Raw genomic sequence first — 144,179 nt, 5'->3', positions numbered from 1 at the left:
AGCTGTTGGAATGAGCAAAAGTACCCACACACACGAATGGAGGAAGTATTTATAAGCATGGCTAAAAAACAAACCGTTATGTGCCTCTACGGGGTGACCGGACGCTCCGGTCATGTTGACCGGATGCTCTGGTCAGTTCACCTCGAATTCTAGTGATCAAATGGTGACTAGACGAGTCCAGTCGTGATTTTCCCTCTCTAGAACCTTACTGGAGTCGACCGGACGCTGACCCTCAGCGTCCGGTCACTTCACCTCTCAGTGTCCGGTCACTTCTAGACAACTTCACCTTGATCAAATGAACTGACCGGACTCTGCGCTAGCGTTTGGTCACACTAAAACCAACGTCCGGACAGTATTTGACCCTCCATTCACTTCCAACTCTCGACCATATGTTAATGAAGTTTGCTCCAATGGATCTAAGGGCTATTTTGGAGCTATCTAGTGCTAGATTTAGCAAGTGTGCACCACACCTAACTCACTAGACTCACCTAGGTCAAGCTACCCGTCCATATCCCCTTAATAGTACGGCCAAAGGAAAAACAAAGTCCTAAACTACTCTAAGTGTCTCTTCAACACCAAACAACACTTAGAACTAGTCCATCCTTAACCTTGTCGTCCATCCTTTGAAAACTGAAACAATTTCCATCGTAGGGGCATGACCACCATGATAGCCCAATCAATCTCCATTACCGTGACCTAACTTAATTGCCTCTGCAAAACACACGTTAGTCACAGTAATCACATATTGTCATTAATCACCAAAACCCAACTAGGGGCCTAGATGCTTTCACTCGGCATGGGGACATGGTGGAGCATGATGGCACTGAGGGCGCCACACTCTAGGGGTGGCGTGGCTGCTCGATGAGGGCATTCTGAGGCATAGCATGGATGGTGTCATGGGCATGGGCGTAGTTGTGGGTAGGGCATCATGTCGGTGCAGAGGCCACGCGACTGGGTGGTGATGGGGTGACGCAGCTACGATGAGCTCCTGGTCGGTAGTGGCAATGCCATGGATGACGATGAGGTCGAGGTGGCATTGTAGGGTGCGGTGGTCGTAGCTATTTACACTAAAATTTGGGAAGAAGAATGCGGGAACTCTAAGCTCCCAAGATCGTGTCATCAAGGAATCGATTGCATAAAGGTCAATATTAGCTGATTCAAATGTAGCACTGGAATCAGCTCTCTTCGAATGATGTCAACAGATAACACAATGAGCTACAGTTGGCGTCGGGAAATACATATCGGACTCTATAAAAAGGGAAAGATTAGGGTCCAAGTTATCTTAAGTTGGGAATGTTTTCTTTTATACCAAAGATTATAATGAGTTGTACTTAAGTAGGATTCATGCTTTGGTCCCAGGTATAAATATTGGACCCTGACTATTGTAAAAGAGGGATCCAATCAATCAATATAAGTTACTTTTTTTTGGCTCCGTGCCAACCCTTAGGAGTAGGAGTAGAGTAGATCTCGGCGAGTTCTTCAACAAGCAGGGCTGCATCAGTCTGGCCGACCTCTGGCTTATCTGTAAGTACCGTCATGGCTTATACTTCTATTTGTACGGCTGAATCGATTAAGTTTGAGCTCCACTACAAACTCTAGTATAAGCTAGTTATCGACTATTATCTAGTTCAAGTATGGCTGCATCGATCCGGTCGACCTCCATTGCTCGAATTAGATTAATGTCAAGTTATCGGCTCTACCTAAGGGTGGCATCCTTCGGGCAGATTCATTAGGTTACCGATCTTGCTGATATTCTTATTGACATTAATTTCAACAACATCAACCTACCCGGTCGAGATCGATCTATATCAGCCTCATACCCTTTTAGTCCATCGTTTGCCTTGCTACAACACGATATTAATTACTTTGAGCGACGGTTTATGTTTCATCGGCTATTCTATTTCGATCTTGATCGTGCATAGTACGCGGTTAAGGCACGTATGATCTTGAAGAGGTTTGCTGGCTAGTTAAATCTAGTCTATGGTGTGCTATTATGGCTGTAACGATCCGGTCGATCCCCACTGATAGCACTTTAGATTGGAGGATGCTAGTTGGTAGATTTGTTCTTGATAAGACATAACCTTAACTATTTGCCATGCCTGCATCGGCTAAATAGCCGATCGCCTATGCTTTAACACCTACAGTGTGTTCTCATTATTCTGTTCAATGCGAATAGATCTGTGTACTTTAAAGGTTTGATTTGTTATCTTTATCATGACTGCCATTGATTCGGTCGAACCCCACTATTAGAGATAGCAGGTTAAGTCTGATGAGTTCATAGGTTTGTCCATGTAAAATAGTCGATTGTTCACACGTTGTAGTCCCTTTTCACCCGAATCGGCTATTTCAGCTGATTCGCTCGAGCTTTCACACATATAGCGTGTCTTTCGGAAAGCCTGTCGATGTATAGATGGTTTTACGGATTCTTTGGTTTTAGTTTGTTATTATCATCATAGCTGCCATCGATCCGGTCGAACCTCACTGTTGATGGTAATAGATTAGATTCAAAGCGTTTGTAGGATCATCTGTATTAGACAGTTGATTTGTTCACATGCAATATCCTTCCTTGTTAGATTCATCGTCTCAATGATTCACATTGGTAATATCCACCTAGCTGATGATTTCACTTACATTTGCGGGCATTGTACTTATCAACATAAAATCAATCATGATTCATAAGCTTTACTGTCCATAACAGTTGATTTCTTCGCGTGTCGTCTATTTAGTTGATTTCCCCGTCTGGCTACTCCTGAAGCGGCACACTTGGAACTGTCTGGGCAAAGGCTAGCATGTTCTACCTTAAATTACTGATAAACTTTCTCTCCTTGTTAACTGCAGGTCAAATTGACTGACACGCCTTGGGAGGAATTCGTAGGATCGGTTAACCCTACGTTGAAGCCAAGCGAATCTCCAGGCTCATCCTAAGTAGGTCCTTCTGGCTTGCTATGTGCCTCAGCGCATCGACACATTTTTGCGCCAACACACATTGTGGCACACTCGATGGGACCCCACAATCATCATGGCGGCTTACAGCAACAATGACATCCCTATGGTACCTTATGAAGACCTACCTAATGAAGATAAAGATGTCATCAGCAAAGCTATAGAAGAATTTTAGAACAAGTGTTTGTTGTCCTACACCAAGACGCGTGACAATAAAATTATTTAGAAATATCCACTACCAAGAGTTCTATTGCATGGGCAGATAGATGTAGATGAAGCTAAAGATAGGCATTTCTTCATGGAGGCTATAAACAAATCTGTTCATGATGCCATATTGAACCATAATGTAGCTCTCTTGAACACATTCCACAACACCATGAAGGAGGTGTTTCATGGATATCCAATTGATCAGGTTGGGCCACCTTATTACAACATTCCACATCCGTCGACTCAGGGGACTAATCAAACCGGTACTAGCCATTAAGAAGCAACACCAGCTGGTAATGATGATGTCCAGGTAGTTCAGAGCTCATCTAAGCAAGTTCAAGGTGCTACTGCTAATTAGATACAGTATAATCCTAGATCATCAATGTAGCATGTGCAATAACCAAAGGGGCAAGGTCAGAACCAGATGGTTAATTTTGGCACATCAGGCCAAATACCATCGTCGGCTCAAACAATACTGTCATCAGTTCAAAGGATTCATAGAGATATAGATCCTAACATCTATAACCAGAGACTTCAAGCAGCAAACCAGCAAAGGACTCAACAGATAGAGATTCCACAAGGATATCATTATGGCATAGATTACAATACTCTTCACATGATTCCAAATCCAGGGTATCAAGGTACCTAAATTTTTAATCCACAGATGGGTCAGTAATTGCAGAGAAATCTAGATTCAAATGCTAATGAGTTATTGCTTAGAGTGACTGATATGATGAAGAATCAGTTTGGTTTGAAGCCAAAAGGGCATACCTTCTCGTCAAACGCCCATATCCAGAGTGGTATGATTTGGTCGCTCTTCCTACAAATTATAGGCTCCCGAAGTTTGCTAAGTTCACTGGCCAAGATAGCACAAGCACAATAGAACATGTTAGTCTGTATCTTATATAGTTGGGTGAAGCATCCATTGAAGAGGCCCATCAAGTTCGTTTCTTCTCCTTGTCTCTGTTAGGGCCAGCCTTTACTTGGTTTTCATCGCTGCCAGTTAACTCCATTGCTAATTGGGCTAACCTAGAGAAGAAGTTTCATACATATTTTTATACTGGGATAGGGGAAAAGAAAATTACCAATTTAATGAATATAAGGCAGAGAACTAATGAATCGGGCATCGAGTTTCTTCAGAGATTCCGAGAGACTAGGAATTTGTGCTTCTCATTGAACTTGATCGATGATCAGCTAGCTACTTTGGCCATTCAAGGAATGTTGCTAACATGGAGAGAGAAGCTGCTTGGGCAAGAGTTTTACAACTTAGGTCAGTTGGCTCAACGAGTGGCGGCGCTCAATAGCCAATTCCAGAATATGCATAGAGATACCCAATTTCATAAAAATACTGCAGTTGCTGAAACCTATAATCCATATTTAGTTGATGATGGCTATGAGGATGATGAAGAAGAAGAGGTCGTTGTGGCTAAATGGAATTAGGGTAAGAAGACAGTAATGGTGCCAAATCCTTGGGGAAGAGGAGTTGAAGAGAGCTATGATTTCAACGTCACAAAATCAGATAAGCTCTTCGATTTCTTGCTTGAGAAGGGATAGATCAAGTTGCCCGAGAATCATATTATGTTGCCCCCTAATCAGTTGAAGAATAAGAAGTTTTGCAAATTTCACAACGCCACTTCTCATTCTATTAATGAGTGTAGAGTTTTTTGGCAACATATACAAAGGGCTATTCAGTAAGGAAGGCTCAAATTTGATACACCTCAAAAGATGAAAGTTGATGATGATCCTTTCCCAAGAGATCAGAACATGGTTGATGCTAGGTTGCTCAAAGGGAAGACTAAAATCCTAACATCAACTAGATCAAGAGAAACTAGAATAGTCAATCCCAAGATGCAAATATCGGCTGATGAATATAGAGAGATTAGAAGGCGTCGTGACCAACAAAAGAGCCGATATGAGTAGGGAGAGACATCAAGGGATGGGGCAACAAGGTCGCATGTTACATCTCGAATTTTGTTAAATAAATGGCAATGGTAGAAGGAAAAGGATTATCAGCGTTGGTTAGAAGAGCAAGAATACCAGCGTCAACAAGAGAAAGATGAGTATGAAAGAAAGCAAACTAAATCACATTGGAATTGTCCTTTCTTTAGACATTGCTAGAATGAAGGTTTGAAATTGCCTACTAGAAATAAATGCCCAGAGTGCAGCGAACAATATTGGGAGTTTAGGCAATCTCAAGCCAACTGTCGGTCTATCCATGCTCGAGATGAGTATCATCATAATAACATGGATCGGTGCTTAAAAAATAGAAGTGTTCATGATTGGCTTGGAAAGCGAGTTGTTAATCAAAACTAGGCTGATTATGGAGAAGAAGATAATGAAGAAGATTATGTTTGGCAGGAAGGCCAATGGTGTCCAGGAGGTTTGACAAGAGCCAGAAAAGAAGGGTGGAATGCCTAAGGAACAAATAGCTAGAACAGGCTCAGGCATCTAGTAGACCTTAGGTGTGGCATGCTAAACAAATAGCCAATAGGGGGCAACCATCGACTAATATTCAAATGACTTTTCTATTGCCGTTAGAATTCAGAGCTCCAGTAGATCAAGAAGTTTACTCAGGTTTTGATGAATCAGAGTATGAGGAGAAAGTTGCCAAATTGACAGTTATACAACAGGCTATATTCGATAAGCCAGTCAAGCATCGACACTTAAAGGCTTTATATGTAAAAGGTTTTATTGATGGGAAGCCAATGAGCAAGATGTTGGTAGATGGAGGTGCTCCTATAAATCTTATGCCTTACACCACTTTTCACAAGCTTGACAAGGGGCTAGGAGATTTGATTGAAACTGATATGATGCTTAAAGATTTCAGGGGTAATGCATCTAAGACCAGGGGCAATGAACATCGAATTGACAATCAGAAGTAAGACTTTGCTCACCACATTCTTTGTCATTGATGGAAAAGGGTCGTATAGTCTACTCCTTGGTCATGACTGGATTCATGCAAACTGTTGTGTACCATCAACCATGCATCAATGTTTGATTCAATGGCATGGAGATAATGTTGAGCTAGTTCGCACTAATGAATCCATGAGTATCGCAATAGTCGATCCAATATATTTGGAGCTGGAAGACTTCGAGTGTTTTTCTGGCAAGCTATGGGAAGGAGGCTTCATTAGGATCAGTGATGAAAGCCAACAACCGATCCAAGCAATTGGCTCTGAGAGTTTGTTTTAATGGATAATCCAATAGATGGTACATATGGTAACTAGGACATGGCTTTACATCGGCCAATGAATTAGAAGAGATAGATATTAGTTCTAGAGATAGGCCTAGACTAACGTATATAAGTGCCAAGTTGGATCCTAAGTATAAGCAAGAGCTAGTAGATCTATTAAAGGAATTTAAAGATTATTTTGCTTGGGAATACTATGAGATGCCTGGTATGGACCGATCGATTGTTGAACATCGGTTGCTAATCAAACCTGGATATTGGCCATTTAAACAAGCTTCGAGGAGATTCAACCCAAACATTCTTGTTGATATCAAAAAGGAGACTAAAAGGTTGCTAGAAGCAAAATTTATCTGGCCATGCTGATATGCAGAATGGATATCGAATGTTGTTCCTATGTATAAGAAAAATGGGAAGTTAAGAGTTTGCATCGATTTCAGAGATCTGAACAAAGCTACACCCATGGATGATTATCCGATGCTGATTGCCGATATGTTGGTAGATGCAACAGCCGAGCACAAGGTTATTAGTTTCATGGACGGCAATGTAGGATATAACCAATTTTTTATGGCTGAGGAAGACATAGCAAAAATAGCTTTCAGATGCCCTGGTGCGATTGGTTTATTTGAATGGGTTATGATGACCTTTGGTTTGAAGAATGCCGGTGCAACTTATCAAAGGGTAATGAATTATATTTTTCATAAGTTGATCGGCAGGATTGTTGAAATCTACATTGACGATGTGATGGTAAAATCCAAGGAGTACAAGGAACATCTAGCTGATTTACGGGAGACTTTGGAGTGCACAAGAAAACATGGTCTAAAGATAAATCCTAATAAGTGTGCCTTTGGTGTATCAGCTGGACAATTTTTGGGTTTCCTGGTCCACGAGAGAGGAATCAAAATTGGTCAAAACAGTATGAAAGCAATTGATGAGGCAGTGCCCCAACTACTAAAATAGAGTTACAATCTTTGCTTGGTAAGATTAATTTTATCAGGAGGTTTATTTCAAATTTGTCGGAAAGAGTTCTGCCATTTTCTCCCTTGTTGAAATTGGAAAATGATCAAGAATTTAAGTGGGGTGACGCACAACAAAAAGGCGTTTGAGGAGATAAAAGAATACATAAAATGTCCACCTATGCTGGTCCCTCCTCAGCAAGGTAAGCCTTTTAAGTTATACGTATCGACCGATGACCAAAAGATTGGATCAACCTTGATGCAAGAGTTCAAAGGGAAAGAACAAGTTGTTTTCTATCTCAGTAGAAGGCTTTTGGATCCAGAGACAAGATATTCTCCCGTTGAAAAGTTATGCTTATGCTTATATTTCTCTTGCACTAAGTTATGACATTACTTGTTGGTGGCTGAGTGTACAGTTGTCTCCAAAACTGATGTGATCAAGCACATGCTATCAATGGCAATATTAAATGGAAGAATGGGAAAGTGGATTCTTGCGTTGCCATAATTTGACTTGAGGTATGAATCGGCTAAAGCAGTCAAAGGGCAAGTAATAGTCGATTTTGTCACCCAGCATCATAAGCCAAGTGTTGGCTATGTAGAGCCGGTATCTTGGACGTTGTTCTTTGATGGGTCATCATGCAAGCAAGGTGGTAGCATTGGTATTGTTATTATTTCACCTTGGGGGGCAAGTTTTGAGTTTGCTTTCCCAACTGAACCAATGATTACCAACAACCAAGCGGAATATGAAGTTATTCTTAAGGGCTTCAACTTCTTCATGAAGTAAAGGCTGAGGCAATTGAAGTATTTAGAGATTCATAATTAATTATTAATTAATTGATTGGCCTATATGAATGTAAAGAAGATACTATGAGGGGATATTATGATGAATGCCAAGGGTTGCTCAAGGAGTTTCCTTATGTCTCTCTTCAACATATTCCAAGAGCATAGAATCAAGAGGCTAATCATTTAGCTCAAAGTGCATCAGGTTATCGAGTGTTTGAAGAGGTCTTAAGTAGTGAAACCTTGAATAATGATTGGAGAGTTGAAATAGCTTATTACCTTAGGAATCCATCATAGAAGGTTACCAGGAAGCTAAGGTATAAATCAACTAAGTATGTTTTACAAGATGATCAGCTATATTACAAAATAGTCGATGGGGTGTTGCTTAAATGCTTAAATCAAGAAGAAGCTAAGGTGTTGATGGGTGAAGTACATGAAGGGATATGTGGAGCTCATCAATCGACTTATAAGATGAAATGGATTATTCGTAGGACTAGATATTTCTGGCCAACAATACTAGAAGACTATTTTGAATATTATAAGGGGTGCCAGGACTATCAATGTTTTGGTAATGTTAAGAAATCACCCGCATCGGCTATGAATCTAATAATCAAACCATGGCCGTTTCGAGGTTGGGGAATTGATCTAATTGGCCAGATTTTTCCGCCTTCAAGTAAAGGACATAAGTTTATATTGGTAGCAACAGATTACTTCACTAAGTGGGTTGAGGCAATTCCTTTGAAGACGGTAACCTCAAAGGACACGGTTGATTTTGTCAAGGAGCATATTGTGTATAGTTTTGGGATTCCTCAAACTATCACTACCGATCAAGGGACAATGTTCACATCAGAAGAGTTTGGTGATTTTGCTGCTAGTATGGGAATTAAGTTGCTAAATTCTTCTCCTTACAATGCTCAAGCTAATGGCTAGGCAGAGGCATCCAATCAGATTATGATTAAGCTGATCAAGAAAAAGATTGAGGAGCAGCCAAGGAAGTGGCATTCAACGCTTAATGAGGCACTATGGGCATATAGGATGGCCTATCATGGATCGATTAAAATGTCACCTTATGAACTTGTGTATGGTCATAATGTAGTCCTTCCTTGGGAAATTCAAACTAGATCGAGGTGTGTCACATTGCAAAATGATTTGTCTGCTGAAGTCTATAAGAATCTTATGATAGATGACTTAAAGGACTTGAGTTGCCATTGGCTGCATGCTCTTAAGAATATCAAAGCCAATAAACTGAGGATTGCAAGGTATTACAATAAAAAGGTCAAGAGTAAATAATTTTCTAAAGGAGACTTAGTCTAGAAATTGAAATTGTCGATCGGGTCAAAGGACAGCAAGTTCGGCAAATGGTCACCTAATTAGGATGGACCTTATCAGATTAAACATTGTGCGCCTAGCAATGCTTATATCTTGGAAACACTAAGAGAAGAAGAAGAGTTTGATAGAGCAATCAATGGAAAATATCTAAAAAAATATTATCCTAGCATTTGGATTAATACTTGATAGCCGATTTTGGTCAGTCATCGGCTCTAATAGCCGATACCAGGAGGGTATCATCTCTAGTTTAGAAATAAACCCGAAGGGGTAAAAGCTGGTATGATATGTATCGCCTATAGAGCAAAAATTGTCATAGAACCGACCAATTTATAAGAGCACAAGTATAAAAACAATCGCTAAAACGATCAAATTCTTGCACTTGAGCCCATATAAACCCGGTAGTCAACTGAAATCACAAAGGATTTCAAACCAACTTGCATACAACCAAGATCATAGTAATTCAACATAACACATCGTACGTTACAACATTTCACAAATGGTTTGCAGATAGATTACAACACCTCAGAGTCATAGTTATTACAAACCAAGTCTTGTAAAGTAGCAGAAGCAAATAGTTTAACTCACACACCTGAGTTCAAATACAAGTACCAGCTTGCTGATCACAACCCACAAAAGCATTCGGATAAGATAAAAAGAGATCATGCCCGTGATCTAGTCTTTGTCACCCGCCGGGTGGAGACAATACTTACAGAAGCCCTGATATAGAAGGTCATCTTCAACAAGAGGGAATAAACCCTGAGTACGAGAATGTACTTAGCCAGACTTACCCATCGGAAACCAAAACAAAAGACACCAATGATCATGCATAGCTTAATTTAGTGGATCTGGCTGACACTTTCTTTTTGCGGAAAAGCAGAAGTAATAATGATCAACTCTTAACCTAAACTAGCAGTGACTTTTAGCCTTTAACCTATCATCTAGATTAACACCTGTACTAAGCAATCATTTGATTAAGATGCAAACATTATAACCGTAGCAGGTATAAATCATGGTAACATTATCATCATCATCATCCATTTAACCATATCGTTAAATTAATGGAATCTACGTTGCTGCTGCTCAGTCAAGTTCTCACTGTTCAGGAGAGACGGCGATTCGAATTGATTCCTATCCAGCTGGAGGGGTATTCCTAACACAAACCTTGCTTCCCCCATTAGGGTCGTAAATAAGTCACCTTTGGTACAATTCAGGAGTCGCGAGTCTGATCAGTGCCGCAAAATCAGAGAACCACTCTGCCATGAGTGCTCAGTGACTTAACCCGCCCTTGGGCTTATGCCAATGGCTCTCTGCACATCCTTACTGCCATCCAGATTGCGACCACTGCTCACGTCCCCGGCCTAAATCGAGCTACTAGGCTTCACAGTCGGAACGAGTTATCCGACCAGCTAAATGTTAGGCTGCGTTCAACATGACATAAGGACGTATAGCGTATCGGTCCTTAAACGACACAGATAGAGTCACTATGTCCAAACCTACACAAGACTCTGCCCGGTCTTAATTCATTATTAACATGGTTCTTTTCCATGATAGCAAATATAACCAACTGTGATCCACCTCATCCTAAAGCTCACAGGTGACAGGAATCACCCGACTTCTACCGCACTAAGCATGGCTAAGCATTTAGTCCGTTCCTGAACTTAATTAGGATTCAAGTGCAATATCTGGACAAGGATAGATATATAATGCAACAATTGGTTCCAACCTATTCCTGTACTTAATGCATCATCAATCAATAAAAGATACTCAAGATATTTGTAAAAACACGGGAGACTTAATATGCTTCGGGGCTTGCCTTTCAGGAAAGAGGACGGGTGATGGTCAGGTCACTCGGGCAACTGCTCCTCGACGGCTGCTTCATCGATTGCCTTAACCTCGGGCTCCTCCTCCTAGCTCGCTCCCTCTAACTCCAAAAGTGTCACTCCCTCCGGCACACCTATTGCATGTGTGCGCAAGATAAATATCATGGATGCACATGAATGAAGTTAGGAATGCTCGGGGAATGCATATGCTTACTGCAGTCCTCATTTTTCGACTTAAGCTCTATTCAAATCACTTTAACTTACCAAGTTTATATAATCTAATGTACACTTGCTCATCTTCAGTTAAGGACCTAGCACCTGCACCTAAGCATGTTCTCAAGTTAGGCTAGCACCTAAACAATCAACAAGAACATCGCAACTAAGCATACACACAAACATTCGTATTTCAGCAAGACAGGAACTTATATAGCGGTACAGTAAACTGATCATAACCAGAGATCTACAAATCAAAATGACTGGAAACAAGACAATTTGGAAAGATTATGAAATTTCCTACAATTCATTTTTAAACCTCAAGGCATGATTCCAACATTTACCAGGTCGAATTTACAGAACTACATGATCAGGTCCAAACAAGATAGAGAGCAAGCAAAACTGTGATCCAACTTTGAACGACTGTAGCTCCTAAACTACTGGGCCAAATGCCACCAAATTTTGAGAGGAGCTGGATACATAATTTATCTACAACTTTTGTATTCACCACTTTCCCAGCAAACCAAAATATCATGGGGAACTTTGTAAAGTCCCGAGAACTGTCCAGAAAGACATAATGCAAGGAAATATTTATTAACTTATGTTGTAATCATATAATTGGACAAAACCAACTTTACTCACTTATCACACATATCACAAGAACACCAGAAAATAAAGTGTTCACTCCCAATTCATTTCTTTTAATGCCTTTCTTAATTTATTTAATTTATTAAGAGGAATGATAAACATATATGAAAACTGCACCATTTAATCTACAAAAATTACAGTAGGTACTACATACCCCAAGTAGACTACTGTAAAAATTTCACATCATTTGAGCAAGTATAACATCCTACACAAAAAATGACAAGGCATAAAGGCTTAAAATGACATAATTAGGAAACCCTAGTGAAAAGTGTCAAGCAATAGATTTTATATTTTTTCTAGCATCCATAAGGTACTAGGACATCCTCCAATAAATTTCATGGTCATTGGATTCATAGACAAATTACTAAAATTCACACAAGGATCATTCAATGATAAAAGGAAAATCTATAACTCAAAAACCATACATGCAATGACTCTCAAATTTTTACCAAAGCTTCTACTCAGCAAGAAGAGCTCACCAACGACATTTCATAATTTTTGGAGCACATGAACTCAAGATATAATTTTAACAAGTTTGCATTCATCTAAAAACACATTTCAAGTTTCAATTTAATTCTTCCAAAAATTCCACTACAAGTATTCATGTTGTATTTTTCCTAAATACTACACTTCACCATCATCCTAACAAAATTGGAACCACCAAATTTGGATTTACAAAACTGGAGATACAATTTTTACAAAACAGCAATCAAATATGAGTTATTTGAAGTATCCTTTAAATACTCAGTCACTGTTAGGTGGGATCCACAACCCAGGAGGGCCCGTATGTCAGCGACATGAAAAGCAGGGGATGGCGCGGGATCAACAGAGCTCGCCGGTGGTGACTTTTCCGACGATGACACCGGCGCGACCGTGATCTCTGAGTCCCCCCGAACCTATTAAGCTACCTAGCTCGGCCTATTGCTGGAGCCAACGACGATGGCGGCGTTGATGGTGACACGGCGGAGCGGCTCGGTGGCGAGACGCCGGCGCTAGCCGTGGTAGCTCGATTCACTACTACGATGAGCTACAACATGCTACGGCGGAGCTAATGCGCATGCTAGCGAGGCAAGGGGTGGTTGGGGATGGGCCGGCCATGGTGATGGGGTGCGGCGGTGAAACGCTGGCGAGGAACGCACGTGGCACATTGGCTTACCAAGCGCTGCTAGTGAGCAAACGTGGGCGCAGGGTGATGGTGGAAGCACAATGGAGCTCCTATGGTGGTGTTTGAGGGATGCGGCGTGAGCTTGTGCCATCAATGGAGACGGCGGCGAGCTGCGCTACGTGGTGCTGCTGCGCGGCTACGGGGGAGACGAAGGAGGAGGTAGGGCATGTGCGGGTGAGTGGAGAGGCAGCAGGGCATCCTCCACATCAAGCAGGCCAGCGTGCAATGCGGTCAGGGCAAGCCAAGCATGTGGTGTCCATGCGGTGGCCACCCTCTGGCCTCGGTCAGCCATGACCGGCCTGATCAGAACGGCCATCAAGCCTGATGGAGCCGACTGACAGGCGATCTTCGACGGTGATTATCTCCTAATCAACTCGGCCAAATGCTAATCTAGTTGGACTACATGATAGAACTAGGTGAGTACTCTAATTAAATCAACATGAGGTCGAGCTAATTCGCCATGGATTTCAATCTACAAGGCTCCAAAGTCCCCTTCTTGAAATTGGAAACCAGCTCCAACACTTAGAAAATTTAAGTGCTGGAACAACACTGATTTTTGACTTGTGGGCCCTATTTGAGCATGTTATGCACATTTTCATGACTTGGCTCCTAAACAAAGTTTGTTCCTTATAACATTTGCTACAACTTTTCTTTAGGTTGCTTAGACATGCAAATACTCTAATCTATACTTTGTAAACAGTCAAACCAAGGAGCTCTAGAGGTCAACACTAGTCAAACCATGACTTGGAAACTTAATTAGGCAAAATGATCAACATGAACATTATTCCTAATGACATTCTAGGTATAACTAGGTTGCTTGAGAGGATAATTAGCCACACCACACATTGGTCACACCCAATTCAAGCATCACATGTATTGAAACAAGGAAAAACAAGTGACTTTGTTACTTCTGTTTCAAAATCATGCTTCATATGTTCTCATGAATTTGTGGCATTGTACTAGCTAACCATGCTTCACTAAAGTGAGTTGCACATGTTGCACTTGATTGTTACACACTATTCATTTCCTAAAACAATCACACATAGAATATAACAATGTGTTGCAATGTTTCAAAAGCATGTTTCATAAAATTCTAAGCTCATGAATGGATGAATGATGCTCATGTTTATGAAATGCAAGTGCAAATGTGGAAGCCAAACACCTGGGGTGTTACAAAAATGAACACATATAAATTAATACATGGAACATGAAGTACAGGGCAAAAGAGAAACCACTTAAAACGAAGAGATTGTTTACTAGCTTCTCCTATTACAAGCTAAAGGCCAGAGAATACTTTGTTCACTATGTCATCGGTCGGGGAAGCAAGGGCTACGAAGTTAGCGGCATTGAAGAAATCCTCGACCAGGTGCTCATGATCCCCAGGGTGTTCGATGGATGGAAAACCATGGGGAAGAAACCAAAGCTCATGGCTAGAGCGAGCTTGCACAACAGGCAATGCCATGGCAGCACCATGACAAACACTGTGAAGAGCAACCTCCCTAACACGGTTCAAGATATCATACAAGCGAACCACCGGCATGGCACCCCTGACATTGATGAATCCTACTGCTTGCTCCATAGCTGATCGGAGGCCTTCTAGCTGGGTCGATAGATCTAAAAGATTCAAGGAAGGGATGATCAAGATCTTGAAGACAAACTAAGAAGCGACAGAAAATTGTGGTAGGCATCTCACCCATGATTCTAGCCTCGGCCTTGGCCAACCTCTCCACCTGGTCAGCCTTAGAAGGTGATCGGTGCTGAGCCAAGGTGGCTAGAGCCGATTCTGCAATGGAGAGGCAGTCGGTGAGCTTCTGCTAGCCCAATCAATGGAGGCAATTAGATCATCATTGTTGATCCACCTCCTCAGGTAGTAGGGGAGCTGGTGGCAAATTGTTGATGAAGACGACCCTAGAAGTTGAGCGGAGTTGGCCCTATCCTTTGGGACGATGGGAGCATCCCAGGTTACACCCTCCTAATGACGAAGACGCTGGCATGGTGACACAAACCCGTTAAAGGCCTCCTCAGCAGACCTCTGGCTGTTCTCCATGCCTTCAAACCTATGGGAAAGCTGAATCACACCAAAGACATGGAAGGTTTGGGACGAAGCAGGTTGTTTTTCGATCCACAACTGTGGCCCATATATATAGCCTAGGAGGTGAGAAGATAGGCTTCGTTGGGGTTATGGAATTAAAGCCAGATATGGAAATGGATCAACACTCCAAAAATTCAGGGGACGGATCATGAAGAGATAACAGATTTGAACTTATTGCTTCCCATAATTACAAAATATCATAAGGTTGATACAAAAGGTTTATATTAATTGATGATCAACCCACTAAGGCTTCTTTGGATTGAAGGGAGTCCGGATCCCCACAAGGCCGAAGATCATCATGGACCAAGTCATATCGGCCCGTTGATAAAATTGCATCAGGGGAAGAGGAAAGGCCGCCTGCTTAAAAGATGCCCATATACCCAACCAATTTCTCAGTGACTACGGAACAATGGGAAAGAAAGCCGCCTACTATAAGATGCCCATTTCTTAGTGGCTGGGAAACCATGAGAAAGAAGTATGTGGTTTTCCCGATGGGCATTTGATGAAGCGAACAAGGGGAAGGTGTCCACACATTTTAGCCCTTGCAAACACTAGAACAACTCTGCAATCATGGTTAGAAAACTCAGGTGATGTCACAAGAATTCTTCTAACCACAGTAGCTGATCCTCTTGCTCGACAAGGCGTTGAAATGAGCGACACAATCACCCTGTGCACAAGAATTCTTCTAACCACTCAAGATCCTCATAGCAAGGAATTAGACCATGGAGGGTTTGGCGGAGCTAGGGGCACTCGAGGAAGCAAGTAGAAGAGAAACATAACTAAGTTGTTGAGTTGCTCTCACTAGAGTCAGATAGACATTTATAGTAGGCCTAGAAAGATGGATCCAAGCGCCCGTGAAGCAATGATGCTCTCATAAAGCTTTGAAGCATGGACTCATAAGCTAGCAAAGACGGTGACAGATAGTAGACCCCAGATCAAGATTCTCTACCCATGACTATGAAACTATCAGAGGTACAGGCATGGTAATTTTGGAATAAAATTACTTTTATCCCAAAATGGGGGGGCATGTGTTTACACCAAAAATTGGGAAGAAGAATGCGGGAACTCAAAGCTCCCAAGATCATGTCATCAAGGAATCGATTGCATAAAGGTCGATATCAGCTGATTCAAATGTAGCATAGGAATCGACTCTCTTCGAATGACATCAGCAGGTAACGACAATGAGCTATGGTTGGCGTCAGGAAATACATATTGGACTCTACAAAAAGGGAAAGATTAGGGTGTAAGTTATCTTAAGTTGAGAATGTTTTCTTTTATACCAAAGATTTAATGAGTCATACTTAAGTAGGATTCATGCTTAGGTCCTGGGTATAAATATTGGACCCCGGCTATTATAAAAGAGGGATCCAATCAATCAATACAAGTTACATTTTTTGGCTCTGTGCCAACCCTTAGGAGTAGGAGTAGAGTAGATCTCAACGAGTTCTTCAACAAGCAGGGCTGCATCGATCTGACCGACCTTCGGCTTGTCTATAAGTACTGTCATGGCTTATACTTCTATTTGTACAGTTGCATCGGTTAAGTTCAACCTCCATTGTGAACTATAGTATAAGCTGGTTATCGACTCTTATCTAGTTCAAGTACGACTGCCTCGATCTGGTCGACCTCCACTGCTCAAATTAGATTAAGGTCAAGTTATCGGCTCTACCTAAGGGTGGCGTCCTTCAGGTAGATTCATTAAGTTACCGATCTTACTGATGTTCTTATTGTCGTTAATTTCAGCAACATCAACCTGCCTGGTCGAGATCGATCTAGATCGGCCTCATACCCTTTTAGTCCATTGTTTGGCTTGCTACAACATGATATTACTTACTTTGAGCGATGGTTTATGTTTCATCGGCTGTTCTATTTCGATCTTGATCATGCATAGTACGTGGTTAAGGCATGTATGATCTTGAAGAGGTTTGCTGGCTATTTAAATCTAGTCTATGGTTCGCTATTAAGGCTATAATGATCCAGTCGATCCCCACTGATAGCACTTTAGATTGGAGGATGCTAGTTGGTAGATTTGTTCATGATCAGGCATGACCTTAACTGTTTGCTATGCCTTCATCGGCTAAATAGCCGATTGCCTATGCTTTAACGCCTACAGTGTGTTCTCATGATTTTGTTAAATATGAATAGATCTGTGTACTTTAAAGGTTTGATTTGTTATCTTTATCATGGCTACCATCGATCCGGTTGAACCCCACTATTAGAGATAGCAGGTTAAGTTTGATGAGTTCATATGTTTGTCCACGTGAAATAGTCGATTGTTCACACGCTGTAGTCCCTTTTTACCCGAATCGGCTATTTTAGCCGATTCGCTCGAGCTTTCACACATATAGCGTGTCTTTTGGAAAGCCTATTGATGTATAGATGGTTTTGTAGATTCTTTGGTTTTAGTTTGTTATTATCATCATAGCTGCCATTGATCCGATCAAACCTCACTTTTGATGGTAACAGATTAGATTCAGAGCGTTTGTAGGATCATCTGTATTAGACAGTCGATTTGTTTGCATGCTATATCCTTTCTCATTAGATTCATCGGCTCAATGATTCACATTGGTAATATCCACCTAGCTGATGATTTCACTTACATCTACGGGCATTGTACTTATCAACATAAAATCAATTGCGATCCATAAGCTTTAATGTCCGTAACAGCCGATTTCTTTGCGTGTCGGCTATTTAGTCAATTTTCCCGTCTGGCTGCTCTCAAAGCGGCACACTTAGAACTGTCTGGGCAAAGACTAGCATGTTCCACCTTAAATTACTGATAAATTTTCTCTCCTTGTCAATTACAGGTCAAATTGACTGGCACGCCTCGGGAGGAAATCGCAGGATTGGTTAACCCTGCATTGAAGCCAAGCGGATCTCTGGGCTCATCCTAAGCAGATCCTTTAGGCTTGTTGTGTGCCTCGATGCATCGACACGTTTTTGCGCCGATAGCAGCCAACAGCATCAAGGTCATAGCTTGGCCCGATGCAGCATAGAGGGTGGCCGGGCTTGCGGTGGTCACGGCTCTACGTCATCGTGCAGTAGCTTGAGGGCAAGGTGGAGCAGGGCACCGTGGTGGCTGGTGGCAGTCGGTGCTGTTCTTGGCCGTGGCGTCATGGTGAGCAGTGGTAGGCTTGATGTCGAGGACAACAGGGACATGGGGGTGCCCAGCACAAGGGCTTAGAGTGGAAGTCGGTGTCGTCACAGGGCTAGCCAAGGAGCTTAGTGAAAGGTCCTTGTATGGTTTTGGTAATTGAGTAACAACCTAGGTGGACTAATTGTGTTTATGTGAGATACATAGGTGATTAGTCCATAGGTACATGTGTGTGAGCAACATATGCCACGAAGGTGAAAATGGCTTAGAGATGTTGCAAAACTCACACATGTGATGATGAAGGAGCTCATTGCAAATGAAACATGACATTGAGTCATGTGATCAAGGTGGAGAAGATCAAGACAAGACTTAGCTTGATGGACTAGTTGCAAGCATGAAGGACAAGTCGGAGGCTTTGGAGCGATGGACCACGTGGCGGTGAAGCTTGAGCAAGACTTGGCGCCGATGGACGAAGGCAATGGTGAAAAGCAAGTGAAGTCAAGATCGATGAACCAATATGATCACGTGATGATATGGAGTGGATCATATCATTGTTGATCGTGTTGGTGCATGTGTTGCATCAACATTGGAGGAGATGGAATAGAATGCGCAAGGCAAAGGTATAACCTAGGGCATTTCATTTCACCGGTCATAGGTGTGTAGAGAAGTTTGTGACTGGGTTTAGGATAGATGGTCGTACTATTAAGAGGGGCAAACTTGTTTGCATATCGGTCATCTAGTGCCACTCGAGTGATCTAACTTTGCATCGTCGCTAGGATTGAGTGGCATGGAAAGTTGAGTGGCTAATCCTTTGAAAAATGATTGTGAAAATGCTAACACACATACACATAGCGGTGTACACTTGGTGGTGTTGGCACATTTCCAAAGGAGATGAAGTTGGAGTTGATGTGGATCAACTCGGCAATGGAACGGAGGTGAGAAGGGTTCGAACTCCACTGATAGAGTGTCCTGCCCGTAGAGTGTGAACAGTCCGACGGTGCCACCGGCACCCTATATAGAAAAGACCGGGTCTCACAGAGTGCACCAGACGCTGGTCATGTGGTGATCGGACGCTGGGGTGCTGCATCCGATCAGTTACGACAGAGAGCGTGTAGGCGTCGATCTTTGACCGGACGCTGGTGCTAGAAGTGACCAGACGCTGGTAGGGTGCGTCTGGTTAGGCTAACATACGGTGATGTAGGCGACACAAAAAAGTTGGAGAAGGACCGGATGCTGACGCTGTGTCCGATCATGACTGACCGGACATGTCTGGTCGCGACTGGTACTGTAACACCTCGGGTGTTTAAATACTAAAACCTGCCATGTCATCATATGCATTGCACATCATTTTGGTGTTAGTGAAAATTTTTATATGCATACACTAAAACAAGTTTACCTTTATGTACATGTGTTGACTTGTATGGTTTGAATCAAGTTCAAAGTCTTTGTATTGCTTTGGAATTTCCGAAAACCCTGATTTTCAGTATTTAAATTCTACCCTAAAAACCTAATTCAAAATCTAAGTGCATTTTGGGGTTGAGCCTAAAAGCAAAAGTGTAGAGCTTGTCAAGGTGTACAAAGTTGGTTTTTGGAGTTTTCAAAGTTGTTATATAAATTTTGAAGTAATTTGAAAAGGCGATAAGTGCTTAAAGTGTCCCCTTTTGATTTTAAACTTGCATTTCAAAATGTAGACATAATTTGAGTATGGTTATTTAAGAAAAGTTGTAGAACTTTGAATTTGGAACAACTTTTATTTTTGGAGATTTTTGAGTTACTATATCAATTTGGGAGTAATTTGGGAAATTAGACGAGTGGCAATTCGGTAATTAGTTGGAACAGTACCAGCGGGCAGCTGTCACCGCCGGTGACCTTCTTCGGTGTTCCAGGTGCGCCCGTGGCCTTCTCTGGCTTCATGCTGGCATGAGCAGGCTGCTGTGTGTCATCTCCTTGCTTCCTAGCCGCTCTATAAAGCTTGTGCCGTCACCGTTCTTCTCTTATCTCCTTCCTCTGCTTTTCCCGTCGCCACCGCCCAACTCCGATGAGCCCATGCCATCGCCGTAGCGCCTTTCCAGTCATAGCAAAGCCCATCATAGCTCCGCTTGCTCCTTGCGTACCCAGCCAACCAGCTCTTGAAGCTTGACTTCGCCGAGAAGCGTTGCTCGTTGCCTTTCTTCCTCACGGCCGGCAGCACCACCGTCGTGTGCGCGTCGCCGTGGCCAGCAATCCACGGTGCGTCTTGGCTCTTGCTCAGCATAGTTCCTGCTTCGCCATGTTGCCATGGTGCTTTGTGCCCTATTTATTGAACCTTTTGTTCACCACAGTCACCGAAACACCGTCGCCAACGTTGCTCGCGCCGCCGTGATTGCTGTGACCGACGATGAGCTTCTCCGTTGCTCCTATAGTCCACCTTTCTGCTCGTGAGTGTTTGGGGTGAGCTCCTGGTGCTTCCTAGGCCTTTTATTTAACCGCTACCAGCCTGGTTTCACCGGCGTAGCGCAGCCGCGCCATCGTGGCCGCCATGGTCGGCGTCGAGCTCGAACCCCGCTGCAATTGAATTTGCTAGTACTTTCAATCGATGCGTTGTGATGTGAGGAGTGTGTTGGTACCTTCGCCGTGGCCGGAGACCTCACCAGCGGTGAGTTACCGGTGGTCAAACGCGCGGTCGTCGCTGCTGTGCAACACAAATGACGCTGACAGGTGGGGTCACCTTGTCAATGACTTTGTGTTTGAAAATGGATTTTTTCTATTTTACAGAATTGAATGAATAGTGCTATGATTTGTTATTTTTGTATAGAATTAATTAGAGCTCCAAAAATTATAAAAATTTTTGTGTGACCTCTCTATGATGTAAAATATTTAGTAAAAATATGAAATGTTGATTTTCAGTATATTTTGAATGTGATAAAAATTGCTCTAATTAATTAATAAATGAGCTTCCATGATTTTTCTAGGCTTTATTATTTATCCAAAAATTATGAAAATTGTTTTGCCACTTAGTTATCATGTGATAAGCCTTCATAAAAATTTTGAGCTCATTTGGAGAAAGTTGATTTATTCCATATCTTTTAATTAAATAATTAATTCATAAAAACAAATAGTAAACCTTAATAATTTAGGTTTTTGTTTGAATTTTGGATTGAGTGATGACCTTGGGTCATTAGTATAGATGATCCTCGGTACTTAAAATAAGTGTTTGGGTTTATGAAAAAGGTTTAGTTAGTTGTTGGTTTGCAACTTTACCACGAAGGAAAGTTGTATTCGAGTTATTAATTTTTGTATCCATCATCAAGCATCATGTTTCATATCGCGCATCATATTAAACATGGCATTGTTACTATGTGTAGTTAACGAAAGTGAGCACATGGTAGTCAATCAAGTTGAGGAGGAGGTTAATTCGTCTGTTGAAGTCGGGTTTGATAATTGTGGAACGTCTTCGGAACCTGACTTTTCCGTCAATCAAGGCAAGCCCCGGATGCATTTAAACCTACCTTGTGTTTTACAAATTATATCGCTTTTGTGTTTCAATATTGCATTAAGTGATTAGGAGTTGAGTGAAAACCTAATTGGTGCATTACCTGCCTTGCTTTTCCATATCAACCTTGTTACCCGTTTCAATTCGAGAATGCTTATTTATGCTTAGCCATGCTTAGAATAATAAAAGTCGGGTGATTACCTGTCACCTGCGAGATATAAATAGGATTTTGGTTACGATTGGTTATTTATGTGATCATGAGATATGAGCATGTGGAGTAATAAATCTAGACCGGGCGGACTCGGTGTGTGAGAGCCACAAGACATGGAGGTCTTGTGAGTGGGTTCTTTCCGCCTATGTCGATTAAGACACGTCCATTGTTGAATTGCATGAGGTGAGACTTTGTAGTACCGATCACATACTCCGGTAAGCCTTAACTTGGCTATTCTATTACGAGAATGGCTACCCGCGCACTGGGAGTGGAGAGATGGCGAGAATAGCGTGTACCCACGTGGCAATGGGTTGGATTGGTGGAGTACTGTATTCTCGGGTGGCGTGGACCCGTTCTTATTTTAGAGGATCTGAGGGTAGGTTGGTATATGTAGGTCGGGGACCTACATATGTCGTGTGGTTGGGAATCCCTAGCTGGATTATAATTGGTTTGAATCGTCGTTGCTTCTCGGTTATGGAGACTCAACTCACTGTTCATCATCGTAGTTAATAACTGAAACTTGAGCTGGTTTTGAGAAAGAGTTTGATATGAAGTTCATGATCTCATTACGGGTCATGTTAGATTCATATATGATTTTGAGACAGATTTAAATGTTGAATAAAAGAATCTTGTTAGAAAGCTTTTACGCAAAAGAACCTTGTTTATTGCTAAAGCCATACCTTGAATCCCTGAGCCTGCATTCCTGAGTCTTATTAGTTTTTATTCTGGTTAAGTCTTATTGAGTACTTTTGTACTCAGGGTTCGTTGACCCTTGTTGCAGGTGAGCCTCATGGATAGGTCTATCTTGGACTGTGCTGCATGACTGTTGTTCAGATCGATGATGATAAGTGAATGTGTGACCCTTGGGCAGGGTACTTATATTGTGTGTTTGTATTATGTTACTAATGCCACTCCACTACTATGGTTTGTAATAATTATCGAACTTAGTTTGTAAGGTTTGAAACTACTGTTTGTAAACTAAGTTATTGTAAGACTTCTGCTATTTTACTCTAATGTAGATATTTGAATAATTGTTGTAATACTGCAATGACTCTGTAATGGGATCCTGCTCGGAAATCATGGATGATTCAGGGTTCCCTATGGACACCCGTCAGTCTTCTTAAGTTACCGGGAACATATGCATAGTCGTCAGAGGTCATTGGACAATGATAGGTGCATGTGGGCCCTATAATTTAGGAGGTTCTGCCACAGAATGGTATCAGAGCGATCGTTACAAAGTCTTTGTAGTATTGTTTTACAAAAACTTCAAAATGATTTGGGACAAATACATTTAACCTATTAATTTGGTCCAAATTGCTTCTGACTTATCTTATTTCATTCTAGCCATTCCTTATTTGATAAAAAAGGCTTTGTGTGGTGGAGTAGTAATTTTATTATGCCCTATATAATAACAACTATTGTTTATAAGCTTTGATGTTTAAGTTTCGTAAGGACAATTCATGCATCATGATTAATCCACTTGTTACTTCCTTTACCTCTGAGTCTGGGTTTGGTAGTGAGTCTAGGTTGAGTTGTGTAATCCATCCATGTTGCTCTTGAGACTGTTATCAGATCGACTTACTATTTTGAAATCTTGCTTCCTACAGTATGGCTCGCACCAAGGTAACACCCCGTAAGTCCATTGGACCCAAAGGAGTTCCTCATCACTAGCTTGCCCCTAGGAGTGATGGTGCTAGCAGTAGCAGCTTTAGGCCTGATTCCCAGGCTGAGGTATAGAGGCTTTCAGCAGAGTTAGCACAGGCTACTAGAGATAGGGCCTTGGATGTCATCTAGGTGGGCAAATTATAGAATCAATTGAAGTGTATCACCACCTCTCATAAGAATTGTGAGTGTATGTTAGTTCGTATGATGGAAGGAAGAAATGAGGCCTGGCATAGAGAAGATGTAGCTAGAGCCCAAGCTCATGAGTTAGAGTTCTATGTAGAAGACTTAGAAGAATATTCTACCAATCTGCATGAAGAAGTCCATACGCTGAACAATCTTTTGGATCCAAATCATGAACCTCAAGCAGATGCAATGGACCTAGGTGTCATCATTGCAGATGATGATGAACTTGAAGAGGAAGAAGAAGAAGATCTAGAAGAATTAGTGATAGTCGATGAGAGTGATAATGAAGGTGGGAATGTTTCCAGAATGGATACTGATCATGAGGTTTGAGGTGACTGAGGAGAAGAGTAGAGTTGTAATATATTGAGTTCTAGTTTAGTTGGGTAGTCTGGCTTAAGTTCGAGCTTGTGTTTAAATAAGTGAAACATGTGTAATGTGTTTGTAGTCAGCTCTTTTAATAGTTCAATAAAGACTTGTGAGTAAAGTTTGGTTTGTCATGAACAGATGCGTCATACTCGGGGTTCGACTAATCCTGGTTCTTCACAAGATGAGGATGGTATTCCTGATCCACCACCAGTTCCACCAAATTTGGTTGATGCTATTGCAGCACTAGTCAATGTGACCGTCGATAATGCTCGATTGCTTCGAGAGTTAGCTCAAAGTAATCAGAATATGATGCAAGGGAACCATGGTCGCAATCATCATAGGAAAGAAGTTACGTATGTTGATTTCACCGATATAAGACCACCTGTGTTCAACAAGGCTGACGAACCACTGGAAGCTGATGATTGGCTTCGTACCATGGAGTAGAAGTTTGACCTCATTCCATGCACGGAGTTCCAGAAGCCTGTTTTTGCTGTTCAACAGCTTAGAGGTGCAGCAGGTGCTTGGTGGGCAAATCTTGTGGCTATGCAACCAGACGGTGTTCAGTTAACTTGGGCAGAGTTCTACACTACTTTCTAGGCCCATTATATTTTGGAGGGAGTTATGGCCATGAAGCTTGATGAGTTTCTTGATTTGAAGCAAGGTGATCAAACAGTCATGCAGTATGTGGGCAAGTTCAATCACCTTTCACAGTACGCACCTAAGCATGTTAACACAGATGTCAAGAAGAAGAAGTGGTTCATGCGGGGTCTAAATACCAAACTTCAGACAATGATGACTACCTACATCAATGTCACATATCATGAGGCAGTCAACATTGCTATTGCTTAGGAGGAGAAATATCGGCAACATAAGGAGATTAAGAAGAAAAAGAGTGTGCCATTTGGATCTTTCGGTGGTAATCAAAAGAGGCAGAAGATAATATATCATCCAGTGAATCACTATCGTCCTCCTTATCGTCCGCCATAGTTCCAAGCCGGTCAATGACAAAATGTCAGTCCTGCTACAACTAACCAGAACTCTCAACAGTCAAATGTTCCTGGTGTTCGTGCTCCAACACCCCAAGGCCACCATTATCCATGTTTCAATTGTGGGAAGTCCGGTCATTTCTCTAGGGAATGTCCGTATCCTAAGCAGTATAACCCAAATTTTTAGAAGGCTCCTGGAAATCAACAACAGGGTCAAGCCCAAAACAAGAACAACAACCAAAATGCTCAGAAGGGCAAAGATGAAAAGAAGACAGGGCGGGTTTTCTATATTCAGGCCAGGGAGATTCTAGAAGGGGAGCCTATGATGCTGGGTATGTTTCCTGTCGCCGATCATCCTGCAGTTATGCTTTTTGATTCTGGTGCATCTCATACATTCATCAATAGAACCTTTGTCATAAAGCATGAAATTCCAATTGGGGCAACAAAGGAAAATTTCTTTATACAGTCACCTAGGGGACGTTTGTGTACTAAGGAAATGGTGTACCAGGTACCCACAAACCTGGGTGGGCATATTTTCCCACTACCATGATATTCTCAAGGATCAGGATATAGATGTGATCATTGGAATGAACTGGATGTATCAGCATAAGGCTGTTATAGATGTTTTGAATAGGACTATAAGCTTGAGTTTGCTAGATAGTAATTCTCAGCTTCTTATCCAACTTCCAACCTTAAGGAGATTAGTGGAAAAAGTTTGTGCAACTTTCGTCAAGGAGATTAGAGATATCCCTATAGTTGGTGAATTTCCAGATGTTTTTCCTAAAGATTTACCCGGTCTACCACCTGATAGGGATGTTCAGTTTAACATAGATCTAAAGCCTGGAACAGCTCCGATCTCTCGGAGAGCTTATAGGATGCCTCCCAAGGAATTAGCTGAATTGAAGACTTAGTTGCAAGAGTTGATTGATAAAGGATTTTTCCAACCTAGTTCATCACCTTGGGGATGTCCTACAATTTTTGTGAAGAAGATGAGACTCTGAGGTTATGTGTCAACTATCGTCCATTGAATGAAGTGACCATTAAGAATAAGTATCACTTGCCTCGGATAGATTTACTTTTTGATCAGTTGGCTGGAGCCAAAGTTTTCTCCAAGATCGATTTGAGGTCAGGTTACCACCAAATCAAAATTAAACCTAAAGATATTCCCAAAATGGCATTTACCACAAGATATGGATTATATGAATACCTGGTAATGTCTTTTGGTTTGATGAATGCCCCAGCTCATTTCATGTATCTGATGAATTCAGTATTCATGCCTGAACTAGATAAGTTTGTAGTGGTGTTTATTGATGACATCTTAGTATATTCCAAGAACAAGAAAGAACATGCGGGACATCTCAGAATTGTTCTGACACGCTTAAGAGAACATCAGTTATATGCCAAGTTCAGTAAGTGTGACTTTTGGCTAAAGGAAGTATAGTTTTTAGGACATGTTTTGTCAGCTGAAGGAGTTGCAGTAGATCCAAGCAAAGTTAAGGATGTACTATATTGGAAACCACCAACCATAGTTCATCAGGTTCAGAGTTTTCTAGGAATGGCGGGTTATTACCGTCGCTTTATTCCAGATTTCTCTAGAATATCCAAGTCCATCACTAGATTGTTGAAGAACCAAGCCAAGTTTGTCTAGTCACCTGAGTGTGAAGAAGCTTTCCAGACTTTGAAGAGATTGTTAACCACTGCACCAGTGTTAGCACAGCCAGATATCGAGAAGCCATTTGACATTTATTGTGATGCTTCGGGTATTGGTATTGGATGTGTATTGATGCAAGAAGGCCGAGTCATTGCCTATGCTTCCAGACAACTTAAACAACATGAAGAACATTATCCAACTCATGATCTGGAGTTAGCAGCGGTTGTCCATGCTTTGAAGATTTGGCGACATTACCTGCTTGGTAATACATGCCATATTTATATAGATCACAAGAGTTTAAAGTATATCTTTACTCAATCAGAATTGAACATGCGACAAAGAAGATAGTTAGAATTGATTAAAGATTATGACTTGGAGGTGCATTACCATCCTGGTAAGGCAAATGTGGTTGCAGATGCCCTCAGTCGTAAGAGTCATTGCAATTGTCTAGCAGTAAAAACAATGGATCTGACTTTATGTCAAGAGATGGAAAAGTTGAATATAGAGGTAATTCAACCAGGTAGTTTGACCAATATAATTGTTGAATCAACTATTCAAGATCAAATTATTGTCGCTCAGAAAGAAAACAAGGGTATAGTCCATATCAAAGAAAGAGTCAGAAATGGAAAAGCGACATGCTTTAGAATAGATGATGCGGATGTGTTATGGTTCAAGGATCGCCTTGTGCTACCAAAGGTTCCTGAGTTGTGGCAGTCAATTCTTGAAAAGGCACATACCACCAGGTTATCTATTCATCCTGGAAGTAATAAAATCTACCATGACTTGAAACAGAGATTTTGGTGGACTAAAATGAAGATAGAGATTGCTGATATATAGCAAAGTGTGATACTTGTCAAAAGCTAAAAGCTATACATTTGAGGTCTGCTGGAGAGTTACAGCCATTGCCTATTCCAGCTTGGAAGTGGGAGGATATTAGTATGGATTTTATAGTTGGTCTACCCAAGACATCAAAAGGTTTTGACTCAATATAGGTTATTGCAGATCAACTAACTAAGTCAGCACATTTTCTTCCAGTCAAGAGTATATATCCCACTATCCAATATGCCAAGATGTATTTAGCAAGAATCGTGAGCCTACATGGAGTACCAAAGACCATAGTGTCAGATAGGGGTACACAGTTTGTCTCCAACTTTTGGAAACAATTGCATGCTTCGTTGGGTACCAAACTCCTATATAGTATAGCTTATCATCCGTAGACTGATGGTCAGACTGAAAGGGTAAATCAAGTACTTGAAGATATATTAAGGTGTTGTGTTCTTAACTATTCCAATAAGTGGGATGAATGTTTGCCTTTGGCTAAGTTCTCATACAACAATAGTTATCAAGAGAGCATTAGAATGGCTCCGTTTGAAGCACTTTATGGTCGAAGATGCAGAACATCACTAAATTGGTCTAAACCCAGGGAAAGATGGTTCTTTGGAGTTGACCTGGTGAAAGAAACAGAAGAGAAGATTAAGTAGATACAAAGTAATTTGAAGATAGCTCAGTCTCAATAAAAGAGTTATGCAGATAAACAACATAGACCATTGGTGTTTAACAAGGGAGATTTTGTATATCTGAAGGTATCACCAATGAAGGGAGTTACTTGTTTTGGTGTTAAAGCCAAGTTAGCACCTCGTTATATTGGACCATTTCAAAATTTAGAGAGGTATGGAAAGGTGGCATATCGCTTGAAGTTACCAGAACATCTCTCAGCTGTATATGATGTGTTCCATGTTTCTCAATTAAAGAAGTGTCTTCGAGTGCCTGAGCAGAATGTTGAGGTTGAAGGAGTGGAACTTGAACCTGATTTGACCTATTCCGAATATCCTATCCGAGTTTTGGATCAAAAAGACAATGTCACTCGAAGGAGGACAATCAAGTTCTACAAGATACAATGGAATCAACATTCCGAAGAAGAAGCTACTTGGGAATCCGAAATTACTTGCTAGAAAAGTTTCCGGAGTTTCTTGCGTTAATATAGAATAATGTTAGTTGTGCTCTATTGTTATGAACCATGTTTTGTAAAAGGACCTGAGCTATTTTATGGTTAAGTTTGGAATGTTTTTGGATTGACACATTTCCTTTTCCATTACTTACCCTTGGACTTTAAATCTCGGGACGAGATTTCTTTTAGGGGGAAGGATTGTAACACCTCGGGTGTTTAAATACTAAAACCTGCCATGTCATCATATGCATTGCACATCATTTTGGTGTTAGTGAAAATTTTTATATGCATACACTAAAACAAGTTTACCTTTATGTACATGTGTTGACTTGTATGGTTTGAATCAAGTTCAAAGTCTTTGTATTGCTTTGGAATTTCCGAAAACCCTGATTTTCAGTATTTAAATTCTACCCTAAAAACCTAATTCAAAATCTAAGTGCATTTTGGGGTTGAGCCTAAAAGCAAAAGTGTAGAGCTTGTCAAGGTGTACAAAGTTGGTTTTTGGAGTTTTCAAAGTTGTTATATAAATTTTGAAGTAATTTGAAAAGACGATAAGTGCTTAAAGTGTCCCCTTTTGATTTTAAACTTGCATTTCAAAATGTAGACATAATTTGAGTATGGTTATTAAAGAAAAGTTGTAGAACTTTGAATTTGGAACAACTTTTATTTTTGGAGATTTTTGAGTTACTATATCAATTTGGGAGTAATTTGGGAAATTAGACGAGTGGCAATTCGGTTATTAGTTGGAACAGTAACAGCGAGCAGCTGTCACCGTCGGCGACCTTCTTCGGCGTTCTAGGTGCACCCATGGCCTTCTCTGGCTTTGCGCTGGCATGAGCAGGCTGTTGCGTGTCATCTCCTTGCTTCCTGGCCACTCTATAAAGCTTGTGCCATCACCGTTCTTCTCTTTTCTCCTTCCTCTGCTTTTCCCATCGCCACCGCCCAACTCCGACGAGCCCATGCCATCGCCGTAGCGCCTTTCTAGTCACAGCAAAGCCCGTCATAGCTCTGCTTGCTCCTTGCATACCCAGCTGACCAGCTCTTGAAGCTTGACTTCGCCGGGAAGCGTCGCTCGCTGCCTTTCTTCCTCACGGCCGGCAGCACCACCGTCGTGTGCGCGTCGCCGTGGCCAGCAATCCACGGTGCGTCTTGGCTCTTGCTCAGCGTAGTTCCTGCTTCGCCATGTTGTCGTGGTGCTTTGTGCCCTGTTTATTGAACCTTTTGTCCACCGTAGTCACCGGAACACCGTCGCCGACGTTGTTCGCACCACCGTGATTGCTATGACCGACGATGAGCTTCTCCGTTGCTCCTACAGTCCACCTTTCTTCTCGTGAGTGTTTGGGGTGAGCTCCTGGTGCTTCCTAGGCCTTTTATTTAACCGCTACTAGCCTGGTTTCGCTAGCGTAGTGCAGCCACGCCATCGTGGCCGCCATGGTCGACGTCGAGCTTGAACCCCGCTGCAATTGAATTAGCTAGTACTTTCAATCGATGCGTTGTGATGTGGGGAGTGTGTTGGTACCTTCGCCGTGGCTGGAGACCTCATCAGCGGCGAGTTACCAGTAGTCAAACATGCGGTCATCACTGCTGTGCAAGGGAGACGACGCTGACAGGTGGGGTCACATTGTCAGTGACTTTGTGTTTGAAAATGGATTTTTTCTATTTTACAAAATTAAATGAATAGTGCTATGATTTGTTATTTTTGTATAGAATTAATTAGAGCTCCAAAAATTATAAAATTTTTGTGTGATCTCTCTGTGATGTAAAATATTTAGTAAAAATATGAAATGTTGATTTTCAGTAAATTTTGAATGTGATAAAAATTGCTCTAATTAATTAATAAATGAGCTTCCATGATTTTTCTAGGCTTTATTATTTATCCAAAAATTATGAAAATTGTTTTGCCACTTAGTTATCATGTGATAAGCCTTCATAAAACTTTTGAGCTCATTTGGAGAAAGTTGATTTATTCCATATCTTTTAATTAAATAATTAATTCATAAAAGCAAATAGTAAACCTTAATAATTTAGGTTTTTGTTTGAATTTTGGATTGAGTGATGAGCTTGGGTCATTAGTATAGATGATCCTTGGTACTTAAAATAAGTGTTTGGGTTTATGAAAAAGGTTTAGTTGGTTGTTGGTTTGCAACTGTCCGCAAAGGAAAGTTGTATTCGAGTTATTAATTTTTGTATCCATCATCAAGCATCATGTTTCATATCGCGCATCATATTAAACATGGCATTGTTACTATGTGTAGTTAACGAAAGTGAGCACGTGGTAGTCAATCAAGTTGAGGAGGAGGTTAATCCATCTATTGAAGTCGGGTTTGATAATTGTGGAACGTCTTCGGAACCTGACTTTTCTGTCAATCAAGGCAAGCCCTGGATGCATTTAAACCTACCTTGTGTTTTACAAATTATATCGCTTTTGTGTTTCAATATTGCATTAAGTGATTAGGAATTGAGTGAAAACCAAATTGGTGCATTACCAGCCTTGCTTTTCCATATCAACCTTGTTACCCGTTTCAATTCGAGAATGCTTATTTATGCTTAGCCATGCTTAGAATAATAAAAGTTGGGTGATTACCTATCACCTGCGAGATATAAATGGGATTTTGATTACGATTGGTTATTTATGTGATCATGAGATATGAGCATGTGGAGTAATAAATCTGGCCTGGGTGGACTCGGTGTGTGAGAGCCACAAGACATGGAGGTCTTGTGAGTGGGTTCTTTCCGCCTGTGTCGATTAAGACACGTCCATTGTTGAATTGCATGAGGTGAGACTTTGTAGTACCGATCACATACTCTGGTAAGCCTTAACTTGGCTATTCTATTACGAGAATGGCTACTCGCGCACTGGGAGTGGAGAGATGGCGAGAATAGCGTGTACCCACATGGCAATGGGTTGGATTGGTGGAGTACTATATTCTCGGGTGGTGTGGACCCGTTCTTGTTTTAGAGGATCTAAGGGCAGGTTGGTATATGTAGGTCGGGGACCTACATATGTCGTGTGGTTGGGAATCCCCAGCTGGATTATAATTGGTTTGAATCATCGTTGCTCCTTGGTTATGGAGACTGAACTCACTGTTCATCATCGTAGTTAATAACTGAAACTTGAGTTGGTTTTGAGAAAGAGTTTGATATGAAGTTCATGATCTCATTACAGGTCGTGGCAGATTCATATATGATTTTGAGACAGATTTAAATGTTGAATAAAAGAATCTTGTTAGAAAGATTTTACGCAAAAGAACCTTGTTTATTGCTAAAGCCATACCTTGAATCCCTAAGCCTGCATTCCTGAGTCTTATCAGTTTTTATTCTGGTTAAGTCTTGTTGAGTACTTTTGTACTCAGTGTTCGTTGACCATTGTTGAAGGTGAGCCTCATGGGTAGGTCTGTCTTGGACCGTGCTGCATGACTGTTGTTCAGATCGATGATGATAAGTGAATGTGTGACTCTTGGGCAGGGTACTTATATTGTGAGTTTGTATTATGTTACTAATGCCACTCCACTACTATGGTTTGTAATAATTATCGAACTTAGTTTGTAAGGTTTGAAACTACTGTTTTGTAAACTAAGTTATTGTAAGACTTCCGCTATTTTACTCTGATGTAGATATTTGAATAAATGTTGTAATACTGCAATGACTCTGTAATGGGATCTTGCTCGGAAATCGTGGATGATTCGGGGTTCCCCGTGGACACTCGACAGTCTTCTTAAGTTACCGGGAACATATGCATAGTCGTCAGAGGTCATTGGATAGTGACAGGTGCATGTGGGCCCTATAATTTAGGAGGTTCTACCATAGTACCTTACTAGAAATGACCGGACGCTAGGGTTGCTGCATCTGGTCAGTTTGTGCAGTAGCGTCCGGTCATCACTTGACTGTTGAGATCAAGTGACTGAGGTTGAATGGAGGCAACACATGGCGAGCATCCGTTGATCGAACGCTGAGGTCCTGCGTCCGATCGATATGACTAGAGCGTCCAGTCATCCCGAGTTTTGTCCAGGGATGGGGTAACAGCTAGTTTAGCCCTTGGGGCTATAAATAGATGGTGGTCTCGGCCATGGCTATTGCTGAGCACCTCGAGGGACTTTGTGTCCATGCTTGAGAGTGCTTGGGAGCCCTCCATCTCATATATGCTTGATAGTGATCATCCGATTGTGTGAGAGAGCAATTCTAGTGCGATTGCATCGTGAGGTTGCATCAAGTGGTACTAGGTGATTGAGTTGCAAGCCGGTGGTGCTTGTTACTCTTGGAGGTTGCCACCTCCTAGATGGCTTGGTGGTGGTCTCCGTTGAAGACCGCAAGAAGCTTGTGTGGTGCTCTGGAGAAGAGCTTTGTGAGGGGCATTGTGCTCACTCCGCGGGAGCCATGAAAAGCAACTCTAGTTGAGCGTGTCATTGAGCTACCCTCACTTTCGGGGTAGGTTCTTGCGGTGCCCAACGTGCGGGCTTGGCGGGTGATGCCAATTAGCCACCGAACCACCAAGTGAGCGGTCAACACAATGGGGACTAGCGTGTGGGCAAACACGTGAACCTCGGGAGAAAAATCACCATGTCAACCTTGTTCTTCCCGTTGGTTTGCATCCTCGTTACACAAGCTTGCAATTACTTTTATATACATTATGCTTGTGTAGTTGCTCCTGTAAGTAGTTAGCTTGTGTAGCTTACTAGTTACCTTCTTGCTTGTGTAGTATAGAAGTAGCTCCCTTGCGTGGCTAATTTGGTTTGTATAACCTTGTTAGTCACATTGCTTAGTTTGTGTAGCTAAGTAATTACACTCCCTAATTTGGCATTAGTTGCCTTGTTATTGAGCATTGCTAGTAAGCTTAGATAGCTTTGTGCTTTTGCTTACTAGTTTGTATAGGAGCTCCCTTGTTGCTTAAAGTACTAGTGGCATAGGTTTGTGTGACCTTGCTTCTAGAATTGGTTAGGCGAGCTCTAGCTAGCCCGGTACCTATGTTGCTTAATTAGTATCTTTGAAAGGTGCTAGAGAACATAGATAGAGGGGTGTAGTCTTGGCTAGACTGATAGTTATAATTCCGCACTTGTTTCGGTTAGTCAACGCAATTAATTTTAGAAATAACTATTCACCCCCCTCTAGTCTACCATCTCGACCCTACACTTAGGCCGGCGGGGGTGAAGCTGGTGCACGACGGCGAGGCGAAGGAGGACGATGGCGGCATGGTTGTCTCCACGAATGAGCAAGAAGGGAGGGAGAGAGATGGTGGCAGCGGCTGGTGGGGAATGGCAGAGGAGGAGCGGCAGTGGCGGCTGGCCATCTTATAGCGATGGCTAGGGTTGGGGCTACTGGTCGGACGGCGGGGATCCTCGGCTTCCGTGCTTGGGACACGCGGCGCACATCGCGGGCTGCTTGGTATGGATGCTGAGGCAGGCTGGCGGCGTCGGGGTCGCTCCCCAAGTGGTGGATGCGGTCTCCAATCCCAGTGTGCGTGCTGATGTCATGTGCGGCCGGGATGTCATAGGCATAGGGGAAATACAACCGGCGGGGCCAACAGGGCTCTAGATCACCGATCTGCGGCGGGGGTTGACCGGCCAATGGTGGGATAACATATTGGCAGTGTGGGGGCGCCGTAACGGCGGCGGCGGCTGCCTAGGGAGCAAGCGCTCCCTAGAGTTTGGGCGCAGGGGCGCCAGCGGCTGGGCTTGGTGGACTGGCGCGTGAATTGGGTCGGAGGGGAGGAAAGGGGCGTGGAGTGGAGAGGGGAGTGGGCCGGCTGGAGGAGGAATGTCTGGATTGGCCAGGCGGGGAGGGGAGGCGATCTGGGCCTTGGCCTGGGCTGCCCGGCAGCTGGGCCACCAGTGCGGGTTGGCCCGAGAGGAGGAGGGGAACTGGGCTAGCGCGATATGGAGAGGGCGGCTAGCCCAAGAAGAAAAAGAGGTGGGCTGGTTGTGAAAGAAAAAGGAAAAATGGATTTTTCTGTTTATGACTTCAGGGAATTTAGAGGAAATTCAAAAGAGATTTGAGGTGAATTGCTATGGCTTTGTGCACTCCAAAATCAAACAACACTCAAACTCAAGACCTACTCAAGAGCAAAGACACACTCCTACAATCAAATCTAGATATATGCAACAATTTATTAGCAAGCTCTACTTAGTTTGACTCAGGTTTGACCTAGCCACTACATGATTCACACATTACATGAATTTTTTTAAAAAAAACTCATATTTTTATATGCACGAAAACCCGGGATGTTACACCAAACATCTTGGTGACAAACAAATCATACACTACCTCTACGTTGAAAAAGGTGCAATTCTAGATATATTTTTTATTAACGTGTCTAAAATTTGATCTAGTATGTAGACAAAAACATTAATGTTTATAACACTAGCAAGCATGCTCGTGCGACACGCACGTGTTTCTAAAATCTATTTCGCATTGAAATGTTAATTGAATTGTTGATATACAATAAAGGTATATTTTTAGTTTAACTATTTCAAAACTTTTCATCATGAAGAGGGCACTCATCTTGGAGTTAGCTTGGCATCTATCTTTATTGTATATGGGACAATTCAATTAATATTTTTATTATATTTTAAATAGTTTATATAAACACGTGCGTACTGCACGGGCATATTTGCTATTAAATAAAAAGATACGATACATTATTTTTTTTATTTGATTCATCAATCAGGAAATCATGCCTGGGTTCGGAAAAAAGAAGCCTTCCGTGACCCTGCCGTTCTCTATCTCTAGATCTCTTCCAGTTCCAAGTCAGTCCGGGTTGGTACTTGCGTTGGATTCCGACTGTATGCAAGTACGTACGTACTCCACATGTACATTGACACGTTGCAGCTTGCAAGCGTCAATATGTACGCCGTACAGGAGCCACGACACCCGCCTGGGACTCTGCCAAACTGCCGTGTCGGGATACCTACGATTGCCGTTTTGTATACTCGGAAAAGGAAACTCTGATGGATGGTGTGTTCGTTAAAAAGATGGTGCACGTTAATGATAGAAGTCGTAATTGACTCATGTATCTAAAATTAATGGAACTTATGGTGGGTGGGATTATAGACGTATCGTGATATTGAATATGAGTATTACATCTTACATGTAAGATTACGGATGATGGATGGCTCATATAGCACGACGTGTAGATCGAACGGTTGTTATAGAGGAAGAGTAAGATCACGTATGACGTATGGCTCATATAGCATGGCGTATAGATCAAACGGTTATTATAGAGGGAGAGTCCCCTCAAAAAAACTCGCTCTTTTATAGTGTGATGTGATCAAATAAGTATATGTGGCGGTACGACCCCGGATACCCACGGCAGACCACATGGGCTGCACCCCCAGGTGCGGCCCAGCCCACAAGACGAAGCCTTACGGGGCACGACTCTGCTCGGCGTCTCTCGCAAGACATCTAGAAGATATCCTCAAGATACTACGAGATCTGTTAGGATATGTATGATTCCAAGATTCATGTAATCAGTTAGTACTTTCCTGTTATCTCTCAGATCGAACCGACTTGTAACCCTGCTCCCCGGACTATATAAGGCGGGCATGGACCCCCTCCAAACTCACACAATATCATACGATAGCTAATACAAACCAACAAACCACAGCAGTAGGGTATTACGTCGTACTGACGGCCTGAACCTATCTAACTCGTGTATCTCTGTTGTCTTCTTGTTCTTGATCTTACGCTCCTCTGCCGATCAATCTACCTTCGTGGAATACCCATTAGAGGACTGCTGACGACATTCTATCGATAGTTGGCGCGCTAGGTAGGGGTTTACGTGTTGTTTCCCTATCGAACAAGATGGCTTTCTCCGCAGGCTCTTCGTCCCTCCAGCAGCCCGGCCAGATCTTCACGGTCGGATCGATCTCGTGGATCATCAACACCGACGGAGTCGGAGAGCTCCTTGAGCCGGCACAGATCGATTCTGCGCCAATCACCCACGCACCTACGATAGCAGATCTGATCTTGAAACCGCTTCTGAGGTCGCCTTCATCAACGACTCGCCGCTCGCTTCCTCGCTACTAGAGGAGGCAGATTAACAATGATGATCTGATCGCATCTATCGATCTAGGTGGTCTGAAGCTCGCCGATTGCCTCTCTATCGTCGAATAGGCTCTGGACACTCTAGCTCAACGCCGACCACCCACCGATCTAGACCTGCCGGAGGCTGCTCGAAAGACTCCAGGAGTTGTGGCTCTGCCCTTCGGGCTCGCCAACACCGCCACCACCTTCCAAGACACCCTAAGGGCAAATTTGCCGACTAGGTGGGAGACATCCATCCTCTCGCCGACCATCCCCCGCCAGCCATCAACATGCTCCACGTTAGCCGACGCTCTGGAGCATCCCTCCAGACCATCCCGGAGAAGAATCCAGACTCTAAGTCCCAAGGCTCTATGGAGACCCTCGTTGAAACCTTCACCGAGCAACCTCCTCTCCCTCCTTTCTGGGGTGGCACGATCTTCAACGTCAACATTGACAGCCCCCTCGGAACGGCGAGATCGAGGAGGAACACGCCGCTCCTTAGAACCAGAACGTCAACCGCACACAACGCCGAGCAAACAAGAATGTCCTTGCGAGGGATGAGCAGCAGCTTGACTCGCAAGGAGTACCACTCCAACGCAACCTCAATGAAGAGTTTCTCCGCGTTGATGGCCACGACGTCTTCAAGATCCCAAGCGCCAATCTGGCAGTGGCCGCCAACGAGCTTGCCCGCCTCCCGCAGATACTCGAGCTCACCAAGGTCGCCGCCATGCTTAAAGCGGCGCACTACCAGGTCAATGAGATCTGCTAGGATCAGAGACCTTCATACTCCACCACTTCAATTCGCCGATCAGTTGCCACAAGAACCGATCGCCGCAAAAGTCGCTTCACTAACCAGCACCGCGACAATAGGCAACCCCTCTAGGGCAGAGCTAGGGGCAACCGCGCCGAACATCACCGCCAACATGACCAGGAGGTCAACTAGGACGTCCGGGTGCACCACAACAATCTCCGAGACGCACGACGATGTGTCGATGAACGCCACTTCGGTTGCCATGAAGACGAAGTACGCCACTGCCAGGAGTACGAGCAAGAGTACGGTAACCCAGACTTAGCTCTTGCGCCACTCGCTGGCGGCAACGCTTTAGACAACGACGCCGACAACCTCGAAGGACCCCCAGCATTCATAAGGGCGCTCCGAACACTTCAGTGGCCCCATGGTTTCAAAATCACTGGGGTCGAGCCCTACGAGGGGAGGATGAATCCAACACAATGGTTATACGATTATGCCACTGCTGTTCGTGCCACCGGAGGAGACACCAGTGTCATGGCGAACTATCTTCCCATCATGCTCGCGCCAACGACGGAGCCGGAGGTCGCCGACCATAGGTTGGCAATGACAATGCCTTCTAGGACCATGATAAGGTGGTCGCCACCATCTTCGGGGGCCTCGCCTCCAGCGAGAGCAGAAGAGAACAAAAGTTCGCCACATGTCGGATGCTCGCCGTCACTATGGAGGACGCCGCCGCCAACCCTAGCTATCGCCCATGGTCTGAGGTCGCCATCACCTTCAGCAGGGCTGACTAGTGGGTGGACATCCCCTACATAGGGTGTTTCCCCCTCGTCCTCGATGCAACCGTCTAGAAGGTGCTTTTCAGAAAAGTGCTCGTCGATGGTGGGAGCGCTCTAAATCTCCTCTTCGCCGAAGCCCTAAAGGAGTTGGGCCTCGGATTAGCAGATCTCACACCCTCCGACTCTTCCTTTTGGGGTGTGGTACCTGGCAGGGCCTCCAAACCGCTTGGAGAGATCACCCTACCAGTACAGTTTGGCATGGCAAGCAACTACCGTGTCGAGCACATCAACTTGTATGTCGCCGATTACAACACCGCTTACCATGCCATACTTGGTCGGCTAGCTCTTGCCAATTTCATGGCTGTACCACACTACACATATCTGGTGCTGAAGATGCCTTCACCTGCAGGAGTTCTGGCCCTACGGGCCAACCTTTCCATCGCCTACGCCTATAAGACAGAGAGCCTCACCCTCGCCGAAGCCACCGACCTCTCCATCTAGATGGCCAGCGTGGTCATTGAATCCAAGACATTGTCTGCCGACGACATGGAGATCCCAGAGCTGGAGCCTCCCCGCGCCTCTGCCAAGTCCAAGGAAATAAAGGAGGTCGGCCTTGACCTCGATGACTCCTCCAAGACTATGAAGATTGGGGCTCATCTTGACCCCAAATAGGAAAGTGCGCTCGTCTCCATCCTACATGCCAATGCTAACATTTTTGCTTGGAAACCTGTAGACATGCCGAGGGTACCATGGGAGAAGATCAAGCACTCCTTAAATGTCTCGCCGACCACCAAACCGATCAAGCAGAAACTCTGCCGATTCACGCTAGACAAGAAGGAGGCTATTAGGGTAGAAATAAAACAGCTCTTAGCTGCCGGATTTATAAAAGAAGTGTATCATCCTGAGTGGTTAGCAAACCCTATTCTTGTTCAAAAAAAATAAAGAATGGAGAATGTGCGTTGATTACACTGATCTTAACAAACACTGCCCTAAAGACCCCTTCGGTTTGCCTTGGATAGACGAGGTTGTAGACTCCACCGCCGACTGTGAACTACTCTCCTTCCTCGACTGTTACTCTGGCTATCACCAGATTTCCCTCAAGGAAGAAGACCAGATCAAGACATTGTTCATCACGCCCTTTGATGCGTATTGCTACACCACCATGTCCTTTGGACTCAAGAACATCGGGGTGACTTATCAAAGGCCTATACAGATGTGCCTTGATCAACAGATTGGCCACAATATCGAAGCTTACATCGATAATGTGGTCGTCAAGTCTAAGACCGCCGATGATCTTATCGCTGACCTCAAAGAAATGTTCGTCAACCTAAAAAGGTACCGATGGAAGTTGAACCCTTCAAAGTGCATCTTTGGAGTTCCATCCGGTATACTCCTAGGCTACATTATCAGCGCACGAGGCATCGAGCCCAATCCTAACAAGGTCTCCGCCATCACCAACATGAAATGGCCAACATGCGTCAAGGATATACAGAAGCTTACAAGCTGCATGGCTGCCTTAAGCCGCTTCATATCACGCCTCGACAAAAAATGGCTACCTTTCTTCAAACTCCTCAAGGCCTCCGAGCGCTTTTCCTAGTTGGAGGAGGCAGACATAGCTTTCGAGCAACTCAAGTCGTTCCTAACAAAGCCTCTGATCATGACGGTGCCATGGCCAGACGAAACCCTCCTGCTCTACATTGCCACTACTTCTCGTGTCGTCAGCATAGCCATTGTGGTCGAACGCAAGGAGACTGGGCACGCCTATAAGGTGCAACGTCTGGTATATTTCATCAGTGAGGTTCTTAACGAGCCCAAGACTTGTTATCCTCAGGTCCAGAAGCTATTGTACGCCATCCTGATCACGTCGCGCAAGCTCCGTCACTACTTCGAGTATTACAAGATCGCCGTGGTCACCGAGTTCCCTCTAGGTGACATCCTCCGCAATAAAGAGGCCAACGACCATATCATCAAGTGGGTTGTCGAGCTTGGCACTTACTCCATTGAATTCAGAAGCAGGCCTACCATCAAGTCTCAGGTGCTCACTGATTTCATCACCGAATGGACCGAAATCCAAGAGCCCATCGCCGCCACCTGCCCCGAGCACTAGGTGATGTACTTCGATGGTGCCCTTAACTTCAATGGTGCTGGTGCAGGCATCCTGTTCATTACGTCGACCAAGGATAAACTCTGATATGTTCTTCGGATACACTTTCCGAGCAGCTGATACTTACGGTACCTTTGCTGGCCGATGATTGAAGGGAACAGTTCATCAAGTACATCTCTAGCGCCGAAGTACTCGCCGATAAGAATGAAACTGAACGCCTAATCTGTCAAAGCAAACATTACGTGCTGGTGGATGGCAACTTGATGAGGAAAAGTGCCAAGGAAGGGATTATGCAAAAATGCATCACCCAAGAAGACGGAGTGAAGCTACTTCTCAAAATTCACTTGGTTCCTTCGGCAACCACGTGGCTTCAAGAACATTGGTCAGAAAAGCTTTCTGAGCTAGTTTTTACTGGCCCACGGCCATCTCTGATGCAGAAGACCTGGTCTGACATTATGAAGGATGCTAATTTTTCACCAAGCAAATACACGTGCGGACACAAGAGCTGCAGACAATTCTAGCTTCTTGGCCCTTCGCATGCTGGGGACTAGACATGATTGGCCCTTTTAAGCCAGCGCTAGGTGGCTTCCGATACGTATACATCACCATTGATAAGTTCTCCAAGTGGATCGAGTATAAACCGCTTGTCTCGGCTACTACAAAGAAAGCAGTCGAGCTCTTCGAAGACATCATCCACAGATTCGGTCTTCCGAATAGCATCATCACTGACCTCAAAACTACATTTACTAGCCATCACTTTTGGCACTTCTATGAAGACCAGTGCATCTTCATCAAATAAGTCTCCGTTGCCCATCCTAGAGCCAACGGCTAGGTCGAACAGGCTAACGGCATGATCCTTGATGCCCTCAAAAAGTGGCTATATCAAAAAGAAGAAAAGCACCCAGGCAGATGGCTCAAGGAGCTACCAGCTATAGTCTAGGTACTATGCACTCAAGCTAGTCACAGCATCAGTGTGTCTCCATACTTCTTGGTCTATGGCTCAAAAGCCATACTACCAGCAGATATTGCCGTCCCAGCACCTAGGGTGATGAATTATGATGATTTGCAAGCCGCAGCTGTTCGGACAGAGGACATCGACAGGGCCGAGGAAGAATGCCTAATCACTTGCATCCGCATAGCCAAGTATCTAGAAGGCTTGCGGAGGTACTACAACCACAACATCAAAGGTCATTCATTTGCTGTCGGTGACCTCGTTCTCCGCAGGAAACAAAAAACCGAAGGGATGCACAAGCTCTCTTTCCCTGGGAAGGGCCTTACATCGTCAAAAGAGGTTACCCGACCAGGGTCTTATTGCCTATATGACTTAGACAGAATCGATGTTCCCAACTCTTGGCACATCGAGCACCTCATACGTTTCTATCCTTGAAACGTTCCAGATATGTACTCTCCACTTTGTGATGAATAAAGTTTTGGTCACCATATTTTGTCTCCATTTTTTCTCAATTATGGTTTAAATCTCCACTTACAGTCGCCGAGCTCTATGCCACTCCATGACAAACTCCAAAACAAAATCGCCGAATATATTTTCTCCAAATTGCCGAACACGTTTTCTCCAAATCGCCGAACACATTTTCTCCAAATCGCCGAATACATTTTCTCCAAATCGCCGAACACGTTTTCTACAAATCACCAAAAATGTTTTCTCCAAATCGTCGAGCATGTTTTCTCCAAATCGCCAACGTATTTCGCCATGTGTTCCTCCAAATCGCCGAAGAATTTTCTCCAAATCTCCAAGATATTTCACCGATCAGTGAGCAGCATACGTTTAGTTCTGTTCTCTATAGAAAAGACCCAGTCTCTGATCTCTCCCTACACGTGCTACGGGCTCTATGCTCTGCGTTATGGGTGGTCGGCTATGGTTCCTTAGTAACGCCTGATCATCCTACACATGCACGGGCTCCGCGCTCAACGTTATGGACTATGGGCTAGCCAAGGCCGAGAGGTCAGCAAAGAACTAACTGCTCAGACGCCACTTATACTACGTCTATTTCTAAGTTATTTCACTAGCCACCGAGTAGCACACATTTCGCTCTGCGCTCTATGGAGAAGACCTAGTCTTTGATCTCTCCCTACACGTGCTATGGGCTCCGCGCTCTACGTTATGGGTGGTCGGCTATGGTTCCTTGGTCACGCCTGTTCCTCCTACACGTCCACGGGCTCCACGCCCGATGTTATGGACTATGGGCTAGTCGAGTCCATAGGGCTTAGTAACTAACTAACTGCTCGGATGCTACTTATACTACGTATAATTGCATTAGGACTATTACTACAACAATTTTTCGACACAAATACAGTCAAGCTGCATCACATGCACTTTATAACATTTATATACATACATAAATATTTTTTGCGCTCTCACGCATCCTAAGTACCCTCTAAAGATCTTACAGACAATACCCTCCGAGCAGATCATTGTGCTCCGTCATCACCATCCATCTCACCGAAGAAGTCTATATCATCGGCCAACTTCTTTGCTGCGTCCTCCACCTCATCCTCCTGCTGCTAGGTTTTTGCCTCACTCAGCCCTTCGGTGAACCCGCCCCCTATCGCCTGAAGGTCGATGGCTGGGTAGTGGGACCGAACCACTGCAAGGGCGTGAGTAGCGACGGTCATAATGGCATCGCGGTTGAAGATCTTGAAGTTCTGCCATGCCGCTTTGCACCTCTGGATGATGGTGTCCTAACGTTGCCGCCTACTGACGGGCTGAGGAGCCAGGTCTAGGTCAACATAGTTGAGCACCAGTTTAATTGCGGCGACTACAGCGTCGAAGTTATCCCTTTGGGTCCTAGCCTCCTGCACCAGCACATCAAACTGTGCCTTGGCTTTATGACGGTAGCCTACAAGCGTTACAATGTTCCATCATACAAGGAAATTACTTCAACAGTAACTCTAACCAGGAGGTATTCACTTTTTAGCTCCTCAACCAGTTTGTCTGCTCGGTCTGACTCCTTCGCCTTCTCCTGTCAGAGTTGTTCAATGGCTCAACGCAGTTGGCCGAGCTCAACGTCTTGCTCTACAAGCACAATAGTTATCACAAAAAATATGGCTATTCAGCAATACAAAGTACATTCACCGATATACTGTACCTGCTTTCTGCTCGGATACACTTCTGAGCTGTTTGGATTTCTATTCCAACTGCTCAGAGGCACCCCTTAGATGTTCAAAGACAGTGGCCAGCTATTTGGACTTGCTCCATAGCTGCTCGAACGCAGCCACCAGCTGCTCGGATAGTACCCCCCTGATATTCTAGGTCCTGCGCATTAGACTCTGCAAGGTCTCATTCACACCGGGCCCTCTAGATGTTTCTCTCTGAGAGGTTCATCGCCCCCCTGAGTTTCTTGTTCTCCTCGGTGAGGGGCTCCGTCCTCTTTATTAGCTGGTGCCGCTGCTCGGTAGTCCGAGTTATCCCCTGCAAATGTACATTGCTAATGATGAACTCTGATCTCCAACATCATAGACAAGCATTCTAGATGTAGTACTGACCTCGATTTGTTTCTTTACTCCGGCGACGATGCATTTTAGTCTCTTCATCTCCCTGGTGGTGTCTTCCTCCTCGATAACCACCACCTCATCGCCGCGCTTGTGGAGGATTCAAATAGATTGGAGTCGAGGTTCAGCACGCTCGATCTCTTCCACCTCATCCTCTTCCGTCGTAGCTTGAGGCACCATCGAGGGGCTCCATGGCTAGATAGCGGGTCCGACCATCCCCGGCGACGCCTCAGGGGGAGCCGTTTGCTCCTCGGCCACCACCGGCTTTGTCGCCCTAGACTCCGGCGCATCACCAGCAACTCCGGCTTTTGCTCCCGAAGACCCGACGGTTCCTGCCGTTGCCTTGGGTATCATCGACGACTCATCTGCTGCTGGCGCCAATTGTTCATTATCGCCAAGTCTGCCAGCGACGGCGGTTGACTCCTCCTCCAGCCATCGAGCACTTGGGGACTCCATGATGGGAGCCGCCAGCGTTGCCTCCACCCTAAGTTCAGCCCTCAGCTATTTGACAGTCTAGACTGGTAGGGTCAGATCCTCCATACTCTTTGCACTTCATCAGATTGGCTCGTCAGTCACCAAAAAAGTTAAAAGACTACAACAAAGTAACTCCAAGACAAGGGTACTTATGGTTTGGTCTGCCAATTCAATTTCTTGAACTGGCGGTGCCTGCTCGAGCCCCCAAGCGTAGCCATGGGGTCAATTTCCATGCTCTAGGGGGAGGTCCAGCCTCCTCCATAGTCGACCTCTATTCTGCTTGCCACTCTAGGACCCTCTCCACCTGTTGCTCCGGGTTTACCTATGCCTGTTGCTCGGGGACTCCCGTCGTCTGCTGTGTGAGGACTTCCCTCGTCTGCTGCTCGGGGACTTCTTCACTTCTCCTTGATTGATCATCCGCGCGCGTGCTGCGTGGAGGCTCCTTCGTGCTCGGTGGAGGAGCCATCAGAACTTCGTTGTCATCAGACCAATCGAACACCGGGGTCCTTCGTGTTTGAGTGGTCTGATCATCGCCAAGCGAGATGCCACCTGGTTTGAGGGGAGCAGCAGCCACCATTTTCCTCTTCTTCTGGGCCGGCTCGTCTGCTGCTGCCCTCTTCCTCAAGCTTTCTCCGACATCGGGGGAGGACTCTCTGTCCGACCAGCATTCGTACCTCCGGACTCCGAAGAGACACCAACGACACTTTCTTTAGGTTGAGCTTGTGGTCGTGCATCCACCGCTGGTGGCCAATCGCCCCTCGGCACACCTAAAAAGTACACCGCCCTATCCTACGAGTGGATCTTCGCATAAGTGAATCAGTCCACTACTCGGCAATGACAAAGGATAAAAAGCGTCAAGAATACACAACTGAGATATTTACCTAAGGCGGCAGATTTTTATAGTTAAATGGCTTCGTATACCCTAACATGTTGAATGAGGCAAACTGAGCGAATAGCTCTACAGCCCGCTCTTCAACAATGTCCCTCGATAGCATCTTCGGCCTCTCCTGGGTACCATCGGTCTCCCCCTTGAACTCAAAGGCTGGGTGCGCCCTTGACTTACAGGGCTACACGTGGCGTACTATAAAGCTCGCTACTACCAATCTGCCATTGGTCCTCACACCCCTTATTAAGGCAATGAGCTCCCTTACTTGCTCCATATCAGCGCTGCTCGGCGTCTCCGACCAGCTCCTCTGGCTCTCTGGGATGTGGTTGGTGTCGCAGCGGATGCCTGGGTGGCTCTATTTCATGTAGAACCACCTGGTGTTCCACCACTTCACTGATGTGTTCAGCGGCACAGTAAGGTACTTGCCCACCATCCCATCGCACAGCTGAAGGTACACCCCGCCGACCACCTTGGAACCACCGTTGCCTCTCTTCTTTAGCCAGAATAGGTGATGGAAGAGGTTGAAGTGGGGAGGATTCCGAGATATGCCTCATAGAAATGGATGAAGATTGAGATATGCAGAATGGTATTGGGATGGAGGTTGCACAGACTAACCACCTAGAGCTCCAACAGATCCCTCAGGAATGGATGAACATGAAATCCTAACCCGCGCTAGAAATAATCCTCGAATACCACCACTTCATCGGTATGAGGTGTTGGGAAGGACTCACCGAGGGCCGGCCACCATCCGGCGGTAGCACGGTCAGGAAGAACGCTAGCCTCCACCAATCTGTTAAGCTCCACCTCTCCGGTTTGCGATTGCACCCACTCTTGGTCACGCTGGGCGTCGACACTCACCTTCTTGAGGCTTGTCTTCTTTGATTTGGCAGCTCCCTTCTTCGACGTTATCTCTCAGATGTGATTGGGGTTCGGCGGTGGAAGAAAATGTGGATGTGACTCTAGAAACACGAGGGTTGAGGATGAAGACGAAATGACAAAGTGGCAAGGTGGGAACACGGGATGCGGCAATGCAGTTATAAAGCACTTTCCCCACCCTTTCGCATTCGAGGGTTTTTGGGAAACCATTCCCGCGATTTGCGCCTCTCCGGTTTCTCCGACGCGGCTTAATGGGCCGTAACCTGGGCTTTCACGCAACCACAGCCCATGTCGCTCATTTATCACCGTCGTTGGTTATCACTCGCCGAATAATCGCCAACTTCTCCGCCATTTATTGAGGCTCAGTAACAGTTACTATACAGCCATTACTCTGTTTTTTCTCCACGGTTGGATTTTTTAGATATCTCCGCTAACAGATCGAGGACTGGCTGCCTACTCAGCTGGTCTTTTTACTATTTTTCTATTTCTGACCTTGGCACCACGTGACTACGCCACCTACTATTAGGCTCAGGGACTAAGTGAGCACACTTCACATTGCGGTGAATGTGCTCTTTCTCATTTCGGGGCTACGCCTAGGAACTGGCTGCCTGCTCGGCTGGTCTTTTACTGTTCTTCTACTTTAGACCCTGGCACCACATGACTACGTCATCTATTGTCAGGCTCAGGGACTAAGTGGGCACACTTCACCTAGCGGTGAGTGTTTGCTTGAATCTAGAAGACTCCATGCCTCTTGAAGCTGAAGAAGACTATCTCCTTTTCTCATAGTCGGACTCTAAGTGGGCACACTTGGTCCACTGCGAAGAAATCTTCGATTCTGAACTTGAGCTCCTTACACCCTTATGGCAAGCCGTACTTGGGTTATGCTGCTTGGCTATGGTTCATGCTACTCAGCACTGCTTACAACTGCTCGGCTGTGGTTCACACTACTCGGCAACTGCTTACAACTGCTCGGCTTTGTTCGCACTTGCTCAGACAAGCTCAAGACGGCGTAACACAATAGGTACAAGGTGCTCGGGGACTAGCTATGGGGGGTACAACCCCGGATACCCATGGCAGACCACATGGGCTACGCCCACAGGGGCGGCCCAACCCACAAGATGAAGCCTTGCGGGGCATGACTCTACTCGATGCCTCTCGCAAGACATCTGGAAGATATCCTGAAGATACTATGAGATCTGTTAGGATATGTATGATTCTAAGATTCCTGTATTCAGTTATTACTTTCTGGTTATCTCTCAAATCTAATCGACTTGTAACCCTGCTCCCTGGACTATATAAGGCGGGCAGGGACCCCCTCCAAACTCACGTAATATCATACGATAGCTAATACAAACCAACAGACCACAGGAGTAGGGTATTACGTCGTACTGACGACCTGAACCTGTCTAACTCGTGTGTCTCTGTTGCCTTCTTGTTCTTGATCTCACGCTCCTCTGCCGATCAATCTACCTTCATGGGATACCCCTCAGAGGACTGTCGATGATATTATGTCGATAGTATATTATAAAAATATATATTTTATTTGATAGTATAAATATTAATACTTTTTATATTGTTAGTCAAACTCAAGATGCTTTAATTTGATAATTGTAATCTTTTGTGGATTTGTGGACATAGTAAGTATATAGCAATACATACAAGGTTCCTATAAGACGAGTAGAAATACACATGGTGTTGGTAATAAACCTTTATGACCACTAATTGTTGGCTTTTCTATTGCATCATCTCTTTTTGCTTTAGAGGGATAGGTAATTAGAAAAGAACCGGATGATACCCCACGTGTTGCTTAGGGGTGGACCCACGGGGTATGCCAGGTGAGCCATGGCATACCCTGTGGGGTAGCTTTGTACTACTTAGCATTGGATTAAAATTATTAAATAATGAAATATGCAACCCAATTTTGAAATGCATCTTGTTAACCCAGTGGTAAGCACCTTTCCCATTGGACCGTGAGGTCGCTAGTTCAATCCCCTGCAGCTGCATATGATGTTTTTATTTTCCATTTTTTGTAAAAATTATAACTTATTTAAAACCATTTATCAAGCAATAAACAAGTTGAATCATAGTCATAAGGATTCAATCATACTGCATCCAATTACAATGAAATTTTTACCATAGAACACACATAGCATCAGTAGCCTACCATAAAATTTTCACAGCAATTGGAGAACCAAAACTTTAGATATGAATTTATCCCTAGAAAACCCTAATTAACCTAGATAAATAAAAACAGCAAAAACCTTCTACTAACACATATCATAAGATGACTCTACTATGTAGATATACTCACAAGGATTCGATAAAGTTGTCATTTGCTATTTTACAGTTTTTCTACAATTTATTATGATTTTCCAAGGTTTCAGCCATAAAAGAAAAACAGATTTGCACCAAGGCCCCTAAACCTTCATGAAAAAGACTTCAGTGAACAGGTCCTTCCAGGCACTGTTCATATGAGTAAACAGCTTTGTAGTTAGGCCCTTCCCTTTTGTTGAATTCTTGTGCGAGGTCCTTTCACGTGACTTGGAGCAGAGGACACGCGGGAGCTCGCCAACGTTGGCCGAAGGAGGCTCGTCGGCTATGGCAACGGCATTCCTAGGGCCGTGTGCACCCATCGGTGCCCACGACATGGCTCGGCATGGCCGGAGGAGGTAGGGCCATGAGCGTCGACGGGTCTATAGCAGCACCACCATGGTTAGCTGTGCTTCGACGATGGCATTGGCCAATGAAGGTTGCTATGGGAGCGGCATGAGTTGAGGAGGAGCAGCGGGTGGTGAGCTAGGGTGGAGGAGGACAAGGAAGGGAGTGGCGGTAGTCAGGCGAGCTCATTTGCCATGGCGTGAAACAGCGAGACGAGAGAGAGCGAGCAGAGATTGAGCGAGCATGATGAAAGCGAGGGCGCTCGGTTCTCTAAATCAACTAGTGCCATGAGGTGGCGATCATGCGAGCGACCCGAGGCACCATGCATCGAGCAGCATCAGCATCCAGTCGGCCACTATGCTCTGCTGAAGGTGTTCAATAGATGGCTCAAAGACTAAAATTGCCATCTTCATTCCCCTCTAACTCTATAACCAGTTAATGATTGATTCAACCAATTACACCGTTGTGTAGAGCTACATGAGTACTACAACTTTGATTAAAGGAGTTTGGTCCAAATCAAAATGGTTTGTGAGATATTAATTCCCAAAGAGGGCTACTTGAAAACTGAAAACGGAATTCAGATATTCAGTCCAAGTTCCCCGAATTTAGCAAAACTAGTAGTTTTGGGAATTGATTTTGAAGGTCCAAACGTGCCCCAAACTTGATGAGACTTGTTTCGTTGTTTCCTTCACAAAGTGTACTTCAACTCATATTAAGGAATTCAGTCAAGTTACCATATGAATTTGGAAGATAAAAATGTCACAACATGTCAACTTCCAGCTGTTAATCAGTGACTTAGGAATATTTCAGAGGGGCCAAAATAGCACTGCATTCAAACTTGAGACCACTGTTTGAGCTACTTAGGAGTTGAAATAGGTCTTGGTCCAAAAATAAAGTTTGTTCTACTGCACTCAAATTTCAACTTTTATTTAAGGTCTAACTCCATGCAAGCACTCCAGATAGTTGGTCAACACAGGTCAAAACCATATCATGAAAAGGACAATTTTAGCTATTCCCACAAGAATTTTCTTGACATTTGCTCAACACAAACCCTTCATGACTTTTGTTGTAGAATTCAATTAGAGTCATTTGGGTAAGGTAGCAAGGTTTGGTCGACATCCCATGTTCCCGTTCACCTGATGAAGCAATTTAAGAAAGATTATAACTTATCATTTCATGTGACTTCTTGATTCCAAACTTCATGAAACTTTTCCACTAGTCAAGATGGATGCATGTTGTTGTAATGTACATAAAACAAGCATGTTTAACATTACTCATGCCTAACCTTAACCAGGGTCCACATGTAAGCAAAGGTGTGTTGTCCAAGTTCAAGTTGGGACTCAATTTCATAGATTGGACCACAACACCTTCATCATCACTTCAAAATTATGAACTAGAGATCATGATCATTGCTTGACATAGTTTACTTAAGTCCAAATCCACTGCTTAACTTGTGACTAACACCCAGGGTGTTACACCTACTACCGCCTCCGCTCATCCTAAGGGCAGCCAAGTCACGTTGGCCTCATCCAACCTCATCGGTGAGCACGCTAAGCCACAGCCGCTATCGAGCCAAAGCCCTTGATGTCACCTTCTCTGAACTTGGCCTGTGTCTGCACCTCCCCAACCATGATGCCCGGAGACCTAGCCCGCCAACCTCACCTCCGTGCCTCCTCACCGCTAGAGCCACGGCTAGGAACAGCACGCCGATGTGGCCCCTGCTCCACCTCTTTGACTAGAGTTGCCTGCGTCGCGGCCACCCTAACGCTAATGGCACCTCCATGATGCCAGCACTGACCACACCGTGCCCACACTAGAAGCCCTGATCGAGCGACTTGGTCTCTAGATGCAGTCGCTCTAGGGTGGTTGCGAGCGCCCTTGGAGCACCACCATCGAAGCCCATCCCGCGCCACCAGGACCACAATGAAGACGACCCATGACACCAAGTCAAGGTCCTAGAGGCATGACCGTGACAACAAACACTGATGTACGAGCCTCTCCGACACCAAGCTAATGCCTTGAAATCTGACCTCATCGAGTTCACGTCGTTCCGAGCCTCTGCACCAGCACCACATCTTCCCCAAGCCCAGCTGACCGTGGACTAGCCATGACCTTGCCATGGCAAGGACATGCTTGTCACATCGACTTCACCCTATCATCATCCTCGCTGACCGCCTCTGACCCCGAGCTGCTCGTCACTGGTTCACTACTACACGTCGAGCCAGAGCTCGAGCTCCACCGCCTCCTCGAGCCTGCACCACACCAAGGCCACACCTTGCTGCTCCACGACATCACCCAGACCACCCCCGATGATCCCTAGACTACACAAGGCCATGGCTTTGTAGAGCTATCATCGTGCTAGAGCTGTAGAAGCTGAACAAATCACAAGCATGTCCAACCCCCACATCGACTACAGCAAGCCTTGAATCAAACCTCGGTCTACGGCTACGATGATGTAACTACACTATCAGCAACGAGCCAACCCATGTCAAGTGACCTGCCACCCGTAAGACCTCGGTGAGGCAACCAAAGGCCTAACCTCTCTAGCCCCACCTGCTGCCAGCCTAAGGCCGATGACCCCTCCATGTGTCCAGCCATCGAGCCATGTTTTTTAGCAGGGACGTTGTCGACCGCATGTAACTAATACCCATAGATACAAGGCATATACCCCTGCACTCATCGTGTCCTTTCATGGCACTCACGCCTTGGACGACACCGACTTGAGCATGTTCTTACCACACTATCGAGCACCTTGGCTTGAGCCTCGTGGCACCACCATAGGTCACCTATGCCACCCACTACAGCTTGTGTGAGACCAAGCCCATGCTATTGTAGCCACCACAAACCCGAGTGCACCGAGGACGCCATGGCCTAGCCACGGATGTGACTGAACCCTCGGACGCTGCCCCTCGCTAACCTATGTTATGCCAACCCTTGCCATCGCACTTGGGAGGCATACAGGTGTGTCTCGACCCCGCTCAAACCCTACACGCACACCACGTGCACTAGCACGGACATTCATGTTTTAGCCAAGACCTTGGCTTGCTTCTGTCACATGCCCAATGGTGTCACCTTGCATACACAGATGCCTTGGCATTTTGTTGAGCAGTCCATAGGCACTATGAGGCCCTCCCCATCACCTCTAGTTTGAGCTCGATCCTCTCACGCTGTGAACTGTCAATGGTCAGGCACCGCAAGAAGGACCAACTTACCTTTCGAGTTTAGTCGAGCCCTATGGCCATACCAATACCCTAGGCCCACAGCATTGCCTTTGCTACCTACCATGCCATTGTTGCCATGAACTCTGGATCTTGTCTAAGCCGGCCCTTTTGCCTCACTATCGGTCTACCCTATAGGTGTCGATCTTCGAGCTATGCCTTTGCACTACAAGTATGTGACATCGTGTCTACTACCTGCTCATGAATGTTCACCAAGCTAGAATGTTGCAATGCTGCATAGCCATACTAATGAGGATAGGGATCTCGATCTTCCGTCAGGTAGAGGTAACTATCATTGTGGCGGAGAATGACACACCGATCCGGCTTCAGATTGAAAGATCAAACCCTGCAACCTTAGCACCACAACTCCTCTGGTTATCAACCAAGATATGGATCCGGTTGACCTCACCATGAAGGCTAATCCCTGCCTACGCAATGAAGAACACAAGCAAGAACAAGAAAGAAAGCAACCAAATTGCAGATGAATGATTAATCTCACAAAGTTGGGGTCTCACAAACCGATGAACGGCGAGACTGTTCTTGATAGATTAATCGAAGCAAAACCCAAAACTTAATGATGGTGGCGACGTATGATTATAAAGGTCTTAGGGTCATCGCCTACCCTGGATGTGCCCCCTAATTGGCCCAAACATGATACACGGTCCAACGGACCAAAAGACGGTGTCGTAGCACCCTGGCAGATTCTAGATGCTGACTTGTTTTGACAATTTCTGTTGATTTTGAAGGGCTTTTGACGTTAGACCACTTGGATTGTCTTCCTTATCAAATTAGCTTTCCAACCATATGTGGATTGTCAAAAACGGAGTCCGGATGCGTCCTGGGTGACCAGTTTAAGGAAGACTGGTCCTGTAGGCCAAGGCAGACTCGAACTTGAGTTGCTTTGGGCCTCCACCTCGGGGACTCAAACCGAATTAGCCTCAGGCCTCCTTCTTGACTTGGACACCCTTGCTGGCCTCCTACCCCTCCATACCATGCGCCAAACATGGTCATATGCATGGGTGTCATGTCCTCATCATCCTCCCCTTTTTGACGAAAAGCCGTCCTCGGCGTCAATTGTGCTTGAAACTGATCCTGCACAACATAAAGGAGAACAGGGTTGAGAAGACAAAGGGAACTGAAATAATTGTGAGAAGGAACATGACCATGTTTCCAAGTTTCTATCATGTCATCTCGCATAAAAATTTTAGCAAGCATGTAGACTCCATGATTCGAATGTACACGATGTATGTCAACACTATCCTGCAAAAGATTAGAACTAACCAAAGACAATGCATGAATAGATGGTCTAGCAGACATAGGTAGCAACCAACAATGCTCCCCTTCTTGGAAGTGAACTTGTTTCTTTGAGGAACATGAGAAAATGTTTGTATTATTATGGCTGCCCTCTAAACGATCATAATCTTGTACAACAAAAGGAAAATTCATATTACTACGAATGTATACTCGATGTATCATATATTGTCCCTTGTTGTTATATTTGCCAATAACATGATATGTGTGTTTAGAAAACCAAGGCAAATCATAATATTTAAAAAGGCTCTCCTCCAAAAAATCTAGGTTACACAAATCATCAAATTCAATGTAACCCAAAGTATGTAAAGAAGACAACAGTTTAAACTCATCAGTTTTAGTAGCAATATGAATAACATGATTATTTTCAGCACAAGTGACTAGTTCCAAAACATGTAAAATTGAAGCATCATCAACCAATTCATTTTATCACAAGGAACTTCAAGCAAATTATCATGGGACAGAGATAAATCAAGAGAGGGTTCCACTAACAATTGCTCTATGATAGCATGGTTTATGGAAAAATTTAGTACATTAAAACAATTCTCACCTTCCATGAGTGTAGCACCATGGGCATTACCTGTGTTCTTAGCAGGAGTAATAGGTGCATTGTGAAGTGATGGTTCTGAATTTGCATGAGGTTGTGAGCTCCTCATTTTCTTCCATGTCATCCTCTCGCTTATGGATATTATCCTGTAGAAGGTTAGTCATAGCAAGAGGAATAACAACAGACCCTTCCTCTAAATGGTGCACCTCAGCATATGAAGTCAAAATAGGAGGTGGATTAACAAAGATTTCTCGCATAAGGAGTTTCATATCCTTCCAAGTTTGAGGTTTATCAAAAGGATCTAAAGACTCCCACCAAGATAAAGCAGAATGTCGCAAAACACTAGTTGCATTTTTTACCTTCCTCCTTGGACACATAAAGCTAGTAGCCAATATGTTATCTATGGCAATTTCCCACTCCATGTACTTATCAACACCTATACCATCATGAGTCGATGGATACGAACAACCTGTCATTGTTAGAAGACAACAAAAGGCAACACAAAAGTATTATCCCTATCAAATGACTACGTGATTGCAGTGGTGTCACTTTTCACAGCAAGTGGAAGCGTCTTACCAAGCTCTTACAAAGTTCTTACCAACACAAGCAGTGGTTGGTACAACCGGCGGCTGGTTCGAGATACCCGTGAGGAAGTGGTACCGAGATTGCAAGGACCTTTTTCTGTACTGATCTAAAATATATATGTGGAGCTTGGGAGGCTTAAAATATGGTAGCAAGGAATAGCAATAATTTAATTCAGAAATTGCAAGATTGAAAAGTAGTCCCAAGCTAGTCTATATCGCCGGCCTAAACTCGTCCTGAACCTAGCTCAAGCAAGCACCAATGCAACCAGGGACTCAAAAGATGCAAGCACTTCTGATTTTTTTACTTTCTTTCTTTCTTTTCTTGCTCTCTTTTTTTCTTCTTTTACTTTTTTTGGTACAACTTTTACCTTCCTTTTTTTGCACCTTCTTGCCTTTTCCTTTCTTAATTTTTTTACTATCCTAGAAAGTGCTGCAACAGAATACAAAACAACTGGACGACACAGCTTGTACAACGACTATGTGGTCATGTGAATTTGTTCTGTCGTGATTTGGCTGGAACCTGAAGCAACACTTGAAGAAAAGAATATGGTCGTGACTTCTTTGACTAAACAAAGGACAAAGGAAACCAAAATTGTGACGTAGTACAAGATTAATCAAAGGTTCCTTCTCTATCCTATATGTCGGACTACAGGACTCTTTCAACAATTTGACTAGGATACGTCAAGTGGTGCCACGTGCAAACCAAAACTTACAGCCAAAAACTAGAATACCTCTCTATCTTTTTTTATACGCAGCACAGATGAGAAAAAAATCTGCAGCGCAGGAAACAAAAAGTGAACCGCTATCTCTCTATGCTCTTTGTTTGTTGCACATATAACAGCATGGAACTAAACTCAGCGGCGACCAAGAGCAAGACCTTGACACAGTAACACGATGACACATGAGGGATGACCGTTCAATAACACAAACTGAAATAAAAAATTATTGTGGCACAACTGATGATAGGATATGAGGAAAACAAAGATTAACACAAATATTTTTGTGGGGCAATTTTCTGGATTTATAGGACAAAGACAAAACAAAACTAGCATAATGATAAACCTAACGGTAATACCTTAGCTCTGATTACCACTTAATGAGGATGGGGATCCCGATCTTCCGTCAGGTAGAGGTAACTATCGTTGTGGCGGAGAATAACACACTAATTTGGCTTTAGATTGAAAGATCGAACCCTGCAACCTTAGCACCACAACTCCTCTGGTTATCAACTAAGACATGGATCCAGTTGACCTCGCCAAGAAGGCTAATCCCTGCCTGCGCAATGAAGAACACAAGCAAGAACAAGAAAGAAAGCAACCAAATTGCAGATGAATGATTAATCTCACGAAGTTGGGGTCTCACAAACCGATGAATGATGAAACTGTTCTTGATAGCTTAATCTAAGCAAAACTAAAAACCTAATGACGGCAGTGGCGTATGATTATAAAGGTCTTAGGGTCATCACCTACCCTAGATGCGCCCCCTAATGGGCCCAAACACGATACATAGTCCAACGGACCAAAAGACGGTGTCGCAGCACCCTGGTAGATTCTGGATGCTGACTTGTTTCGACCATTCCCGTTGATTTTGAAGGGCCTTTGATGTCAGACCACTTGGATTGTCTTTCTTATCAAATTATCTTTCTAACCATATGTGGATCGTCGAAAATGGACTCCGGATGCGTCCTGGGTGACCTATTTAAGGAAGACTGGTCCTGGAGGCCGAGGCAGACTCGAACTTGAGTTGCTTTGGGCCTCCACCTCGGGGACTCGAACCGAATTAGCCTCGGGCCTCCTTCTTGACTTGGACATCCTTTCTGGCCTCCTACCCCTCCATACTATGCACCAAACATGGTCATATGCATGGGTGTCATGTCATCACATACCAACCTAACTTGCCATCACCATGGCAAGCCTTATCGCCAAGCGCAAGACGCTGGCATAACCGAGCCGAATCACAAGCCTGCTCAGCACGCCTTATCACGTCATCTCCCCATGCTATGAACATGTGCACAATGCCAAAAGGCTCGTCCTATTGCCATGCCTCGCACGACCATGTTCACGCCCTGGTTGCATGTGCGTTCAAAGCCAAGGCTCGACCCTGGTTTCCTTGGACACGCGTAGACATTGGCTATGGCCCGTGCACTCATGAGCCCCTTGTCATGACCTCACTGACACAGACACGACGACATCGAGCCACACGGCCCAAGAATGTCCACCATCATGTATGAACACCATAACAATGGCATTGCCATGACGAGTCATCTTTCTTGCTTCGTTGAACCCTGACCTTTACCTGGACCTACCCTGAGAACCCTGTCATGCCTAGATACACCCCTAGAACCTAGTGCTGACCTTGGAGAGCCATTGGCCCACCTAAGCACCACCATGATGCGTGCATGACCGTTTGGCCCAAGGTGTCATAGTAGCACCTTTTGCACATACCATGGCCACCTTTGGAGCAAGGGATAAGCCAAAGGGCTTTGTCCATAGTTAGTGCAATTGCTGGCATGCTCGCTTAACCATAGCACCCTCGCTAGCTACCTATTGATCAGGTCGTGATGCTATCGGACCTCCACTATGGCCTCTATTGCTGTTAGAGCTCCGTCAAGCATTGGTCATCGACGTCGCTAGAGCCGTGACGGAGACACAATCAACCATCGTCACCACTAAGTCCCTGCATTAGAGTTGGGCCTTCTGCTCGGCTCAATCCTAGCCAACCATGCCCTTGTGTCCTCCTAGCCCTGAACGGCAACCATGGACCATGGACTATGCTATGCATAAGACACCTCCACTAGCAACTCTACATGGCATAGCACCACAGTCGGGTGTCGGGAACGCAAGCCGAGCACTCTCGGTGAGCCCCTCGGGCCTTTCATTGAGCATGTGGCGTGCGCCCTTCTCTCTTGCCACTGAAGGACATGGGTGCCCAAAACCTTAGCTATCTAAGCCCTTTGTCATCGAGTGGCCTTCTCTATGCCTTATGGTCACTAGCATCACTTGGCTTGCGACCATGGGAACCACCTTGCACAGCCCACATAACCACAGAACACACTTGTGGCCTCGCCACGCACGGTGTCACACCACCGTGATCACTATCACCGGGCACGGTCATGCTGAGCCCTAAGCCGCCACTTTTGCCTTGTCTACTATCGCCTCCATGGAGCGTGGTGAGTCTATGGCTGCACAACCACCAACCATTGAGCTACTCATCGTACATGACCATCATGCTATGCGACCCCCATACCAAGCCTGCCAAGAATCCTTAGTCGGCATTAGAAGCACCTCTGGGTGATTGGTCGATGGACCATGACCACTCGAGTACATATGGATGCCACATTATGCACTTGCATAGCAGACTCAAACCAACGGGACTACGTTGTCGCCCTTACCCCAAAGCGAGACTGAAAGGATCAAGATGCCCAAGAGAAGGGGTGAATTGGGCTAATTCTAAAATTCTTTGTAATAATTAAACCCTACACTTACCCACTTCACCCCTTGTGCCTATAATGTGATTCTAATGATCTACCGCACAAAAGTTTAGCACCCTAAGTTCCAATCCTACTCTAGCATGGGAATTCTAAGAATGTAAAAAATGAATTGAATTGCTCAAAAGTAAATGCTCAAAGTAAAGAGAGGAGAAGGAACACGGCGATATTTTGCTAAGGTATCGGAGAGTTGCCACTCCCCACTAGTCCTCATTGGAGCACCCGCGCAAGGGTGTAGCTCCCCCTTGATCCACGCAAGGATCAAGTGCTCTCTACGCATTACTTCTTTGACACTCTATTGTGGTGAATCACCCACAACCACTCACAACTTGAGTTGGGTCATCCACAAGCTCCGCCGGATGATCACCAAACTCCCAATCACACCAAGCCATCTAGGTGATGGTGATCACCTAGAGTAACAAGCATGAACTCTCACTTGACCACAACAGGCCTAATGAGAAGGGTGGATGCACACTTGCTACTCTCCTTGCACTAATGAGGCCTTAATCTTGGATTCTCAAATCTCAATCACCTCACTAGGCTCTTGCTCTCCAAAGCACTCTCAAGGGTGTTTCTTAGCTGATCAAATGGGCAAGAGACCTCCCTTGGATGAAAAGAGGAAGTATTTATACCCCCTCATTCAAAACGAACTATTAGGAGGTTACGTCAGTGTTCTGCAGGGTGACCGGATGCTCCAGTCAAGGTGACAGGATGCTCCAGTCAGTTCTCCCCGCCATAGAGATGTTAAGTTATGACCGGACTCTGACCTATGTCCGGTCAGCACTGACCGGACGTGTCCGGTCATGAAAACTGGTCTCTGTACCCTTACTGATGTTGATCGGATGCTGGAGCCCAGAGTCTGGTCACTTTGTTATTCAGAGTCTAGTCAGTAACCGGAACCTGACCAGCAACCGATCAGCACTGACCGAACGCGTCCGATCAGGATTCTCCCTCTTTGGAACATTACTAGAGTTGACCAAACTCTGGCACCCAGCGTCCGGTCACTTTTCACTCAGTGTCCGGTCGCATCCAAACAACTTTAGCTTGATCAAATGAACTGACCGGACTCTACTGCTAGCGTTCGGTCACACCAGGACCAGCATCTGATCAACATTTGACCCTCCATTCACTTTCAACTCAAAATCATATGTGAATGAAATTTGCTCCAATTGATCTTAGGGCTACTTCAGAGCTACCTAGTGCTAGATTTGACAAGTGTGCACCACACCTAACCCACTAAACTCACTTAGGTCAAGCTACTAGTCCATACCCCCCTTAATAGTATGGCCAAAGGAAAAACAAAGTCCTAAACTACTCTAAGTGTCTCTTCAACACCAAATGACACTTAGAACTAGTCTGTCCTTAACCTTGTCATCCATCCTTTGAAAACCGAAATGATTTCCATTGTAGGGGCATGACAACCATGATTGCCCAATCAATTACCATTACCATGACCTAACTTAATTGCCTCTGCAAAACACACGTTAGTCATAGTAATCACGTATTGCCATTAATCACCAAAACTCAACTAGGGGCCTAGATGCTTTCAATCTCCCCCTTTTTGGTGATTGGTGACAATACAACCTCGAGTATGTAAAAGAGATGAGGTTTTCAATATGCTTGGTTCATATAAGCTTTTGATAATAAGAGCAAAGAGGTTAGACAAGCTTATATGACCCAAGCCAACATGATGTACTCAATAGGTATGAAATAAGTTTGAGTACAAGAAATAAAGCTCATTTGAATCAGAGTAAAATGTAGAAGCAAACCAAATGAGCATAACCAAGTGACATGACATATAAATAGATCAAAGTAGAGAGCACACATGTCACATATCACATAAATATCACATATCACATAAATATCATGATCACATATAACATAAATATCACGCTCACACTTATATAGTTCAATGCATGAAAGTAAACATGAATGCATAATAATGTATCACACATAAAAAGCCACATGTAATAAATAAGCTCCCCATAAATAGATATATCGCTCCCCCTAGATCTAATCATACTCGATCCCTCTCCCCTTTGGCATCAAGCACCAAAACCTAAGGGTCGGTCGGTGGGGCTGGACCAAACAAGTCGGGCGCTGAGGTGCGGTGAGCGATCTGAAACTAGGTAGCATCATCCTCTGATCCTAAGCTCTAATCTATCTAACCCTCTATCGCTGGAATAGAAGCTGAAGTGGTCTAGGTCGGATCTGGGACTGGTGCAGCCTGTGACTCTGTAGGTATCACAGAAGCAGGCAGCTCTGATGATGCAACAGAAGATGGGAGCACCTCTATAGTCCTAGTGACTAGAGCAACGGTGGAAGGTATAGGGACACATAGCTCTAGTGATGTCGGCTGCCCTATCAACTCACTGAATGTAGCACCAAGGCTTTGGGAAACTAGGGTGTTAGTCATAAGAACTGAGGAGCTCTAGCTAGAGTGAAGCCCATAACAAGTGGTGTGAATTGCAGACCACGGGCTAGGACTGGAGAAGCAAACCACTGGGACACCTGCTCAGTTGGTGAAGCAAACTGTGTCACTGGCTATCCCTGACTCTAAAGCCCACTAGGCAGTAAAGCTAGAGTCACTGAAGTGGTAACAGGCTGGCTGAGCTGAGGTGTAAGCTATGGCGGTGCAGACCCAATAGCAGTAATGACATGCTGCATGAACCCGAATAACTGCTACTGGATAAGGAGTTGTTGCTGCTGTATGGCCTGCTGCTGTCGTTGGAACTCGTCCTATCTAGCCTAAACCTATGAAAGGGCAGCTGCGGTCTCCTAGGCCAGGCAAGCCTGATCCTGCCTCATCCGCTCAAGAATAGCAAGGAGAGCGGGGTCTGTCTATTATGGCTAGGGTGGAGCTGAGCTAGAGCCATTGGCCTCACTACCATGTCATCAAGGAGGCATTTAAGGGATATCCTGGTAGCCATCATCTGAATTGTCACTAGGGTCGCTCTCGACCATACCCTCCTGCTGAGCATCTAGCTGCTCCTCCTATGTCACTGCAACACCCCTAGTGATCTCTTCTTGCTGGGCTACAGTCTCTAGCACCTCTGGACGATGACGTGGCTAGCTAGGTGTCCTTGCTACACTATGGCGGAGCATCTGAGTCATGTTATATGGTGGAAACTCTATAGTAGCTCCTGTGTACTCAGCCATAGTCTTTGGGGACTTCACTTTAACTACCTTGTGAATCAAAAAGGTAATCTAGTGAGCATAAGGCAGCTGACGATGGCCTCTGAACCCCTTTGCAAGAGTGTACTCCATCTCTGATAGAATGACATCCCAAATGTCAAACACTGTCTGCTGAATCAGGGAGTTCACTAACCATAGCTATATGTGAGTCAATCCCTCACGATAGCCCATCGTCGGAAGCAGGGTCCTCCTCATGATAGCATCAAGTAGCCTCGATGTAGGAGTAAGATCTCTCGGTGTCCTGCTTGACACCTTGCCAAAAGGCTCTATGAAGCAGGATTGGACCAAGTCTATAGGAGGCACAAGACCACCATGAGGGCATCTAGGAGGATCTGTCTGACCGTAGCACACCTCATGTAGGTGAATGGGTGCCTCTAGAATCCTAAGGATCTCTCTGACCCTGAAGCTCATCAGCCTATAGTCATGACCTCTGAATGCGTAGTGTATAAACCTATGGCCTGGGTAAATCCAAAGTGTAGTATAGAACTCATGAACCCATGATGGAACATATCTGCTAGTCCATCCAAGTAAATCATTCAACCCTGGCAAGTAAGAGAGGTGAGGGCGAATCTGCTGTCCTGCTGCTGTAATAACTAATTCAAGGGAGCAAACCCTCTATGATCTAAAAGTCACACCACTATTTAGATAAGCATTGTAGAAGTCCTCCTGCAGTGGTGTATAGAATCCCTCTAAAGCATGCTCATCCCTCCTAGGCAGGAACCAGTCCTCGAACTGCACAAACCTGGGCTGCTGCACTTGCTTGGCTATGGTAGCCCTCAAGTCAAGATGAGTCACTGGAGGTGGACCCTGTGGTCTAGGGGGCGGACGAGAACCCCTCCGCTATGTCTCTGGCCTTGGTGTCACCTGAGCACGAGTATGACTAGAGCATCATAACTATGGCTGAGGTGCATGCTTTGTCTCCTCAGCCTACTCTACCTCCTGAGTCTGCTCTGTCTATTGGGTGCCCTCTGACTACTCTGTTGGCTGTGTCTACTACTATGACTCCCCCTGAGACTGACTCTCATCTATAGTGACCTGCCGTCCTTCAAGCATGACAGTCCCAGCTAGACTACCATGACGACGCTCAACCTGCTTGACGGCGGCCCTCTGAGCTGGTGAAAGCTGGTCTGCAATTCGAACACCACTTCGGACTCCTCTCTCTGCACACTCTACGGCAATTGCAACTGCTACTGCTCTCTCTATATCAGCATCTGCATACTTGTGCTTCTTTGTCACAAGCTTCTTTGCCTTGCCTTTCACCTCAGTAGGCAAGTGAGGCGGAGGCCTCGATTCCTCATCGCCTGGACCACCTTCGGTGTTCTTGACACGTGTCATTGCTAGAGCTAAAAAGAACTACTGTCACAAAAGAATCAACTACCAACTATCACTCCTAAGGCTTGGCCTCGATCCGTACTCACAAGCTTGGCCCCGAGTTAACTAACAACTGCCAAAGTGACCTCACCAACACCGACTCGTTGCATGATGGAATAGATTGGATATATGAATAATTACAATATTCATCTAGAGATACAAAACCCTAAGAAGCAAGCAATAGATATGAAATTAGAAGCGAGGGCTTGCTACCTGACGAACCGGTGAACCGAAGAGCAGAGAAACGAATCACGGGGAACCACCGAGAATCACCTAGGGTTAGGGTTCTGGCGATGCGGCGATCGAGAATGCAATGCAGGCGTGCAATGGAGTCTCAAGCAGCAGCACTGGTGCTACGTGCGTGTTGGAGCAGGACAGCATGGTGGAGCTTGGCGACGCTATAGTGGTGCGGGCACGATGGCACGGGGCATGGCGGCGTGGTGGCGTGATGGCACGGGCACACGGAGTAGAAGCGCGGGCGTGGCTACACTGTGGAGGAGGCAACGGTGGCACGGGCAAGGTCGGCATGAGCACGGATGTGGATGCGGCAGCTATGGATTGGGCGATGTCGACGGAATCACGGTGGATGCAGGCTTAGGTCAAGGCGCGGCACAATTATATGGTGGCCACCAACGTGACGGATAAGGAAAGGAGAAAGAGTCCTAGAACCGCACAATTTCTACTTACTGGACGCTCCAGTGGCAATGACCGGATACTGTCACCCAGAGTCTGGTCAACTACAGAGAGGTCCAAATCCCCTCAAGTCATGACCAGACATAGGATCACCAACTGACCAGACACAACCAGAATCCGGTCGATCCTGTCTTCATCTTCTTCGCATGACTAGACACAGGAAAGGTACTATTTCAGCATCCTATCACTCTTGTGCAGCAATGGTTCACCTCCTGTGAAGTGATTGGACGCTGGACATCAGAGTCCGGTGCAGCGTGCGGTCACTCTTTTTTAGCAGATCTTCAATGTTCCTTCGCGCTGCCTATTCCCAATCAAGTCCCAACTTCAATAAGATCCAAATAAACACCAATTGAGACTAATGTGAGTGACCTCTCTCAAACCCTCAAATTTTTCAAAGTATTTTACCATAGGCTATAATTCTTTTTAAGAAAATAGGCAATAAAAGGGTGATTGAAGAGAAATGACAAAAAAACATACATGCATATGCAATGCAATACTTGAAAGTAATTCTAGTTGCTTGTCAAGTTTGATCCAAGGTTAAGCTTCTGCACACGCTTTTCGGTGGTTATCTTAACCATGTTAGACAAGCCCTAAATGCATTACCAAGAAGTAAACACTTGTATATTACAATGCAATGCGAGAGACAACACAAGCTCATTTTCTAGTGAAGTTGACAAAATCAAGCACATTGAGCTCATTTCTCAACTGACAAAATGTACCCTCATCTAGCGGTTTAGTGAAGATATCTACCAATTGATCCTCGGTCCTTACACCTAGTGATATATAATTTTTAGCAACTTGATCTCAAAGAAAGTGATGTAGGATATCTATGTGCTTGGTGCGAGAGTGTTGAACCGGATTATTAACAAGCTTTACCACACTCTCATTGTCACACAAAAGATGTACCTTTTCTAGAACTACACCATAGTCTAGCAAAGTTTGTTGCATGTAAAGTATTTGTGCACAACAAGCACCCACGACAATGTATTCCGCTTCGATGGTGGACAAAGCCACACTATTTTGCTTCTTGGAGGACCAAGACACAAGTGATCTACCAAGCAAATGGCACCCTCCAGATTTGCTTTTCCTATGAACTTTGCAACCGGCATAATCCAAATCGGAATAGCCAACTAATTCAAATCTAGCTCCTTTGCGATACCAAAGGCCAATGCTTGGTGTGTGCTTAAGGTACCTAAGGATTCTTTTAACGACCACCAAATGAGCTTCCTTAGGATTAGCTTGGAATCTAGCACACATACACACACTAAACATGATGTCGGGCCTAGATGCGGTTAAATATAATAAACTACCAATCATAGAGCGGTAGAGAGTTTGATCAACCATTTTACCTCCCTCATCTAGGTCGAGATGCCCATTAGATGGCATTGGTGTCTTGATTGGCTTACATTCATCCATATTGAACCTCTTGAGAAGATCCTTGGTATACTTTTCTTGAGAGATGAAAATTCCTTCTCTCATTTGCTTGACTTGAAAACCAAGAAAGAATGTAAGCTCTCCAATCATTGACATCTCGAACTCCTTCGACATCAATTCACTAAACTCTTTGCAATAATCTTCATTTGATGATCCAAAGATGATATCATCAACATATACTTGACAAATGAAGATTTCTCCATCAAGCTTCTTGGTGAATAGTGTGGTATTGACCTTCCCAATGGTGAAGCCCTTCTCAATAAGGAAGTCCCGAAGGCGTTCATACCACGCTCTTGGGACTTGCTTAAGCCCATATAGCGCCTTGGACAACCTATAAACATGATTAGGATATCTAGGGTCTTCAAACTTGGGAGGTTGATCAACATAGACTAGTTCATTTATGAAGCCATTTAAAAATGCACTTTTAACATCCATTTGATATAATTTCATTTCATGATGCGATGCATATGCTAGGAGGATACGAATGGCTTCAAGTCTTGCAACGAGTGCAAAGGTCTCTCCAAAATCCAACCCTTTAACTTGAGAGAACCCCTTTGCAACTAGTCTTGCCTTGTTCCTCACTACAACGCCTTGATCATCTTGCTTGTTGTGGAATACCCACTTTGTTCCAATGACTCTTGTACCTTGTGGTCGCTCTTCAAGAGTCCAAACTTCATTGCGAGTGAAGTTTTTTAACTCTTCATGCATGGCACTGATCCAGTCCAAATCTTGAAGAGCTTCCTCTACATTCTTAGGTTCAAAACAAGAGACAAAAGAGTGATGTTCAATAAATGAAGCAAGCTTTTGAGATCGGGCCATTACACTCTTTGAAGGACTCCCTATGATGAGATCTTGTGGATGAGCTTGTAGTAAAGGTAAGTTTCTTCTATCAACCACTTGAGGGGGAGGTTGTGGAGCATTAACATCTTGAGCTTGTGCCACCATTTGATCATGAGAGACATGAGTGTCTTCATTTTCTACTCTCCCATCTTTATCACCATCTTGTGGCACATTTGATGAAGAGGGTGGATCAATCACTTGTACATCATCTTCATCATCTTTAGGCTTGATGTCTCCAACTAGAATGTTCTTCATGGCCTCCCTCAATGGTTCATCACCTACATCATCAAGATTCTCATGTGCTCCTTGGGAACTGTTAGATTCATCAAATTTCACATCATATGTTTCTTCAACCAAGGTGGTGGCATGATTAAATACTCGATATGCTTTGGACTTTGATGAGTAACCAACAAGAAAACCAATATCACAACGTCTTTGAAACTTCCCTAGGTGTTGTCGCTTTTTATAGATGTAGCATTTGCAACCAAACACCCGGAAGAATGAGACATCTGGCTTCTTCCCATTAAGAACAAATAAGGTGTCTTGCCAAGAAACTTTTGAAGGAATAGGCGGTTGGATGCATAACATGCGGTGTTGATAGCTTCCGCCCATAGAGCTTTGGGTGTGTTATACTCATCAAGCATTGTTCTTGCAAGTGTGATTATTGTCCAGTTCTTTCTCTCAACTACACCATTTTGTTGAGGAGTGTATGTTGCGGAGACCTCATGCTTGATTCCAACTTTATCATAATAGGCTTCAATGTTTGTGTTGTCAAAATCTTTACCATTATCACTTCTAATCTTCTTGAGCTTCACTTCAAACTCATTTTGTGCTCTCTTGGCAAACTTCTTGAAGCATGACGCAACCTCGGTCTTGTCATGAAGGAAGAACACCCATGTATATCTTGAGTAGTCATCAACAATCACAAGACAATAAAGATTTCCTCTCAAACTCTTGTAAGTTGTTGGTCCAAATAAGTCTATGTGAAGGAGTTCTAGCACTCTTGTTGTTGACATGAAAGCTTTTCTAGGATGAGTGTTTGCAACTTGCTTGTCGGCTTGACATGCACTACAAAGCTTGACCTTCTCAAATTTCACATCCTTCAACCCTCTCACCAATTCATTCTTCATAAGCTTCTTGAGTGAACTCATTCGAACATGAGCAAGTCTTCTATGCCATAGCCACCCAAGTGATGTTTTGGTGAATAGACATGTCTTCAAGTTAACATCTTCAGAGGTGAAATCCACTAGATATAGGTTGTTGTATCTAAATCCCTTGAATATAACTTGATCATTATCTTTCTTAGATACAACCACTTCCTTCTCGGTAAATAAGCATTGGAAGCCAAGATCACACAATTGTCCAACGGATAACAAGTTGAAACTCAATGAAGTAACATATAGCACATTTGAGATTGAATGATTATTTGATATTGCCACTTTGCCCAATCCTTTGACTTTGCCCTTTGAGTTATCACCAAATGTAATTCTTTCTTGGCCATCTACTTCTTCATCTAGTGAGGTGAACATACGAGGATCACCGGTCATATGTTGAGTGCAACTACTATCAATTACCCAATGACTTCCACCGGTCTTGTAGTTCACCTACACACAAGAGATCAAGCTTGTTTAGGGACCCAAACTTGTTGAGGGCCCTTGACTTTCTCAACAAGTGACTTTGCAACCCAAATTTTCTTAGGCCTATTCTTGTTGGGAGGTCCTAAGAACATGACTTTCATTTTACCACTAGAGTCCTTTCTAAGCATGTAATGAGCATTGAAAGCAAAAGGTCTAGCATGCTTGGGCAAGGGTTGTGGTGGTGGAGTTTGACACTCATGGGCAAAGTGACCTTGTCCACACTCAAAACACCTCTTTGGCTTTGGCTTTGACTTGTGTTGATGTTGAGCTTGAGCCTTCTTCTATTGATGTGCCAAGTACCCAATGCCACTTCTATCCATCTTCATGATGGTGTTCATGAGTAGCTCACTTTGAAGATGTTGTCCTCTTGTGAATTTGCTCAACCCGGTCTTGAGATGTTCTTTTTCTAACTTGAGCTTCTTGTTCTCTTCTTTTAGCTCATCATGATTTTTCTCTTTCTTTAGTCTCTTGTTCTCTTCTTTGAGCTTCTCATTCTCAAGAGCTAGATCACTATCATGGTCAAGGTTCTCTATTACAATGGTGTTGGTGGTTGAAAGCATCTCAAGATCTTTCTTTAGCTTCTTATTCTCTTTCTTGATCTTGACATACTCATCATAGTTATCGGACTCATCCACTTGCTTGCCTTTGCTACTAGAACATTGCTCAATGCTCTCAATAATCAAATCATCACATGATGTAGCTATATCAATCTTAACAACATGGTTAGTAGCATCATGTGGCTCATTGGATAAAAACTCATGAGAGATAACAAGATTATCATGATTGATCTTGAGATTTGTATATTCTTCTTTTAGCATTTTGTAGCTAGTGATGAGCTCATTATGTATCCCCTCAAGTTTATCATATTTATCTTTAAGCTCTTTCTTAGAAGATTTGAGCTCCTTGAGTTTGGATGACATGGCATCATTTGCTTCTTTAAGCTCAACACTAGCCTTTTCCACTATGTCACATTTAGCTAAAAGAGAATCATTCTTAAGTTCTAGCTTTTCATTCTTAGCTCTTGACTTTCTAATGATCATAGTGTATTGATTTAGCAATTTAACAAGATCATCATATGAAGGTGATTCAAATTCATCATCATCACTATCACTATCATCATTGCAAGCATGTTCATCACCACTACTTTCATCATCATTTGATACCTTTCGTTCACCCTTGGCCATAAGGCATAGGTGTGTAGAGGATGATGGCGGTGGTGTCGATGAAGATGATGAAGAGTCAATCACAATAGCGGCCACATTCTCATTCTCACTATCATCATCGGATCAGCAACTTGATGAATCAATATCCATGAGCCAATCTCCAACGATGTAAGCCTTGCCATTCTTCTTCTTCTTGTGGAAATCCTTCTTTTGCCATCCTTCTTCTTGTATAGCTTGTTTTCTTCTTCTCATCTTCATCTTCATTACTTGAGTCATCTTTCTTGCCCTTGTACTTCTTCTTGTACTTGTCTTTCTTGGGCTTGGGGCATTGATGTGCGAGATGACCAAGTTCTCCACAATTATAGCAATCCATCTCCGAGATTGGCTTCCTTCTATTGCTAGTGAAGAACTTCTTTTTCTTGCCATCAAACTTGACACCGTTCTTGTTGAGCTTCTTTAGCATCTTGGCGTTTCTTCTCACCATGAGAGCAAGACTTGCATCATCAATTTCATCATCACTTGAGCTCTCATATTCAATTCTTGCTTTGCCCTTCTCTTGGCTAGCCTTGAATGCCAAGTCTTTGTCTTTCTTCTTGGTGGAAGAGGAGCCATCCTACGATGTGATGTGCATATACATCTCATGTGCATTGATCTTTCCCAAGATTTGAGTTGGTGTAGTAGTGGAAAGATCACCTTGATGAAGCATGGTCACAATATGCCCATATTTGTCGATGGGGAGGACACTCAAGATCTTTCTTACAACATTGGATGATTGCATTTGTGTGAATCCAAGCCCATTGACTTCCACTACGAGAACATTCAAGCATGAGTACATTTCATTAGAACTTTCTTTCATAAGCATCTCAAAAGAATTAAGCTTTTTCATGACAAGATGATAGCGTTCCTTACACTCGCTCTTTGTTCCCTCATGGAGCGCACAAATGTCTGACCATAGTGTATGGGCGTCCTTGTGGTTCCTCACATGGTTAAACACATCTTTGCAAAGGCCTCTAAAGATGGTGTTTCTAGCCTTTGCATTCCATTTTTGTAATTCACTTCATCGCCTTGAAGGTGCGTGGGATCCCTAGGTTTTGGAAAACCTTGTGAGGCGGCTCTAAGTATTCCAACATCTAGAGCTTCTAAATACACCTCCATGTGAATTTTCCAATAAGGAAAATCATCTCCCTCAAAGATAGGAGGAGGTCCATCCCCATCGAACATCTTTCTCTAGGCGGTTAAGCCTAAATACATGAGCACGAGGCTCTAATACCAATTGAAAGGATCAAGATGCCCAAGAGGGGGGGGGGTGAATTGGGCTAATTCTAAAATTCTTTGCAATAATTAAACCCTACACTTAGCCCACTTCACCCCTTGTGCCTAGAATGTGATTCTAATGATCTATCGCACAAAAGTTTAGCACCCTAAGTTCCAATCCTACTCTAGCATGGGAATTCTAAGAATGTAAAGACAAGAATTGAATTGCTCAAAAGTAAATGCTCAAAGTAAAGAGAGAAGGAACGCGGCGATGTTTTGCTAAGGTATTGGAGAGTCGCCACTCCCCACTAGTCCTCATTGGAGCACCCATGCAAGGGTGTAGCTCCCCCTTGATCCACGTAAGGATCAAGTGCTCTCTATGGGTTGATTCTTTGACACTCCGTCACAGTGAATCACCCACAACCGCTCACAACTTGAGTTGGGTCATCCACAAGCTCCGCTGGATGATCACCAAACTCCCAATCACCACCAAGTCATCTAGGTGATGGCAATCACCAAGAGTAACAAGCACGAACTCTCACTTGACCACAACAAGCCTAATGAGAAGGGTGGATGCACACTTGCTACTCTCCTTGCACTAATGAGGCCTTAATCTTGGATTCTCAAATCTCAATCACCTCACTAGGCTCTTGCTCTCCAAAGCACTCTCAAGGGTGTTTCTCAGCTGATCAAATGGACAAGAGACCTCCCTTGGATGAAAAGAGGAAGTATTTATACCCCCTCATTCAAAATGAACCGTTAGGAGGTTGCGTCAGCGTTCTGTGGGATGACTGGATGCTCTGGTCAAGGTGACCGGACGCTCTGGTCAGCTCTCCCTGCCATAGAGCCGTTAAGTTGTGACCGGACTCTGACATGCGTCCGGTCAGCACTGACTGGATGCGTCTGGTCAATAAAACTGCTCTCTGGACCCTTACTGATGTTGACCGGATGCTGGAGCCTAGAGTCTTATCACTTTGCTGTTCAACGTCCGGTCAGTAACTGGAACCTGACCAGGGTCCAGTCAGCACTGACCAGACACGTCCGATCAGGATTCTCCCTCTCTTGAACCTTTCTGGAGTTGACCGGACTCTGGCACCTAGCGTCCGGTCACTTTTCACTCAGTGTCCGGTCACATCCAGATGACTTCAACTTGATCAAATGAACTGACCGGACTCTACTGCTAGCGCCCGGTCAACATTTGACCCTCCATTCACTTCCAACTCGAAATCATATGTGAATGAAGTTTGCTCCAATTGATCTTAGGACTACTTCGGAGCTACCTAGTGCTAGATTTGATAAGTGTGTACCACACCTAACTCACTAGACTCACTTAGGTCAAGCTACTAGTCCATACTATAACAGAACCGTCCAAATTATAAGAGCACAAGTACAAAAACAATCGCCGAAACGATCAAATTCTCGCACTTGAGCCCATATAATTCCGGTAGTCCATCAAAATCGCGAAGGATTTCAAACCAACTTGCATACAACCAAGATCGTACATGATTCAAAATAACACATCACATGTTACAACATTTCACAAATAATTTGTAGATAGATTACAACACTTTTGAGTCATAGTTATTACAAACCAAGTCTTGCAAAGTAGCGAAAGCAAATAGTTTAACTCTCACACACGAGTTCAAATACAAGTACCAGCTTGCCGATCACATCCCACAAAAGCATTCGGATAAGATAAACAGAGATCATGCCCGTGATCTAGTCTTCATCACCCGCAGGGTGGAGACAGTACTTATAGAAGCCCTGATAAAGAAGGTCATCTGCAACAAGAGGGAATAAACCCTAAGTACGAGAATGTACTCAGCTAGACTTACCCATCAAAAACCAAAAATAAATGACACCAAGGATCATGCATAGCTTAATTTAGTGGATCTGGCTAACACTTTCTTTTTGCGGAAAAGCATAAGTAATAATGATCAACTTTTAACCTAAGCTAGCAGTGACTTTTAGCCATTAACCTATCATCTATATTAGCACCTGTACTAAGCAATCACTTGATTAAGATGCAAACATTATTAACCATAGCAGGTATAAACTGTGGCAACATTATCATCATCATCCATTTAACCATATCGTTAAATTAAGTGAATCTACGTTGTCGCTGTTGAGTCAAGTTCTCACTATGTAGGAGAGACAGTGACTTGAATCGATTCATATCCAGTTGGAGGGGTATTCCTAACACAAACCTTGCTCCCCCTTTGGGGTCGCAATCAAGTCACCTTTGGTACAACTCAGGAGTCGCAGGTCCGAACAGTGCCGCATTCTCAAGGGCAACACTCTACCAAGAAGTGCAGGAATTTTAAGCACCTGACCCCTTGCACTCACGCCAATGTCCCCAAGCACATCCTTATTGCCTCCAAAATGCACACTATAACCCCCCCCCCGGTTCCTGGCCTAAGTCGAGCTACTAGGCTTCGTGGTCGGAATGACTTATCCGGCCAGCTACGTATTAGGCTACGTTCAACAGGACATGAGGACACACAGCGTATCGGTCCTTAAACGACATAGACAGAGTCACTATGTCCAACCCTACACAAGACTCCGCCTGGTCCCAATTCATTATTAACATGGTTCTTTTTCACGATAGCAAATATAGCCAACCGTGACCCACCTCATCCTAAAGCTCACAGGTGACAGGAAATCACCCGACTTCTACCGCACTAAGCATGGCTAAGCATTTAACCTGTTCCTGAACTTAAATAGGATTCAAATGCGATATCTGGACAAGGATAGATATATAATGCATCAAGTGTTTTCACACAACTCCTACAACTTAATGCATCAAACATGTAAAATTGACTCAAATGATATTTATAAAATAGGGGATTAGCATGTGCCGGGGCTTGTCTTTCGGTAAAGCGGACGGGCGGTAATCAGGGCACTCGGGCAACTCCTCCTCGGTGGCTACTTCGTCGGTTGCCTGAACCTCAGGCTCCTCCGGCTGCTCCTCCTCCTGGCTCGCTCCCTCGAACTCTAGAAGTGCTACTCCCTCCGGCGCGCCTATTGCATGTATGCGCAAGATAAATATCATGGATGCACATGAACGAAGTTAGGGATGCTCAGAGAATACACATGCTTACTGCAGTACACATATTCCAACTTAAGCTCTATTCAAATCACTTTAACTTACCAAGTTTAGATAGCCTAATATATAATTGCTCATCTTCAGTTAAGGACCTAGCACCTACACCTAAGCATTTTCTCAAGTTAGCCTAGCACCTAAACAATCAACAAGAACAATGCTACAAAGCATTCACACAAGCATTCATATTTCAGCAAAACTGGGACTATACAGCAGCATAGTAAACTGACCATAACTGGAGATTTACAAATCCAAATGACATGCAACAAGACAATTTGGAAAGCTTATGAAATTGCCTAAAATTCATTTTCATACCTCAAGGCATGATTCCAACTTTTACTAGGTAGAAATCACTTAACAATAGAAATGTGTCTTCACAAGACAGAGAGCAGCCAAAACTGGACTCAAATTGAGAACAGCCATATCTCCTAAACTACTTGGCCAAATGCCACCAAATGTTAACACAAGCTAGTTTAGTAAGTTAACTACAACTTTGATATTCACATGATTCCCAGCAAACACCATTATCAAAGCCTAAATCTCCAAGTGCTAGAAACTATCCAGAATTATAAAAATGCTATAATTAAATATTTACTTATGTGCCAATCATGATTTCTGACCAAACCAAGTGCATCACAAGTTCACCAATGATATAAGATCACCAGAAAGTAAGGTGTTGACCACCAATTCATTTCTTTTAATGCCTTTCTTAATTTATTTAGTTATTTAAGTGGAATAATGAACATATATGAAAACTGCACAGTTTAATCTACAAACATTACAGTTCATACTACATGCTCCAAATAGGCTACTGTAAAAATTTCACCCAAAGTTACCAATAGAAACATCCTACACAAAAATAATAAGGCAGCAAGGCTGATTTTGGCCTAACTTAGAAACCCTATTGAAAAGTGTCAAACAACATAAGCAAACACACCCACTGTCATAGCTAGAGGCGGTCGGAGACGTCCCGGCCATGACATCATGGCACAGCGGTGAAACTCCAGCGAGGCTGTGTGCGGCGCTGAGACCTTACCAAGTGTGGCTAGCGAGCAATGCAGGCATGGTGGTGCGGTAGGAGTACGACGACGTTGCTGTGGTGGCAAAGGAACAACGCGGTGCGAGCTTGTGCTAGCAATGGCATCGGTGAAGCTGTTGCAGCTGCTGCGGAGCTGCTGCGGGTGAGCGCTGAGGCGAAGGAGGAAGCAGTCAATGGAAATGTGACTGTGGGGAGGGAGCGGGCGAACGCTGGGGCATGAAGTGGAGCTCTCTAGCCCGACATGGCCTGACAGTTCAGGACGGTGTCGACGCACGGCACCACATGGCGTTCAAACACCGAAGTCGGTCGGGTCACTATAGCGCGATTCAGTTAAGCCATCAGAGTGACGCTCGAGCCTGATAGCTCAAGTTGGTGACGCTAGATCTCCTAAATCGTGAAGCAATAGCGCAAACAATATAAATCAAAGTTGTAGCCCTTCATACAGTCTACAATTTCTATTACAGGATCGAGTTCTAATTCTCAACCAATACCGAGTAAAATCATCCCAAAGTTGAGCCGATGAAACTGGAAATCAGAAAAAGACTTAGAAAATTCTAAGTGCTAGAAAATAGTTACATGTTGATTTTTGTGAACTCAAAATGACTAAGCTATGCACTGAATTAACTCATGACCCCAAAATAAAAGTTGTTGTTCTACTCAAATACTACAACTTTGCCAAAAGGTGCATTCTCATGCAAAGCTTCTAAGTAACACTTTTTAAAAGGTCAAACAAATTGGTTCTAGGGTTTCCATTTTGGTCAAACCTCACTTAGGGGCATAATTAGTCAATTTAGTTAACATGAACAGTGCTCCACTATGTACCCTAAGTGTAGTTAAGGTGTTTTAGGGGATAATTAACCACACCACGCATTGATCACACCAAAATCAAGCATCACATGCATTGAAATAAGGAAAAACAAGTGAATTGCTACTTTTGTTTCAAAGCCATGTTTCATATGTTTCATGAGTTTGTTGCATAGTACTAACTAACCATGTTTCACTAAAGTATGTGACATGTTTCAAGAGTGAGTTGCACATGTTGCACTTGAGTGTTGCACACTATCCATTTCATAAAACAAATACACATGGAATATAAACATATGTTGCAATGTTTCAAAAGCATGTTCCAAACAATCTAAGCTCATGAATGGATGAATGATGCTCATGTTTATGAAATGCAAGTGCAAATGTGGAAGCCAAACACCTAGGGTGTTACACATACCCCCTTAATAGTATGGCCAAAGGAAAAACAAAGTCCTAAACTACTCTAAGTGTCTCTTCAACACCAAATGACACAGAACTAGTCCGTCCTTAACCTTGACGTACATCCTTTGAAAACCAAAACGATTTCCATCATAGGGGCATGACAACCATGATTGCCCAATCAATTGCCATTACCATGACCAAACTTAATTGTCTCTGCAAAACACATGTTAGTCATAGTAATCACGTATTGTCATTAATCACCAAAACCCAACTAGGGGCCTAGATGCTTTCAGAGACCTTGGCCAACTTAGCCACACCAAGCACAACCGCGCTCACTCAGCTTGAGCTAAGCCAAGCCAAGCCTAAGGCCCTTTGTCGGTCTTGTCACAACATCCGAGTACCCATGATCTTGCCTATCCTGCTGTTGGAGCTAAGTTGATCATGTAGAGCCTACCATCAAGCCTGCCTACATGTGCACCACCAAGACTCGGCCACAATAGGATCGAGTAGAGACCCAACCTACAACCCATGCAACCACCTTGGCATTCAAGTGTGGTGATGCCAGGACCAACCTAATCCTAGCCCTTGGCTTAGACAGACCACCATGTGACAGCCTCGCCTTTACCCAATCCTAGCTTGACATAACTTCGGCATTCCAAACCTTGTAGCCACAAGAACCTAACTCCAACATAAGGGGCCCATCAACCTTTGTGCCTATGACAAACCTAGTCTCACCATGGCACCTAACCTAGACATGGAGCCACCTTCTGCCCACCAAAGCCTAGGTCAAAATCATAGGTTCACAACGATGTATGAGTGAATATGGTTCTTCTTCGTTCTTTTGGCTCTTTGTGATATTTCATAGTTTTTAGGGATATTGGTTGGATGTGTGTCAACTCTAGAGGAGGACCCATGGAGTGGAGCTGAACATGGAGGCGGAGGCCGTGCCGATCGACTACGGTGAATAACGGAGACTTGTACCACTACTACCTCAACATCGCAGGTGTCATGGTTGTAACACCCTAGGTGTTAAGCATGCATTTAGCCTTGGCATTGCATGAGGACAAGCATCATTGATCATTCATGAGCATGAGCATCTCAAATATTATCTCTATGTTTGCTTATATTGCATGTGTTGTCACTAAAATGCTTTACATATGCTAGGGTTTACATGTAACCAATGTATAAAATGTTTGTGGGGCCCTAGGAGTACCTTAAACATGTTTAGAATGTCAAATGGAACAACTTTGGTATTCATGACTTGGACCAATTTGGCCTCTAAGTCATGGTTATAGTGTAACTTACCATTTTCAAGTTATATGTTTGACCTAAGTTGAACTATAGCATAGAGTGTTTGCATGGTAGTGCACCCTTAAACAAAGTTGTAGTACTTGATTAGAGCAACAACTTTTATTTTTGGGTCGAGGTCTAATTCAGTGCCTAACATGGTCAAATAGGGCTCACAAGAATCAACATAACATTGTTTTCAACTTTGAAATTTCGCTGTGTTAAAACTGGTTTATAGTTTCATGTGCCTTACTTTGAAGCTTTGTAATTGGAAAACCAGCTCAAATTAGACCAAGCTCATTTAAGCAAAGTTGGAGCTTACATGTAGCTCTATAACTTTTATTAATCGAGTTTTTGCTAACTCGCCATAGTTTAGGAGTTATGAGGGGGTAAATATGTGTTGTTAGTCACCTGCATCGTCTTGCTTCAGTGTTTTAATTCGTCATGGGTGGCTGATAGAGCACAGAGCATGGCCACCTTGTGGCCGCCGCTGGCCAGCGTTGGGCCCCCATCATGGCAGGGTGGCGTGTGATAACCGCGATGCCGCGCTGCTCATTTCACTCTCTCAATTGCACTCTCTCTGTCTCTGCTGCTCCCTCTCGCACGGGCAACGGAAGCACTAAGCTCACCGCGCCACAGCACTGCTCCACCACTACGTAGCACCATCATCACTGCACCACTGTCTAATTCTGCTCACCAGCAGCTCCACCGTAGTCACCTCTTCCACGTCGACCCACTAGACCAGCTTGCTGACCCTTGGTAAGGGCACATTTCGCATCGTCGTCGCCTTGAGTTCACCGGAGCGCCACCATGCGCTCAGCTCACCATGGCCGCACTTGTCTACCACACTCCCTACTTTTCTCTTCCCTAGTCCAACACCGCACTAAGTTGTAGAAGCACAGGTCAAGTCTAGGTTAGATGCTACCAAGCAAGCGCATGGGAACATGTCGCCGCTCCCACTGCGGCCACCATGACTGGCAAGCTCGCCGTTGCCGATCTAGCCTATTGCCTTCCTCCTCTCTGGTGTGCCTTAGGTAGAGTATACCTAACCCTAGATAATGGCATGATGGAGACCTCTCTCTCGCCGTCGTCTTTCCAAAACGTCGCGAGCGCCACCGTGCTCTATGCGCCGCCGCAGCGGCATGCACGCGGGCAAAGCTCACTACCACATCATCGGATCCCTAAGCACTCGAACTAGCTCTGTTTAAGCACCGCATAGCTATAGAGCTTGTCATCGAAGCAGATGGTGGCTAGAAACCACCGGCGTACCACCACGCGCCCTCCGCCGTCCGCCGTTGCTATCGGTGAGCATGCTCCGGTGGACTTCCGACCAAACCGAGGGTACCCCTGGGCATGGAAGGTCATGGAGAGTGTAGCGTTGGTGACCTCACCGCCATTGGCTTCGCCGTCGATGAGCAGTGGCCGGTCAAACACTGCCTCTGCCTCTGTTCGACTGACAAGTGGGTCCGTTGACCTCTAGGTCCTACGCGTCAGCGGCTGTACTTTAGGGTTTTGTTTTATTCTTTTCTAGAATTTTGTGCTAACTTCAGAAAATCATATCTAGAGCTATAGGTGTCCAAATTGAGTGAACAAAATTTTGTTGGATTCCTCATGAAGTGTAATATTTTATAAAAATATGAAATGTACTGTTTATGGTATTTTTCAAGGTGAATAAAATGTAGCTAGATAAGTGCTTTTTGAATGTTTCCAATTTTGTAAAATGCAAAATTGGAGCTAGGAAATTGATAAAATTGTTATTCCAATTTTGCTAGTCTTGTGTTGACATGCTCTAGCTAGAAAAAATACTAAACTTGCAATAAACTTGATTGGAGTTGGGTCTTTCTATTTATCTATTAATAAATGGTGTTTTCTAAGGAAATTCGTAGGGATAAAAATAAGTAGCATATTGCCATGCAAATTTTTATACAGTATTATGGCACTAGGATGAAGCTAAGAAAAATATAAAATCTGTTTCTTGGCACTTTTCTATAGGGTTAACTATTTTCACTACAATAAACCTTGCTAACTTGTCATTTTTGTAGAGGATGTTCTATATGCTTAAATGGTATGACATTTCTACAGTAGCCCATAGAGAGCACTTGGAAGCTACTGTAATTGTTTGAGAATTTACTATGTACATTTGATATATGTTTGTTATTTCACCTAATTATCTAATTAAATTAATAAAGGCATTGAAATAGATAAATTGGGCTTGACCATTATGTTTTCTTGAGTGTAGTTGATATTCCTGAACTGTTGGTATATTTGGTGATGTCCAATTTTGAATGCTTATATGCAGTGAAAATATTATTGCTCTATAATTCATTTTAGAGGTGTTTTTGGACAGATTCTGTTGTTAGGTATTTTGCATAGCCAAAATGAAGTTTACTATAAAAATGGTTAATAACAAAGTTGTAGCGAACTTCTTCATGTATCTTGTGTCAAACTTTTAGAGCAATAGGCCAAATGGTTTAGGAGTAATAGCTGTTTAAAGTTGGTCTCTCGAAGTGATTGTTCTCTAGAATTTCTATACGGAGCTAGAAAGATTGCCTGTTTTGGTTAGGATAGAGTTTGAATTAGCTTTTGGTGATTAAATAAGAGTTGTAGGAAATTTTATAAGCTTTCTAGAAAGTTCAAGATCACAGTATTTGGATAGGTATAACTATAGTTTTGATTTAAACTTGTAACTGCTATGTGTAGATCAGAAATTGTCTTGTGAAGAATATTGGAAGTGGATAGAGAAGAGTTATGCACCTACTCAGTAAACAAGGAGTTAGCATGGTTATCATTGTGTAACTTAACATCATTATCGCAGCATGTATATTTCCATGTCACATCATACATCATCCTTCTTATGCATTCATGGAACTTACTTATGCATGTGCATACAATAGGTGCAGCCGAGGACATCAAGTTGGTGGAACTCGACGCCGATCCACAAGAGGAGAACCAAGAGGTGCAGCACTAGGAGATTCTAGGAGAAGGAGAGCCTGAAGCTGATCATCTTCCTGAGTGCCCGGATCATCAACCTGCCACTTTCGTGAAAGGCAAGCCCCAGAGCATTATAAATCTCCCTATTTTATTAATGTCACCTAAGTTACTCGTATTGCTGCATTACATGATAGGAGTTGTTCAGGAACACTTGCTGCATATTACCTTGCCTTATCCAGAAATATCTACCATGAATCCTATTTAAGTCTAGGAACGCTCCTTATGCTTAGCTATGCTTAGACCGGTAGAAGTCGGGTGATTTTCGGTCACCTGCGAGCCATAAGCCATAACTCGATCACGGTTTGCTATATTGTGCTATCGTGGAACATAACCTAGTGATGTTGAACAATTGGAGACTAGGCAGAGTCTTATGTTGTGGTAATCATAGTGATTTCATCTATGTCATTTAAGGACCGGTCATTGGAGGTCATCTTGTCATGTTGAACGCATGCCTCTCACATAGTTGGCCGGATAAGTCGTTCTGACCGCGAAGCCGAGTAGCTAAACTCAGGCCAAGGACATGAGTAGTTAAAGTGCACACCCTAGAGGTAGTAAGGATGTGTGGAGGGCCACTGGCATGAGTCCAAGGGTGGGTTCGAGTCCCGAGCTTCCTTGCAGATTGATAGTATCTTTGAGGGTGTGGCGTTGGTCTTACCCGCGATTGGACTTGAGTTGTACCAAAGGTGACCTGATGCGACCCCGACGAGGGGAGTATGGGGGTGTGTTAGGAATAATTCCTGAGCTGGGTAGGAATTGATTCGAATCGCTGTATCTCCTAGATAGTGACAACTTGATAGGAGTACGCTTCATTGTAGTAATTGATGAAAGTGTTGGTTATGAGATTATGAAAGAACTCAACTAGATATGGTTATTATTGTGTTGACTTAATGGTACCAACATGTTTGGCATACGATAGTTGCTAATCTAGTATAAGATAGGATTAATAACTGGTGATTCACAATTTAAGAGATATTGGACAACTCATGCTTTTTATGCAAATAATGTCTACCAGCTCTACTTATAAAGCCTTGCATACTCCTTGGTGTCTTAGTATTTTAGTTGATGATGGGTAAGTCTAGTTGACTACCTTCTTGTACTCAGGGTTTTATTCCCATTGTTGCGGATAATGTGATGTACCACGGCTACTGTAAGCATTGCTTTGCTCCTATAGTGGATGAGGAATAGGACCATGGGCATGGTCATTCTGTATATCATCTCACCCTTGTGCTTTTGCTTGGAGATTACTATGAAAACTAGCTATGTATTAAACTATGGGTGATGTTGATGTTAAACTATTTTGCTTCCACTATCTGAACTTGGTTTGTAATAGCTATTTGAACTCCGATGTATGTGAAATATTTGTGAACTATTTGTTAACGGTGATGTGACATGTGACTAGTTAAGTTGAATCATGTATGATCTTGGTTTGTATGTTGGTTTGTTTGAGATCCCTTGTGATTTCACCAGACTACTGGGTTTATATGGGCTCAAGTATGATGGTTTGATCGCTTCAGCAATTGCTATTGTGCTTGTGCTCTTATAAATTGGACGATTCTGTAACAAAGGCAGCACCTTTTACTTAGAGAATTCTATTAGGCATTGCAAAGTAGAACTACCAGTGCTTTACATTTATTCCTTTGCTAGAATATGTGATGCAAGCTATTGCCTAAGCCCTATTTGCCTTGATTGAAACCACTTCACCCTAATTACCTAGCTCTATGCTCGTACCTATATATAAGCCTATCTGCTTGCTTGCATTTACTCCATCATAATAACATATATTCCTTGCTATGTGATGTGTGATGGATGTTTGGTTGGTGTGGATGGTGGTTGGGGTTTTAGCCACAAGGCAACCCCCATGAGGTGTGGTTTGATACGCTATGGCAGTGGTGAATCATGAGTGGGTGGTGGTGATGTGAGGGGTTCTAGAGATACTTCCTTGCCCTCAACCTGATTCTTCGAGATACTGGCTAGAGCAAGAGGTTGCCATGGTGTATGGAGTGCACCAAGGGTAGTTCCTATGGTGGGAACACAGAATCCCAAAGGGATTGATCATCCTCGAGGGACTTTAGGATGAGGAGTTTGGGGGAATGGATAGATCACCTCTATGGGGTGAGTCTAGTGCCTTGAGAGCACACGAATTGGTGGAAGGTGCTTGCTCTGGCCAAATTAAGGACTTTGTTGGTTGCAACCATAAATCATGGGTTACTTCCGTGCACACCACATGCTTACATGGGTGCGGCCCATTGCCCAAAATAGTTTAGGCAACCATCAGTCTCTATGGGAGATAGTAGGAACGTGGTCTATGGCCCTGTGCAATTAGTATCAACAGGGCAGAGGTTACTCCATGCTACCTCGATGACATGACCCTAGCTTATATAGTGGCATCTATATAGCTTCGCTCTGGCTGGTGGGCAGGACTAGTGTTAGTCGGCCTAGTTTGCGGTGGTGGTGTTCATCGTTGACGGTGATACGTCGATGGTGTTCATGTGGGGGAAAATCTATATGTATAGCCATGGTCTCATATTTGACCACTTTCCTATGTGTAGGGTTCAGCTCACTAGATTCTCTTGTGCTTTGCTTTTCTCCCCTGAAGCTAAGGTATGGCTTGAGGCCGATTAGACGAGGGGCATGAGGAGGCCTTTGTTGGTGATCACAATTGTGCCCTTATACATGTTTTATTGGCAGTTTATAATGATTGTTAACTACCGTCAACAAGCTCCCCCAAGCTTAACCATTGCTAGTCTCTTAGCAAAGCTAAACTCAGCAAAAATTGATCAGGAGTTGCTATGATGCTTTCACACCTCAAAAGTACACATGCGTTCAAACAAGAATTCTCCTCCGGATTAGAATAAACTGATCTGACTTCAAACTTACCCATATTACCTTCAACCATGGGGCTTCTTAACCTTCACTTCGGTCTAAAGCAATTGAAAGACAGAACAAAGCACTATGTCTCAAGTTCTTTGCTCAACTATTATTCCGGAGTTTTTTTTCAAAATAAAACTCAGAGCTTCTATTGTATGACACTCTCAAATCTCTCAATATATGTGGTATTTGTGGTTCCTCACCAAGGCAATAAAGATGTTATGCCTTTTTCTCTTCCTACCACTAAGGTTTATGTGGAGTTCATAGGTAGGGAGGAAAGCTAGAGCATACTTTCAATGCATATATTGTAAAGTCAAACAATGGATCCAAAGAGAGTTGAGTCATACAATCAAATCAAGATGTCCATGTGTGTGGAATATATGGTGGCTAATCCTAATTCTACTTTGCTCCTTGAAAACTTATCTCTCTTTTGAAATGTGGAAACACTTGCTAGAGAGCAGGGGCTATCTTATTCATCTCTCTTTTTTTAGGCGAACATCTAAGTACCCATTGTTTTAAATATCTCGGACACTTGCCATTTTTTTCTTAAATCTTTTTTTATGTTCTTTCCTTTTTTATCAATAATTTTTGCATAGCCCCATGCCTCTTATCTGTAACAAAACTTTTGAGAGATAGCAACAAGAATTTGGAGCATTTATTTGGTGGTTGGAAAACCTAATAAACATGTTTTTGTGTTCACCCCTAGTATAGGAGTAGAACATTTTTGGGTGGATCTAGATGGAAGGCATGTTTTTGCGCCTACCCCCAATGTAGGAGTAGTGCATATGTGGATGGTGTGTATGCGATCTTGATTTTAAGAGCATGACAAACCTCTCATAAGGGTCAACAAAGCTTGACAAAACTCAATGCAAAAGCAAGCAGCATATATGTTGAAGTTTCCTAGCCTAAATAACATGTATGGCTCTTGTAGGAATTCAAGCTTTGTCATTCAGGAACTCATCTTGTAGCATTTTTGTGTTTTTCAAAAGATAAATCTCTAGAACTTTAGTGGCACTTGGAACAAGATAAACAGCAGCTCAGACCTTCTCATATCATATCTGTCAATTACCTAGACTTAGATTAGGCATATGCTACCCATGAGTTTCAAGTCCAAAGCAAATCCTTATATCAAAACAATCTTATCCAAAACTCAGGAGAATTCAAGGCTGAAAATTAGGTACTTGAAAGGAATTACAACAGAGCAACTATTCATCATTTCCATTCAAGAGATTATTCTGAGTCCTCTTTATTTATTCAACTCTTTAAAATAAATTAAAGCAAACTAGACACACCTCTTATTTTGTTTTTAATTTTACTAGATCACACATTATTACTATAGTTATATATATTTATTATAAAGACAACTTTTTATTTTGTTTCATTCATAATTTTCTTAACTATTGAAAAGAAACTAAAATCTAAAACAAAAGGAGAGAGAATACTTACCAGGATACACGGGAGTGCTTCTCCCCCAAGCTAGCTCTTTCGGTGAGGGTTCGGTATTGTAAGTCCTTGGAACCAGACTTCTCCTTGTGAAGTTTATTGATACCTCGGTTTGTTCTGAAGACGAAGATTCTTATGATGATGCCTCTAATGGTGATGTCACCTTCTTTTGCCAAACCCGTCTTGGTTTTGAGTTTTGATTTTGGTTTGACAGGTTCAGGACCTTCACTTGTAGAAATTAGGGAATTGACTAACTCCTCCATATTTTGCTTGAAGTGTGTCCTGCTATAAAACAATGTAGAGATCAAGTGCATGGGCTCTATTGGTGGAAAAACACCAACAGAACCAAAACTTTACTTATTCTTCTCTAACCTTAGGCACATTGAATAAGATAAAGTTGATGTTGTGTGTTTTGTTCAATTATGTCATGGGTGATAAGATCAAAAGGTTGAGCATGAGTGTAGCATTTAAGTATATTTGGCAAAAAAGGGTTGAGTTTCTTAACCTTGGAAGGATTGTCTATCTATAAATCTTTACATGATTATGACTACCATCTTCCAGAGATAAGATGTGCAAAGTTTTAGATCATTTGGTTAAGGTTATGAGATCAAGAAAATGGTGCTAGGAACAAGCTCGAAGAACTAAACATGTTGAGTTAGTCAAATTGGATCGAGTAAGTTGTGACTCAAACATGTTTGTTTATTATTTATGTGCCAACCAGAATTAAGGGAAAACTTTTTTATATAATGGCCATTTACATTTGGATGTTACCTTTGTCATTGGGGCATGGTAGCACCATATTGTAACACCCCAGGTGTTTGGCTTCCACATTTGCACTTGCATTTCATGAACATGAACATCATTCATGCATTCATAAGCTTATATCACATGAAACATGATTTCAAAACATTGCAACGTGTTGCATATTTCATGTGTGTTGTTTCTTGTATGAAATGAAAAGTGTGCAACACTTAAGTGCAACATGTGCAACTCACTTTAGTGAAATATGGTTAGTTAATACTATGCAACCAGATCATGAAACATGTGAAACATGACTATGAAACAATTGTAACATTTCATGTGTTTTTCATTGTTTCAATACATACAATGCTTGATTCTTGTGTGACCAAGGTATGGTGTGGCTAATAATTCTTTTAAACAACTTAGTGACACCTAGAATGTCATTTGGAACATTGTTCATATTGATCATGTTGCCTAAAATAGGATTTCAAAAAGTGGTTTGACTTGTTTTGACCCCTAAACCCTTTTGTTTGACTGTTTAAAAAGTGTAGCTTAGAGTGTTTGCATGTCTGAGCGACCTAAAGCAAAGTTGTAGCAAATTTTATAAGGAACAAACTTTGTTTAGAAGCCAAGTCATGAAAATGTGCACAACAAGTTCAAAAAGGACCCACAAGTCAAAATTGAAAGCTGATCCAACACTTAGAAAAAAATTTCTAATTCTTGTATTGAATTTCAATTTTCATGTACCCAAGTTTAGAGCTCTGTAGTTTGCAAACAAAGCCAAACCAGCTCGAGCTCCAATTGTAAAAGTTGTAGTTCACATGTAGATGTTCAACTTTGTCAATTACACCTTGAGCTATATCGTCACGGATTAGGAGTGAATCAGTGTCAAACTTCGCCTGTCAGTCGGTACTGTTGAAACCTGAAATGCAATTTTAGGCCGGTCATGGCCGACCGAGGCCAGAAGGTGGCCACCGTGTGGCTGCCACGCGCCTAGCTTGGCCTGACCGCGCCGCGCGCTGGCCGGCTTGAAGTGGAGGACGCCCTGCTGCCCTCCACACACGCTCTGCCTCTTCCTGCGTTTCCTCCGCTCGCCACAGTAGTCGCAACAAGCCACCATCGTCGTCACCGGCTCCGCCGAGCTCGCGCCTGCTTGCCATAGCACCAGAGCTAGCGCAAGCTCGCGCCTCATCGCCCATTCGACACCTCCATAGGTTCTCCGCGATTCCACAGTCGTGTCGTGCCCAAGGTTGCTTGCTCGCCGCGCTCGGTAAGCTCCCACGCCGCGTGCAGCCTCGTCGGACTTGCGCCGCCGCAGCCTGTCACCGTGGCCGGCCCATCTCCGACCACCACTGTTCCTACTTTGGGGTGCGCTAGAGTCACATTGGGTTGGGAAACCTCGGTGTAGCCTATGATTGCGCTATTTTGGTCGCCGTCGACGCCTCGCCGTCGACGCCTCGCCGTCGGGCCGAACTACCGCACCGCCATGGCCGCCGCCACCATCTTGGTCGCCGGCAATAGGCTAAGCCAAGTAGGTCTATAGACGCGGGAGGTCGATGTGAATGTGTTGGTACCCGTGCCATCGCCGGGGACGCCGCCGTCGGTGAGCTCCGCCGGTCACCGTCGCGCTTGGCAGCGTGCTCTGCTTCGCTGTCGCTGACAAGCAGACCCACTGACATGTGGACCCCGCTTACCAGTGACTGTTAGTAAATAGGATAGCTCATTTATGCAGATTTTGAATGCTGTTTTGTAAATTTTGTAACTCCAAATGTGTAGATCCAAATGGTGTGATTCAAATTTTGTTAGACTCACAGTGAGGTCTAGTATTTTTGAAAAATATGATATAAGCATATGATGTAGAAATTTTGGATGAATTAAATAGTAACTTGAAATGTGCTTTCAAATGCATGCAAACTTATTTGAATTATATCTTGAGTTTCTGTGACAAAAAATTATGAAATTTTGTGGGTAAGCTAGTCTTGCTTAGTAGAAGCTCTGGTTAAAATTTGGGAGTCATTGCATGTAGGGTTTTTGAGTTATAGATTTTCCTTTTATCATTGATTGATACTTGAGTGATTTTTTGTAAATTATCTAGGAATTCTATGACTATGAAACTTTGTGAGTAGTATCCTAGTACCTTAAGGATGCTAGGAAAAATATGAAATCTGTTGCTTGACACTTTTCACTAAGGTTTCCTAATTATGCCATTTTAAGCCATTATGCCTTATCATTTTTGTGTAGGCTGTTATATTTACTCAAATGGTGTGAAATTTTTATGGCAGTCTACTTTGAGCATGTAGTATCTACTATAATTTTTGTAGATTTAATGGTGTAGTTTTCATATATGTTTACCATTTTCTCTAATTAATTAAATAAATTAAGAAAGGTATTAAAAGAAATGTTTTGGTGACGAACACCCTACTTTCTGGTATTCTTGTGATATGTGTAAGATGTGAGTAAAGTTAGTTTGGTCCAATTATGTGGTTGCATCATAAGTTAATAATTATTTGTTGGCATGAGGTCCCTCTGGACAGATCTAGGGACTTTAGAAAGTTCCCCATGATATTTTGATTTGCTATGAATGTGATGAATACAAGAGTTGTAGATAATTTATGTATCTAGCTCCTGTCAAAATTTGATGGCATTTCGCCTAGTAGTTTAGAAACTACAGCTGTTTAAAGTTAGGTTCCAGTTTTGCTTACTCTCTGTCTTGTGAGGACAGAGTTCTGTTGATCAAAGAATTCGACTTGGTAAAGTGTCGAATCATGCTTTGAGGTCTGAAAATGAATTGTAGACAATTTCATAAGATTTCCAAATTGTCTTATTGCATGTCATTTGGATTTATAAATCTCCAGCTATGGCTAGTTTACTGTACCACTACATAGTTTTCATTTTGCGGAAATACAAATGCTTGAGTGTATGCTTGATGCAATGTTCTCGTGGATTGTTTAGGGGTTAGCCTAACTTGAGAATATGATTAGGTGCAGGTGCTAGGTCATTAACTGAAGATTAACAATTATACATTAGGTTGTATAAACTTAGTAAGTAAAGTGATTTGAATAGGGCTTAAGTTGGAATATGCAGACTACAGCGAACATGTGCATTCCCCGAGCATCCCTGACATTCGTTCATGTGCATCCATGATATTTATCTTGCGCATTCATGCAATAGGTGTGCCGGAGGGAGTGACGTTGCTGGAGTTCGAGGGAGCCAACCAGGAGGAGGAACCCGAGGTGTAGGAAGCCGACGAAGCAGCCGCCACAGAGGAGTTGCCCAAGTGCCCTGACCACCAGCCTTCCTTGTTTCTGAAAGGCAAGCCCCGGAGCATATTAAGCCTCCCATGTTTTCACAAATACATTGAGTATCTTTTATTCGTTGATGCTGCATTAAGTATAGGAATTGGTTGGAACCAATTGCTGCATTATATATCCCTCCTTGTCCAGATATCGCACTGAAATCCTATTTAAGTTCAGGAACAGGTTAAATGCTTAGCCATGCTTAGTGCGGTAAAAGTCAGGTGATTTCCTATCACCTACGAGCTTTAGGATGAGGTGGATCACGGTTGGCTATATTTGCTATCGTGGAAAAGAACCATGTTAATAATGAATTAAGACCGGGCGAAGTCTTGTGTAGGTTTGGACATAGTGACTCCGTCTGAGTCATTTAAGGACCGATACGATGTACGTCCTCATGTCATGTTGAATGTAGCCTAACACTTAGCTGGCCGGATAAGTCGTTCCGACCGTGAAGCCGAGTAGCTCAACTCAGGCCGGGATCCATGGGGGTTGGATGCATTTTGGAGGTAGTAAGGATGTGCGGAGAACCATTGGCATAAGTCCAAGGGGAGTCAGGTGCTTAAAATCCTGCACTTCCTGGCAGAGTGGTTCTCTAAAAATGTAGGGTGGCCCAAACCCTCGTCTTTTCTTTTATTTTTCTCCTGAGTTGTACCAAAGGTGACTTGTTTGCGACCCTGACGGGGGAAGCAGGGTTTGTGTTAGGAATACCCCTCTAGCTGGATAGGAATCGATTTGAATCACCATCTCTCTCGGATAGTGAGAACTTGACTGAGCAGCGGCAACGTAGATTCAATTAATTTAACGATATGGTTAAATGGATGATGATGATAAGGTTGCCACAATGAATACCTGATATGGTTATTAATATTTGCACCCTAATAAAATGATTGCTTAGTATAGGTGCTAATATAGATGATAGGTTAATGGCTAAAAAGTCACTGCTAGTTCAGGTTAAGAGTTGATCTTATTACTTATGCTTTTCCACAAAAAGAAAGTGTCAGCTAGATCCACTACATTAAGCTATGCATAATCCTTGGTGTCATTTGTTTGGTTTTCGACGGGTAAGTCTAGCTGAGTACATTCCCGTACTCAGGGTTTATTCCCTCTTGTTGCAGATGACCTTCTATATCAGGGATTCTGTAAGTATTGTCTCCACCCGGCGGGTGATGAAGACTAGATCATGGGCATGATCTCTGTTCTCTTATCTGAATGCTTTTGCGGGTTGTGATCAGCGAACCAGTATTTGTATTTGAACTCGGGTGTGTAAGTCAAACTATTTGCTTCCGCATGTTTTACAAGACTTGTTTTGTAATAACAATGACTCTATGATGATGTAATCTATTTGCAAACGTCTGCGAAATGTTGTAACGTACGATATGTTATGTTGAATTACTGTGATCTTGGTTGTATGCAAGTTGGTTTGAAATCCTTCGAGATTTCAGTTGACTACCGGGTTTATATGGGCTCAAGTTCGAGAATTTGATCGTTTCGGCGATTGTTTTTGTACTTGTGCTCTTATAAATTGGTCGGTTCTGTGACAGCTAGCATCAGAGCTAGATTCAACATTAAACATGTCTTATGGCTATTTAAAACAAAAGTTTTTGTTGTGAAAACAGTTTTCCAACTTATAGTTATATATAAGTGTTCAAAAATTAAAATTTTTATGGTATACTGGTGATCACATCCTTTATAGCCCACTTAAGGACTTCTAGGTGGCTTATATATAATTACTAACTTGGGGGAATTGATTGTTTCTATTTCGTCGTCCATGCGGCGTGATATTGCATGGATGTCATTCGCTTGAATGGTAATGTATGGATCAATTGCCTCTACGCTAAGGTAAGTGTGAGTTGCGAGAGCATGACCATCCAACCGTCGGTCTAGGGGAGAGCTAGTTGTGGTTACTGGAGTATTTACATGTTGCATAGATGTATATATGAAGGTACTTAATTGTGGGTACATTTGTCGGGTAGTTTGGATACCGAAGTATATATATCTGGGGATGTATATATGGAGAGTATCTTAGTTACTACTTGTGTAATTAGCATTATATCTTGTTGGGTTGGGCTGCAATGAAGTTTTCTGCAGGTACGCTAACAATGCACCATGTAGATCGACTAGTTACCGCTAATTGAGAGAATATATGTATGCCACCGTATATTCCGCTAAAGCTTAAATTTTCTTAGGTTTGTGAGGACGTACAGAACGAGCATGCATCATATTCACTCATGTCATTTATATTGCATTACTCCCTCCCTTATAATTGCTTATCCCAAGTATAAAGTGCAAACTCTCAGCAAAATAATCCTCTCACGAGAATTGCATCCCTTTTTGATACAGATGGCCATGCCCATGTTTCCTACTGGTAGTAGCACCTTTTTGGACCAGTTCGGTACTCCCACCTTGCTCTGGAGGGTGCTAAGTTCAGTTGGGTACCTAGAGGCACCCAGCTACACGTGGTGGCAGGCAGTACCATTGGGAGATGTACCATGGTACGTCGTGACCTTTGTAGTGCCGCAAAACCCCACAAGACCATTGTGGCATGGGTGGAGCATTGAGACTGATGAACAAAGCCCATGGGAAGTCGCTCAGGTTGCTGCCCTTGATGTGCTGATGGATATAGCACAGAGCTTCGGGGATGAGTTAGTGGGTGGACCTGCTTCATCCATTCCCTGAGTGTCTCCTACTGAGGCTGAGTGGACTCAGGACGTTGGTCAGGCCTTTGTTCGAGGCTGTGGCGAACATGTGCAGAGCGACAATGCTGGAATGAGTGCTATGATGGCAGTCTTGAAGCTTTGTCGAGTTAGGCAAAACACCCTTTCAAGTGCGCTAGATGAAGCTAGCAAGGCAATGGAAGCCCAGCACAAGTTCAGGTTGCGTGCCCGCAAGTATCGCCGTAGGGTGGATGCATGTGGGAGAGCTCAGCAAGAAGTTGAGGAGATTCGCGGTATTGCAAATTATCGTCTGCAACAGTGGGGTCAAACAGCACGCGAGAGAGACGAGCTTCATAACCAGCTGATGAACCTCACTATTAAGAGAGATGAGGCTGCACAAGAATTGGATCGTGTGACCCGTCACAGAGATGCAGCTTTAGAGTCAGCAGAAGAAAGACGTAGGGGTTGGATTTTGGCTAACCACAACGCCTTTCAAAGGGAGCAAGCACTACAAGAATAGCTTGAAGAGCTTCAGGTTGAGCACCATCAGCTGCACAACCGTCTATTTCCTATTCCTCGCCCCATACCAAGGTATCCAAATGTGGGTGGACCTCAAGTGATTGAGACCGATGACAAAGAAGAGGATGTATAGATGGATGACAATGCAGCTGCGCCTACAGATGAAGAAGAAGAGGAAGACCCAGAAGAAGTCCAAGGTGTCTCCGATGTGGACAACGATCACTTCAACGAGTAGTTCATTAGCAAGTCTTACTAGTTAAGCTTTTGCAGTCATTGATGTAATGAACTTAAGTACGAAGACTGATGTTGGATGTACCTTTTTAAATTCGAACTCGGCATGTAATGTACTTTGATTCGCTCCCTTCGGGATGCGTATCGTAATGGTTAAGTTTAAAACTTGTCATGTTGGAATGCACTGCGTATGGCGCTAGTAATCTACTTGATGATGTGGTGATTGGAGAATGAATTATTGCCTCTGTTTATTGTATGAAGTTTTCATTCTCGTCAGTAAATTCAGTTTGGCACCATTACATTGTTCCTCTCCAATGTGCTAACATCATCAATAATTACTGGTTGCGCATTGTGCAGATGCCTCGTACTCGTTCCACCGGTCCGGGTGATGATGATGATCTTCCACCGCCACCACCACCCACACCAACGGAATTAATAGCAATGCTTGCGAAAGGATAGCGCACTATGGCTGAGGCCCTCCGTACGATTGTGAATCGGGATGGCCGTGGTCCACGCCAAGGACCGGAACCAAATCAATATAGTGATTTCAAGGATTTCCTTGACACGAAACCCCCGATCTTCAAGGAGGCTGAGGAGCCTCTACAAGCTAATGAGTGGTTGAATACTCTCAAGCAGAAGTTCCATCTGCTCCGCTTGACTGAGGTGCTGAAGACTGAGTACACATCTCACCAACTGCATGGGCCAGTTGGCATTTGGTGGAGTCATCATCGGTCCACTATGCCCGCTAATGCCCAAATCACTTGGGATCAGTTCAAGTCTACTTTCAGGGGAAATTACATTCCTCCTAGTCTCATGGTGATCAAGCATACAGAGTTCATGAAGCTGACCCAGGGGAACAAGAGCTTGAATGAATACCTACAGGCTTTCAACAACCTTGCAAGGTATGCTACCGAGTTTGTGGACACCGATGCCAAGAAGATTGCTAGCTTCAAGCGGGGACTTAGCCCCAAATTGATGAAGACCATGGGAAATTGTAAGTGTGCTCTTTTTAATGAGTTTGTGAGTGATGCTTTATCACAAGAGAACAACAATGTTGTGTATGCTGCTTCAAAAAGTTGTAAGCGGGCCTATGAGGCGGGCGCCTCACAATCTAAGGCTCTAGTCACACAAAGGGCTCCATTCCGTCCTCCAGCGTCAGCCTCTAAGTTTCGTCCACCGCTGAAGAAGAATCCCACCAAGGCTAGGTTTCGCAAGGCGTTTACGGTTGCTCTTCCCAAGGGCACTACCATTCAAGGTAGTTCCAGTGTGCCGCCAAGCAACATGCCATGCTGGAATTGCAACAAGACCGGTCACTGGGCAAGGAAGTGTCCTTACCCTAAGAAGAACAACTACCAAGGTGGACGTCAGGGGCAGGTGAACCACACTAATATTACTAATATTCCTTCAGGAGAGGTAGTGACTACTGGTAAGTTTCTGATTGATCAACACCCCACAGTTGTACTATTTGATTCGGGTGCTTCGCATTCCTTTATTAGTCCAGCATTTGCATCCAAGTTTATGCAAAAAAACATATACTATTGAGGGTGAGGGTTATTGTATTAGGGCTGCTAGTGGTACTATCCCAACCAAGCTGGTAGTTGGGGACGTACAATTTGAGATAGAGGGGCAAAGTTATCAGGTTGATCTGGTAGTTTTACTGGGGCTAGGTATCGATGTGATAATGGGAATGAACTGGATGAGCCATCATGGAGTACTTATTGATACATCGACTAGGGTAGTCATGCTCAGAGATCCTGGTAATCAGGAGGGTTTTCTAGTATAGCTACCCAGGAACATCAATCTTTCTTGCACGACCAATGCGGTGCAAGCAAAGTCTCTGGCAGATATCCCTGTCGTGTGTGACTTTCCGGATGTTTTTCCCGATGATTTGCCTGGATTGCCCCTAGATCGGGAAGTGGAGTTCAAGATAGAGTTGCTTCCTGGTACAGCTCCCATCTTTAGAAGGCCATATAGAATGCCTCCTAATGAACTAGCAGAACTTAAGACCTAGTTGAATGAACTTCTAAAGAAAGACCTTATCCGTCCTAGTTCATCTCTGTGGGGGTGCCTAGCTATCTTTGTGAAGAAGAAGGATCAATCCCTACGCATGTGTGTGGATTATAGACCCTTGAATGCAGTTACAATCAAGAATAAGTACCCTCTGCCACGCATAGATATCTTATTTGATCAGTTGTCTAAAGCAAAAGTCTTTTCCAAGATTGATTTGAGATCTGGTTATCATCAAATCAAGATTCAGCCTAAGGATGTCCCAAAAACGACATTCTCTACAAGATATGGTCTGTATGAGTACCTTGTTATATCTTTTGGATTGACCAATGCACCTGCACATTTTATGTATCTGATGAATTCGGTGTTTATGCCCGAGTTGGACAAATTTGTGGTGGTATTTATCAATGATATCCTGGTCTATTCTGAGAATGAAGAAGATCATGTTGAACATTTGCGGGCGGTTCTCACTAGATTGCGAGAACACCAGTTGTATGCAAAGTTCAGCAAATGTGAATTCTGGCTTCGTGAGGTACCTTTTCTGGGACATGTGTTGTCCGATGGTGGAATTATGGTTGATCCCACCAAGGTGCAAGAAGTGTTGAACTAGAAGGCTCCAATCTCTGTGCACGAGGTTTGGAGTTTTCTAGGGTTGGCTGGCTATTATCGTTGCTTCATCCCGGATTTCTCTAAAATAGTCAAGCCTATGACTCGGTTGCTACAAAAAAGACATGAAGTTTGTCTGGACTCTTGAATGTGATGCGGCTTTCCATACCCTGCGAACTCTTTTAACTTCGGCTCCGGTTTTGGCACAACCAGATATCGAGAAACCTTTTGATGTGTTCTGCGATGCATCAGGTATTGGGTTAGGAGGTGTTCTAATGCAAGAGGGTAGAGTCATTGCGTATACCTCTCGCCAACTTCAGAAGCATGAAGTGAATGATCCAACGCATGACTTGGAACTCGCTGCTGTTGTTCATGCTTTGAAGGCCTAGAGACATTATTTGCTTGGCAATGTGTGCAATATCTACACTGATCATAAAAGTCTCAAGTACATCTTCACTCAACCAGAGCTGAATATGCATCAGAGAAGATGGCTCGAGTTGATCAAGGATTATAACCTCCAAGTGCACTGTCACCCTAGCAAGGCAAATGTCATAGCAGATGCCTTAAGCAGGAAGTCTCATTGCCACTCTTTGATTGAAAGTGACATCCATTTGTCAAAGCTCCTTCATCCTGCAGTCCTTCATAACATCACTATCAGTTGTACTCTACAGAGTCAAATTATTGAGCTACAGAAGACAGATGCAGGTGTGTTTCACATCAAGCGCAAGATGAAAGAGCAAGAAACCAAACATTTTTGAGTAGATGAAGATGGCGTGTTATGGTTTAAAGATAGGTTGGTAGTTCCGAAGGATAGAGAACTTAGAAATCAAATCATATCCGAAGCCCATTCCTCTAAATTATCTATTTATCCTGGTAGCAGCAAAATGTATCACGATTTGAAGCCTCGCTTTTGGTGGACCAAAATGAAGAAAGAGATAGCCGCTTATGTGGCTAGGTGTGGCACTTGTTGTCGAGTCAAGGCTGTGCACATGAAAGCTGGATTACTTCAGCCACTCTCTATTCTAGGTTGGAAATGGGAGGAGATCAGTATGGATTTTATTGTTGGACTTCCTACTACTCAGAGGAATTTTAACTCCATTTGGGTGATTGTAGACCGTCTGACCAAGTCTGCACACTTCATTCCTATCCGCATAGATTTCTGTCCAACCGACTATGCAGAGTTGTACTTTAATCAGATAGTCTGACTTCATGGGATCCCTCGTACTATTGTCTCAGATAGAGGACCACAGTTCACTGCTCGCTTTTGGGAGCACTTACACGGATTATTAGAAACTAAGCTAGTAAGAAGTTCTGCCTATCATCCGCAAACCAATGGGCAAACTGAACGAGTGAATCAAATCTTAGAAGATATGTTGAGAGCATGTGTCATCTCGGCTAAGGGCTCATGGGAAAATGGTTGCCCCTAGCTGAATTCTCGTACAATAACAGTTATCAAGAGAGTATCAAGATGGCACCGTTTGAAGCTTTGTATGGCTAGAAGTGTAGAACCCCGTTGAACTGGGTAGAAGCTGGTGAAAGGAGATATTATGGAATTGATTTTGTTCAAGAAGCCGAAGAACAAGTCTGTACTATTCAAACCCACATGGCCGCAGCTCAAGCTAGGCAGAAAAGTTATGCTGATCGACGTAGAAAACCTATTGAGTTCGAAGTTGGAGACTTCATTTATCTGAAAGTCTCACCTATGAAGAGTGTCCAACGCTTTGGCGTGAAGCGAAAGCTTGCGTCGAGATATGTTGGTCCATTTGAAATCATTGGACAAAGTGGTAAGGTGGCGTACAAGATTCAGTTACCTCCTAAGATGAGTGCTATCTTCAATGTCTTTCATGTATCCCAATTGAAGAAATGTCTTCGCGTCCCTGAAGAGAGAGTTCCATTGGGGGATATCGAGTTAAAATCAGATTTGACCTTTAAGGAAAAGCCGGTCCGAGTGATTGACACTCGTGAGCGAGTGACTCGGAATTGGGTGGTCAAGTTTTACAAAGTCATGTGGAGTAATCAGGGTAGTGAACGCGATGCAACGTGGGAAAGGGAAGATTATTTGAGGGATTATTATAAGGAATTCTATCAACAATGGTACGCTTTTCAAATCTCGGGATGAGATTTTTATAAGGGGGAGGGCTATAACACCCCAGGTGTTTGGCTTCCACATTTGCACTTGCATTTCATGAACATGAACATCATTCATGCATTCATAAGCTTATATCACATGAAACATGATTTCAAAACATTGCAACGTGTTGCATATTTCATGTGTGTTGTTTCTTGTATGAAATGAAAAGTGTGCAACACTTAAGTGCAACATGTGCAACTCACTTTAGTGAAATATGGTTAGTTAATACTATGCAACCAGATCATGAAACATGTGAAACATGACTATGAAACAATTGTAACATTTCATGTGTTTTTCATTGTTTTAGTACATACAATGCTTGATTCTTGTGTGACCATGGTATGGTGTGGCTAATAATTCTTTTAAACAACTTAGTGACACCTAGAATGTCATTTGGAACATTGTTCATATTGATCATGTTGCCTAAAATAGGATTTCAAAAAGTCATTTGACTTGTTTTGACCCATAAACCCTTTTGTTTGACTGTTTAAAAAGTGTAGCTTAGAGTGTTTGCATGTCTGAGCGACCTAAAGAAAAGTTGTAGCAAATTTTATATGGAACAAACTTTTTTTAGAAGCCAAGTCATGAAAATGTGCACAACATGTTCAAAAAGGACCCACAAGTCAGAATTGAAAGCTGATCCAACACTTAGAAAAAAATTTCTAAGTCTTGTATTGAATTTCAGTTTTCATGTACCCCGGTTTAGAGCTCTGTAGTTTGCAAACAAAGCCAAACTAGCTCAAGCTCCAATTGTAAAAGTTGTAGCTCACATGTAGATGTTCAACTTTGTCAATTACACCTTGAGCTATATCATCACGGATTAGGAGTGAATCAGTGTCAAACTTCGCTTGTCAGTCGGTACTGTTGAAACCTGAAACGCAAACCTGAAACGCAATTTTAGGCCGGTCATGGCCGACCGAGGCCAGAAGGTGGCCGCCGCGTGGCCGCCACATGCCTGGCTTGGCCTGACCGCGCCGCGCGCTGGACGGCTTGAAGTCGAGGACGCCCTGCTACCCTCCGCACGCGCTCTGCCTCTTCCTACGTTTCCTCCGTTCGCCACAGCAGTCACAGCGGGCCACAATCGTCGTCACTGGCTCCACCGAGCTCATGCCTACTCGTCGCAACACCAGAGCCAGTGCAAGCTCGCGCCTCATCGCCCATTCGCCACCTCCATAGCTTCTCCGCGATTCCACCATCGTGTCATGCCCAAGGTTGCTTGCTCGCTGCGCTCGGTAAGCTCCCACGCCGCGCGCAGCCTCATCGGACTTGCGCCGCCGTAGCCCATCACCGTGGCCGGCCCATCTCCGACCACCACGGTTCCTTCTTTGGGGTGCGCTAGAGTCACGTTGGGTTGGGAAACCTCGGTGTAGCCTATGATTGCCCTATTTTGGTCGCCGTCGATGCCTCGCCGTCGGGCCGAACCACCGCACCGCCATGGCCGCCGCCACCGTCTTGGTCGCCGGCAATAGGCCAAGCCAAGTAGGTCTATAGACGCGGGAGGTCGATGTGAACATGTTGCTACACGTGCCGTCGCCGAGGACGCCGCCATCGGCGAGCTCCGCCGGTCGCCGTCGCGCTTGGCAGCGTGCTCTGCTTCGTTGTCGCTGACAAGCGGACCCACTAACATGTGGACCCCGCTTACCAGTGACTGTTAGTAAATAGGATAGCTCATTTATGCAGATTTTGAATGCTGTTTTGTAAATTTTGTAACTCCAAATGTGTAGATCCAAATGGTGTGATTCAAATTTTGTTAGACTCACAGTGAGGTCTAGTATTTTAGAAAAATATGATATAAGCATATGATGTAGAAATTTTGGATGAATTAAATAGTAACTTGAAATGTGTTTTCAAATGCATGCAAACTTGTTTGAATTATATCTTGAGTTTCTATGATCCAAAAATTATGAAATTTTGTGGGTAAGCTAGTCTTGCTTAGTAGAAGCTCTGGTTAAAATTTGGGTGTCATTGCATGTAGGGTTTTTGAGTTATAGATTTTCCTTTTATCATTGATTGATACTTGAGTGATTTTTTGTAAATTATCTAGGAATCCTATGACCATGAAACTTTATGAGTAGTATCCTAGTACCTTAAGGATGCTAGGAAAAATATGAAATCGGTTGCTTGACACTTTTCACTAAGGTTTCCTAATTATGCCATTTGAAGCCATTATGCCTTATCATTTTTGTGTAGGCTGTTATATTTACTCAAATGGTGTGAAATGTTTATGGTAGTCTACTTTGAGCATGTAGTATCTACTGTAATTTTTGTATATTTAATGGTGTAGTTTTCATATATGTTTACTATTTTCTCTAATTAATTAAATAAATTAAGAAAGGTATTAAAAGAAATGTTTTGGTGGTGAACACCCTACTTTCTGGTATTCTTGTGATATGTGTAAGATGTGAGTAAAGTTAGTTTGGTCCAATTTTGTGGTTGCATCATAAGTTAATAATTATTTGTTGGCATGAGGTCCCTCTGGACAGATCTGGGGACTTTAGAAAGTTCCCCATGATATTTTGATTTGCTGTGAATGTGATGAATACAAGAGTTGTAGATAATTTATGTATCTAGCTCCTGTCAAAATTTGATGGCATTTGGCCTAGTAGTTTAGAAACTACAGCTGTTTAAAGTTAGGTTCTAGTTTTGCTTACTCTCTGTCTTGTGAGGACAGAGTTCTGTTGATCAAAGAATTCGACTTGGTAAAGTGTTGAATCATGCTTTGAGGTCTAAAAATGAATTATAGACAATTTCATACGCTTTCCAAATTGTCTTGTTGCATGTCATTTGGATTTATAAATCTCTAGTTATGGCTAGTTTACTGTACTGCTACATAGTTTTCATTTTGCTGAAATACAAATGCTTGAGTGTATGCTTGATGCAATGTTCTCATGGATTGTTTAGGGGTTAGCCTAACTTGAGAATATGCTTAGGTGTAGGTGCTAGGTCATTAACTGAAGATGAACAATTATACATTAGGTTGTATAAACTTGGTAAGTAAAGTGATTTGAATAGGGCTTAAGTTGGAATATGCAGACTACAACGAACATGTGCATTCCCCGAGCATCCCTGACATTCGTTCATGTGCATCCATGATATTTATGTTGCGCATTCATGCAATAGGTGTGCCAGAGGGAGTGACATTGCTGGAGTTCAAGGGAGCCAACCAGGAGGAGGAGCCCGAGGTGCAGGAAGTCGACGAAGCAGCCGCCGCGGAGGAGTTGCCCGAGTGCCCTGACCACCAGCCTTCCTCATTCCTGAAAGGCAAGCCCCGGAGCATATTAAGCCTCCCATGTTTTCACAAATACATTGAGTATCTTTTATTCGTTGATGCTGCATTAAGTATAGGAATTGGTTGGAACCAATTGCTGCATTATATATCCCTCCTTGTCCAGATATCACACTGGAATCCTATTTAAGTTCAGGAACGGGTTAAATGCTTAGCCATGCTTAGTGCGGTAAAAGTCAGGTGATTTCCTATCACCTGCGAGCTTTAGGATGAGGTGGATCATGGTTGGCTATATTTGCTATCGTGGAAATGAACCATGTTAATAATGAATTAAGACCAGACGGAGTCTTGTGTAGGTTTGGACATAGTGACTCCGTCTGAGTCGTTTAAGGACCGATACGCTGTACGTCCTTATGTCATATTGAACGCAGCCTAACACTTAGCTGGTCGGATAAGTCGCTCCGACTGCGAAGCCGAGTAGCTCAACTCAGGCCAGGATCCGTGGGGGTTGGATGCATTTTGGAGGTAGTAAGGATGTGTGGAGAATCATTGGCATAAGTCCAAGGGGAGTCAGGTGCTTAAAATCCTACACTTCCTGGCAGAGTGGTTCTCTGAAAATGCAGGGCGGCCTAGACCCACGTCTTTTCTTTTATTTTTCTCCTGAGTTGTACCAAAGGTGACTTGTTTGCGACCCTGATGGGGGAAGCAGGGTTTGTGTTAGGAATACCCCTCTAGCTGGATAGGAATCGATTCAAATCACCGTCTCTCCCGGATAGTGAGAACTTGACTGAGCAGCGGCAACGTAGATTCAATTAATTTAATGATATGGTTAAATGGATGATGATGATGATAAGGTTGCCACAATGAATACCTGATATTGTTATTAATATTTGCACCCTAATAAAATGATTGCTCAGGTTAATGGCTAAAAAGTCACTGCTAGTTCAGGTTAAGAGTTGATCTTATCACTTATGCTTTTCTGCAAAAAGAAAGTGTCAGCCAGATCCACTACATTAAGCTATGCATAATCCTTGGTGTCATTAGTTTGGTTTTCGATGGGTAAGTCTAGCTGAGTACATTCCCGTACTTAGGGTTTATTCCCTCTTGTTGTAGATGACCTTCTATATCAGGGATTCTGTAAGTATTGTCTCCACCTGACGGGTGATGAAGACTAGATCATGGGCATGATCTCTGTTCTCTTATCTGAATGCTTTTACGGGTTGTGATCAGCGAACCAGTATTTGTATTTGAACTCGGGTGTGTAAGTCAAACTATTTGCTTCCGCATGTTTTACAAGACTTGTTTTGTAATAACAATGACTCTGTGATGATGTAATCTATTTGCAAACGTCTGCGAAATGTTGTAATGTACGATATGTTATGTTGAATTACTGTGATCTTGGTTGTATGCAAGTTGGTTTGAAATCCTTCGAGATTTCAGTTGACTACCGGGTTTATATGGGCTCAAGTTCAAGAATTTGATCATTTCGGTGATTGTTTTTGTACTTGTGCTCTTTTAAATTGGTCGGTTCTATGACACATATGATGAAGGGTAGATGCCTCATGATAGTCCTTTTTCTTTTTGCTTGAAGTTTTCCTTGTTTGGCTTGCCTCGCAGCTTAAACTGTTCATGAGCTTCTTGTCTCCTAGGTTGCACTCCTTCTTTCTTATCCTTTTGTCGTGCCATCTTTCTGCTCTTCAATCTTTTGACACCCTGTTAGACCTTCTGCCTCACTCATTGTTTTATGCCTGCAAAGGATTAGTGGACAACACATACTCGAAGGAATATACAATTTTGAAACACGGGTTGTTTGTCCATAATTTTGTAGTTTTTATCTATGCTAACGAAATGATGGTTTTAAGATTACTTTAGCATAGATTTTGTTCATCATGTTCTATACAAGCATAGCACAAGGCAAAGGTAACTTGCAACAGAAGACAAGTGAATGAATTTTGATACTTATAGTTCTTCCAGCCATGATGAATGAACTGTGTCTTCTTTGGGCAATGTTATTGGAGTTCGTCATGTGCCTTGCTTCATCTCTGATTTGAATTTATCTCGTGACTTACCCAAATTAAATTGAGATTTTCCTGTAGGGGTTAGTCCAACAAAATAACTAGTATCTACTAAAGCATACATTTAGCTCAAAAATCAACCTAGACACCACGTCTAATTTGATTTAGGAAGGCATTTTAACCTAAGCACCTCGCTTAATTTAAAAGCCTTTGGAAGTAAAATCAGCATAGCTTTTGGTTTAAACTAAGCACCATGCCTAATTTAAAAGGTGTACGAAAATACTCCAAACCTTAAGTATACTATGGCAAACAAAGGTAGCATGAAACCATTATAGAGATTTATTCAATTGGAGATAAAAAAGCATGATTGTTATTGAGCATGATTTAAAGGTAGAGACAACCAAGATGAATTAGCAACATGGCATAAGATTTTTTAGAGAAGCCCATTCCCTAGGCTTGAATTTTGCAAGACAAAGTCAAGTTTGGATGGATGTGATTCAATGTTGCATGATGATTTGTTGGACATACCTTGAGTCATCATCGTTCATTCTTTTTGCTCCAAAATAGAAATGGTTAGTGATAGAAATACACGAAGGAATATGTTCAGAATTATATTTCTATGCTCACTTCACAAGGGCATTACAGAAAAAAAAAAGCTCATGTTATCTCCCAAAAGTGCTTGTTTTAGGACAGAAGCTCGTCCTTAGGAAGCCTTCAAATTGTAATTCTAATTGGTAAAGTGGCTTCCCCTCCAACACCAATCTTAGGTTGCCTATCTCAAGATTCATGCCAACGAGATTTGTAATATTTATGATAAACATATGCATCTACAGCCACCCTTTCAACAATTTTATGAACAAGGAGTATGAGGGGGTTGAAGATCTTGTGTGTGGCAATGTTGGAGAGACCAATTAATTCAGGAGATTTCTCATATGATCATGGATTTGATGAGGTGTTCATGAAATAACTCCCATGCTCATCGATGGTGTCTTCCTTTTCAATCTCCAAGGATGTTTCTTCCTGAATGTGCAACATTTTCCTTGGATTGGTAGCTCTTGGGTTGATCTCGTCTAAGGCTTCCTCCAAACTTGGATGAGTCATGTTTATTAAAGAGGTTGATTCAAACTCACTATTTGAATCTAGGCCAAGTTTGGATTCTGCCCGTAAGGCTTCGTCCATGTCCATCCATTCTTTAACAATGGCATATGAATTCTTAATACATTCCATCCAATTCTTAATACATTCTAGCCATTGTCGTTGCTCTTCTTGGTCATCCTTGTTTTCTTCATGACTCCTATGCTTTGGTTGTCTTAATGGATTTCTAGGGTCATCATGAGACTTAGGAGAAAGAGCATAAGAGGGATCATCGGGGTCAAGGATGAGTTGAGAGATGGGTCCAGATAAAACATCTAATGTGGGTATAGAAGGGGAGAAGATAGGATTGGCTTCTAAATGGTTTGGCTCTCCTTCTATGGCATCACTAGATATGCTATCCTTGAATTCTTCCTGATGTCCCACATGGGAATAAGGACACTTTCTAAGAGATCCTTCTTGAGAGGATTTAAATTATATTCGCTTGAAGGTCTCTTATGAGAATGTAATGCTCTCCCAAAATTAGCACTAAAGAGGTCATCCTTAATCTCAATAGGGATTTCCAAAGGTGGAATTCCTTCTTCTTTTGGGGGATTTTGGGGTATTGGTGGTTTGGGATTGATAGCTAAATCTTGGGATCGGAGTGGTTTTGATTTGGCTATCAAAACTTCCTCTTCTTATTTCGGAGAGGATTCCTTCTCTTCTTCGAGGAGTTCATAATGAATGCTAGTGCAGGGAGTCTTTCCATTAATTCTATCAAGCATGTAACACCCTAGGTGTTTGGCTTCCACTAAATTGCATGTCATTTCATAAACATAAGCATCATCTATGTCATCATGCCATTATCATTGAAACATACATATGCAACATTCGCATATTCTGTTTGTTTCGTACTTTATACCTTATGAATGGTGGTAGTGCAACATGTGAATGCAACATGGATTTCTCATACCTTGAAACATGGCAACATGGTAGTAATGTGACAAGTATAAAATAACAATAAAGTCATGAAACATTGCATTGCAACAATTGGGTGAAATGCTTGTTTTGTTGTTTCATCACATGTGATCATTTGAATTGGTATAACAATTGTGTAAAGTGGTTGATCATGGTCTAATACACCTTAACTACACTTAGGGTAATTGTTTGGACATTGTTCATGTAGATCAAAGTGACAAAATTGCCCTTTAGGAGAGGTTTGACTTGAATTGACCCCTAGAGTGGCACTGTTTGACTGATTCAAAAGTCCAACTTAGGGATCTTGCATGGCTGTACACTCTTTACCAAAGTTGTAGCTGATTTATCAAGGAACAAAAGTTGTTTTATGATCATCTCATGAAAATGGCTAGAACATGCTCAAACATGGCCCACAAGTCAGAATTTCATGCTGATTTCATACTTAGAAATTTTCTAAGTCCTTAAGTGTTTTGTAGTTTCGTGTACCCAACTTTTTCACCTTGTATCTCCCTAACAAAGCCAAACTAGCTCGAGCTCCAATGATAAGAGTTGTAGTTCACATATAGATGATCAACTTTGTTAACTATGGCATGATCTAAATCATCACGGATTAGGAGCTAATCACCGTCAAACTTGCTCTGTCAGTCATCGTCGGTGATCACTGAATCACGATTTTTAGAAAACATTCAGTGAACATCATGGCCGACTGGCGCAGGAGCCGCTCACCGTGTGGCGTTCATGCTCGGCCGAAGCCACCACGTCGCGCGTCCGCGCTCCAGAAGAGGGCCAGTGCCTGCCCGAACACACCGCCTGCCCCATTCGCTTCCCTCTCGCCTTCTCCGCGCGCTGCGCCAAGTCCACAGTCGTCCGCCATTCCCGACCGAGCGTCGCCATCGTCGTGCACGCTCGCCACCGCGAAAACTCGTTGCCCAGCTCGTCTGTGGCTTCGCCGTGATCCCCTCTACCTTCTCCACCCCACCGTCGATCCAATTGTGCCTTGGTAAGGGTGAAATCGTAGTTTCCTTCCACCGCCGCCATGGCTGACCTCGCCGGCGTTGTTGCTCCACGCGGACAACCGCCACCGTGACCCTCCCATCATCTTCTCTCCCTCGCGCTAGGTCCTAGGAGTGCTGCTGAAGCTCGTAGAATCACCCATTCGAGCCGTAGTGCCGTAGTCTCGCTGGAGCCGGCCATGCCGTGGCCGCACGCCGCCGTGCTCGTCGCCAACCCCGGTAGCCACGGCAATAGCAGCGATTGAGGACACCGCTAGGTGCGCATGGGCATGGCAAACGTCGTAGCACCGCTGACCTCGCCGAAGGAGCCACCGGCGACGAGCTACGCCGCCGTCTCCTTCTCCTCCCTTACTTGTTTCTCTGTTGCGTGGGTCCCGCGCGTCAGTCGCCGCGGCTGAGGCAGGAGCCTGGCTGGGCCGCGCCGTTGCTGGGCTACGCTTGCGCACGCATCACAGGCCGCCGTTTCTTCGGGCCGACCCACCAGTAGTTGAAAAGGTTTTCTTATTTTGTTTTGTTTTATTATTTCACATATTTGTGTACATATTCAAAAATATGTAGCTCTTAGATGGTAGATCCAAATGATATGGTTCTAATTTTGTTGAGTTCATGATAATGTCTAGTTTCTACTAAAAATATAATCCATGCCATGTTCTATTATGAAAATGGGAGTTACTATTTATCTCTTTTAATCATGCAAGAAATAGGGGTAATTATATCTTTTTCTAGGTAGCTCCAAATGGCATGAAATTTTTATGGTGTATTGCTCATATCATGAATAGCTTGTAGTTAAATTTTCATAAATTTTGGACATTGTTTGTAGGAGATAGAAAATTTTCTTGTTTGCATGGGTGGATCTTGTGTGAATTTTCATAATTTTTCTATAGATCCAGTAAAGGTAAAAATTGGTGAGTGCTATTCTTATGCTAGAATGATACTAGGAAAAATAAGAAATCTGTTGCTTGACACTTTTCAATAGGGTTTCCTAATTATGCTAAAATAGACATGCCACCTGTTATTTTGGATACAGCAAGTTCTGCTTGCTCAATGGCTTTGAAATTTTTATGGTAGTCTATGTGAAGCATGAGATAGCTACTGTAATTTTTGTAGATTTTGATGAATGGTTTTACTATATATTGCTTTAATCACCTAATTAACTAAATAAATTGGAAAAAGATATTAAATAATTTATTTAGAAGTTAGCACTATACTTTCTAGTGTTCCTCTGGTATGTGCAACAAGTTGGTAAACTTGGTTTGGTCAGATTAGGCTTTTGCATCATCATTAAATAATTAAGTTAGTAGCCCTGGCATTTCTGGACAGATTCTAGATTTACTGGAATTCGATTTGGTTAACGTAAGAATCATGCTGTGATCTTTATAATTGTTTTGTAGAGAATTTCATAAGCTTTCTAGAATGTCCTCATGCAAGTCATTTGGAATTGTAGAACTCTGGTTGTGATTAAATTAAGGGACTACTTGTGTGCATATGAAACTTTAAATGTTGATTTATGTATGCCTTTACTATTTCTAAGTTTGTGGTAATGTTCCTAGGTGTTAGGCCTTTAACTGAAGATGAGCATCTTTATCTTAGGTTATGCAAGTTAGGTAAGTTGATCTTGTTCTTTAAGTTAAGTCAGATACATGCTTAAAGTGATTTGAATAGAGCTATTCTACTCGGTAAACGGGTGTCCAGTGATGTTTTCGTTAAACATTTACTGTGATTCATTCATCATGAGCATCATGTCATTCCTTATGCATCCGTGATATTTATCTCGTGCATCGGCATGCAATAGGTGTACCGGAGGGAGTAACACTGCTGGAATTCGAGGAACCGAGCGAGCAGCAGCAGCCGACACCGGAGGTTCAGGAGGTGCAGCCTTCAGGAGAAGTGCTAGACGAGGTCGCCATTGAGTGCCCGGATCACCGTCCGTGCAACTTTGTGAAAGGCAAGCCCCGGAGCATATTAAGCCTCCTAATTTCCGAAATGCAGTTACAGTATTATTGTTACATATGTTGTTGCATTAAGTTTAGGTGTTGGATGCAAACACTTGCTGCATTGGTTATCCAATCCTTGTCCAGATATTGATACCCTGAATCCTATGTAGCTTAGGCTCGTGTAGTGCTTAGCCCTGCTTTAACACGGTAGAAGTCAGGTGATTTCCTGTCACCTACGAGATATAGGAATATACATGTGGCATGGTTGGCTATATTTGCTATCGTGGAAAAGAACCAGTCTTAATTTGAAATAAAGACCGGACGGAGGCTTACCGGTTTACAGTGACTCTGTCTGTGTCGATTAAGGACTGAATCTTGGAGCCTTTCCTGTTCATGTTGAACGCATGTCTCTCTCTTAGTTGGCCAGGTCTAGAGATCGACCATGAAGCCGAGTAGCTCACCTTAGGCCAGGAGTCGATAAGTATAAAGTATGCCTCGGAAGGGAGCCATAGGTGTGAGTCCAAGGGCAGGTGATTTAAAAGTCCTGATCGTCGTGGCAGAAGGGTAATCCCTGAGAGCGATGGCGCTGATCGAACCCGCAAATTTGGTTCTTGAGTTGTCCCAAAGGTGACCCACGGCTACCCTTGCAAAGTATGCTAGGGTGAGAGTTAGGAATACCCCCTCAGCTGAGTTGTAATTTGATTCGAGTCGCCGTCTCTCCCGGTTAGTGAGAACTTGATGGGCTTATCTCCAAAGTAGATACACTAAATAACATAACGGTTTGGAAATGATGATATGATGATGACAGCCTTATTATACCTACTATGGTTAATATTGTTTGCTCCTAATAAGTGAGTGCTCTAGTACAGGTGCTAATCTAGTGGACAGGTAAATGATGATAAGCTTGATGCTAAGTTTAAATTGGTTACTATAATCATAAGCTCTTTTATGCAACTGTGTCAAGCTAGCCCACCTGAAAAGCCTTGCATGATCCTTGGTGCCTTTGATTTCTGGTTTTGATGGATAAGTCTAGCTGAGTACCTTCTCGTACTTAGGGTTTATCTCTCACCTGTTGCAGATGACTAGTTCTACTTTGGTTGCTGCAAGTACTGCCTTCTCCCAGCTAGGGATGAAGACTAGACCATGGGGCGCGGTCTCTACTAGTTCTCGTACCTGATAATGCTTTTGTGGGACATGACTCAGACTTGGCAATGTATTTGAAAACTATGATGTTTTGTACTAAACTATGTTGCTTCCGCACACTCAAACTTGATTTGTAATATGTTATTTGAACTCTGATGGATGTAATTCGAATGCTACTTGTGAAATGTTGTAACGAATGATGTGTTGTGTTGAATCACTACGATCTTGGTTTGTATGTCGAGAGTTGGTTGAAATCCTTCGTGATTTCCAGACTACCGGGATTATGGGAGCTCAGGAATTCGATCGCTTCGGTGATTGTTTTTGTACTTACGTTCTTATGATTTGGTCGGTTCTGTTACAAAGCATAGCCCTTGGTTCACTAGCAGACAAATGTAGGAAAGCTCCTCTAGAGGCTGCATTAAGGGATTCCCTCGAATCCTTGCTAAGACCCATGTAAAAATGTTGAAGAAGTACATGGTCTTGAATGGCAAGGTCCGGGCTAGTGATGATTAATTCATTAAAACGATCCCATGATGTACCAAGAGATTCTTCTTCTAGTTGTCTAAAATTTAGAACCTCTTTTCGAAGGTTGACTACCTTAGAGATGGGAAAGAAACGTAAACAAAATTTAGAGCATAATGTTTCCCAATCTCCTTTCATACTTCCTGCAGTTAGGTTGTACCATTGTTTACCTCTTCCCATCAAAGAGAACGGGAATAACTTCCATCTTAAGGTTTTGTCAGACATGCTAGCGATACGCAAGCATGCACAGGTCTGTTCAAACTCCCATAGGCATGAGTATGGGTTTTCATCGCCTTCTCCCAAGAAGGATTTATCCCGAATCAATTTTATAAAACACGAGCGCAGCTCATAGCCAGGTGTTAGGATAGGCTCTATAGATTTTGGTGGCTCTAGGCTCGCACTCGTAGGTGTAGCATATTGATAGATAGGAGTGGAATCCATAGTAAAAAGGAAAAGAATAAAATAAAAGAAAGAAGATAAAAGATAAAAGATAAAAGATTAAGCTAGGTTCATAGTCAATTCAGCAACCATTTCCCCGGCAATGGCGCTAGAAAGCTTGTTGGTATATTTTAATGCACGTGGATAAATCCGCAAGCGCACAAATACCGCTGTAGCTTTCACCCGAAGGTATTATAAGTATCGTATCCATAGGGAAATGTGTGAGACTAACTATGATCTAACTTAACTAGGGGTAGCAACAAGGTTAGGATAAATAGTAGTATAGAGGAGATCATAAAGGTCTTCTAGTTCTAACTTTGGTAAGCTATGCCTTCTATTATTCAACTAGGGATATTACTAAGGGAAGCACAAGCAGAGTATGTTTCCTATAGTAACTAAATCATGCTAGGCCTAGAAACGGGAGGTGGACTATAGAGGATTCAACAAGGCTATAAGAGTCACCCTCACAAGCTACCACCAATCCAGAATATAGGGTACATCCACAAGTAACCCAGTCTAAGCACTTCACTTACACCTACAATTACTACTTTAACCTAGAGCATCCTATAGATTAAAGCCCTCAAAGAGTTGTGAACCTGATGAGCAATATAAACACGATGCTTACTTGAAGTAGAAGTTGATTACCAGAGAATCTTCAGAAGAAAGCTCAAGTAGACCTTGGATCTACCAAGGAACAAGTCATAGAGTGAGCACCGATAGGCCGGCACCACCTCCAAACTCTTCCCTCACTCTCTATCTCACTATTCTATTTATAAGACTAGATCCTATGGAGGACTAATCTTCTCTTGATTGCTGGCTCAGATCCTGAAGATATGAATTAGGGTTTTAGGGATCTGCTAAGGGAGGGGGGCAGGGACTGGTATATATAGGCCGAAGCATCCATCATGAGCCCTTGGATCAAACCGACTTAAAGAACGGCGTAGATAAAACCTAGGAGGCGGTGGAGAACTGACATAACGAGGTGAAGGCTGATAGGTGGCCCCAGGGGCCAGGTGGCCCCAGGGACCAGGTGGCCTGCTAATGGGGCCGTCTGGCCCACATGGTAGCCCCTTGGATCTTGCTTTGGTGTGGTGTCCTCTAGAGTCCTCTGGAACCTACTGGTGCCCATTTCATGGCGGATAAGCATGATTAATTCTGACATGTAGGTCCGCCTTGATGGTTTTCTGGATAAACCCTGCAGAAAATACAGATTCACCAAAACTCATGAAATTTGTTAGTTTGAACCCGTAGACCTTTGTTGGTGATCACAATTGTCCCCTTATATATGTTTTATTGATGGTTTATAATGGTTGTTAACTACCATCAACAGCGGACTCGAACCAATGGGACTACATTGCCGCCCTTACCCTAAAGCAAGCCCTTGGCCCATGTAGCCACACCAAGCACAACCACCTCACTCCACTTGAGCTAAGCCAAGCCTAAGGCCCTTTGTCGGTCTTGTCACGACATCCGAGTACCCATGATCTTGCCTGTCCCACTATTGGAGCTAAGTTGATCACATACAGCTCTATCGTCAAGCAAGCCTACACATGCACCACTAAGACTTGGCCACAACAAGACCGATTAGAGTCCCAACCTATAACCCATGCAACCACCTTGGCATTCGAGTGTGGTGATGCTAGGACCAACCTAATCCCAGCCCTTGGCTCAGAAAGACCTCCATGTGACAGCCTCACCTTTACCCAATCCTAGCTGGACATAACTTCGGCAGTCCAACCCCTGTAGCCATGGGAACCTAACGCCAACATAAGGGGCCCATCAACCTTTGTGTCCATGACAAACCTAGTCTCACCATGGCATGTAACCTAGACCCAGAGCCACCTTGCGCCCACCAAAGCCTAGGTCAAAACCATAGGTTCACAACCATGTATAACTGAATTTGGTTCTTCTTCATTCTTTTGGCTCTTTGTGATAATCCATAGTTTTTAGGGATATCGATTGGATGTGTGTCAACTCTAGAGGAGGACCCATGGAGTGGAGCTGAACCTGAAGGTGGAGACCGTGCTGATCGACCACGGCGATAGACGGAGACTTGTACCACTACTACCTCAACATCGTAGGTGTCATGGCAGTCCAACCCTTGTAGCCATGGGAACCTAATGCCAACATAAGGGGCCATCAACCTTTGTGTCCATGACAAACCTAGTCTCACCATGGCACCTAACCTAGACCCAAAGCCACCTTGCTCCCACCAAAGCCTAGGTCAAAACCATAGGTTCACAACCATGTATGAGTGAATTTGGTTCTTCTTCGTTCTTTTGGCTCTTTGTGATAATCCGTAGTTTTTAGGGATATCAGTTGGACATGCATCAACTCTAGAGGAGGACTCATGGAGTGGACCTGAAGGTGGAGGCCATGCCAATCGACTATGGCGATAGACGGAGACTTGTGCCACTACTACCTCAACATCGCAGGTGTCATGGCAGCACCTTTTACTTAGAGAATCCTATTAGGCATTGCAAAGTAGAACTGCCTATGCTTTACATTTATTCCTTTGCTAGAATATGTGATGCATGCTATTACCTGAGCCCTGTTTGCCTTGATTGAAACCACTTCACCCTAATTACCCACCTTCATGCTCCTACTTATATATATGCATGTCTGCTTGCTTGCATTTACTCCATCATAATTGCATATATTCCTTGTTAAGTGATGTGTAATGGATGTTTGGATGGTGTGGATGGTGGTTGGGGTTTTAGCCATGTGGCACCACCCATGAGGTGTGGTTTGATACGTGATGGGAGTGGTGAATCCCGAGTGGGTGGTGGTGATGTGAGGAGTTGTAGAGATACTTCCTTGCCCTCGACCTGATTCTTGGAGATACTGGCTAGAGTGAGTGGTTGTCGTGGTGTACAGAGTGCACCAAGGGTAGTTCCTATGGTGAGAACATAGAATCCTAGAGGGATTGATCATCCTCAAGGGAGTTTGGGATGAATAGTTTGGGGGAATGGATAGATCACCTCTGTGGGGTGAGTCTAGTGCCTTGAGAGCACATGGATTGGTAGAAGGTGCTCGCTCTGGCCAAATTAAGGACTTTTGACTGAGAGACTGAGGGTGTTGTAAGGGATGATGAGTGGTGACTTATGATGATGAGTGGATGGTGAGAATGAGAATATGGTTTTGGTTTAGAGAAGATTTATACACTACTTTTGATGCTATTCTGCATGAGCTAAGGATGCAAACCACAGCCAAACTATTAGGATCACCAGATCCCTTTATTTTCTATTTTCCACTAAAGCTCATCGGTGCTAACCATGGCTTGCACACATTTGGTAGTGTGCAGATTTCTTGACTTGCAGTGATGATTGAGATTGGTAGTTGGTTTCGTTCTACACTCAAGGATGCCTCTAGAAGGGATGTCGCCAAGCTTCGCTTCCACGATAGAATAACGGTGTTTTGTTTGTTAATAGTTGTACTCAAGTTATTGTAATATATTTATTTGTGCACTTTGATGTTGTATGACACTGTAATTACCTATAAATTGGACGCCCGTGATAGCCGAGATATCTTGGGACTATCACAGAGGGGCAAAAGGATCGAAGTTTCTATTTTGGAAATCCCAGTCCCCTACAATAAGTGTTGCCTATTTATCTTAAAAAGTCTCTCTCTCTCTCCTATTCCTCCTCACAACCCTTGCTACTTGAGCCCACTAATGCATATGCTTCTGTGCCTAGCTTGGTGCTTGCATAGGAGCCAAGCTCTCATCTCTCTCCTCTCTTCTCTCCTCCACATAAGAATTAGCTTGGCTATAAGCCCATTATTATACCTGCTCTGAGAGGCGCGAGTCTTAGCAACCAGAAAGACCCACTACTGTATATTTGAACATGTCAGATAGTATACATGTCGTACCAATTTGTGCAAACATTTACGTTCAAAAAGGAACATTTACCATTTTCTCGATGCACACGTGATAGTCCAAGCATTGCAAATCTGACCAGACCGGACACATCTCACTCTTGGCAACTACACAATGGTTGCTTTGTGCCTCAGTTTGGTGAACCAAACATGTATCAGTAGTGGTAGTAGTCATGAGGAGCTCTGCTCCGTGGTGAACCCAACTCATCTTATTCGCATGTATCTGATAAAAATTGTTGAACTTGCAATAGCCATGTAGTGAGGAGTTCATCTGAACAAGTCTCAGCTCAATCTAATGCACAGCGAAGGAGACATAGATGTTGCATTTTTACTACACACGCCAGAAAGTCCACCGCTGTCCATTTGATCTTTTGTCGGATAGTAAAAAGTGTACCCATCTCAAGCTAGCCATTGTATGTCTCTACAAAACCAACCAAGAGAAATTGCTTATGAAAGCAACTCCTCTTCACTCTTCAATCTATCCCTCAACTATTGTGACTGCTTGGATTGGAGTGAAAAAACCTATCACAACCGCACTAGGCTTTCAAGTCTCAACCATGTCATGGTGGTCAAAATCTCTTATAAATTTTCTCGATTCACTCCTGTCCAGCTTTCATCATGCATTGACTTCGCTCTCGGCAACCGCAGAAGGTTTCTTTGAGAAGAGCAAATCTCGGCAACCAAAAAGTCCTACCATCATATATTTGAACACGTCGGATAGTATACATGTCGTACGCATTTGTGCAAACATTTTTGTTCACAAAGGAACATTTACCATTATCTCATTGCACACGTGATAGTCCGAGCATTATAAATCTGACTGGGCCAGACACATCTCACTCTTGGCAACCGCGCAATGGTTGCTTTGTGCCTCGGTTTGGTGAATCAAACACGTATTGGTAGTGGTAGTATTCAAGAGTCGCTCTAATCATGCACAAAATGAGTGGCTATGATCTATCGTGAACCCAAATCGTCTTATTTGCATGTGTCTGATAAAAATTGTTGAACTTGCAATAGCCATGCTGTGAAGAGTTCATCTGAGTAACTCTTGGCTTGATATAATGCACAACAGAGGAGGCATACATGTTGCATTTTTACTGCACACGCCAGAAAGTCCTCCATTGTCCATTTGATCTTTCGTCGGATAGAGTTGAATGTCTCTGCAAAAACCAACCAAGTGAAATTGCTTATGAAAGCAACTCCTCTTCACTCTTCAGTCTGCCCCTCGACTGTTGTGACTACTCAAATAGGAGTGAAAAGACCTATCACAACTGCAAAAGGCTTTCAAGTCTCAACCATGTCATGGTGGTCAAAATCTCTTAAATTTTTACTCCTGTCCAGCTTTCATCCTACATTCACTTCGCTGTTGGCAACCGCGCAAGGTTTCTTTGAGACGAGCAAGCCTGGCCTAATGTAGAACAGTTGAGCTATAGATGTTGAAAATTCTACTGCACACGCAAGAAAGTCCTACCTCCGTATATTTGAACGCATCAGATAGTATACGTCCCGTACACATTTGTGCAAATGTACTCCCGGCCCCATGTCATACATTATGAAAAACATTACTTTCTTTTAGGAATTAACCACACCCCTACTACTAGTAAGAATAATATTGGATAAAATGATGAGTGAGTGTAGTCGATCACAAACTATGAAATTTTACTGCGCACATCAGAAAGTTCATCGGCCGCACAATCAATATCGTCGTACCAAGAGTCACATTGTCACATCGGCGTAGATAGAGGAGACGTGCTCTGTTTTTGCAACCGCCGATGTAATACGGTTGCAATTCCCGAGGGAGCCTGACGGCACACACCTTCGGGAAAAATAAATCTTCATGGAGTATCTTGCATTAGAAGCCCTAGCGTCCCTATGTACTATACAAAAATCTTTATGGAGTATCTTGCCTTAGAAGCCTTAGCATCCTAGTGTATACATAAAGCTTGGCCTCACTCCAATTCCAATTGTTTCCCGTCCCACCTTCCATTGCACAAAAGCCCTCGCCTCGCCTCCCACCTCTGCCACCCCATTGATTGCCATGAAGGCCGTTAGTGGCCCAGCTTCAGTCCTAGCTTCCTCTAGTGGTTCAGCGGAGACGGGGCCGATGGAGCACACCGAGTTAGTGTCAGTGGTGGTAGCAGCCACGTCCAGTTCTGGGAGATTGGTGTTCCCATCGTGATCTCGCACACCGTCTCCTAGGCTGCTACTCTCCCCGTTGCCCTCGGCGATGACGCTGACACCATCGGCACAGCCTTGCCCTTATATGAATTGCATCTCATGAAGGTCCTGATCCATAGCCTTGCCCTTGTCTTTAGCTAGCTAATCATCTCGCAGCGCATAGAGATAGCTTGCATATCCATCATCCACATCCTGCCCAAAAAGTACTTGTGATGGTCCGGCGTTCATGGCATCCCCAGTAGCTTTTATGTTGTTAAAGTTGTCAGCGACAAATTCCTCGGTCTCAATGCTTCTGGCGTGGTCAAAGTGTGACTCCCTTTGAATGTACTGATCTAGATCAAACTCAGGGTGTTTTGGATCATATTTAGGAATAACTGGTGCCTTTCCCTTAGTGTCTATAGCTCTCATTACTTCATGTGAAATTCTTAGTACTCTTGGAATTTCTATCCTGCGATCGGTGGGGATGGCGAAAGTCCTCCTTCTTTTAGTCATCTTCCTTGATTGGTTCTTGTAGCGTGGATGATCCAGTCTCTTGCAGTTCTCACTGGTAGAACTCCATCCTATATATTATGATTGCCATTTGCTTGTGTGCTTCTTCTAATTCTAGTTTTAGAGCTCGTACCTTGACTTCAGCATCCCTGGTCTTAGTGATCCATCTCATTAATTCCTGATGTTGATCCTCGTAGAGTGAGTCGAGAGCATGCAAGTAGTTGACGGTGAATGGCATAATAGGGTCTGGCATCTGTCGTCCAATATTTTCCAGGGCTTGAATCTTCTCACACCATGTTGGAGTAGTCTGATCCGGCATAGGGAAAAACCTTGCAGGAGTGTGTTCGATGTCTTCCTCAAATATTTGGCAATAGTCCACGAGAGCTTGTCTTGCTGCCATCTGCAAGTGCCTTCCAATTCTTTTCCAATAGCTAGGATACATCAAGACTTAACTCCTGGGCATAATGGATGTTGCGGAACATGCAGGTGTACCCCACATTTAGGCATACCGTCCTCCTGGTACTCATGACCATGGTACATAGGAGGTTCAGTATAACCAAGGCGCTGGAGTGTCTCCCAAAGGAGCTATGGGAATCCTTCAACGGTCACACAGTTTGAACGGACCCAGTTGTCCTCCATTTGTTGCAAAATTTCCAACACTAGTTAGAAAAAAAATTGCAATACAAATGAGAAACAACAATACCCTTTTTTAATTTTGTTTTTTAATTATTATTATTAGCATGATCTAGTCCTAGGGTTTTGTCCTATGGTCAATCTTGGTTCTGATGCCACTCTGTCAGGCCCTCAATTTGAGAGTCCAAGTGCACTTATATTTGCGCTAGGATCAAGCACAAATACGCACAAAAATAATAGAATTGGCACACAGATTTAATATAAAATACCAAGCTTTATTGATATTAAAAATATGGTCTTACAACAGTCAAGGTTCAAATGGCATAGCCATAGGCATTACATAACTAGCGAGGTTCTACTACCGTGAAGCGGGCGAAAACTACTGTGTAGCGATACTCTAATCCACAGGCAAGCTTGAGCGCGGTGGAAACCCTATGTCCTAGTGACTCCTAGCAAATCCATAAATCTTCGCGTGGCTCCTAGTCCTTGTGGTTCGCCTCCTCATCGATGTTGTAGTCCTCTTTGGGGTTGATATCTGTGGGTCATCAACGGGTGAGTACATAAAGTACTCAGCAAGCCCTAACCCTTTGGGTATGACGAGGTGGATGGTGAAGGCTTATTTGGTGGTGGTGGATTTACGATGGCGGAGGTGGAAATGGTAAAGTGGTATAGTATAAAATTAATGTGAGTTTGGGCCCTTGGAGAGCATTACACTTCTCGCGAGTTCCTGGGTTTATTATTATTAGTGGTTTTCCATCACTCTGTGTACACTGCCTGTGTGACCCAAGCAATTATCTATGTGTTGTTCACTGTGTACATGAGCTAGTGTGTCTGACAAGCAGGGTCCAGGCATCGAAGACATGTGTCGCTGACGTGTGGGCCATCCTTGGACTCCCCTTCAAATGGGCGAGATGTCGTTTTGGACCTGGGCCCACATGATAGAGGAAGAGGGAGGGATGGAGGATGATGGCGCTTGGACGGTGGTCACTAGCTCACCAATAAAAGCAGAGCAGGGAGCGGGCCTCGCCAAAATCGGCCTTGCCAGCGACGTCCTAGATCAGAGTTCATCGTGGCATGGCGGACGATGCTCCACAGACCGAGCTACAACTTCGGGTGGAATTTGTCATGGTAGTACAGGCTCATGGCGGTAGTGGTGGTTCGTCGTGGTGAGGGTGGTGGCACGGTGACATGCTCGCTCTCGCGTGAAGCGTTTTGGGGTGCAGAGGTGTGTGGTGCGTGGTTGCAGTGTGTGCGTGGGTGTGTAATAGGGCATGGCTTGGCTCGGCCCTGCCTTCCCGACAATGGCCGACAATAATGGCAGCCCGGTGGCTGGTGCCACATGGTGGTGGGGTAACCAGGAGTGAGAGAGAGAGAGAGAGAGCTAGAGTTGGAGGATAGGGTGTAGGAGGGGCTCAAGGGCGCACCTATATCCCTAATTGGCCAAAGATGCTCCACAGAGGAGAGGTTCAGAGCTCGTACTCCATGGCGATGGCGGCGGTAAGTTTGGGTAAAAATGGGATGAAGCTTGGAATGAGAGGGGAATGGAGGATATAAGGAAGAGATGGCTCATTCTAGCTCTATGCGGAACTCAAAGTTGTGGCCACGATGGTGGAAGCTCACCAGTCGGGCCTTTTATAGGCCGGTAAGGTCGGTGGCGGCGGCGAGATATTTCTTGCCCACTGGAATATCTCCTCTCCGCACGTGCTCGAAGCTAGGGCATAGGACAATACGCTGGAGGCCTTAGAGTTCTGTCTTATCCGTTCTCGTCTAGAGCTCAAGAGGTCTCATCCATGGCGCCGGTGGGATTCTAGCGCCAGTTGCCCTGCTTGCATTGATGTGTTATGGAGAAATAGGGAATAATGGGGAGGAGGTGATGGGATGGTTCGATGGTGTGGACACCTAGCGCTCCATGCGCTTGTCTTCCACAGCGCTGGGATGGGGCCATGGCAGGGCCGGTATGGCGAGCTCGGACGTGACACAAGATTTTTGTTGAAGAAGACGAAGCTCGCCACTGGGTCCCACTCATCAGTGACAAGAGGGAAGGGGGAGGGAGCTACCGCTATGCTTTGCTAGGCTGAGAGCGGGGCGTCAGCCCATGTGGGGAAAGAGGAGAAGGGGGAGGAGAAGGTGGCCGCGCCCGCGGGCTAGAAGGGAAGAGGGGGAGAATAAGCCTGAGATGGTTTTCCATTTATGAAATGCTATTCTTTCTCTTTTCCCAGAATTCCATACAAAGTACTAGAGAGGAATTTCAAATCCAAAAATAATTTCCAAAGAGTTGTACCACCATAAGTTCAACAAACAAAAGCAAACAATTTCACACAAACAAGTTGATGAATTCTATTCGAGGCAAAATAATCCTACACGATTGAGTGATTTATAGAGAAAATTTAAAAGTTCAATTTTTTAGTGATTTTCAAAACATGGCAAAATTTTAGGGTGTTACACCGTCCCTGTGTATACATAAAGCCTAGTCTCGCTCCAATTCCAATTGTTTCATGCCACCTTGCATTGCACAAAAGCACTCACCTCGCCTCACAAAGTCCCCACCCTTGGCCCCCTGTTGGTTGCCATGGAGGTCATCCCCATGAATTGCTATAGGTCCGCATCGAGGAAGGGTGGACTGGCTCTAGTCCCCACTTCCTCCGGTGGTTCAATGAAGTTATAGCCGATGGAACACCCCATGTTGTTGTCAGTGGAGGCGGCGCCGACATCTAGTCGCGAGAGATTGGCGTTCCCATCGTGCTACCGCAGGCCATCTCCTAGGCTGACATTGCTCTCCCCATCGCCCTCGACAACAATGTTATTGCCACCGGCACTGGTGGTTCGCTCGCCACCAACGGCCTCAGTGCAGTCCCACTCGCCAAAGCTGGGTCTGCTCATCGCCGCCGGATCTACTCCCAGCGGGAGTGGGTCTCCTCCACCATCACAGTCCCCCTCACCATCCACCTCTAGCCAAGTCCAACGGCTCTCTGAGAAACATCACAACGGACTCTAATGATGATCGTCTGCATAGCTACCCAACGCCTATCCCCACAGGGCTAAATCTGTTCATCTGTGCCAACCTATTTGGCGGCCTGGTGTGCCCTGTCTGCCCCAACCATCTGCCCTATGGTTGGAACGAGGATGACACCATGGCACATGTCCTAGCAAAGGAAAGCGGCCTCTGAGACGGCTACTACATCAAGGACAAGAACATTGCCTGCCATCGTGCCCTGGTGAGGAACCAGCGCTAGATGGACTGAAGGGATCGTCCGGTCACGCCAGTTTGCCATGGCGGAGAGGTCTAGTATGCTGCCTCGTGTGAACCCATGTTAATCCTTTATAGTTAGAACTAGTATGTCTAGGTAATAGTTGGATGCCTTTGAGAAGTGGGATGGCACTGCTCTCCTCTTATGGTAGATGGTAGATCGCAGCTATACTCCACATATATATATGAAGTTTGGTTTGCCACAATGTTATCTTTCTATCTAGCAGTATTGATATACTCATATTATGCTTGTAATGTGCGCATTTGTGCAAACATTTTGGTTCACAAAGTAATGTTTACCATTAACTTCGTGCACACTTGATGGTCCTAGCATCGTCAATCTAACCTGGCCGAACACTTCTCATTCTTGCCAACCGTGCAAGGGTACCTTTGTTCCTTGGTTTGGTGAACCAAAAATGTATTAGTAGTGATAGTAGTCATGAGTGGCTTTGATTTGTGGTGAACCCAACTCATGTCTTTGATAAAATTTGTTGAATTTGCAAGAACCACGCAACGAGAAGTTCATCTGAACAAGTGTCGCCTTGATCTAATGCACAACAGAGGAGGCATAGCTGTTGCATTTTTACTACACATGCCTAGAAGTCTGCCATTGTCCATTTGATCTCTCATCAAATAATAAAAATTGTAGCCATCTCTAGCTAGCTGCTGCATGCCTTTGCAAAACCAACCAAGAGAAATTTCTTATGAAAGCATCTCCTCTTCACTCTTCAGTCTACCCCTCGACTATTGTGACTACATTTTTGGAGTGAAATTACTACAAAGGCTTTCCTCCTGCATTCAATTCACTATTGGCAACCGCACAAGGGTTGCTTTGTGTCTTAGTTTGGTAAACCAGACACGTATCAGTATACGTACTTGGCATGTTGGTCAAGCTGATTAATGATCTCGCCATAGTGGTTGAAGCATGCCATGTGAAAGAAATGCTTTATGTCAATGGCTTATACAGTGTATATGAACCTATAACAAGTACTAGTTGTAGTTGAATGGAATAGTCATGTACACAACAGACAGCCCACATAGTGCAGTACTGACCCCGACGGGCAAAGCCTATGTGTCCGCTAAAGCACAAGTTTATAACAACTGAGTATACCAAACATGTTCAAAATACAAAGCTAGAAATCCAAAGCAAAGTGCAGTTTTAGAATACATGTTTTCCCAAAGATTATATATGAAATCTCCTACAAGTCATCGTCTTCTCTAGACATGTGATCTCAGCCACCATAGTTACTGTTGTCACTGCAATACTGCTTTCCAATATCATCTTCATCCTCGTCTTCATCCTTGCTACCTTTAAGTATGCCAACTGCTTCCATCTTATCTCTTAGAAGGTATTCTAAATTGGCTTCAATGGCAGTGCCTTCTCCATCATGACTAGCTTTGTGCATAACCTGATCACCATCACCCAATAGAACATCATGCTTGTTTTTAGAATAGTGATCATCTTGGTGCACTTGATGCTGTATTTCATTCATGTCATACATATCCCTATGTTCGAACTTCTGCATGACCCGCCAACCTTTGCCCAAGGAGGTGTCCTATAGATAAAAAATCTTCCTTGCCTATGTCATGAGAATGTAAGGGTCATCCTGGAACCAGAATGATTTAATGTTGATAGATCTAAAATGTCCGCCATCGTCAATGCCTACAGACTTCGTATTGCTAGCTAGATTGTACCAGTCACAGTGCAGAAGAACCACTGTCCTATGGCTTTGTATGTTGGAGTTATACACCAAATGAATAACTTCTCTAAGGACACCATAAAATTCCACTGATTAGCCTTCATGTATGATGGCGGTCATGACTCCATTGTTTTGTGTATGCAGGGATTTCTCACAGTCAACAGTGCTATACCTAACTCCATTAATACTACAAGCTGCACAAACCTAAACTCGGGTATTAGAACCACATGACAGTGCATACAAACCTTCACTAACCTATGTTGGTTTCTCTCTAAACAACTCCTCGATCTGCACACAAACGTAAAACCACCGTCACCACTAAGTTGTTGTATAATTCTACCAATGATCGGCCTAATAGAACTAAAATATACTAATCATGTACATGAGACTTAAACCATGCTGGAAACTCTGTTGCTAGCCTACTATCAACATCATCACTTGCCCCTTCTTCCTCTAAAATTTATCTGTATATTCTGTAGCACATATAAGCATTATTATTGGTAACATTTCATACATAATATAGGAAATAGCAAATTAGCATATAAAAAATCATACTTACTCCACATATGGTCTAGCCTCATTGTAGTTATTAAGCACATACCAAGATATCTTATTGATTTTGGCTTTATCGTCAATGTTCACTACCCTAATCTTGCCAATGGGCTTGACACCATGCATGAAAACACAGGTGTCACCATCTGCTGGCCCATCATGTGACATATTGTCGTCCCGGTTACATCTTGTTTTAACATCATCATCCATGAACCTCTCACAAAATGCCAACGTCTCACTTTCTAAGTAAGCCTCCGCAATTGATCCTTCAGGTCTAGCCCTGTTCCTTAAGAAATCCTTCAATGTGCCCAGTCGCCGTTCTATTGGGTACATCCATCTGTACTATATGGGCCTCTAAGAAGTGCTTCATCAAGTAGATGGATAGCCAAGTGCTCCATAACATCAAAAAAGGCCGATGGAAAAATCTTCTCAAGCTTGCATAAGATGAGTGGGATGTCCCGTTTTAGCTTTTTCATGACTTCTTTCCTTAGAATTCTACTGCACAGTTGCCTGAAGAAGTTCCCAAGTTCTAAAACAGCTTCATATACATCTTTGGGAACAAAACCTCTTAAGCCTATAGGTATGATCCTCTATAGAAGGACATGGCAAGTATGCATTTTTAGCTTGCCAACTACCTTTGTACCATCTGCACTTACGGATTTTGTTAGGTTGGCTACATAACCATCTAAAAACTTGACACCTTTAAGGAACTTGCAAAATTCTGCTCTGTGTTTTTCCTTCATGACATAGCGAGCTTCCAGGAATTTAAGTGAGGTGTCTTGTTGCACACCCTGATATTGAGGCCTTATGTTCATATCATGCAAATCTAGCCTAGCATTCGTTGTGTCCTTTGTCTTGCCCTCCACTTTTAGAAATGTCCAAAGAATATTTTCACATATGTTCTTCTCAATGTGCATGACATCAAGATTGTATGGCAGCAATAGGTCCTTCCAATATGGTAGCCCCCACCAAGAAAATTTTAGATTATAAATCACTGGCTCTTCATGCTTTCCTTTCTTTTTTTTCCACCATACTTACCTAGGCAGACATCTTTCACATTCTCAAGTTCCTCAAGGACCTCCTGTAAGGTGAACTTTTCTGACGCATCTCAGTCCTCAGTTTCTCCATCAAAATCCAAGCTCTTCCTCCAAGGGTGATTCCTAGGAAGGTAACGATGGTGTCCAAGGTAGCCTAGCTTATGTCTTAGCCTCCTTGACAATGGATTTTTATCACAATAAATACATTCATAATAACCTTTTGTAGTTCGGCCTAACAAGGTGCTCAATGCTAGAAAATCATGTATGCGCCAAAGCACGGGCAGTGCGTAGAGTGAAGCCTTCCTTATTATTAGGATGTAGTACATGAAAAGTGTTAACACCCTTCCATAGTTCTTGTAGTTTGTCTATAAGAGGCTCCAAGAATACATCAAAATCCTTTCCTAGAGAGGTTGGGCCCAGGATCAGTTGAGACATATAGCAATTCGATGGGTTCACACATTCCCATGGTGGCAGGTTCAGAGGCGTTACAAGAATAGACCACATACTATATGTCGAGCTAAAGTTGCCAAATGGATTGAAACCATCTATGGCGATGGCAAGCCTCAAGTTCCTTGGTTCATCTACAAAAATTTTATGCTTTCTATCAAAGTCCTGCCATGCCTCCTCGTCTGTTGGATGGCTCATTTCACTGGTATTCTTCTCTCGCTTAGTCTCGTGCCATTCGGCGTTCGCTACTGTTCCTTGAGCAGCAAAGATCTTCTGCAACCTCGGTATTAGTGGAAAATTCCCCAAAACCTTATGAGGAACCCACCTGCTACCATCTGTATCCTCCCATCTAGACTCTTTGCATTTTTGGCACACTTCCAGTTTCTCACAATCACCCCAAAACAATACACAGTTGTTCTTGCACACATGGATACTTTCATAACCAAGTCCCAATTCTCGAATATATTTGCGTGCCTCCTCACATGATTTTGGTACGTTGCTCTTAGGGAATGCATCTAATAGCAACACTAATAGTGCATCAGAATAGTTGTTGCTAACTCGATAGTGGGACTTGATATAGAGCAACCTAACAAGGAAGGAGAATCTTGAGAAGGTAGATCTAGGAGAAACTGGTTGCTTCAAGTCCTCCAACACTCTTTTAAACTTTGGGACTCTTCTAGCCCGCTCTTCAAATGTTAATAGGTTTTTAACTAAATCATCAAAATCTAGATATGTTATCGTCGTCGTCCTCCTGCTCCTCCTCTGCAATCCAACCATCATGATGAGATCCATGCACATCTGATGGCTCTATAATGTCAGTACCTCCTCCCTCTTCCCCATGATGAATCGATGTGGTGTATGTGGGTGACATTGTGTTCATAAGTAAGTGGTCCTTCACCTCCTACAAAGTTGTATCCACCTAGTTAAGACATTGTGTACACAGGCAAGGGATCTTTTGCTCTGGGAATTTTTGTTGAACCCACTCGATGAACTCTTCAACTTCTTTGGTGAGCGTCGGTGAGAATGGTCTCCCATTAGGAATCCAGGATCTGTCGATCTATTGCAGCAAAAGTATGCAAAGTGCATTAGAGTTTAGACCATTGGGTGGATAATGGCAAAACTAGCATTAGAACAAAGCAAACAGTGTTTGAGAGCTCTAATCTATGCATTTGTTCATATCATACTATGGGATAGTCTGGTTTTCTATTTTTGTGTGACAAAAGCATTGATTTCAATTCAAATTCATACAGAATAGCCTTTCTTTATGTGTAATTTACTTTATCATGTATAGAAAATGCAGTACTATAATCACAGAAGAAGGTACTCATACCTTTGTTCTATGAACTAGCACAGCTCGGCTACAAGCCACCTCTACCGCAGCACACACTGGATCACGCGGATGTGAATGCCACCACGCTCCACTGGAAGAGCCCCGCCATGCCATCAAAAGGATGCCTGAGCCACCACAGTAGACCGGGGATCCTCCACCTCCTCCGCCACCACCGCAAGTCCAGCGGGCACAGATTTGTTTCCAATTGCATGTGATCTCCAATTTAGGTCAACCTATAGGGCATCCACACAACTAATAGAATACTATAGCGACTCCAAAGAGATATTAGCATAGCCAGGCGTCTAGCGCAATGGTAAAGATGTTCTATTCCTTGGTCTAAATCCTGGGTTCGACTCCTAGGTATTAGACCTTTTTTTAAGAAATTAAACCCCAATGACACACATGGTATAAGTGACATGCAAGCCATTGGGTCCCACAGGTCAGATGAAAATGGAGAATGGTCCCACATGTACTTGTGACATGTAAGCCATCGGGTACCACAAGTCAGATGCAGAAGGGTCCTGCAAGTACACGTCGGATGGAGAAAGGACCAAGCGAAGACTTTTATGATGAAATGCAAGCATCCTGGATGATTAGCTGCAGGTCCCATAGGTACATGTCGAATGGAGAAAGGTCCCATAGGTACACGTCGGATGGAGAAAGGACCGAGCGGGCACATTTATGACGAATTACAAGCATTATGGATGAATAACTATAGGTCCCATAGGTACACGTCAGATGGAGAAACAATCATGTGAAGATTTATGATGAAGTGCCATTCGTTACAGATCAAAAACTTCATCATAGATGTGTAATTAGTTCATTGACGAAGCCCTGATCATCATAGTTCTAAAGAGGATCATCACAAATGAGCAAGAATAGTTGCGCAAGGTTTTTGGTGATGAACCCCATGCTGTTCTATGATGTTTTGCGTGACGATGCCTGATTTCATCATAAATAGGGAGGGTTGAAGGATCGTCGCCACTGATCTATGATGAAACATAAATATTCATCATAAAAAGTGATCATCTATGATAGTATCATATTCTTCATTAAGATTTTTGTCATAGAAGTGGATATTTCTAGTAGTGAAAGTAAGGGGATCAATTAAAATTTGAAGCTCACAAGTAGGGGGAGCAAGCTCATAAACTTGTATGTTGCATTTGGATGTGCATTACATGTGTTTGCTTGCATGACACAAGTCTTTAAATTCCATATCTATACTTGTGTGGTGTATACTAGATTGTAGAAATTAATTGATGAAATGAAAAACTAGCATGCATAGGATAGCTAGACACTTGAATTGGTTTTATAAGTGGTACTAGAGCCTTGCTTATAATGATGATCTCACGAGGTATCTAGTTTGTGTTGTTTCAAGTGACATCTAGCAAGCAATGGTGCTAAGGATGGTGTTCAAATGGCAACTCCAATTAGTATCATGCTTCAAAGGTCCATTCTTTACACCTTAGCATCATTTGGTAGACTCCCATACTTCTAATCCATGCATATGTGCAAGCTTTCAAATCCAAACTCTTAGCACATATGTAGGGGGAGCTAATGCTACCAATTTGGGTTTATGAAACTTGTCCATATCCTTTACACATGATAAAATGCTTGGACATCCTAAAATATTTCAATTAATATCTTTGTGAAAAGGTTATCCTCAATTACCAAAAAGGGGGAGATTGAAAGCCCTAGTTTGGTTTTGGATAATTGATGAAATCTATGGACTAATCCTTGAATTAAGTGTGTTGACAAGAAAGGATGGTCCAAAGCCAAGTGGTGGAGCTAGATGACATAAGCTAAGTGGTCCAAAGCTAAGTGGTGAAATCTATGGACTAATCCTTGAATTAAGTGTGTTGACAAGAAAGGATGGTCCAAAGCCAAGTGGTGGAGCTAGATGATGGTTGTTGGTATTTATAAGTGCAAATAGAATATGAAGGATTCCGCAAGCGCACAAAATACCATTGTAGCATTTTTACCAGGAGTATTCCAGGTATCGTTATTTATATTTTACCACATGGGAAACAATGGAGTAAAAATTTATTGGATAACAAAGGAATGTCTACTAATGAACATACCAACATAGCTAGAGCAAGGGATAAAGATAATGATAGGAATTAAAGATAATGACACTCAGGGGATAGATCATTAAGATAATGTAAACTAGTTAACTCAGGAGAACAAAGGGTGAGGTAGATTCCTATGATATTCTTATTATAGGATCAAAGTATATATATACCTAACTATAGTTAAGACTCATTCTACTCTTGTGCACTTTGGGACAACGCTTAGATGGTAGAGCATCCATAATAGATAACTCTACTAACGTGACTATGGTCCTACAATTTAAGAACCTACTCAATTCGGTATGGACTACAAAAGATAGACGGGGTTGTCACCTCCCGCTGCTACCATGCAACCAGAGAACAGGGTGTACTCATAGGCAGAGCATCGTATAAGCACCATGCTTACTCGCAGCTCGGCTACTTAACCCAGCCATGGTAAACGAACAGGATAAGCACTCTATGAACCTGCACACAAAAGTAATGATAACATCAACTAAATAAAATACATATTAAAAGTAAGCATAGCCATGTAGATAGGAATATGATGAATTGATAATAAGTCTTACAAGATGTAGAAGTGAAGATACAAGCCTTTGTCGAGCCTCCAAGACTAGATCCGAAACTTGAGCATGAGCCCAACTCGACCCTCACTCTCGAGCTACTAATCTACTACATTGGAGAGCTCTAGACCTAATCCTCCTAGTGTATCTTGATCTTTGAATGAGAGATATGAATTAGGGTTTCAGGGATGGCTCTAGGGAGGGGGAATAGGGGCTGCTATATATAGGCCTGAGGTGGAGTAGGGGGTAAGGAATCGAGTTGGAGTAGGCGGTAAGGAATCAAGGTGGAGTAGGGGGCAAGGAATCACCATGTCATCGATCCGCGTCAACTCCCTCGATCACCGTTGGATGAACCGACCTATAACCGCCTTAAAATCAACAGTGTAGATTTTGGAAACACATACAAGGCGACGGAGGGCGAGCGGGCTCCTAAAAGGTTCTTGTGTGGTTTTGGTAATTGAGTGACAACCTAGGTGGACTAATTGTGTTTATATGAGATACACAAGTGATTAGTCTATAGGTACATATGTGTGAGCAACATATGCCATGAAGGTGAAAATGGCTTGGAGATGTTGCAAAGCTCACACATATGATGATGAAGGAGCTCATTGCACATGAGACATGACATTGAGTCATGTGATCAAGGTGGAGAAGATCAAGACAAGACTTGGCTTGATGGACCGGTTGCAAGCGTGAAGGGCAAGTCAGAGGCTTTGGAGTGATGGACCGTGTGGCGGTGAAGCTTGAGCAAGACTTGGCGCCGATGGACGAAGGCAATGGTGAAAAGCAAGTGAAGTCAAGATCGATGAACCAATATGATCACATGATGATATGAAGTGGATCATATCATTGTTGATCATGTTGGTGCATGTGTTGCATCAACATTGGAGGAGATGGAATGGAATGCGCAAGGCAAAGGTATAACCTAGGGCATTTCATTTCACCGGTCATAGGTGTGTGGAAAAGTTTGTGACCGGGTTTAGGATAGATGGCCATACTATCAAGAGGGGCAAACTTGTTTGCATATCGGTCATCTAGTGCCACTCGAGTTATCTAACTTTGCATCGTCGCTAGGATTGAGTGGCGTGGCAAGTTGAGTGGCTAATCCTTTGGAAAATGATTGTGAAAATGCTAACACACATACACATGATGGTGTACACTTGGTGGTGTTGGCACATTTACAAAGGAGAAGAAGTTGGAGTTGATGTGGATCAACTCGGGATCAAACGGAGGCGAGAAGGGTTTGAAACTCCACCAGCGGAGTGTCCGCCTGTAGAGTGTGGATAGTCCGACGGTGCCACCGACGCCCTATATAGAAAACATAGGGCCTCACAGAGTGGATCGGACACTGGTCACGGGGTGACCGGATGCTGGGATACTACATCCGGTCAATGGTGACAGACAGCATGCTGGCGTCGGTCATCGACCGGACGCTGGCACTGGAAGTGACTGGACGCTGGCTATGTGCGTCCGGTCAAGGTGACGTGTGGTGATGTAGGTAGAGCAGAGAAGCTGGAAGTAACCGGACGATGGTGCTGCGTCCGATCGTGACCGACCGGACACGTCCGGTCATGTCGGGTACCTTACTGGAAACGACCGGGCGCTGGGGTTGCTGCGTCTGGTCAGTTCAAGCTGCTGTGTCCAGTCGACAGATGACCGTTGAGATCAGGTGAACAGTATTTGAAGCAGGGGACACATGGCATGCATCGCACGACCGGACGCTGAGGTCCAGTGTCCAGTCGATCGGACCAGAGCGTCCGGTCGTCCCGAGTTTTGCCCAGTGAAGGGGAAATGGCTCTATTTGTTCGTGGGGTTATAAATAGAAGCCATGGTCGGCCTTGGGCCATGAGCTGAGCACACTAGAGCCTTGGTGGCTTGTGTAGTAGTGCTTGGGAGCCCTCCATCTCACATATACTTGATAGTGATCATTCGATTGTGTGAGAGAGCGATTCTAGTGCGATTGCATTGTGAGGTTGCATCGAGTGGCACTAGGTGATCAAGTTGCAAGCCGGTGGTGCTTGTTACTCTTGGAGGTTGCCACCTCCTAGATGGCTTGGTGGTGGTCTCCATCGAAGCCCGCAAGAAGCTTGTGTGGTGCTCTGGAAAAGAGCTTTGTGAGGAGCATTGTGCTCGCCCCGCGGGAGCCATGAAGAGCAACTCTAGTTGAGCGTGTCATTGAGCTACCCTCACTTTCGAGGTAGGTTCTTGTGGTGCCCGACGTGCGGGCTTGGTGGGTGATGCTAATTAGCCACCGAACCACCAAGTGAGCGGTCGACACAACGGGGACATAGCGTGTTGGCAAGCACGTGAACCTCGGGAGAAAAACCATTGTGTCAACCTTGTTCTTCCCATTGGTTTGCATCCTCATTACACAAGCTTGTAATTACTTTCATATACATTGTGCTTGTGTAGTTGCTCTTATAACTAGTTAGCTTGCGTAGCTTACTAGTTACCTTCTTGCTTGTGTAGCATAGAAGTAGCTCCCTTGCGTGGCTAATTAGGTTTGTGTAACCTTGTTAGTCACTTTACTTAGTTTGTGTAGCTAAGTATTTGCACTCTCTAATTTGGCATTGGTTGCCTTGTTATTGAGCATTGCTAGTGAGCTTAGTTGGCTTTGTGCTTTTGCTTACTAGCATGTGTAGGAGCTCCCTTGTTGCTTAAAGTACTAGTGGCATAGGTTTGTGTGACCTTGCTCTTAGAATTGGTTAGGTGAGCTCTAGCTAGCCCGGCACCTTTGTTGCTTAATCAGTATCTTTGGAAGGTGCTAGAAAACATAGATAGAGGGGTGTAGTCTTGGCTATACCGATAGTTATAATTCCGCACTTGTTCTGGTTAGCCGACGCGATTATTTTTAGAAAGGACTATTCACCCCCCTCTAGTCCGCCATCTCAACCCTACAGCTCTGGAGTAGGCCGGTGACCTCCCTAGTGGGCCGACCAGCCCCCTATTGTGGCCATTTGGCCCAAGTTTCGGCGTGGTGTCCTCTAGAACCTTCTAGAGTTGTCTTTCGCAGTTTTCGCAGGTTGAATCACTTGTCATCGGTTTGCTTGTTTAGAGTGTATAACAGTGGTCCCAGGAGTTATTTTCTAGATAAATCCTCATACAGTCACATATTCACCAAAGCTCGTGGAATTCATTAGTTTAAACCCCTATTCCTATGTTTGATGATGTAATTAAATACATATGTAGGATATGTTGATGGTTTATAATTGGTGTTAATGACCGTCAACAATGGTCATGGTGATGGTGGTGATCAAACTTGAAGATCAAGTGCTCCAACTTGAAAAAGAAGAAAGAGAAACAAAAAACAAGGAGATCAAGGCAAAGGTACCAAATAGGTTTTTTGTTTTGGCACTCAAGACACCATAGAGGGTGTGAGTGTGTTTAGGATAAATAGTCGTACTATAAAGAGAGGAAATCTTTGGCTAAGCAGTTATCGAGTGCCACTAGGTGACATGATTCTTTCATATGCATTAAGGACCTAGTGTGCTAACTTTTAACCCTTGAAAAAGCTTGGAAAAATGCTAACACACGAGCACACAAGTTCTACACTTGTGGTTAGCAACTTGGAAGCAAGGGTGCAAAGGTTGAGGATTTAGAAAAAGAAAAGGAGGCGAGGGTGCCTGACCGGACGCTGGCCACGGCTTGACCAGACGTGTCTGGTGGCAAACCCTAAGTCTCGGTCAGCCTCGGTGGCCTGACCAGACATAGGGACCGAACTTAGGCGCTGAGTCCTATCACTCGATGCAGAGGAGGCATAGCACAGGTGATCGACCGAACCCTACTGGGCATTCCACTACAAGGTTTTACCCCTGATGCAACGGCCTAAAAGTGTTGCAATATACCAAAAATGGTTGCAATAGACAAAATTGCAACACAAAAATTTCATTGGCAGACGTTGCCACTGTAATCGTGGTCTAAAGTTTGCACAACAACTCATTTTGGTGTTGCAATAGGTTTTTCTCTATTGCAACATAATAGAGTGTTGTTGGAACACCATGTAGTGTTGCAAGCCATAGTATAAGCAACCACTGTGGGTGTTGCAATAGTAACTTTGCAACACACTAGGTGTTGCCTGAGATACCTGTTGCCACATATGTAAAGAGTGGTAATATGTGCACTAGCAACGAGAATGGGTGTTGCAATAGACCTTATTGCCACGCATCAATAGCATTGCAATAGATGGACCCTCTATTGCCATGCTATTTCTATGGTTGCTATAGGTGGAACATTTTTATTGCCACGACAAATATTTGGTTGCTACAGTTGCCCTCTCTATTGCTACACTATCTTTGTGGTTGCTATAGATGAAATCCTCTATTGCCATGACAAATATTTAGTTGCTAGAAGTAGCCTATCTAATGCCACACTAACGATTGTAATTGCTACAGGTGGAACCATTTATTGCCACGATAAATGTATGGTTGCTATAAGTTGGAGACAATTGCCACATGCCCTGTTTCATTGGTATCATATATTGCAACGCCAAATGATTATGTCGATAGACAATATTGCAACGCTTTGTTTGGTAGCATAAAACAATAATTGCACGCTATTGATATTTTAGAATGGCAATATATGATCAATGAAGCATTTAGACACCCATTAAACCAAAATATGCTTTGTTTGTACAAATCATTAATGAAACCATCCAATGTCAAACTCAACTTTAGACACATGAACAACTCAAAAACACAAGGTATTCGACAGTACACACACTTGTCTAGCACTGCAGCAAAAGTTGGCTTGATGTTTATCATCCCATCACTCGTGTGCCCCACTCAAACTCTATCTTGCTCCTGAAAAGAATCAATACGATTGGTATATGCATTAGGTAAACTGAAATTGTATTATTTTGGCAACAGCAACATGGACTCAACAAAGTAAGCAATTTGAAATCTTAAACTAAAGACTAATAGGTTTGCAATATATGTAGAATCTTTAAAAAGTAAAATTCCCCATCAAAAGGCTATATGATCAAAAAAATGCTCCCATAATAGACTTGTCTACAACATTGATCTTCATTTAAGAACACCTACAATGAGAACATCTACCTTATGATTTTTATTTGATTTTATCAAGCTTATAAGACAATCAGGTATATACAAAAAAACATTCACACTAATAGCATATACGAAAACCATACACTTTTAAAACTGATACAGAAACATTCACAGGCAGTGGAGTTGCAAAAAAAACATTTGATTTTATCAAACCTAGAAGACAATCAGGTGTATACACAAAAAAAATCACACTTATATGAAAACCATATACACTTTTAAAACTGATACAGAAACATTCACAGGTAGTGGAGTTGCAAAAAAAAATTCACATGTGCATTGCAGACTTGCTGATAAATAACTACATTAATCCATGTAGTCTCTTCACAGGCAGCTGCAAGTTTAAAATGCAGCTCGTCATGGCACTTGATTTCAGCGAGCAACTTAAAAAATCGACGTCTTCCAATGAAAATTCTGTAATTAACCAGCTGTTATATTTACCTTACTTCAATCTGGACTACTCATTTCTATAGGTTCTTTAAAATCCTAGAGGCTCATAGTATTGGTTGCATCTCCTACAAAGGTACCACTAAAACACCGGACAAGTTAGACTGTAACATTATAAGAAACTGGCAGGATCATTATTGGTTAGCAAAAGCTTATATAGGTTCTCAAGTTTTAAGTTCATGGGCAGCATGATGTTAACTAAGCCGAGAAAGCAGGAACACTTATGTGTACTGTAGAACATATGCAATCCAAGGCCAAAGAAAGGTAATGACAACAGAGTTATTACATTACTTTGGCCTTTTGATTTGATTGCTTAATGGAGACAGTGGTCAGTTATTCACTTTGTCTTAAAACAAACTTATCACTAACCTGTCATTTGTATATGAAATTAAACAAAGTGATCACATGAGAACTATAAAGCAGACACCATTAGTTGGTGGAAGCAGTTCAGACTAGAGGGTCCTCTGTTGATCCCAATAAAGAACAAAAGATGACGCATATACAGAAATTAGAAATTATCCCAATTCAAAGAAAAAAGAAAAAGAAATCAGAGACCGTTGTCTATATGGAATGTGCTTAAAAATCCGGTACAAGCAAAATCTAGGTTATAGTGATTATATCTTAAGATTCTGTAAGATTCTATTCGGGTGATTGCAGTGATAAAATTATTTCTAACAGTTAGGTTCTAAAAGTGGAGTACAATTCTCTGATAGCAAATAGAGAGAACAACAATGAGAACCAACACTGCAAACTTCTACCATCAGTGCAAATACAGAGGAAGCAACCAGTCTATTGACACCCCAACACTCTCCCATACATACATGTATCAAAGGCTTGCTCTCCGATACACACATACATGCACCGAAGGGAATATTGGACCATACTTAGGTGTGATAATGGTAACTATATTTCAAACCATAGAGAATGTTGGACCAACATAGCCTAAAAAAGCCTAAAGGTTGCATATGACCAACTTAAAAAATAGATCCACATTTGCCAAAATCAACCATCCATGAAACAATAATGAACCTGTTAAGGTTTCTTTTCGCAATAAATTGCATACGTAACAATGCTGGAACTACTCAAAACTGGTTCAAAATATTTTGACAATTGAACCAGCCATCTTGCTAGGCTTCCATGTTCCAATGAAACCGAGAAAATTTCTGAGCTGGGTACCAAGACTTATTCTGAATTTAGAGAGTCAAAATGGTTACCTCAGCCTAGTACATATGTTCCAATTAGTTTGTTTACTTAGAATAGAGCCTAGCCAAAACCAATGTTTAAGACCATAGGTGTATTGCATCAAATTAGTAAATTCAGAAATAATACTACACTCACGGAATGACAAGAAAGTAGTTTGGTAACAGGCCGAACTGGCCAAGAGAAACAAAAGGCCTCTTTAAAAAATGCATGATCTTCCTATGTGCTTGATCCTCGTCATTCTCAAGATCAGCCAAGGAGATGTCAAATACTCCATGCTTTGGACCATTAGAGGAAATTCGAAAACAAAAGAAAGAAATTGAGATAAGTCGTCCTTACATATGAGAAGCAGCCCTGATTGGCACATGAGACATTAAATTCTAAAAAAATCCAAACAAATGAAGCTTATAGCCTTCATCACCAAATTATGTCAATCATATGAATAATGAATCAGAAAAGCATAACCATACATAAGACATCGAGATGATCTTCATTTAAATGCCTAACAGTTCAATATTGATGCTCCAATAACTTATATTTACACAAAAAATCTAACCACATCTAGATCACAGGTATTCCAACAATCCTACAGATCAAATACACATGCATGCTGAATCACCCATACTGCTAGAAACTCATGCCTGCGTGCCAGTGAAAACATCTTTGGCCTTCCTTTTACACCAAGATGATATAGTAGTAGGAGTACGATTCCTAAATGATAGAGCAAGCAGGAGAAGATGGACAGGCATACCTTGGTGGACAGTGTCCTAACCAGCAGAGTCTTGCCAATGTTGCAAATGCTGAACCCTAATAGGCCCTGAGGTCATAGCAGTGTTTGTTGGCTAAAGCATCCGCACTGCAAGGCAAGACACGCACAAAGAAACAGATCAACACCGGCCAGAGGATGCAAAAAAAGGGTTATTTGGATCCCTACCATTACAATTTTCAAACTTCTAAGATATACCATTACTATTCACCTATTTGGAAACTTGCCATTATAATTCTTCTCCACCTTGAATCATACCATTTTCTACGTATTTGACGGTATTAGGCCCACTCGTAGGTGACCAAAGTCCTTCGTATTTCCATATGGACCAAAATACCCATGCTGCTAGTCCCTCCATCCACTCTCTTATGTGCAGGCCCCACTAGTCAGCTGCTGCTTCAACAGCACACGGTGTCCGAGTCCAACTCGGTCTGGCTTTGGGTGGCTTGGATCGATCTCGCCCTAGCGGCGAATGCGCGGAGGCTGGAGGGCAGCTACCGATGCGAGCGTGGCAGGCCCCACCCCTTGGCATGGGACCACCGTCGTGGGCCAAGGCAACTCCGTCGCCGACGCAATCGAGGGGAAGGACAAGGGCGGCACTGGATGGGAGGGAATGGTGGCCACGTCGACATAGTTGAAGGGAAGGGCGAGGGTGCTAGCGCTGGTGTTGTGGAGGATAGAGGCCTATGGCCACCTATGTGGGGGAGGGGCGCGGTCTCTCATCGCTGTTGCCGTCAATGACAACGACGATGGAGGAGGCCATAGGCAGTAGCTGCTCCTGGAGGCAGAGCCTATGCTAGAGATGTTGTGGCACTCCTTCCGCTCGCTCCGCCTCTCCCTCCTTGTTGGAGCCGTTGCCGCCTCAGGGGCACCCATCGGCGCCGGAGATGCCGGCGGCTAAGGCTGACATGGCGAGCTCCTCGATATCCTCTTGAATCCCCTACAAGCATCCATGTTGTCGTGCTCCTGCAAGATCCAGATCAGGCGAGGGCGGAAAGCTCGGCTCACCATGGCAGTCATCGAAGGAGGTTGGCCCACCATGCAGCCCTCGATGCCCACACCTTCTCCTTCACGAGCTCCTCCTCATCCCCTACCAGTGAGCCCACTGCCACACCGAGGGGTATGATGGTGTGAGCTCCGGCAAGGAGCAAGACCATGGGTGCAAGGACCGTCGCCATTGGTGAGAATGGATTGAAGAAGGAGATATGCAGCTAGCTAGAGATTGAAGAAGGAGCTGACCTATAGGGCACACATGTCAGTGGGTCCAGGAGATAGAGGGAGCAGGGGCATTTTTGTCTATACGGAAATACAATGTACTGTAGGTGGGCCTAACGTCTTCACTAGTGTAGAAAATGGCATAGCTCTGGTCTCTATTGAATTGTAATGGTAGGATTCCAAATAGGTGAATAGTAATGATAGTTTTCAAAACTTAAAGAATTGTAATGGTATCAATCAAAAAACCAAAAAAAATGATTTCTACATAACCGAAAAGGAAAGGCCTGGTGCTTGGCCACCAGAGACCACGGTGCCAGAGCCGCTTGTCATAGATCCACCATGGCTGGACGCCCCATCATTCACGGTGCATAAGATCCCCTCCGCCGTCACCAGCTCCTCACGCCTGCGCCCACCACTTGCTTCATCGGTCACCAGTGCCATGTACCGTAGCAGTGACTATGGCCAGAATCCAGATCCCGATCTGAAAAAGCACGTTAGGCGGAGGAGCGACGGTGTCGATTGTGCCCGCGTGGAGGCGACGAGCCGGGAGGGGTGTGTGTGTCAAGCAGCGAGGGCCGAGGAGCAGTAGCGGCGGCGGCGTAGAGAAGAGAAAGGAGAGAGGAAGATATCAAGAGGGAGAGAGAGCGCTAGGCCTGGGCTAGGTCGAACCGTCGAGTAACCTACAAAACTCTGCTGGGTAGATAGGCGCTCGTTTCAATCTTTTTCGGGTCAGAAGCGGGAGTTATCCCGCCTATTTTTTCCGACTCAAACAATTTATTTTTTTGCTATTATATGTTATTAAAAAATATAAGCAACTAATAAAATATACTAAAATTTTAAAACATCAAATGGTTGAAGTTGATTTATACCTTAGCAGTTTGTGTGCTCTTCAAATATGTTTTACGATCGCAAGCACTTTTTTCTATTTTTAGCATGAAACTTTACCATACCCTTGATTCAATATATGTTTGTGTAAATTATTCAATTTTCATTTGGTAACAATATGATCTTTTAGAAATAAAGTGTATTTATGTCTATTTATTGGAATTATGTGATTTGGACTACACGCGGTTCAAAACTAAAGTAATCCTAATGAAAGGCATAGATCTATTTAAATTCTAGATATTTATTTATATTTTTTCCCAAAAAATAGTTAATTTTACAATGAACAACCATATAAGATGAAGTGATATAAAATTTTCAACTACAATGCTAGAATTAATAATCACTTAAAACCTTAGTAGTAAGTAGATGTGTGATTTGTGAAGATGTGCTCTTAGGCCATATTAAGGATGCGTAACGTTTCAGTGGGACTACACATCCTTCACACATAGAAACATATCTTAGTCATATAACTATGTATGAGATGTATCCATTTAGGAACAATGTGCAGTACCGCTTTCTTAAAATCATATGAAATTTTTATGTATTGATTATATATTAAAATTATGTTGTTATGCAAGTTTGTGGATTTTTCTATGCAAGTACCGCTTTCTTAAAATCATATGAAATTTTTATGTATTGATTATATATTAAAATTATGTTGTTATGCAGTGAGATTGGGAGTGATTCCTAGTGCATTTGCTTGAGTGATTGCAGTGGCACTGGGGATCGTTGTGGCTATGGATTTCTTGTTACTCTTGATGGTTGCTGCCACCTAGACGGCTTGGAGCAGCGGAGGAGCATTAGCACAAGTTGGTGATTGTTCGTGGCCGTCTTCGTTGATTGTGAGGGGTCTTGTAGCTTCCCCGGCAGAGCGCCGAAAGATAATTCTAGTGGATTGCTCGTGTCATTAAGTTACCTCACATGTGGGTAAGTTCTTGCAGCGCTAAGTGTTGGCTAGGTGTGTGATACCTATTAGCCGCCGAACCACCAAGTGTTGGTTGACACAACGGGGACTAGCGTGCCGGCAAGCGTGTGAACCTCGGGAGAAAAAGTGATTTGTCTCTTGTGCATTGAATTTCTCCTGGTGATTGACTTGGTATTCATATTATGATTGGTTCATCACTCTTGCCACGATGGTATAAACTTTCAACACACTCTCTTATATTTACTTTGTTTACATTCTTGCCTAGTCAAGCTCTTTAGTGTAGTTATTCTTTGAGAACTTGTTAGTTTGGTTAGTGAGGCTCTTTAGTTAGTCTTTGAGAACTCACTAACTTAGAGAGTAGTGACATATCCTTGTGTGTGTTTAGAGATCATAGTAACTAAAATTATTGGTGTAGGTGGCTTGCAACCCTTGTAAACCTAGAGCAAAATTATATTACGCCATTTAGTGTACTAACCACTTGCTCTAGTACCTTTGTAGAGAATTTTTATAGGCTATTCACCCTCTCTAGTCATTTAGGACCTTTCAAAGTGTCATCACCATATTAAGCACCTGGCATGGACAATCATCATTGATGGGGTGACGCACTGTGTTCTGATTTATTTTGATCAGCTGCTGTAATGTTTCTGCAACAAGCAAAAATAGATAAGGGGATAAAGGGTCACCCTGTCTCAGCCCACTCTTACAATTTATCCATGGCCTCGGGCACCCATTAACTAGAATAGCAGTCTTGGAGGATTGGAGGATGTTCTGAATCCAGGAGCACCACAAGCTGTTGAACCCACGGGCTGCTAAGGTTGTCTGCAATCCCTCCCAGTTAACTGTGTCAAAAACCTTAGCAAAGTCCAATTTGATAACAAGAGTAGGAACTTTCCTTTGTAGGCAGCACTGCACTATCTCAACCGCGCGCATAAACAAAGGACTCTGAGATGGATCTTCCACGCAGGAACCTGTCTGGTGAATGTCTATCATCCCTGAAATTTCCCGCTGCAGACGTTGTGTCAGAATCTGCAAGGGGTCAGCCTAAGAACTTTAAATTGCAAGGGCAACTCACCACCTTCTCAAGAATACAAAGCACATTGCTCTTATCCTTGACGGGCGCCTGGTGCGAGCCCCAGATGGTGCTGCCGACAAGTTCGTTCAAGTCACCCCATGGTGGAGTGAGGCAACGACGGTGGCCATCATGGAGGAGAGAGGCAACAATGGATGAGCGAAGAAAGGGTAGTGACGGGGTCGAGAGAGAGAGATGCGGTGGCAGTTGAAAGGCAATGATGTTAGGAGAAGAAATGAGGCGGCCGATTAGGTCAAGGCATACATGGCATTTCCTCGAGCCATATGTAGTGTCTACGTGAGGAAAAGCGAGCCAACCGCATGTGAGTAGCTGAGAGGAGCTTCTTGGGCACGCGCCTTTGGAGCAGTGCTCACGATAGACATCCTCAATCGACGTTAGATGCCCATGGACGCACCAGCGAGGATGGTCCGTATGGATTTTTTTTTTCTGTTTTTTTCTATAAGCCATCAAATCCTACTACTTTATGAGCTGTTAGGTTCAACCAAATGTAACGCAGTCGGATTATAGAAGGTAATAGATATTGATACTATTGTTTGGTTGACGTCGTCGCCATATCAGGTACCGTGTAATCCAATAACGACCTATTCACTCCCGGCCTTCCCCAAGCGTTATTCATGATACCGCCGTCACCACTAGCGGCCTCGAGCGATTCTTCTTCCTCGCGCCTCCGTAGATGCAGCCATGGTCGACGAAGCGATTCAGCATCCATATCAGCTCCTTCCTCACGCTCCCCTCGATTTGTCCTCCCCATCCCGCCGGGGACAAGCTCAGGCACAGATTCAATGCCGCTGTCGCCATTGTTCCTGCGGCCGTGGTCGAAGGGATGAAGAACCGCTACACGATGACGAAAATTTGGAGCTGCAGCGCCAGAGCAAGTGCGCTGTGGGGGCTTGCGACAAGCATGACGTCTTTTAGAAGTACATCATCCCCTCCCCCAAGATGTGCAGAAGTTGTGGATCACCATGCACGAGGAGGCCGTCAAGAAGGAGGCGGCGGCCGGGAATGTCAAGGCCAAGGGCCGACGTGGTGGACCTGCCCACGCTGCTCGTCACTGGGGAAGCAACTTCATCACCGAGTTCGTCGATGGGGATCGGGCTCCGTCGCGTGCGTTCTTCAGTGTTCATGGCCCAACATTCGTCATGCATCTGGACTGCAGCCTGCGCACTCAGCTGATACCGTTACGGTCCAAATGCAAACAAAGACGGGGATCTGATTCATTGTTTACGTTTCCGATGTCATTCAATTCCATTAACATTTATGTTTACACTTGCTAACCAAACGGCACCTAACATATAGGGACGATGGTTCGACTTAGCTGTGGGTGCCCGTTGATGTCATTGGTCAGGGCATGAAATAAACGAGTCACTCTGTATATCTACTCCCTCCATTCTAAATTATAAGCGATTTATAATTTGGAACGGAGGGAGTACATATCATGCATGTGATTGACAACAACATGCATAATACCTAGACCTTAGATTTTTAGTCCATTTTAAGAATTTGTATAATTACTTGATACTTATATGTTAGCTAGATAATTAGATGCGTGATGCAGAAGAAAAATAATTGCATGTTTTCAATTTTATATATTTATTTAGTGCTATCATTGACGATATATTATTTATACCATTAACACATTCACGGCCGAAATTTATGAACCCAAGTGCGGACATAAGTTTTCATCCACAGATGCTAAGAGGGACAAAATATCACAGAACGTGTCACGAACAGGTGGTCAGTCCGCTACACCACACTCAACCCATAACCATCCATCCGTCCATCCCTACATGTAACAAATACTTACGTTTTTTTATGAAACGGATACTTACATTAATTCAAAAGAGAGCCAAACATGCTCGAAATTTATCAATACTATTTAGTTGGGATGCTCTCCCCGGGTGATAGTTCAAAAAAAAAAAAATCATCTAGAATGTCTAACTCCTTGGCCAGGGCCAATCTGCATGTTGTTACCGGGGTCAGATGACCCGATGACTTCCATGAAATTTCACTATCACATTGCTATTTTCATTTTTAAAAGTGGCACATATAAGCATAGTTATTATATGCTGACCCCTGGTTAAAATCTACAGCTTCGCCCTGAGTTTCGTTAACACAATCACATAACATTCTTTGCTACTCTCTTTGTCCCCGAATAACTATCGTCGTTGGTTTCCGTACCAAAAGTTTGACTCGACTTATAAAAAATATATGCAACATTTGTATCTTCAAATAAATTTATTAAAAAAATTAGATTTAAATATTTATCTAATGATATTAATTATATACTATAAATATTAATATTTTTTCACGTATTTAGTTAAAGTTGTTTCTCGTGAAGCAAAAACACCTCCAGTCTCCTGTTAGTCAAAAAAAAAAAAAGAAGTGGAACCGCACGGTGGCAGAATTGGAAAAGAAAATATCACTGACCGCCTCACCGATCTATCCAGTACGGAGTGCACTTTACTAGCCAGGAAACGAAACCCAGTCTGCAAGACGACAACCCAATTTGATTCTCGCGAGTCCGGGCCTTGCCATACCTGGAGGGAGGATAGCACCGTCATTTCCCTCTTTGTACTGGCCCAACAACCTTCTGTTCTGTTCTGTTCTGATCCCATCCCATCCCTCCCTTTTTTTCTTTTTTCTTTTTGCATAATAAAGCACCAAACACCCTCGTTGCCGCGGCCTATTCGTTTGACCGGCTTATCAGCGACTTTAATACCAGCCCAACAGATAGGCCGAGGCAGCCATGGCGACGCCCAGCACTGCTCCCTCCTCGCCCTCATCTACCTTGCCTTTCTCCACCTACTCGCCTGCGACCCCACCGCCGAGGATGTCCTCGTCCGCAGCCCCATGGACACCATCATCCTTCCACCGCACTGAAGTCAAGGGAGCGGAACCGGACGGGTCCCTTGAGGTGCCCGTTACGCTCGCCGAAGTTGAGGGAGCGGAACCGGGCGGGGCCCTTGCGGCAGTGGCTATGTCCGGCAGCGTGTGCCGTGGCCTCTCCTTTGGCGTCAGTCGATGCCGCCGAGCGGACACAGTAGTATTTGGAGTAGAATTAGTTAGCAGATGTAATCGTTAAGTTTTAGGGGAGCCCCCGTGTGAACAGTTTTTGTATCAATGAATACATCAGTTCTGTTTTTGTGATAGAATCATTATCCGTTCCTTGTTTTTTATCCTAGCATAGCTTTATTTTTATCCTTTCTTTTTTGCACCTGCCTGTTCGTTCCGTAGGCTGCAGCTTTTAAGAACTTGGGCATGGCCTGCGGGGCTCGGCTGCTCGTAACCGTAGGTCGTGGCGGGGTGCGTTCGGTTGGGAGTAAGAACAAAGTCATATAGGGTAATCAAAAGAATGGAATGTCTTTTTGTTTGCGCAAAAAGTTTTTACCATATGATAGTAAAAAAGAGAGGTAGTATTTAGTATTGTACCCTCATCGAGCCCTGAGCGACCCGGGCTGAAAATGTTCGGGCTGGGGTGCTTTACAGGAGCAAGTGTTGACTAAAAAGCGGTAAGACCAAATTTAGGGGAAAATGACATAGTTGTTCAATGTTCAAAGTGTTGGTGAGAACGTTGCCGTTGTCATCCTACAGTCGGTAGGTGCCCGGTCGGATTACTTTGGCCACCGTATAGGGTACTTCCCATGGTGGAGAGAGTTTGTGTTTTTTCTTCATCGATTGGGTCCTCCGGAGCACGAGATCACCGACTTCGAGGATTCTCCCCCTGATCTTCCTTTCGTGGTACCTGTGGAGAGTTTGCTGGTAGCGAGCGGAGCGGATGACGGTCGTCTCGCGGGCCTCCTCGAGTAGGTCGACTGCATCTTGCTGAGCCTCCATGGCTCGGTCATGGTCGAAAGCCTTCACTCTTGGGGCGCCGTGGTCGAGGTCGGAAGGCAGCATTACTTCAGCTCCATAGGCCAGGAAGAAGGGTGTGAACCCTATGGATCGGTTTGGGGTCGTTCTCAGGCTCCAAAGGATCATCGGGACCTCTACAACCCATCGCCTGGCGTACTTGTTGAGTCGGTCGAAGATGCATGACTTAAGTCCTTGGAGGACCATGCCATTGGCATGCTCGACCTGACTATTAGTACGTGGGTGTCCGACCAAGGCCCAGTCGATCCTGATGTCGTATCCATCACTGAAGTCTAGGAACTTCTTCCTGGTGAAGTTAGTCCCGTGGTCAGTGATGATGCAGTTAGGAACGCCGAACCAGTAGATGGTGTCAAGGAAGAATTTGACCGCCTCTTCCGAGCGGATGTTGGTGATGGGCTTGGCCTCTATCCACTTGGTGAACTTGTCGACAACCACAAGTAGGTGAGTGAAGCCGCCCAGGCCTTTTTGAGGGGTCCTACCATGTCGAGGCCCTAGACCACGAATGGCCAGGTGATGGGGATGGTTTGGAGCTCTTGTGCTGGCAAATGGGTTTATCGAGCATAGAACTGGCATCCTTCACACCTGCGGACGACCTCCTCTACATCTCGTAGTGCGGTGGGCCAATAAAAACCTTAGCGAAAGGCTTTTTCGACCAGCGACCTTGGTGCCGTGTTATGTCCGTAGATTCCGGCATGGACCTCGAGGAGGAGTTGCTTCCCTCGGTCGGTCGAGATGCACATCATGAGTATTCCCGATGGACTTCGTTTGTAGAGTTCATTTCCGATCTCGACGAAGGTCTTGGCGTGTCGGGCGATTCATCGCGCTTCGGTCCTTTCGGATGGGAAAATCTCCTTAAGGAGGTAGGTGAGTAGCGGCGCTCGCCATTCGGTTTGATCGAGTGCCAACACGGTGATGTCGGCGCGTGATGTCGTCATAGAGGCACTAGGGTCGGAGCCCCCGAGCGTTGGCTTGGCATCAGGGTGTATCTAGATCGGACCTTCTAGGACGTGAGCGGATGACTCATGGAGATCGTTGATGAAGATCCCGCTCGGGGACGGATCCCGCCTGGTGGCCAATTTTGCGAGAAAATCAGTGGCATCGTTGTCCTTTCGGGGGACGTGATGCAGCTTGATTCCCTAGAATTTGTCCTTGAGCTTGCGCACCTCTTGGCAGTATGCTGCCATGAGGGGGCTTTTGCAGGAGGACTCCTTCATGACCTAATCGATGACTAGCTCTGAGTCGCTGCGAATGTAGAGTCATGTAGCACCAAGTTCAATGGCGATGCATAGTCCGTTGATGAGGGCCTCGTACTCCATGGTGTTGTTTGAGGCTGAAAAGTGGAGGCAAATGGCATAGCGGAGCCTACTCCTGTCTGGGGAGATCAGAACCACTCCAGCCCCCAATTTGGGCGCCATGACAGACCCGTTGAAGTACATTGTCCAGTACTCGTGGGTGACGTCTGGGTCGGTAGCTGGACCTTTGTCCATTCGACAACAAAATCCATGAGAGCTTGAGACTTAATGGCGGTACGAAGGATATACCTAATGTCATGGCCCATGAGTTCGAGTGCCCACTTGGAGATCTGTCCCGTGGCGTCGCGGTTGTAGATGATGTCTCCGAGTGGGTATGAAGTGAGGACCGTGACTTCGTGGTCGGTGAAGTAGTGCAAGAGCTTTTGGGTCACCATCAGCACGACGTATAGGATCTTCTGCACCTAGGGGTACCGGACCTTGGGGTCGGTGAGTACCTCCTAGATGAAGTATATGGGCCACTGGACCTTAAGGTGGTGTCTCGGCTCCTCCCTTTCGATGACCAGGGTGACGCTCACCACATGGTTGCTTGCCGCGACATAGAGGAGGAGGGGTTCTCCCCATTCGGGAGCGACGAGGATTGGGGCCGATGTCAGGAACGCTTTGAAGCTCTCCAGAGCCTGCTGAGCTTTCTCAGTCTAGACAAAGGCATCCATAAGAGCTTATAGAGTGGCATCCCCTATTCGCCGAGCCGGGAGATGAATCGGCTCAGGGCGGCCAGACAGTCGGTGAGCCTTTGTACGCCCTTGATGTTGCGTATAGGGCCCATGTTAGAGATGGCCATGATCTTTTTGGGGTTGGCCTCGATGCCACGCTCAGATACAATATATCCTAACAGCTTCCCCTTTGGAACCCCAAAAATATATTTCTCGAGATTCAATCTTATGTTGAACCTTTGGAGGTTCGTGAACGTTGCGGCCAAGTTTGTGATCAGGTCACAAGCTTGAGCCATTTTGACCACTATGTCATCGACATAGATGGCGATTGTTGGTTTCGACCGCTCGGCTTGATCAGGCTAATCGAGCGGGTCGATTTGGTCAGTGAAGCATTGTTGCATGCACCTTTGGTAGGTGGCGCCAGTGTTCTTTAGGCCAAAAAGCATGGTTACATAGCAGTACAAACCATAT

Source organism: Miscanthus floridulus, chromosome 8 (assembly GCF_019320115.1).
Source record: "Miscanthus floridulus cultivar M001 chromosome 8, ASM1932011v1, whole genome shotgun sequence".
NCBI lineage: Eukaryota > Viridiplantae > Streptophyta > Magnoliopsida > Poales > Poaceae > Miscanthus > Miscanthus floridulus.
The sequence above is the reverse complement of the archived record's forward strand: the minus strand, read 5'-3'. Positions refer to the sequence as shown.